This window comes from Corapipo altera, unplaced genomic scaffold, assembly GCF_003945725.1.
Source record: "Corapipo altera isolate COAL_440 unplaced genomic scaffold, ASM394572v1 104, whole genome shotgun sequence".
In the NCBI taxonomy this organism is placed as follows: Eukaryota; Metazoa; Chordata; class Aves; order Passeriformes; family Pipridae; genus Corapipo; species Corapipo altera.
In genome coordinates, this window is record NW_020884920.1 from 764,876 (window position 1) to 909,054 (window position 144,179).

Genomic DNA, 144,179 nt, shown 5'->3' on the forward strand with positions numbered 1-144,179 from the left:
TAGATGAAGGAATCTTTTATTAACAACTATTCCCCTTCAGCCTTTCTCTGAGGTCTCCATGCAGTGTAAACCAGGCAGCTTTTGGTCTCTGTTTGGGGCTCTTAGTCTTGCAAAACCAGGCACACTCTCTGGTCTTCTAAGACATTCTGTGGGTTTGCAGCTTTCCTGGTTTTCAATGTTATCTTTTAAAATGGGGTACCAGGGGTTTATAGAATATTTCATTATCAGTCTCACAAGCGCTGCAAATGGAAGTATATTTACATCCCTTTTTGTTGTTTGTGCATCTATTCTGCAGCTGTGCCCAAGTACACTTTTTGTTCCTAGATACACAGCAACAAATCTAGCTTTAAATGAACCTGGTGAATATGAATGGATTTCCCTGAGACATGAAGGTTTATTAAAAATTAAGAAGATCTCATCTAACTCTGCTCCAACTCCTCTGTGCAGGCTCTCCTTAACTGGCTTAAACTGTTTATTTATAGACCTTTAACATCCTCCTTAGTTACTGAAGGATCAGAAAATATTTAATTTTCCTGCTGCCTTTTAGATATATGGAATAGAAACACGTATTGAACAATTCTACCTCTTCTGCATTGTTATTGAAAACTTTGCCAGCTGTATAGCTGCTGCGCTGCTGAGCTTCTTTTGCTCTGTGTAAACTCTGCCCTTAGCCAGGCCTTGAGATGACTTTTTCTTCTCTCCTTTTAAGAATTACTAATAAATATTTTATCTTTTCTAATTTTGTTTACAGCAATTCCTATTGATTTCTCTTTCTCGGTCATTTTATATTGGCTTTTTGTTCCTAATTTCCTCCTTCACTTCTCACCAAATGAAAATGTGCTTTTAGCCAAAGTGTTTTTTTTTTTTTCAATTGTGGTATTGTCCATCTCGTGATTTTTTTCCCCCTGTCTACTTTTTCAGTCAGTTTTTGGCATTGTTTTGTTCTTGGGTTTTTGGGCAAGAGTTCTTTTGAAGTTTCAGTTATAGAATTACATATGTCACATTTACTCTTCTCCTTTCTGTTCTGTCCTCATTTTTTAATACCTTTTTTGTCATGTTTTGCATGGTATGATATTAAACTACAATTATCCAGGTGAGAAACAGTCTCACCTATATGTTTGAATAACACTTGGAAAACCATGTCCTATATTTCCATGGTCCAGAGCCTTTGGACAGACTGTTTTCTGTTCTATCCTTTCCTCAGTCGATGCAATGAAGTTGGACTCCAGGCAATTTGTTTCCAGTTTGTTCTTCCATTTCAACTCTGAATAAGTACCCATGTTCTTCAGGCTGTAGCTGTGGGGTTTTTCTACACACACTGATTGGCATAACAAAGGATATTCCTCCTTCTACAAACCTTGCTTGCATCCTTACATTCCTACAGCACACTGTTGGGAAATAGGATTTGGTTATAATCCTTTTTATGAGACTGCATGAAACAAGGTTTCCTGACAGTAGGAATATACTTCTGCAATGGTATTTTTATATGGGGAAGAGACTATCACAGGGATAAAACTTCTTGTTTGAGGTGCTGAGTTATGAGACCTGTTGCTGTGGGATGCTGAGAGCTCGCATAAACCCAGCATTTGCTCACAGATCTGCATCCAAAGCCACCGCTGCACCAACTGCTATGAAATAATTTGCTCCTGCTGTGGCAGTGACTTTGGGTAATATTTGGCACCTCAAGCTGCCAGAATGATCTTGGTCTTATTGCAGGGGTGTCCAGTGAGCTATTCAGCAAGCTGCAAAGCTAAAAATTCACTGTTTTGCAGAACATGGCAGTTGGAGCTCTCATTCCCAACCAGAGCCTTACTGAGTCACTTTGCCTTGTCATTGCTGAATCACTGACACTTAACTGATGGAAACTTTTTTTTTACGTAACAGATGTCAGGCCTTGCACAGAGGTCTGGTGAGTGATCCTGGACTCCAGGACTAATTGGGAAGATCAGTCAAACTGATCTACACAGAGACAACCTTGTTTCCTCTATCCTGCACCTAGCCATGCACCCTGAAGGATGCTTTAGTGACTGAGCATGGTCACATTGAACACCATAATCATAATTTCCTCCAGCAACCCCCCCTCCCAGAAGTATCTTTCTTGAGCAACTTCTCTGGGATTTGAGAGGGCATTATGATTTTTCACATGACAGAGGACACTTGGTAGCTCCTAAGATGTGAACAAAGTCATTGTGCTGTGTTGCATGAGCTATAAACCCGCCCAGAGGAGATCCTGAAGCACAAACAGTCTTATCTGAGAGGCTGACAACAGCCAGCTCTGGCTTACAGAACACTCCCAATGTGGATTTCAATGCCTGGGAGAGCTCTTACTTTCCCAGAAAATTTCTTGGAGCCCCAGAGTTGATGACTGTCCTTGATTAAGATCTGCTGCCACTGAGCTTCTCTTCTCCCACTTTCATACTGCGCATGTGTAGCTGGAAAGGCAGAATCTGGCCCTAGCTGTCTGTGCTGATGCTGACCTCTATTTGGCATTTGTGCAATATCTCTCCCTGCTTTTTTCCCTCCCTCCAAATGCTTGTCCCTGGATATCTAAACACGTCCTACCAAGAGCTCAGTGAGCACAGAGCAGATTGACTGCGAGCCCTTCTGATGCTGAATTCAGCTGACAATCAGCTCCTAATGCCAGCAGCTATTCCTGTTTTGTATCCTCTTCCTTCAGTCTGGAGTTGACAAGGTCAAGTTTAGAAACTTCTAACAAATGTTACTTTCTCATTAACAGACAGCCTGTTGGGTGACAACTTCTGTTTTGTATGTGCCAGTTGCCATTTTAATCAGCTCTGTTCCATAAGCTTTGTGTTTGAATAGCTGGTAATGCCAGAGTGGGGAGTGGTGTAAGAGTCAGTGTGTCTCTGTGCACATTCTTTAGCTCTTCATAGTTTTTACAGTAATTAGTATTTGCATCCCATTTTCCACATGATCCTGACTGTTCTCTACTCTTTAAGGAAGAAAGGATGAGGTGGCAGATCAGGGGACATAGGGAAGGGGAGGAAGAGAAGAATGGATGGATGGATGGATGGATGGATGGATGGACAGATGGATGGAGAGCATTACGAACAGGTTGCAACTGGTCTGCAGAGCTGTGTTGTTACAGTGAAACCTTTTCCATGTGGAGGAGTCCTGATTTCAGACACTGTAATTCCAGTTTTCCTATACTGCACCTTCAGCATCCTCCACTAATCCACCATTGTCTAAGGGCCACTGAAGTTTGCTGGGGACTCTAACTCAGCTGAGTACCTTCAGGCTGTGTATCCTGCACAGTAAGGAAAATGAACTCCCTGATGTATTTTGGATAATAGGCTGAAGTAAGAGCCCTGCACTTGAATGATGTCTCTTCTCATCTAATGATCACAGTAATCTCTAACCTAGTGCTGCAGGCATGGCTTCAGATATGCACTCATAGCGATTATATAAGTGAATAAATTAAATGTATGTATAAAAGATATTTAATAGGGTGGTTTAAAATTGTAATGTGAAGATGTATATGGAGACTTAGTTTTAACCAACCCCTTTTAAATATTTGGGAATCTCTCCGCTGCTGTCATAGAATCATTATGGTTGGAGAAGACCTTTGAGGTCTTCAAGCCCAACTGTCAGCAGCCTTTGGTTTGGCTTCTTAGAGATTTGTCTTCATTACTAAAAGTTATACAGAGGATGTCCCTCCATGAACATCTCAGGGCTGTCAAGTTGGTGGGTGCTCTGTCGGAGTGACGGTCCTGAAAGTGAGCGTCTGTCAGTGATGCAGTGAAGTGCGTGAGATTGTTCTTCCAGGCTTGCTGAGGGGCAGTCTGGGCTGTTTAGGGATGAATGAGGGTGGAATGACTTTCCACAGATTGGAGAAGATCTCCAGAACGACGTTCTTGTCCAGTATGCTCTGGGATTGATACCCACCATCAGCCACAATGAAATGGCCCCTCATTAACTCCAATCACACTTGTCTCTTACTTTCCATATTAGATAATGAACATAGTTAAGCACTGGAAAGGCTGCTCTCCCTTTTTCTGCTGTGACAGCATTAGATTGCTGTGATTTATACTCTTCATATAGGTAGTAATACGACTATTCAGTTAATCTATTATTCATTTCACTCATGATCTATTCTTTTCACATTCTCATTCTGTGAGTCAATTTTTCTCTCTGCTATTTTAATAGAGTAGCATTTTAAATTGGGAGAACACCGCATTAAACATGTATAGGATCTAATCTAATTGAAAATGCTTTCTTCTAGCAGGATATGCCTAATAAGCATAAAACTAATAATGTTCAAAATGCTATGGCATATTAACATGACACATTCTGAAGGATGTATTTTTCAAATAAAGCTAAGCACTAATTAATGAATATCTAAACCACTTTCTTATTCCTTATCCTGCAGCTGTATGATTGACATGGAAGAAGATCTTTTGACAGAATATCATTGGATACAAGGTGCCTCGAAGTTTACAAGTATTTTTTCTTGCTGTCTAATGTGATATCTTTAAAGTAACACAGAATCACTGGCATCTCACAGTATTAATGTTATGTGGACACCAAAGTGCTTGTGAACCATTAATCTGCAGTCGATTTAGTGCTGGATGTATGTGTGACCCCCTGGTTGAAATGGATTTTAGGTTTTGTGTCTGCATCTTTCTGCGGAGATCATGAGTCTGTTCCAGCCTGCAGCATCACAGCCTGGCTGTTGTTTTCTGTGCTTGCAGTTTTAGAGACTCTTGCTAGAGTTTAATTATATGGGCAATAATTACTTTTTCTTAAAATTTGTTTGACAGAAAAATGAAGGTTTGGTTTGACAGTAGACTTGTTCGAAGGAAATTCAGCCTTTTACCTGCTCCTGCTACATGAGAACTGAGTAATTTTGTTTTATGTGAAACTTTTTTGTTTTCTGCTTTGAAATCAGGCTTCCTTGTAGAAAGTTAGGCCAATGCACTTTTGCAAAAATATAAAACCTGCCCAGATGCAAAAAACCATATTTTATTATCAAGTGCACAAATACTTATTCTAACTAAAATAGAAATGTCTATTTTTTTGTTTGTTTCTTTGTTTCATTGACTGTTTTCCTGACCCCGTTTAATGCTCAGTTTTTGATGATGCAAGCACTGTGAAGATACAGAAAATAGTAAAATCCTGATCCAACAGAAAAATGATGGCAACACACAGGGTTTATTGTGTCTGCAGCAGCTCCTGTGCTGCACACAGGAGCCTGTTTTTCCTGTCTGTGCAGAGCAAGGCAGAGGGCAGGGAGGCAGCAGAGCCTGGTCTCACACTAGGATGCTGGGCTGTGGCCAGGACGAGCCCCCACCGTGCACATTTGGAAGCCTCCTCAGCTCTGCTATTTTAGACAGAGCCAGTGAAAGCTGCTTTGTAAAACCCAGTGGGAAAACTCATATAATTAAGCACATCTCTATGTCTTCTGCAGTCCCTGAATCTGCTGTTTAAATCTCCTATTAGTTATCATTGTATCAGTTTAATTATAGATCTTCAGCAGAGGCTGACGTGCAACAGGAGGTCTAATTGTGCACTCGGTTTCCGGGATTGCTCATTCCCAGCAGGTAACTCCAGGCACATATGGTGGAATTAGCCATTTGCTTGCACTGCTGACCTTCTCCATGTGTATGATCCTGATGGCTGTGAGTCCCTGCACTCCCACACTTGCAGAAGGGTGAGCCTGAGGTGATGAAAAAGGAGACTGGGACAGTCAGATGACGATCACTGCTTGCTGTAAGATGTGCCTCTAATGATGCAGAGAAATGACTAATGCTGCAAGTTCCAGAATACAAACTCCAGAGATATCAGGAGTGTTTAAAAAAATACTTTCTGACAAGAGGTCAGAAGGGTATTGGTTCCTTAGTGTGGTTTGGATTCAGTAGTGTTTTTCCTTAAGCATGCTTAAGTTCTTGTAAAGTCAGAGCTTTGCTGAATATTTTTATTTGTTATTTGTATCTTGCTAGTTGCTACGTACTGCATTTGTAGTACACGACCTGTTGTGCTGGTAGTGTCAGAACATGAGAGGAAAATGAGAGTGTATTTGAGGAATGTATTAGGAGTATACTTAACCCTACATTATCTCTGCGTTGGAACTCAGGCGAAGTAAACTTTTGTGGCAAAATAACTTTTCTGAACGTCACAAACCCAGTATCTGAGTGCGCATGTATGGCATTTTTTTAAACTGAGGAGGTGGAACTCCCCTTTTTAATTCTTTGTCACAAGAGGCACTTAGAGAAACTGAGCTACAGGGTTTTGAGAAACCCAGATTGAGATGCTAGAACTTAAGTGATGCTTCTTGGTGTGCTGGAGAGGAGATTGGGAAACGTGGTCATTCTTGCAGACATGCAAAGATAAAGCAATCATGACTTTCAAATAGGGAAGGAATTTTTCCTATGTATTCCCCAAGCACTGTCAGGTGCAGCAGATCCTCTGGCTTGCCATCCCATTGTTTCTCTAACCCTGCAATCCCAGTAAATTTAGGAAAAAAACCCCTGTGTTCAGTTTTCTGTGGCTGCAGGTGAAAGGCTTAACTGGAACTCAGTCCTTCTGCCACCAGGACTATGATTCTATTTGCAATTACATCTGCATCTCTACAGTACTAGAAAACAAGGTGAGCAGCCCATCTCTGCCCTGTGCTCTGCTTTGCAACACGACCCAAAACCTACCCCAAAACTTACAGCAGTGAAAAATGCTATTATAGCATTGCTTGGTTTTACAACATACTTCTCCATGAGTGATGCCCTCCAGACAATTAAAAGAGATGGCTTTGGTCTATAAAGTTCTTCCTGTTTAGGATCCTGGATGCCTCAGTGCTGACATATCTCAAGCTGACAGTCAGTGCCAATGACTATTTGAGAAACTTAGGCCTTGGGTACACAAAGACGCAGCACCTTTTTTTTTCATGTCTACCTCTCCCCTCATCTATCCATCTTAACTGTGATGTTATTTCTAGCCTTCATTGTTTTGCTTCTGCTTTCAGCAAATAACGTAAGAGAAAGGTCTGTGACAATTTTAGGAAGCTCTATTGAAAGAGGTTATTGATGGCTGCTACTTCTTCTGTGGGCATTCGGAGAAATCCTTGAAATGATGCTTGGTGGCTTTGTGAAACGAATTATTACTATGGTAACAGCTGCTGCAATGTTACAGAAAAGTTTATCTCTACTTTTCTTTTGTTTGTTTTTATGCTGACATGAAATCTTGTGGCACTATTGCCAATAGGATGACATATTCCTTATGCAGCTTAAAACAAGGGAAAGGAGCAAGCATGTGAAAATCTTCGTATTCAGAATCTGAGCTCAGCAGCAGAAATAAACATCACCCCACTGAAATAAACTAAGAAATGAGGAAGAAAAATCTACACACACCAGCTGGAAGAATCTTATTTAAATGCTACTGAGTTTTTAAATTAAAGTATTATTTCATATAGGATTTATATCACAATTCTACAGGTTTAGCTGCAATTGAGTTACAAAATAAATGGCCTTTACAGCAGAATTTTCATCTTGCTCCCAGCAGGGCCAAATCTGCTCTATGGTTGCTGGGTAAGCTGTAGAGAGGGAAGAACTGAATGCTCTGCCTGTCTGCCCTGGGATTGATTTGACACAAATTTTCACATCCTTCTTGATGGAATAAATTGCCCTAAGTGATCAGAAGTGTAAATGTCTGCATGACTGCACAAGACACAACAAGAAAGTAAGCTCTGGGCCTTTTGAGTGTAGAAGTCGCAGTTGAGTTACCACAGTGGACACCAGAGGACATGAAGTGTGGAAACTCAAAACTAAAGTTAATAAAAGTTTATTGCAGCCTTTTTTAAGGGGGAAGAAAGGGTTTTCTTGTTCAGGTCTAGGGTGTAAATGGTGGACACATTGAAGAGTGACTAGTGATTGACAGTGGAGGTGGACACAAAGAAGTAAATGGGGAGGAAATACAGTCTTTTTTTTCAGTGTCCTCATCGTCCAGCCAGATTTGTCCATCATGGATAGATACCCCAGCCCTGGCAACTCATCCTATTGTAGGGTTGAAATGAACCTTGACAAGCCACTACTCCATTTATCTGCTGTGAGGTAGAGACTGCACTTGTGTTCGTCCTCTGGACTCGGGGAAAATTTAACACCTGCTCAGTTATCAAAGCAGCTTGAGAAATACAGAGCAGTTTTTCTGTATGAGATTGGAGAAGGTTTGTAATGAAAAAATTTCCCTGCTGTGCTGGGTACATTGCAAGCTCTGCCCAGTGGTTTGCACTGCTCATTCTCAAAGAGAAACCAAATCCAAGTCAAGGGCAGGAGCTCTTTTTAGCACAGAGATGGCTGATGCTGGTGCTCATGACCAAGACAAGCTGCCAGTCTCTTAGGTTTTCCCCAGGACACTTGAATAATTATATACTAATTGTGTTGCAGGAAAGCCTCCAAACAAAGTCATGCATCTGAACCAGGTGGAATGTCACAGACTCTGAGTTTTAAAACTCAAAGGTGGGGCCAGTCCAAACACTTCAGGTGATACCAGCCCAGGAGCCTTTTCCAGGTGTTACCAGTCTTGGATTTGTCCAGAGTTTGGGATCAGATGAAACCCTTTCAGTGTCTCCAGGCTGTGTATCGCTTGCACTGCTGCTGTCTGAGTGTAAAGCCTGCCACGTGTAGCAGGATGTGTAATGAAAGACAGTTCAACTTCTTTTCTTTCCTTATATTTGACTGGTGTTTTTGGATTAGGACAATGGCAGGAAGATGTTATTGAAGACATGATAATCTCATGAGAACTGAAGGCAGCTGTAGCTGTAGTCAGTGTGAGCTCAGTCCTACTGCTTAGCCATGGACTTGGGGAAAACCCTGCAAAAGCACATAGTCTAAGGATCTAACCCCAGGTTTGAGATGTGGATTTATCCTGTCAGTGGGGAGAGAGGCAAACTGGAGTCTGCTCCCTGAAGTGTTCTCCTGGAGTGTTCCTTTGAGTGTTTGGGCTAACTGATGCATGACTTCACATCATGTGTCCTATGAAGCTCATGCCTTGGCTTCAGTGGCCTGACCCTGACATGTCAAAAAGTTATTGAGATGTTTTGTCATTTAACTCCTCTATGAAAATCCAGCCAGACTTACTATATATGCAAGTACCAGACAGTTAGTCTTCATCTCAAAGAATTACTTCTGTTCTGTCCTTTTCAAAATCCTGCCTTGAGTTTGCTTTTAGAAGTTAAACCTTTGGTGATAGTTAAGGTGATGGGCTTTGTTCTAAACCACAATCACTCAGAAATATTTGCTTTTAAATGACACTCAGCAAACTTTGGGATATTACTGTCAGCTTTATTCCATTATTTGCTGTCTCAGTCCTTCTGCAGCAGCTCAGTATTTCAGGTAATTTTGCTTTGTGTAGCAATGGTGGTTGTGGTTGTCTGGCTACTGCTAATTTAAGCAATGGATTGAGGAACTGTGTACAGGGAAAATTAAAAGCTACAATTAGATTAGACAGTGCGAGAAAAAGTGGGTTTGTGCTTGTAAACACCCACTCAGCCCCAAAGCACTGGCACCAGAGAAGATTTTTGACAAATCCTGATTCTTATCCTCTATAAATCTGTGGCAATTAGGAGCAACTCCACCAAAGTGAATGAGATTAGTCATGTAAATAGAGATGAGATCGTATTTATGCTTCTGTGCAACCAGTCTTAGCAGGGAGTTGTTTCTGAACGAGACTAAAAGCCTTAGGTTTGAATGCAATTTTATTTAACTATCCTTTCCATCGATCCTGCTCCTTTAAATCCAAAATAAAATATTGCATGGAGTGCTTTCATAAATAATTTACTTTCTGCCTGACACCAGTCAGGGAGGCATAAAGCTTCCTGTGTGTACATGCTGCTTCTAGCACTCAGCAGTAACTAGATCTGAATTTAAAACAAAAAATCTGAAGATTTTTGTTTTTCTATGAGGATGGAAGAGGTTCGGGGACTCTGAAAGAGTCAATTCAGGCCCCACCACATCAAACACTCTCTGTGGTGTTTGAAAAAGCACCGTTCATTCATCCTGACCCCCCAGAGGGCAGAGGGATGACGTGAGGAGAACTGCCCTTGTGGTTGAGGAACTGGGTGGAATTCCTGGGATTTTGCCTCAAGTCTCTGCTCTGTTCTTGGTGATGTTGGCTGGATACAATGCACTCCTGTGCTGAGATTTCCAGGCTATTTCCAAACAACCTGGAAAGCAGAATGATTGCATTGATTCGTTGTGTTCAGACAAAGATACCTGCTGCCTGTTGGGTTTAGCTGACACAACAGGTGTGTCTTGTTTTTCCAAACGACCTTGGAAAAAAATTCCTAAAATTCCACCTTTCCAAGGGAGAGTAACTACTGAGCAAGTTGTGGAGTTGGGAGCTGTTTTTCCAGAAATCCTGCATGACCTTGGGCAAATCGCTTAGGTGGAAATTCATTGAAGTATTAAAGCATTTCAGTCCTGTTGAGTGCTTAGCTCTGGTTCATTTCAGTGGGATTTAGGCTTCCACTTTCTACTTAAGTACCTAAATCTCTTTGTGATCCATACAAATCTTAAAGTTTCACTTTGGAAAAAAGGGACTAATAAAATATCTTGTCTTAAAGGGGTGTTTTGCGGAGAAATTAAAGACTGTGAAAAAACCAAATAGTTTGACTATGAGGCTATGTGGATGTGATAGAGAGAGTGATCATGCATTCCCTAAAATAAATCCTGGAATACATGCTTGGCATGAGTGTTGTACAAGTGTTTCCATGCTGGCAAAAGCACCCAGTCCACAGTGCACAAAGCTCATTCCATAATTCAGAGCAAACCTCTGGAAAAATACTTCTTTCACTTAAAAAAAAAAACAAACAAAAAATCTGCCTGTGGCATGGCATCTGGAACATGCTTAGCAAGCAGCAGGAGCTCTTTATAATTCATCAAAAAGGCCACACAGATAATGAGACAAGGCTCCTTGCTAGAACTGAATATTTCTTCCCAATGCTGCTTCAAAACAAAATGCACCAAGGCGATGGGTGTGGGGCAGCCTGGCCCCAGCACCGGGGCTGGTGTGTCCCAGGGAGGAGCAGTGCTCAGAACTGCACTCGTGTCTGGGGGTGCTGTTTGTTGCCCTGCCCCAGTGGTGCACCAAACACCAGACCTTAAACCTCTCCTGCCCAGCTCTGGCACAGAATTCCTGCTAAACTGTCCAAGCTGAGGCTAAATGAGTTTCAAAAAGCTGTCAGAGCTGCCTTGGGAGCTCTGCTGATGCCCTCTGCCACCACTGTGCTTTCAGCTGGGGCTGGGATGGGAGAGTTTTCTGGCTCCGGACAGAGGCAGAAAATGTTGTTTGGAAGAGAGGTAAAGCTGGGGTTTGGGCTTGTTTTGTTTCTAGATGACGTTATGGACAGGCTGAGCTGAGCCTGCCTGTGGCCCTGGGGAAAGAAAATGTCTGTGGGAAATTATTCTTTCGCTTGGCACTGTTTCCAGTGGGAATCAGTGAGGCTTTCAAAGATGTTCCCCCTGATGTGCTAAAGCTTAGCTTAAAAACACAGAGACATGAAAGGGCAACCTCCTCTGGCACACGATGAGATGTGACAGGGAGAGCGGCTGCTGCTGCAGGAGCTGGAATGAATTCCTGTAAGGGGACTCACAAGCACTGAAAAGTCAAATGAGCAGGAACAGCTCTGTGCAGGGTGATTCCAGTGGTTTCTGGGCTGCCTGTACACATGGTGCGTTCAGTCTTGCTCCTTTTTCATAGATGTGTAATTCCATGGGGGTTCAGGGAGAATTCTGAGGTGCCTGGAAAGGGAGGGAGAGAGGGAGAATTGCTACATCACAGAGGTTTGCTCTGCGTGCTGGCCGCCTCCCTTGCTCACTGTTTGGTTTTTTTTTTTTTCATTTTCTTTAAATGTAAAGTGCAGAGACTTTGATTCTCTAACAAAAGAGGAGAGTTAGGTGTCTGTACTCCACTGAAAAGCTGTTTGTTATTTTCTAGTCTTACAGCAGTCTTTTCCAGTCTGCTGTAGCTGTGGATGAACCTGTAATGCAGAGATATGGGATTTTTCATCATGTCGCATGAATTTGGGGGGGGTGGTGGTGTTGAGGCTCTGTAATTCTGCACACTTTTAGAAGCACGATCTCTTTGTGGAGGTCTGGGTCTGTGTTCTCCTACCTGTGCTGTGACAAACTTGTAGATGTAATGTGAGTGTTTATATCAGTGAATCCATGGTTTCTTTCTTCTTTTCTCCTATTTAGTTTCATGGATCTGCTAGAAATTAGTAAGAAAGACTAGGAAATTATGCCCCATCCCTCTATCTGTGGGATATAATGTCAAATAAAAGAGGGTATTGAAAGAGAAAACACCAAAGTGAAGAGTATGGTGGGATGGAAATGCTTCCACCTGCTCTACCCTCCCTGCCTAAGCTCTGCATCTAATTGCAAACTAAAGAATGGGAGAAGCAAGATTAGAAAGAGGTGTATGAAAGATTTGCTACTGTTTTAAGCAGAGGTTTCCACCTCTCCTCCTTCAGTGGTCTCAATAATACTGACCAAGCAATGTACACTTCTGCCTCTGGGATGATAAGTGGCTCTCAGTGACTAGGAATGGGACTACCTACATCTGCTTCCTAAGCAGGGTAAGTAACCAAGCCAACTCTGCATACAGCAGAGATGTAGAGTTATTGTGGCAATAACCTGTTGAGTCACTGCTTTTTATTGTACAATTATTTGTGTTCGGATCTGATGCCTAACTAATGTGCAATACTGAAATGCTGCAGAAGAGGAAATGAATGCAGAGAGTATTGCTCCACATGGCAGAATGTCCCTGCTGAACACAGTTAATAAGGTCTTAAAAATGATGGGTGGACTCCTTAGGGGCTGACATCCTAGTGCAGTTCAGAAGAGTAGCCCGAAGTTCAGGCACTTCTCTGAAGCTTCTCTCATCCATTTGAATGTCACAGGTCTTCAAACCTGGGCTGAAACCCCTGCAAAGTCACACTTATTAGGTTCTCACTAGAGAACAGAACTCGTGACATTTCAAGCCCAAACCCAAGAGTTGGTGGTGTACTGGAAATAGGCAGAGATTTAGGGCTGAGGAACATCTTTATGACTGGTTTCAAACAATGGAGATTCTCATCTTTGTTTAGTGTGGGAAGCCTCTGGATAACAAATGAGGGAGGGTTTTGAAACTTGTCCTTATTGACTCAATTTCATCTGGCTTATGAAATACCTGTCTAGTGTGAGACCAGCTGCCTTAGCCCAGCCCATCGTCATCGCTTAAGCAAAGGCAAAACACGTTCCCATGTTTGAGCTGCTGGGATTCCTCTTGTAGCTCAAATACCACAGGCAGGTCCTTTTACACACAGAGCCCCAAGGCTCAGTGCTTTTATATAGACTGAAAAACAGGCAGGTCCCTTTTCCAGGGCAGCAGCATCCACATCCCTTGGATGTGGAGCATGTACACCTGCAGGATGTGACCTGGTCACACACAGGACTAGGCTGTGGCTTTCTACAAGGCAGCACCCTTAGGAGGGATGGAAGGTTTCCATTAACAAACACAGTTTCAGTAGGAACCTTCTGTTCTGCAGTCAAATACTTTTTTGTGTGAGAGAGAGAAGGAGAGCAAGCCACAAAAAGCCTAGCAACTCTGGATTTCTGGATTGCATTCCTCAGCACAAGAGCTGGCAGCCTGTTGAGGACAATCTTTAAGAACACACACATATTTTTGCAAATTGGGCATTAAGCATGTTAGTGAGATTCTTGTATTAAAGGGAGATGGTTCCAATCAAAACTCAACATGCTCATCCAGCTTGTCTTAATATCTTCTCCTTGGAGAGGCAGCATGTTGCAGTTCCTGGTGCACATGAAATGACAGATAAAGGAACCAGGGGTTAGGGACCACTTTTTGTTAACACATGTGCCTCTCAGGGTGCTGTGGTTCCTGTGCCAGCCCAGCAGCTTGCTATTCAAAATATCAGCTTTATCCTCTTTACCACCCCTTGTTTACCTTACTGACCACCAGTCTCCTGTCCTTGAAGTCCTTTGACATCAGCGTGAGTTCTGAAAATCTAATTTTGTCTGAAACATTATTTAGACTATTTAGAAATTGTGTGACTACAATGTGACTACAGTTGTGTGACTACATGTTAAATCTGTGAATGTTGTTTGTTTGGGGCCTTGAAGGAAAGTACATATGAAGGAATGAGGAGGAAGTGTATGAAAATCCGTGACTGGAGTTTAAACAATGATGACTAAGGATTGTCTATGCAGGAGTTTCCTGTGCAGTGAGGCAGGTTTTGAAGTGAAGTGTTTTACTGAGCTTCCATTTCCATCTGCAGTGTCTGGATCCATCCCTCCCACAGGTTTCTGAGGCAGAGGCATAACTGAGTCTGCCAGGGACAAGGGAGAGGGACCTGAGGGGACTGCTGTTAGTGGAGACCTTGCAGAGCGTAGAGGAAACTGGAAATTCATATTCTTATGTGGAGATCCATATAATTTACGGTATTGCTGAAAAATCTCTGTGTTCTTTTGAATGTTAGAACACAGACTGGGGGAGTTTATGGCGTAGTTTATGGGGGAGTGCTTGTGGAGTAGTCAGAGACAGGTGGAACACGGACTTTATCATATGTTTGAATGCACATATATGTTTGCTGTGTGTCTGTAGAACATTGTGTTCTAAGAGCATCTGTGCTGTTTTCCCTGAGTTACTGGCAGATTTGCAGTGTTTCCAAGTGCCTGAGAATATACAGCAAGCATGGTACTCTGACAAGCATTTTTAATAACAGAGTTGTTATAAAAGTCCTCAAAAGGACAAACTGCATAGATGCATTCAAAATAAGTGAAATTCTGCAGTCCTGGGTTTCTCACTTCATAAAAGCCATCTTGATAAGAGGGAATGTAGAAGGACAACTTTCAAAAGCAAAGGTAGGGCTGTTCCTGGTAGGACCCCTCCTGTTTTGTTGGCTTTCAGTAGTGCCCATGGCCTTACTTGCTCTCTGGGCTTCTAAAAATGTCCAGGTACTATTGGCACAATTTTGCAAAAAAAGATAGAAATGCTTTATTATGTGCACATTCCTCTGAATCCTCTAAAATAAAGCCACTTTTTTTTTTTTCTGTTTTCTTGTCAGATTGTCTGTGTGACATTTGTCTTTCAGGCTGTGACAGTGAACCTGGCATTAAATGCTGTATTCAGGAATTAGAGAGAGGAGGATAATGCCAGCTGTAGCTATCGGTGCTTTAGCTTTCAGAATGTTTAGTGGGTTTGCAGGCAAACTGAATTTAAAGTGTTGGAATGTGAGGACCCTTGTTTTCCTCCCTCCCCTGTGGTGTCTTTGACTTCTCTAGAGCACCAGAGCTCATCCTCCTCAAATCCATGGAGGGAAGCTGAGGAGTTGTTTCAGTGCACCTGACTGGATCCTTGATGTTCTCCTGAAAGCTCTTTGATTGCAATGTTATTTCCTCTCAGAGCCAATGTGGTTCCCTCTGTGCCACAATAAAACCACTTAACAATCTTTCTTCCCTTTCAAGGGAAAGGAAGCAATTTTAAAAAATATATAGCCACATATATCTCCAGCATTTCTGGGCTACAAAATATATTACATTTAAAATGTTGTGGCTGTGGTTCTGCAGGCTCTCCCACATCTGAACAATGCAATGTCATGCTCCAAAACTTCATGACTTGTAAGATTCAGTGCTGGGCTGGTAGCTTATATGTTGTATTTTTTGAAATGTTGCAGTGCTGTTGGAAAGAAAAAATACTGATTTTTTGTCTGATATTGAGCACTGATTAGTAGCCATGTCAAAACTGAATTAGAAATATTTTAAATTGTGGCACTCACCAGCAAATAAAAGGCATATTAGATTACTCTAGAATGTTTTTATGGCTCCATGTGAGTAATTCGACAGATGGTACTGAGGCACTTGGTTATAATGCTAAAGGAATGTAAAAAATTGTCTTGCTTAAGTAAGAAAGTAAAGTCTCAAAGAATTCTGCAACAGTTTCACGAGTGTGGCATGTGCTGCATAGATAAAGGAGTGAATGTGAATCCTTAATGCCAGGTTTGCCTTAAAAGCCCAAGTAAAATCTCATGCAAGTAGTAATGTTGTCCCACATGTACCCCAAGGAAACATTTGCATTCCGTGGTTCTGTATCTGTCTTGAAGATCGATGTGTGTATGCAGGTACAGGCTGTGTTCAGAGACTATATGAGTTAGGGAAACAGATCCAGCTGCTATGAAATCAGGGTATCTTTGCAGCATAAATTAGGTGGAAATTTTCCAGATTTGTATTTAAAAATGGCATACTCATGTGCTTTGGAACTAAACAAGACCCATCTGTTTTAAAAATTATACAGCACTCCGAACCAGCCACAGTATACATCAAAATTTGGGATGTGGCATAAGAAACAGCAATTTCTAGGGTGGAAAGAATATTTCAAAAAAAATGATTTTGTATGTCTCTTTTTGAAGCAGTTTATTAAATGCACTCACTGCTTAAAACTGCTACGTTTTTAGTGCTAATCATGAACTATTTCCAAGTCTGAATTTCTGATGGAAGTGTCTCATCACGTCTTGTGACTGATCCATATTAGCTGGTAGGTCCTGCTCAGCTTGGAGAGGGCTCTCTCTGGCACCAGCCAACCCACAGCCCATCTGCTGCATAATGGCCATCTTTGTAACAAAAATGCTTTGACTGTAGATACTTCTAAACTTGTTTGTGGTTGGTGTTGAATGGCAATCTCCAATGCTACCTGGATTTTCCACAGCCTGTGTATCAAGTAACTGTTCTTCTTGGGACACATGTGTGGGCTCAAGGAGGAGAAGGTCCTCATGAGCAGCAGCACAGGTTGAGCACACAATGCCTGCCAGACCTGCTTGCCTTCTGTGATGAACCAACAGGACTTGTGAGTGGGTGAGGAACCTCCCTGTCATTTACCTCGAGTTCAGCAAGACTTTCATGAATCTCCTAGACACTCCTCTGGCTAGTGTGGGACATCACATTCTGGAGGGACAGACAACTCAGTGGATAAAAGAAATGCATAGTTTAGGTTGTTGATCCCAGGCACATTCATAAGTATGTAACAAGTGCAGTACTCCAGCATCTGTCCTGGGACCTGTCATGTTTATGACCTTTACCAGTGACCTGGAGGAGGTGATGGAGCACGCTTTTGTCAAGTTTTCAGGTAACACCAATTTCCAGGTGCTATCTGTCTGTAGCTTGAGGGGAGACCAGCCATTCAGAGGGACTTTCATAGGCTGAAAGGCCAACAGGAGTTATATGAAATTCAATAAGCACCAGTAAAGAGTCTTCACCTGGGAATAAAAAGCCCTGTGACAGTAAAGGCTCCAAAAGACAGAGCCAGACTCTTCACTGGTGTGCATGGTGGGAGGCTCAGAGATGGTAGACATAAACTGTACGGGAGAGGTTCATACTGAGTATAAGGAAAACTGTTTTCCCCAGGATGACTCTCAAGCAGTGGAGCAGGCTGTTAGAAGGGCTGAGAAGTCTCCATCCTTGGAGGGTTTTAGGACCTGACTGAACAAACTTCTGAGCCACCTGGTCTGACCTCAGGCTGGCACTGCTTTGAGCAGCAGGTTGCACATGGAGACTTCTGGGCTGCCCTCCAGCCTGAATAATCCTGCGACTCTGTGGTCGTGTGAGTGTTTAACACTTTGAGATTGAACATTTCTTAGGCTCGTGAGTGCTGTAAACCAGAGCTGACCACAGTGGAGTCAGTCCAACATATACAAGCACGGGATTGGGTATTTCAAATCTCCCTAAGAGTCTGGAATGTAACAGGAGATGCAGCTCTGTAAAATGACAAACCTGTTGTACGTTTATTGTCTGTGTCTAACAGGGCTGCTCAGCTCTCTTTTCTTTCAAGTTTCTCTGCTGGCTCAAACATTGGAAAGTGTTACTGTAGTAAACAGCAGAACAGTGGCCACACATCCAGGGTTTGCAGGGGGACATCTGGATGTTCAGTGTACCCAGGAGATACTGTATTGCCAGGTTACTAACAGTAAATTTGCTGTTCTAGGGAGAGAGGGAAGAAAACAGGTAAATTGCCTCAAAGCTCTTGTAAACAATTAGTAGCAAGTAAACCAGGGTGTGAACTTAGAGCACATCAGCTAGCGCCCCAAATTCCTCTGTGTGAAGCAGCTGACTTCACTCAGAAAGTGCAGTGAGGCCTTGGACAGATGCCCCTTTGCAGGTTCAGTTGAGCAGACAGAGGATGCTACTGCTGCAGGTGTTCCTCAGTGCTCCTCTTCCAGAGGCTGCTGCCCCTTCCTCTTTGCTGGCAGGTTTGCCCGAGCATGGGCGCTTTTGGTCAGGCAACCCCAGCAGAGCTGGCACAAACTGGCCCTGTGTTTGGTGTGAGCTGGCCCCAGGGGACCGGCTGATGTGAATGAGGGAATGCTCCCGTGGTTTGCTCAGTGTGGCAGATCCTGCACCAATGAGTGTTCGGGAGGCGCAGCTGGAGCGGGAGGAGGGCAGCGCTCCGAGGCTAATGGCACCTCACATGGAAGAGCATCTACCTGAAAAACGAGTGCAGAGGAACTAAGGAGCTGTGAGTTCACACCCCCTCTCGCTGTGCATTAGCTTTGTTGTTTTCAGAGGGTGATTAGGTTGCTGTGTCACTGCCAGAGAATGACATCCACCTTATCTGAAAACTCCCTGTTATGTTGTACCCAGCCTTGATTACCGTTTTCTTTCTCATTGACTCTCAGGAGTATGTTTTACAGAAGCACAGACATTACCTAGAGAATTCCAAAGTCATAGAATTGCCTCACAGTTTTAATGCTTTTTGCTTCACTTTGATATTTCCCTGAAGGATGCAATGCCTCCTTGTCTCTTTCTGGACAGAAAGTCCTTTTATAATGTCCTGATATTGCAGATTTTTTTTTTATTTAAAAGCTTGCTTTGGAGTTGTTTTGCCTTCCATGACAGTCAGTCCCCAGGAATTATTTTTCTTTTACATAATTTGCACATCTGTGTTCAGTCTGGGGTGTGAAAACCAGCAGAATGCTGGTTGTTAATAACAACCATATATCCATTGCTTTCCAATTGCCCCTATGATGCTCCTGAAGTCATTGGCAATTCATCATCTTGTGGTAACTCAAAATGAACCAGTGCAAGTGGTGAATTCCTGCTGGTTTAGTGTGGCTATTAAGTGTCCTCATTGTACCTTACATCCTGAAGAGCTCTTGACACTGCAGGACAGTTTCAGTTCACCTGTCACTGAACTGTGACCACCTCTGCAGCAGGCATGGCAAGTATTGAACAGGCTCCTTTTGATCCAAACTAAGCTCTGAGGGTAGGAGCTGTTGATTATTTGTGGCAGACGTTTGCCTGTCCTGCAATGACATGGGAGAACAGCTCTTTAAATCACGGGACTGCCAGCGGCTGCAAACATCTGCGGATGTGGGATCTGTAATCTCTCCTCTCAGACCTTGACATCACTGTTTAATCTCTGCTATTTGTGTTTTGGTTTTATTTTCTTTTTTTTTTTTGGAGTCATGTAAAATCCGCTGCAGGAATGAATCGCCACACATTTCTCATTCCAGTGGCAGTAGATATTGCAGAAATCCATGCATAGGCCTGTATGTGTGTGTATATGTACACATGCACATATATATGTAAATAAGACCACAAGGAACTCTATTGCAAACATACCGTGGAAGCCAAACGGAGACAGCAGTTAGTATATGGGATGGAGCTGCCAAGTAGATGTGCCTCAGTGTCCTGGTCAGCCCTGATGGTGACACCCATGAGAGCCCCATACATGCCTCAAGGACAATAAACCCAGAGAGGTGTGATCGTTCCCCATTAAAGCCCTCATTGTTTTGGAACCGACAACTTCCTTTCCTGATCAAAGACCTGCCTTTGATTAATCAGTTTTGAAATGAATGAATTTCTAAGTTCTCACTTTTTGCTTTTCTTCGGGGACATATTTCAAAAGCCTTTTGATCTCTGGTGATAGGTATTTAGCAAAAGGCAGGTATGCTTTTACAAAAAGAACCATGGAAGTCTTGTTGTAAAGGGTAACTAAAGCCCTGATCAGAAAACATTCAGAACACGTGTTCAGCAGGTCCACTGGCTTCAGTGTACACTCACAGGGTTGCTCTTGTGCTCAGTCTTCACCAGGATCAATGGTTTTAAAAGGTAAAATCAGGCTGCTGGTCTGTGAAAAAAAAAAAGGGTAATATCTACTGCAAAGGTCAGAAAATATTAATGTGGCATCTTACACTAACAGAGTACAGGCAGCACAAATCTCTACAAATAGGCTTCCTGCTGGTAACCAATTGAAATGTAGGAGGTAGTTAGTGTCTCTCAATTGTGTCATTTGATCCCCAGGGAGATATTTAATGGATGATATTTCCCTACAGAGTCCTGTCTTTTCTTTCTGTACTTCATTAGTAACAGTTCAGGGTCCTCCTGTTCATAAAAAATGTATGCACTGCTTACCTGATTTTTCACATTTCACACACTGTATTTGGCAAATCGATGTTGTTCCTACAGAATTAAATAAAATACTTTACCTTTAATTATATGGTGTCTTCCTGTCTGCAAGCAGGTTTTCCCCACTACTTATTACCAAGCCAAAGAAAAGGAAAGAACAAATCAGGGAAAATATAGTAGTACCTGAATAAAATAATGGCTATTTGCAAATCCACTTGCCCTGAAAGTTTTTCCCCTCCCCATCCAAACCGTATGTTCTGAATTGGTCTTAGGGATACTTCAGAATGCAGCTCCTATCTGTGGAGAGGTATCCATGGGAAATGGATGCCTCGCTCCTTCTGCAGGGGTGGACCTGTGATATGAAACACTCGTTTTACTGAGTATGAATAATTTTATCTGTAAGTGGAATCTTGCAGTTGTTTGACAGGGTAGAGCATTACTATCTTGCTGCTGTTAGAAGGTGAAAAAAATCACTCAAAGAACTCAAAATACAAGATGTAGAGCTACCTGGAGTAATTTCAGATTCAAAACTCAAGCTGTTACAAAAATCCAAGTGTTTCCCTGGTGGTTCAGGGAAACTATACCGACCCACCTTTCTCTCTCCTTGGATCGGGGGCTGCTGTTCATTTTCTGATACTGTCTTGGTTGACTGCTCTCATGTTTTCTCGAAATATTTTAACTCAAATTTCCTTTCTTGTAACCTTGATCAACTGCCCAATACGCAGATTATTTAGTAACAGAATAGTAACCTTTAATGGTGTAATTAATACAATAAAACACTTTAACGTGCAAATAGAGAAGCTCCCAGGAACTGTTCTGTGCTGTTGGGGTTCAGTTCAGAAATGCAGCTCTCTCTGCCTTTGTGGCTGCAGTCTTCCTGCATGAGGCATTTGCCTGGGGTGGCAGAGAACACTCCATGCTGCCTGTCCTTTTGTTCCCTGTGGCCCATGAAGATGCTCTGGATTCTTTGCAAGTGGAAAAAATCCAATAGTGGGCTAGAAAGTGCTTTTTTGCACTAGACATCAGCTCTGCAGGTGCAGGTGCTCACTGCAGATGTTTGATGTGGTCCTGAGAACTGGGCTCTCCTGAAGTGAGACTGCTCACCTTTCCACTGGACACTTTCCACCACTCCAAGGAGCTGATCCTCCAAGTTTGACCCTGTGTTTGCACTTACACACGTTTGAGTGCTTTGCTGAAGCAAAGCATCCAGTTTCAATATTGACTTGTTTTTGTAAAGTTGAGCATGTTGTGTTTGGTTACATAGCTTGGAGTGGTGAGAGAAATCCATTAAACTTGGAGTTAATTAGTATGGGAAGATTGTAATTTATCTAGATTGCCTGAATGAAAGTAAGGGCATTGCTATTTAATTAGCAAGTGCGTTTGGATTTTTAGATTATTTTTCCTTTTTGATTTTATTCAAAATATTGTAAGTGCTTTGCATATAATGAAAGAAGAATAGATTAAGGACAGGAGACTGATAAGACATTAAAAACCTATGGCAAAATATGAATTTTTTTTGCTATTAAGTACATGCTTTTGATCAGATAAGAGAACTTCTATTGCTGTGGTCTGTTCTCATTTTATATCTAAATTATGGCCAGAAAAGATTCTTTAAATAACAAAGTCCTAATTTATATTATCAGGAAAGACCGATTTTATAGAATTATTAAACCAGAACATGCCTGTTTGTTGCTTCTTCTGCTTCCCTATTTCTGAGACCTTACACTGAAGTGACGGGTACCTCCAGGTGATTTCAAGAAATGTTTACACTCAGCTATGTTTTATACTGTGTGCTGCTTTCTTAATTTTCCTTAGTTTAAGATAAGTCATTGTAGATTGAAACTTCACTAAGATCACTACTTCTACTAAGTAACAAGCAATAGGACAACAGGAAATGACCTCAAGTTGTACCAGGGGAGGTTTAGATTGGATATTAGGAAAAATTTCTTCACCAAAAGGGTTGTTAAACATTGGCACAGGTTGCCCAGGGCAGTGGTGGAGTCACCATTCCTGGAGGGGTTTAAAAGGTGTGTAGAAGTGGCACTTGGGGACATGGTTTAGCGGTGGCCTTGGCAGTGCTGGGTTAACGGTTGGACTTGATGATCTTAAAAGTAATTTCCAACATAAATGATCTTATGATTCTCAGTTACTCTCCCTCGTGGACAGTGATGCTGTTTTGGTTCACAGGAATGGGCCATCTGTCCAGTTCCTGATCCTGCCGTGTGTGTCCCGCTGGTGTGAGGGACTGTGGGACGGGGCGTCGTTGTGTTAAGTGCACTGAATAAAGTACAGAAAGTTCTCTTCCAGGAGCGTTACTGCCTGGACAACGGGTTTAGTCTGTCCGTCCATCCATCCATCCATTGCTTTCCAGTGAGAAACATGGGGCTCGCCCCACACTGGGTGGCGTTTCTGTGCGGCCCTGACTCAGAGTCATGTCTCACGGCTGCTTGGGGCGGCACCAGCCCTGCGGTACTTTTATTGTGCATCACGCGCGCGTTTGCTTTATCGACTCCGGCTGTGCTTTCCCCCCGCCCCACACGAGGCCCGCCCTGCCCAGCCCGGCCGGGGCTGAGCGCGGCCATGGCGGCGGCGCCTGAGGGACATCCCCGCGCGGCGCGCGCCCCCTGCTGCGCGTCCCGCGCCTTCGCCTCATGGCCGGGCCGGGCCCGGGAAAGGAAACCTGGATGTGGGAAAGGAAACCTGGGTGTGGGGCTTTCCTCGCTCCACGGGCCGTGGGAAGGACCGGCATTAGCTAGATGGTCATCACCTTTATAATCTCGAATTCTAATGCAGGTATTTACAGCTGCTGTATCTCCATACGGCTCCCTTTTGCCTCCTGCGAGCGGTGATAATATCACTACTCTGCCTCCCAGGGCTGCTGTGAGTAAACGCCTTAGAAAATTATTTGGCTGGGGTAGTCTTTTCCTAGTGCTCTGGTAAAATTGGCTCCTGTAGTTGTGTTAGTTGTTGTACAACTGTGGTGTTTTGTAAAACACGCAGATCAAGGGAGGGGGTTCTGCCCCTCAGCTCAGGTGAGACCTCACCTGCAGAGCTGCCTCCAGCTCCGGGGGCCCAGCACGGGAAGGACATGGAGCTGTTGGAGCGAGTCCAGAGGAGGCCACCGAGATGATCAGAGGAATGGAGCACCTCTGCTGTGAGGGAAGGCTGAAAGAATTGGGATTGTTCAGCCTGGAGAAGGCTTTGGGGTGACTGAATTACAGCCTTCCAGTACCTGAAGGGAGCCTGCAAGAAGGATGGAGAGAGACTGTTTACAGGGGCCTGGAGTGACAGGACAAGGGAGAATGGCTTCAAACTAAAAGAGAGTAGGTTTAGATTGGATACTAGGAAAAAATTCTTTCCTGTGAGAGTGGTGAGGCGCTGGCACAGGTTGCCCAGAGAAGCTGCTGCCCCATCCCTGGAATTGTTCAAGGCCACTGATGGGGCTCTAAGCAACCTGGGATAGTGAAAAATGTCTCTGCCCACAGGGGGCAGGGGTGTTGGAACAAGATGATCTTTAAGGTCCCTTCCAACCATTTTATATTTTGGGTTCTACGATCTTCTGTGACTGCTCTCTTTGTGCACACTGCTGTAGGAATTACATGCCCTGGCAACAAATATTCCCACGCTGAAAGAAGTTTCTGGAACTTCTGCATTCCCCACTTTAGTGGCTGTAATTTAAAAATCCACGTTTCTAGTGTGCGGTGTGCTGTCAAAGCTGAGATCTGCAGGATTTGAACAACTTTGTGACAGCTGCAGGATGGCATTTCAGTTTCCATGGAAACTGGCACTGGCTCTACAAAATCAAGGTGAAGTGTTGGCTGATTATCTAATAATAAAGCTGAGCATTTAAATATGAAGTTCTTCACCTTCCTTCTGCTGAAAGAATTTCCATTCCTCCTGCACACAGCAAACGCGATAGAGGTCTTGTGACTTCAAACTGTTGTCACAGCTTGGGCTGTGTAATCTCCTTTCCAGAGATGAAAGACAGAATTCAGCCTTGACCTGTTTAGCCACGGAGCCTCATGCTCTGCTGTTAAGATAAAGGTCCAATTTGCCCTCATAACTGCTGCATAAACTGACACCATTGTTTATATGACAAATTACAGAATAAAAGAAGTTCTTTTGCTTTACTATGTATTTTTATACTATGCATTTCCAGAATATTTTTGTACTCAAATACATTTTCTTTTAACTAATTCTCATTGCCTAAACTTTTTATCTGCCCACACTCTTGCTTATCACCTGAATTTAATCTCTCTTTGGCTTTGCACTCACCGGACTCTTGTTTTGAATCACTGAGTTTGATCCTTTTGCTGAGCATTCCTTTTCTCAGGTCATTGATTTCTAAGGTTAACAAAATGAATCCTCCTACTGCTCTTTGTTCCGTCCAACTAATCTCTTTGCTGTATCCTGAACCACTCAATTACCTTTTGTCTTCAATTTCAGATGCATTTATCGAACCCACAGATCAGTCTTTAGTCCAGGAAGCAGTTTCATACTGGATTCAAGAACACGTTCATGTGAATATTTCTCATACTTATACCTCAATTTGCTAAGGCTGTTTAAATTTTCTTGGTTAATTTGCTTCTTGACATGCCCTTTAAAGTGTACTTTCTCCACTGCTTATTTTTTGCCAGAGAAGTCTTTCCTTCTAACCTCTATACTTTTCCTTCTGCTCTTGAGTAGTATCTTCCACTATTTGATAGTGTTGACTTTCCACTTTGCAGCACTTTATCTTTTCTGCCCTTCTGAATCATTTGACTCCTTTGCCATCCTTTGTTCATTTTAGGAAGAGAGTAATAGGCAATATTCTTCTAAAGGACATTTGCTCTGCTTTCCTTAATAGGAAATTGGGGATCTTTTAAGGCCTCTTAGTGATGTTTTATATCACTAACTCCATGTCTCACTCTTTTGGACTGGGACATGATCAGCTGTATCTCAGCTTGGACATACAGAGGAGAGCACAAAGGCAAAAACCCAAAGCAGCAATGTTTGTGGCCTAACACCCCATGATACCCTCTGAATCACCTGGAAAAAAATTAATGGAGAAAGGGGCAGAGCATAGGTCTTAATCCTTTTATATGATCTTTCTCAAACCCAAATGACTTGTTTCATGCATCTGAGTCTGCTGTCACGGATACTGTCTTTGTTAGGAGTGCATTATGGAGAAGAAAAGGCTTTTTACACGTTCATTAGCATGTCAAGGGGTTGTCTTTAAGTGTATTACAACAGCAAGGGCCACATATCTGTCACAAATGTAATAAAAGAAGCTAAAACTAAACTTCTGGCTGCAGAAAGCCCCTGTGCGGTCTGTCTAGGGCTTTGTCACTCTCAGCTGCATTTTGCATATCAGAAATGTTTTCAGTGCCCAAAGACCATGTAGCCATTTACCAACTGCACTGTCATCCCATAATGAGTCTCTGTACCTTTGGCAGTGGCTCAGAGGGATGGGATCTCAGGAACAGACAATAATACTAAAGCTCTCAGGCACAGTAGCTTGTTTGCTAAAGAGAGGCACATTTTTAACAGTAACTGAATATGACTGAAGATAAGAGTCTGATACCAGAGCACTGAGGAGGAAAACAAAGGACACCACTCCTAATCAACAAGTTTGCATAGAAATACAGTTTCTCTTTAGAAGAAAAGCCAAGAAAAGTTCTGCCTTGGAAGGTACTTTTTGACAAAAACTGGGGTTTATAGAATTTGTTATCTTAGATGATCCAATTCTACTTTAAATGTATCACGTTTATTAACAGAGCCTTTCTGAAGTCCTGTAATTTTGTTCACAGGGGAACTGAAGCTCTGGGCTTCTCTGAGGAATCACAGAAGTTGAATGTGTGACATGAGCACCCCAAAAACCTCACAGTAAATCCCCTTCCATTCAGACAATTATCTCCCAATCAGTGCATTTGAGAAATTATGAAAAACCCCAAGCCCACAATACCCATAGGCTTTAAATTAGAGGTGGGGAAGGTGTGTCACATTTAAAAAAAGAAATGGCCACAAAGGCACTTTTGTTTAAAAGCCTCCAGAGTACTCTGAAATGCCTCATAGCAAGGGGCAAAGCCTGGCAGAGCAGGAAGCTGATAGTAGATGATAGTCTGCAACAGGCATGGAGTTCATACAGCCTTGAACATTGAGTATGACTTCAGATTGAATATGTTTTTCTGCTCTGAGTTACTGGCTGTTGCATTTTTTGGAAGAGGAGCTTTAGTGACTAGCTGGGGAGTAATATGAGAAAGAAAAGAAGAATGAACAGCCTGGTGAAAAAAAAAAAAGTTTCTGAAAAAGGTTAGTGTGGTGTATCACTTCACAAAGTGGTAGACATATGGACCCTTGTACAGCACCAAAATACTGCTAGCAGGTAGCTCTCCAAGAGCAGGTCATCAGCCACTACAGTCTGACAGAAGTCCATTAGCTTAAAAAGAGGGTCTTTTAAGACAGGAGGAAAAAAGACAACATAATTAGGTGGTCTGGTTCATTGGAAGCACCTCGGCCGTTCTCAACCTGGACACATCAGTTCCCTTATAGAAGAAATACTCATTCAACAGCATTTTGTGTGACTTCCATTTCCAGTAATATTGTTGTAACATAGGAAACAGAGGTAAGTTCATCTTAAGCATTTTCTTCTTTGAAACAGAGAGCAGAAGGAACAGAAAAATTATAGGAGGTAGTGAGTTTAGCAAACCTGCACATAAAACAATCTTTCATAAGAATAAAATGCTGCATTTACAGCTGTAAATGTACACACCCGTATAAGTTAAAAATACAAAGCTACTTTTCTTTTTTAGCTCAGAGAATGAAAAAAATCAAGTGCTGGATTTAAAATGGTGAACCTCATTGCACTGGCAAAACGAAACCATTTGTGCAACACTGGACTTTTAACTCATCCTAAGTGAGAAAGTTAGACAGTTAGTGCAACCAAAGTGCAGTTGAGTTCTTCACTGTGTGTACATTTTGACTGGCTTGTAAAAAGAATGTCGAAGTTCATGACTCTCCCTGGCAGCTTCCTTTGATGACTGAAGAAAACATGATCTGCAACACAGTGGGCCACAGCCTGACTCTGAATGATTAGACAGGTGTTCATCAGACAGTGGAGAAAAGTCAAAGTCAGCTACCTGGAAAAAGAACATCAAAAAGATCTTTTTTAGTTTTGTTCCTTCTGGTTCAAGTGAGTCCAGCAAAAATATATTGGGCCAGAAATGGCACTTGGTCCTCAACCATTTTCAGTCAGTCACCAACTTCAAATAGACTTCTGATTCATACCTGCTGCTCACAGGCAGTCTCTCTACAGGTAAGTTATTCACATTGTGGCACAACGTGAAGGGTATTAGGTACTTTGCAAAGTACCATGAAAGCTACTTTTGATTTAGGAACTCATGCTTATTACAAACACATTTTGTAGCAAATAAAAGGTGTATCAAAGCTGGAAGGGAGCTGGGGAGATGAAGGTCACATGCTAGGGGTAGGTAACAATTCAGTGCTGTTTTAGGCAATGTACCCCTCCTATTTTATTATCCTGTATCCTCTTGCACTATCTCCCTGCTTTCTTTTGTGTAACTACTCTGAGGTAGATCCTCTGGAAGAGACACTTCAGTGCAAGCATCTGCTTGAGAATATTAACAAATTGCTCATGGAAACTTGATTTCGAGTTCTCTGCAATAAGCCAGACACACGCCTGTTGCTAAAAATGTTTGCTTACACTGTTTAGATTTTTCAGTGGAACAGATCACACATACCAGGGAAATGTTCCCTCCCGCTCCACTTGTCTGGGGATTACAGAACCTGTCATACTAAATACCTTTCATGGCTGAAAGACACTTAATTACTGTCCCAGCTCAAAGTAGGAGTAACTGAATACCTCCACAAGATCTTTTTGTTGTGTGTTACTTCGGAAGGTCGTGTACAGCACCAGCAGCAACATCACTGAAACCAGAGCGATGCAGACCAGGACTAAGAAAGCTGGGTGGATCCCTAGGAAAGAGCACAAGGACACATTCCTGGAGTGATAAAATACTCTGAGAAGAGGCAACAGTGAGAAGGAAAAGATGGAGAAGTTTTAGGAGAAGCTCTTGTATTTATAGAACAAAGGAGATGTGTGTAAGAGGGAATAAATTTTCCATCCTGGATTACTCCATGCCTTTCTGAAATCTCAGAAGAGGGAAAAGGTCTTTCCTGTTGTACCTGTGTTTTCTCTTGAACAGCCTAAAAAACCCCACCCCGTTACTTATGTTAGCCCTGACTCCCCAGGGTGTTTTTACCTCTGTGGTACTCCAAGAGGATAGGAAAGGATCGGATTATTTCGCTTTCACAGCAGCCTCCAGGACAGAGGATTTAGCCCTGAATGCACATCAGTGCCTTCTGGAGCGATCTGCCCTGTCTGTACACAAGTGCTGCCCGTGGTGAGATGGGGTAACTGTTCTGTATCACAAAGTTGCCCTCTGTCCTCCTCACCTGGCCACCTAACCACTTTCCCACATGATTTGGGAACCCAAGAGGGGCACATGTGACCATGTATGGGGGAGCCAGCAGGGATCGCTGGCAGGAGGGACAAATCTGTAATGAAATGGAGGCCTGGAGAAATCTGCTCTCAAAACCCCCATAACTAAACTGAAAGGAGAATTGAGACTGTTTAGTTAAGTGAGTGTGACAGATGTAGATTTTCCTAATTATCCTTTCTAACTACCAAAACTGGACTATTTAAACTGAAAAATACGTAATTTAAGTAATATAGCCTTCCCAGAAAACTTGCTACCTTCAAGACACCCTTGGCACTAAGGGTTCAGCAGACTGCAAGAAGCTCAGAGCAATTATAGCAGGCACATTATAAACTCTCCTTTCTCTTATTCCTATCCTTTTAGGGATCTATACAAAGTTTTCAGAAACCTCATCTGCAGGCTGGTTAATTCTTAATTGTCCTTAAGCTGTCTGAGACTGTCAGTGCCCTGACAGGTGGGAACCTCTCTCCCTGCTCCTCACCTGTTGGCCACACTTTTATCCCGTGGTAGGTTTGCAGCATCGTGACGCCGTTCTCCACTCTGATGCTGAGGCAGTACTGCCCCGCGTCTCTGAAGGTGTGGCTGAGATTGTAGCAGGAGCCACTGATCTCCACCAGATGGCATTTGTCACCTTCAAGTGGAATGCACTCGGATTTTATGAGCCAGCATAGTGCCAGTGGTGGGCTGAAAGGAAAAGAGCAAAAAGACACGGCAGAAAAAAAGTGAAAAATTCACGAAAATTTCAGGTAAGAGCTTGGTTAAACTAATGTAATAATTTTAAAAATAATGAAGGTAATCTAAATACAAATAGAGAAGTAATTAACCTCACAAGTGTTTGGTTTACAGCATTTGCCAAGTGAAAAGGTTCTTTGTGGTGCTCCTATGAAGGTAAGTCTTTCAGCTGAGAGCTGAATACCTGTGTGGGTCACTGGCAGGCCACTGTGTGTAGAAAACTCCACAGGCATTCTCCAAAAAAGATAAAAGGAAGCTTTTTTCCCCTGCACTTCCAAGGGAGTATACTTGTTTGTTCTTTGTCCTTCTCACACAGAAATCATTGTCTGTGCTACTGAAGCACACCCAAGACTTTTCTAATTAAAAAAACCCTGCAGCTGAAACTGGAAAGAAAGTAAGATGAGCTCTGGACAATGGGCTGACAGCTGGAAAAGGTAAATTAATTGCAAGGACCACAGCATTCCCTTACAATAACAAAAGGTTTTTATTTGTTATCAAGCAATCTAGTGCAACCCACTTTATGGCCATATGGCTTCTCACCATGTCTAATTGATGCTTTTCACTTACATTTCCAGGCCTCTGTTCCAACTGATGCTGCCCAAACTCACCTTATGCACTATGGACTTTGAGTCTGACATCAGATAGAATTAAAATCTTTGCCCCATTTTATTAGTTTTTGTTTCTTATCTCTTTATGACATTCTCTGCTAAAGAAAGCAGCATGTTTATGTGCTTAGCTCATTTTCTAGCTTTGTTTTTGATAACCCATCTCTCAAGCCTTTGTCATTGCTTCTCTATCTTAAACTCCTATTGCATCAGCCCCAGTCCTGTGACTAGGAGGTTACCAAGCCTGCTTTTAGTGATCTCAGGTTTGCCTGTAAAGGTTTTTGCTGTTTTCACTTTTTGGGGAATGAAGTCTTGTTTGCTACTTACGTGCCATTGATATGAAGAGACAAATTCAAGTTTTCCATTACGTGAGTTTCTCTGGAGCCCACTACATTAATACTTTTAACAGCATCTGAAAAGAAATAAAAAGGCAGCATGTCACACTCCACGTGGAAACTTGAAACTCACTGGTTTTCCAGTGAAGGTTTGTTTTCAGTCTTAGCGGATTTCAGCTCCATCAGTCACACAAATAATAATATTTGTCTCATACCCAAAAACGAAATCTACCAATAGAGATGTTGTAAGTTTTCTGAATATTTGATGATTTCTTTTTAATATATAATCAACTACTTTATTAATTCTTTACATTTTTACTTCCATGTTTATTTATTCCTGAGGCTGACCAAATCAATGAGACTTTCCTAATGCTTGTTTTAACTTATGTATTGTTTAGGATTAGCTGGTATAAATTGACAAATCCAACATAAGTTATGGTCAACGTTTTATTGTTTTAAGTGTATGTGAGATTTTCAAAAAGACAGTAAATTTTTGTTGTAGGTTAAAAAGAAACAGAAGATTTTATATGTTTCCCCCCCATTTTTCTGCACTAGAACAGCACAAAGTCCATTTTGCAATGGAAACAATTCATTGAATCATGTTGGCCGGTTCTTGCATGTGAAACTGTGCTGAAGTTGTGCTACCACTTTAAAGCTAGATTTTATCTGTACATATATAGCAAGTTGTGGATCGAATATGCAAAATGGTTTTTTGATTACCCAAGAGCTCCAGAGCTGTGGTAAAATCACCAGTTTTCTGCATAATTTCTCTTTCGTGGATGATGCTCCCAATTTGCTCCCATTCAGCTACGACTTTCAGATGCACCGTGCGATTCCCCAGGGAAGAGCAGTTACAGTAGACAAAGGGTTCCTTGGTAATCTGGTAAACTCTGTGTGAAACATGAAAAGCTTTAGAATCCAAATTGCCTTTTACCAAGTGCTTGCAGATTTCTGGTTTAAAATTGGAAAAGCTCTAATATATTTTCTTTACAGACTCCAGTCGCTGTGATTCTAATTCTATTCTATTTATGTCCATATCAATGAGGATTTATGTCTATGGTATTACCTATAGAACTACAATCAGTATAAGATCTGGAGTAAACTTGTGCATTTTTAATCAAAGAGACTAAAGATAATGCTAAAAGAATTCACGAAGTGAAATAGGAATAGTCAGTATATTATGAAAATCACCTTCATAGCAGGCAGATTATAAGTTAACAGGTGGGGGGGAGAAAGAAAGAAAAAAAAATAGTATTCAGAGACTAAGGCTTACATCTCACATCTCTCTTTGCCTATACATGTATTTATCTTCAAATAAGATAAATAACTGAGTGGTTTTTTCCTCCCTACTGCCATGTGGCTTTACCCATGGTTTTATTTCTAATGGTTCTGAGTGCTGTTCTACCTCTGGTAAAGTGCACCTGTATGTTATGTGAGACACTCTCCACTTTCAAAAGCTCCTCACCAAACTGTTGTATATTTATGGATAGCTGGTCATGATAACAGCTCCTTGTTGCCCAACCACTGCTTCCATTCTCCTTAAGTGCACAAATTATTCACATACGCAACAACCACCCGCTAATGGAGATCTGCAGGCACAACGATGTTTTAAAATAATTTACAATGAGCTGCTTATTCCATTTCACTCAGTTTGGCTCATCACACACACAGGGTAATACATGTAAGCATATATCTGAACAAGAAATCTAGGTCTTTAAAACATCACCATTTTGTGAGCACCCAGTGAATTTAGATTTTCAGAATTCCCCAGGGTGACATGCCAAGGATGTACCAACTCACAAAGGTGTATGCTTTGTCTTGGGATTTAACTATGATTTTTCTCTAGATGAGCATCTGAATCAGACCCATCTTGAATACTCCTTAAAGCCAACCTAGTAACCACACCTACCCGTCTCCAAAATCCCAGTTGTAGACAAATGATGCTGACTTGAAGTAATGACTTGGGTCATGAAGAGAGAAGGAAATCCGGGTCACTGTGCCCGTGGAGGAACTAGAACCCCGTGTGACAACTTCACTGTCTTCTATCTGAGCAATGGTGAGATTCCCTGTGATAAATTCTGCAGAATAATAAGGTGGGAAAAGAATGACAGTATATGTCACTTCCATAACATACTCTGTGTGTGTACCAAAACATTACTGCTTAAGTCTTTCTGTATCCTACTCCAAGTGGTTAAGTGTATTTTATATCTATTACTCAGTGTTGTTACATATGTTAATGAGGCAGTGAAATTAAAATACTTATTTAGGGTTATACAGTGGATCATGATAAAACTTCTAATAGAACTAAGAAATCTTGGACTGATTAAGGTCAGTATAAACTTTTACTCTTGATGTGAAAACAAGTGGGATTAACAACGAGTGTCTAGATTTAGAACCAAACCACTACACACACCCTTCATGTTTGGGGTGCTGGGGTTTATTTGTTTGTTTAGGGAGGTTTTCTTTTGCTGGGTTTTTGGGTTTTTTTTGGTTTTTAGCTATTTCTACATAAATTAAAATTTGACTGTGACGAAGAACAGAGCACTATATATTGTGAATACAGAAAGGATTAAGGTTTGATGTCTATGAGAGGTTTTATGTTGGAATTTGTTTACGAGGCTGATCTAAAAGAAACTCTCTAACCTGTGAATAAAGAGGTATTATGATGACACGGCGGAAAGCTGTCAGTTGATGATTTCATGTCAACCCCCTGTACCAGAAATTGGGTTAATCATACCACCCCACCTGGTTAATTTGTAAAAAAAATAGCATATTTATGATTATAAATATTTCCAATAAGCTGAAATTGCACTTAGCAACATTTGGAAGTGCAGCCATGATTTCATATCCAATTTCAGTACACTCATTTAGAGGTTTAAAAGAAAATGTAAAGGCTCTGTTGTGGTGATGGCCTAAGATCTGCTGTGTCATGCAACAGGGAAAATCAGCAGACTGTCACTGCTGCTGGTCATCCTAACTTTAAAAGTAGAAATGCTGAGAAGCATTGTTTTAGGAGTCTGGATATCTCTGAAAAATGCTGATGTGTGGACTGCAGCTGCTGAAGCATCTGGTTTCTAGTTCAGTTTCTCCAAGTGACAGAGGCAGGAAAATATGGGCAGGATCACACTTTATCCTGGATGTAGATAGACTACAGTGTGGCTCTAACTGTACTAAGTGTACGATGTCACCTAAACTCACCTTCAGTCAAAGGGCTACACAAATCAAACTCTGTTGTCAGGAGCCATATTTACAACTGACTTTCATTTTCCTGATGCTAACAAAGGCAGCCAGCACCCTGAATACTGAATTCCTGAAGGTGTAGAGGTTACAAAGGCAAATCTTACCTGTGATCTGAAGCACAGTGACATTTCTAGCAACCGGCCGACACAGCCAACAGTTCCTGTGAGTCACCCAGACAGATACAGGAAAAGTCCCAGGAAATTCTCCAGTCACATTAATTACAGAGTTAAAGCCCTGCTCGGATTTCTCTATCAGAATCAGAGGAGCATAAATCCAGTTAAAGTGATACACCTCTGATGTGACACTTTCATTCTTCACACTTAGAGTGGCCTGAACAGTAGCTTGAGCTCCTGTTGTGATGGGACCATTGTTGATTATTTCTAGACCATATGCCTCTGTGGAAATGAGAAGAAAAAAAGCAAACCAAACGTTGTTGTATTGCATTGTTAATGTTATTTATTTATTTATTTGCATATTTATATATTTATTTATTTTTAACTAGTCAGTTGAACCACCTCTGCTGCTCTGAATGACTCACTTTTATCTTCTCTGCTTACTTCAGCTCTTGCAACTACTGCAGTGGATGGAATGTGAGTGAAGTTGGGTTTTACGGAAAGGATGGATTCAATTTTTCCAGAAAATAGCAGTGCAGCAACATTAAAGGATCTGCATGTGTTAAAAATTAACAAAAAACCAAGCCTAAAACCTCAAAACAAAAGGAAAGGCAACAACCACCAATAGCTGTGAACTTGGACAGAGCAGAGGATCTGGTTGCCTCCAACATGGAGCATGTTCCCTCCCCGGCTCTCCTCTCACCAGCAGGGCTGGGCAGAGCAGCAGAGCTGGGAGGTTCTCACGCTGGTGCCTTTCCTTCTCCCTTTCAGCAGCCACCAGATTGCTAACTGGGACAGGAACCCTCGAGCTTCAGAATTTGCATTTCTCACTCATCCGTGACCTGTAATGTGGAGGGAGCACTGGGATTACCCAGCTCCTGTGCTGACTTTTCTGCACCCATCAGCTTGGGATACGGTGGAAAGAGATTCCAAAGCATCTACTTAGTGCCCACATTTTATTTTACACATCACAGGTGCTGAGCAATTCTGGAGGCAAAAGGACTGTGAGAAATGAACTGTAACATTACTACCTGAGCAAGAACTCCACTGTTCACATTTCACAGCACAAGAAATGCCCTGAGTTCAGTTTTTTGAGTTAACAGAGAAATGCTTGTGATTTGATGAAATCTGGCACAGAGAGGTTTCATGTCTCTAGAATATTCAGGCTATGCTCCACTTCAGCAGAACTTAGGAAAAAAATAGCCAGTTACCTCATGCTTATCTAGCACTTCTCCTTGGAGGTTATCGTTGTGCTGCACAAACCAGGGCCATATCGGCCCAACAGCTGCAGCAGCTGGAGTTTCAGTGGCAAACCCAAGGTCACTCAAAGAGTGATTGGCACAGCAAGACATTCCATCCAGTTCAGGGATTTCTTCTACCTTCCCGACCTCTCTCTGCAGAACGCAGCTCTGCGAGTCCCACAGCGAGGGATAGCGGCTGCCCAGGTGCCTTGTGACCCGCGGTGCGGGATCAGAGGAGGGAGCAGAAGCGCAACTTTTAGGTCAGATGTGCAAAGCAGAACCCCGGCTGCTCGGGATGCCCCACCTCCACTGCAGGCTCCAAGGTCGCAGCGCCCGAGAATAAAGTCTGGGGTAGTGGAAAGGTGCCCGGAGCTGCCTCGATCCCCGATCATAGCTATTAAGCTGGGGCAGCGAACCACCTCCCGCAGCAGTAATGCAGCTCACGGCTAATGTGTGACCTCTCGTTCCCCGCAGCCCCTCGCCCGCTCCCCGGCGGCGATGCCAGCGCGGCCCCGCGGCCCCTTACCTGCCGCCGGGGGGGCACGGAGGCCGAGCAGCAGCATCACGCAGGTCAGCCGCACCATGCTGGGGGCCGCGGGGGCCACAGGCCGGTGCCGGGACCGGGTCTGGTACGAGGTCTAGGGCCAGGTCTGGTACCGGCTCTGGCCGCTCTGGGGCCGGCGCTGCCCCCGAGGCTCTGCGGCACCTCCGTCCGCGCCCCCGGGCCGCTCCCCCGCGGCAGCGCCCAGCCCGCCTCTCCTGGGGGCAGTTCCTGCGGGATCGTGTTGGCAGCGTGACGGGGCTGCGAAGCCGACGGGGAGTTTAAACAAATAATCAATAAAACAGCGCACAAATGCCGCCCATCTGCGGAGAGCGCGGGGACAGCTCTTAGGGTTCGGACGGGGTTTGTGCGGTGCTTTGGGGATGACACGCACGGGTTCGGTGTTTCTGAGGCCCCGGTGGCGCGGGGACGGCTCGGCTGCGGTTACCGGCACCTGGGCTGCGGTTACCGGTCCCGCAGCGCCCCGGAGGGCCCGTGACGGGCGCGCTGCCGCGGAGAACCAGAGACAGAGCCCCGCAGTGGGCTGTGGGATTTTAAAATTAATTTATTTAATATTTTTTCTTTAAACTCCTCATTCGAAGCTCTTTGTCACTCCTGGTTGCGGTTTTGTTTCTCCTGGCGGATCAGCCCCCTCTGCTTGGATTCCGGCCCTGCCGCAGCTCTCCCGGGGCCCCGGCGGGCCGGGTCGAGCCGTGCCGGCCGGAGGGACCGGCAGCGGCCGCGTCTGCCCCGGTAACTCTCCCCGCTGTTACCGGGGCCGAGGGGGCGGGCGGGGCTCGCCTCAGGCAGCGCCGGGCTGGGGCGGCTCAAGGCAGGGGTGGCACCGGGGCCGGTGAAGGGACCGCGCGGCACCGCGGAGCTCCGCGCCGGCCTCCGCCCCGGGAGAAGAGCGGGAGGCGGCACCGGGAGGAGGCGGCCGGAACTGAGCGCGGGCGCTTCCGTCGCGCCCATGCGCTGCCGGCGGCCTCCGGCAGCAACAAAGGAGGGACCCGGGGCGCCGCGGCCGAGCCGGGCCCGGGAGCCGCGGGGTGAGGAGCGCGGGGGCAGCGCCCCGGCGGGGCCCGGTCCGGGGTGGAGCGGAGCGGTGTGGGGCGAGGCCGGCGCGGCGCTACCGGCGGGGCGGGACCGGCGCGCCGCGGGCAGGAGGAAGCGGCCGGAGCGCCGCCGGCACCGCCGCCGGAGGCCTCGGGCCGAGCTCGGCACCGGCAGCGCTGAGGGGCGGGGGAGGCGCCGGCGCGGCCGCTCACGGGTGCCCCTGTTCGCAGGGCGGAGATGGGGCCGGCGTGATGGCGCCCTGGCCGCGGGGAGGAGCCGGTGCGAGCAGCGCTGCGGCGGGGAAGGTGAGGGGCGTCCCGGGGGGCGTTTGGGGGCGCCCCGGCCATGCAGGCTGTGAGGAGCGCGGACAGAAACCGCCCAGGGCAGCGGGGAGGCCGCCGGTCTCCCAAGATGAATATGGTTTTAGGTTTCTTTACTAGCGGGAAAGGCAGCTCGTGGACAACTCCGGGTACTGCTGGGAGCGAGTCCCGCCGGGGTGTGTCCGAGGGGAGCTGTAAGTTTGGGATCCTGGGTGACAGGATAACAGGTGTGCAGTGTTGGGAGCATTCCCGAGCCTGGAGCCTGCTGCTGGGAGAGATGGAACCAGGCAAAACGCGTGGATGTTTGGACCGTGGTGGAAAGAGCCCAATAACCACTTGTATCTGTTAGTGCATTCCTGTTGCAGTGAGTGCTGTACATGCTTGGCATTGTATTTGTAAGCTTCAGTAAACGTGGCAGCTGTGGCTTATCGAAAAGGTGGTCCCCCTCAATAGGTCAGAAGAATGGATGTAGTGATCTGATAATGGCTGTTAACCAGCCATATAAACTAACAAATACTTCTTTATTCTTTTGTAGGTGTGTTGATCTTGATTTTAGGTACTGAAAGCTGACCTTTCCTCCTTCAAGATGGCATTTGTTTCAGCACAAGGGCCTACGGTGGTGGACCAAACCACTTTGATGAAAAAATACCTTCAGTTTGTGGCTGCTCTTACGGATGTCAATACACGTAAGAGAGTTTTTTCTTATTGAAAATTACAGTTCTTCAGTAGTTTGTTTCACAAATGTTGCAGTACTGTTCAGGCAGTAGATCAATGTCAAATTCACTTTGAATTTTGAGTTTTGATTTTTGAAGAAGCAAAGTGATGAACAATACTTGCATGAGCCAAAGTGAGTGAGTTGAGTGTGTGTGTAGTTGTGTGGTGGTTGAGAGAATGGTGTGCCTTATAATTGGGCGATGATAGCTAAACTGATAAGATCTGATTGCTTCTTTGATCAATGAGCCTGGTGTTCTCCTTCATGGTCTGGTTTTACATTTACATTTTTTTGCTTCAATTTCCATTTTCAGCTGATGAAACCAAATTGAAAATGATGCAAGAAGTCAGTGAGAATTTTGAGGTAAATAAAAAGAAAAAAAGCCCAAACAACAAAACCCCAACAAAAAACCCCCAACCTTCTGCAGTGACAGCCTTTCATGTGCTTAGTGTATGTTAGCTTGATTTCTGATTTTATGTGGTTAAAAGATTAATGTTAGTGTCTTGTGGCTTATAATTTAAACAGTTACAGGTCACTGATTTTAGGTTTGTATTTAGGAATTAGGCAGATTGTTGAAGGAATTATGTTTGAACTTACAGAGCTTTCATTCCCTAGTCTTTATTCAGTAAGCATTTAAACAAAAGTGAAATCAGAGATTTTTCTTCCATTTTTTGAATGGAAATCTCTGTATTTAATGCTTTCCTTTATTTGGTTCAAATGTGTATTGTGCCCTTGTGAAAAAGAGGCCCTTCTGATTCCTCTGAGTAGTTCCATAGTATAGAAGTGAGAGAGGAGCTGTCAGATGCAGCAGAGAAAATGTGGGACTCAAGTTAACCTTTTGTTAGCAGAAATTATACTCTAGGTGAATACTTAGTTATTATGTGGCCATTCTGAAATTCATGTTCAAATTCTGTTGAGTGCATTATTGATTTGGATGTAGAACTGAACATGGATTGATGATTCTGGGGGACTTCCTGAGGTGAGGTTCAAAACTGAGGTGCTTCCCCACAGTATTACCTACGTGGCAGTGCCAGTTGGGCTGGCTGTTGGAATGTTGTTCTGGGCTAGCAGAGCATATGGCTCTTCTAAACCAATTTCTGGATGAAAACATTTGATAGATTTGATTGTTGGTTCTTAAAAATTTTTTGTTTGAGCGTGAATTTTTTCCTTCTCGGTTTCTTCATAGAGAGTAAAGGAATTAATTAGTATTCCCCTTTGCTTGCTTCACTGGTAGTGCTCTGTAGTGCATCAGCAGAATGTAGCTAAATCTAATCTGTGTAATGTCTATTATATACCTCCCCATTTTTTGTTCTTAATTAGAATGTGACATCATCCCCTCAATATTCTACGTTCCTGGAACACATCATCCCTCGGTTTCTCACCTTTCTACAGGATGGAGAAGTTCAGTTTCTGCAGGAGAAGCCAGCACAGGTAAACTGTTTGGAGCATCTCTTGTCTTTTTGCAGTGAAGTCCTTGATTAACCTAATGAACTGATTTATGTATAGGCTTGTTAAAAATAGATCTGTCATTTGGAGTGAAATTGAAAAAGGCAAATTTCTAAGTAAGTTACAGATAAACTTTGCAAATCTGGGCTTCTATGAAAAATAAGGAAAAACGAGGTGTGACAGGATTGGCTTACTTGCAGAAATACTCTACATTGTTATGCTACAAATTACTGACTTTACTGAGGATTAGGAATGAAAGGCAAAACCTGAATCTTTGTTATTAAATACTTTAAATTGCATTCCTTAAAAAAAGTTTGAAAACTTTCATTTTTCAACTGTAAATTTGTTAAATTTCCCTTAATTCACATATATGTAGGAAGCATTATGTGTTTGTATATAAGCCTATATCTACATGAAATAAAATGGCTTTTTTTTTCTATTTAAGCATGCAGAAGTCTTAAGCTGAGGGCTTTTAAAAAAGTTCTGTCATATCTTTGGTTTGTTTTTTTTACAGCAACTCCGAAAGCTTGTGCTTGAAATAATTCACAGAATACCAACAAATGAACACCTTCGTCTTCATACCAAAAATATCCTGTCTGTGATGTTTAGATTTCTAGAGGTACTTTTTTTTCCTTTTAAAACTGTTTCAAATTTTCAGAAGTATTTTCCTCTACTTTCTTCATCTCCAAAATTTGCTGGGAGTAGGATTTTCAATAGTTGTGCTACTGGATCAACAGTGGAAGGGCATTCTATTTAGGCTTCACCCATGTCATCTCTTAGCACAAGGAGGTTTTCTGCATGTTCTGTTCTGCCCTTTGAAAATTTGGATTTTACAAATGCAAGGAACTGTTCTCATGCTGGACAAGATTTCTTGGCAGAGACCTTATTCTAGAGAGTTTGTCTTCTTTCTTGGAATTGAAAACACTGTCATTTGAAGCTCTCAGAAAAGAGCCTACTCTAGGCAGAGGTGTTTAAATAGCCCCACATGGGTCTCTCTGTCTGAGAGGCACTAGGAACAGGTCTGATGGTACAGAGTGGTTGAAACTTCTGGGTTTTGTTCCCGTAGGGTTGGATTTAATTTTAACCACTCTAGGACTACAAGGTATGAAAGGAAAGGCATCTTGCTCATGCAAATTCATGTTAATGGAGCACTTTAGATTGTTGAGAAGAATATAATTTATAGGGTTTTGAAGTACTTGCAGAGTAGCTGAAGAATTTAGCAGTGGACTCACTAAAGATTCTTTTTTTCAGACGGAGAATGAAGAAAATGTATTGATTTGCTTGAGAATAATTATTGAATTGCACAAACAGTTCCGACCACCAATCACTCAAGAAGTAGGTCATAAATCTTTTTATGTGCTATAGAACTTACTGCCATGCTCTTCAGAATTGCTGTTTTGTTCTGGTGGGTTGGTTGGTTTGTTTTCCTGCTGTCCTTTTGTGTTGCCTGACCTGTTATGGAAACCATGTATTTAATTTTTTTTTTTTAACCATGAAGTAATTTTTAAAAAGATTGCATAGTGCTACCAACCCTGGGAATAAACCAAACTCTTAAGGTCTAGTTGTCCTTGCTTCAAATGCTTATGGACAATATGATCAGACTAAGGAATAGAATTCCTATACAAAGGAAGAGAATTGATGCCTTTTTGGTTTGTGAAGGGAAAATCCTGGAACAGGAATGTTATGTTTGTCTTCCCCCTATTCCCTTCTTTTCTCCTGTAACTCATCAAGGAGTATTTAAAAGTTGCCTTTTTTGCCATAGTCTTTTCCTGGGAAGACTTAATTGTTTCATAGTAATTATTTCTAATAACACTGTGTTTGGAACTATGTTGATATGGTAGGTGGATCGGATTCTTTCCAAGTGAAATTCAAATTAATATTGACATAACAGAAGGAAATAGGACACTTTCAGATTATTTTCAATTATCATGAAAAATATGCTCTACTGTTGACTAGAGATTTTATGTAGTTGTACTGTAAATACAGAGGTTCTAAAATGGTGGGAGTTTTTTAAAATTTATTTATGGTGAACTGACTTCTTCCTTCCTAGATCCATCATTTCTTGGACTTTGTGAAACAGATTTACAAGGAACTTCCAAAAGTAGTGGTGAGCTTTTTATTTCTTAAATTGCCCTTGCTACAGTCAGAAAACTAGTTTTTATTTCTTTATTTTATCTCTTAAAGGTATCGACATAATTATTTTTGTATCTAGTGATCCAAATTAAATACAGTTTTAGTGGCTATATTTATCAAAAATATGTCTAAAAAATGGAGAGGTTTAGATTTTTGATTTGCAAAACCTTCTGTTTCTAGCACAGGGAAGATAGAGGCGAACTTTAGGAAGACACTAAAGCGCCGGTGCTGTGGCTACAGTTGTTTCTATGTAGCCAAATGTGTCTTTTTCTGGGGGAAGGGAGGGAGGTGGATGTTTGAGCTTCCTCCCTCATACAGAGTAACTGTTTGGGTGTTTTTGTGTAGCAAAAGAACCCCCTTGGGTGGGGTTGCTTTTCCTCTGCTCTCTGGAGTGGGGGAGGTCGCAGGTTGTGTGTCCGGCCCTGACAGACCCTGCGGTTCGAGCATCACACGCGGAGAGGAAAAAACTGCTCTGGGGAATAATTCTATGGGGCAGTTCTAAGGGGATAAAAGGCCTTTTGGCTATTAGTAGCGTTATTATGTTTTTCTTCTGCTGTTTGCTTGTAGAATCGGTATTTTGAGAATCCTCAGGTGATTCCAGAGAACACTGTTCCCACCCCTGAGATGGTTGGCATGATCACAACCATCGTGGTGAAAGTAAACCCTGAGCGAGAGGATAGTGAGACCAGAACAGTGAGTATCCTAACTGCTCCTTACCTGTGAGACTGTCTGTATCACAATACCACAAATCAGAAGGCCAGGTAAACATAATAGACTCTTTTTGCTTGTTTTTCTTATAAAAATTTATCTTCAGAAGCTGGTTGACACTTTTCAGGTATTTTCTATGCAGCTGTAATTACAAGATTTTTATTTAATATAATGCCAAATGGTTTTGTGCTTTTTAAATGTTAGTATTGCCAAGTGTAGTGCTATTAAAATAAGCAGTTTTTGTAAAAGTGTATTTTAAATACTTTTTTGAATTAGTAGTTAAGCTGTTTATAAAGCATCTATTCTTTTTTTCAGCATTCAATAATTCCCAGAGGATCTTTATCGCTGAAGGTCTTGGCTGAGCTACCTATTATTGTTGTTCTCATGTATCAGGTTAGTATACTGCAGTATTTTGTATGTAAATACTTCCTATTTCTGAATGGCTTGTCTAACTTCTGCTGGCTCACATGCTAGTAAAAATGAATGTAATGTATTTTTGAGATAAAAATCTCATGTAAAAATAAGCTGCGAAAATATCTTAATTTCTTCTGACTAGTTCTCGAATAAGTTGACTGCAAGTGTGACTTGTAAATTTCTCTAATAATACTTTATTTTTTTTTTAAGCTCTACAAGCTGAACATTCATAATGTAGTAGCTGAATTTGTGCCCTTGATTATGAACACTATTATAATACAAGTTTCTGCTCAAGCAAGGTAAGAGCATTTTTGAAAGTATTTTGATGATATTTAGGATAAACTACTTAATCCTGCCATTCAGTAGGCCCTGAAATTTTGTTGTTTTATATTTTGTGATTTTTCCTTATAGTTCTTACTGCTTTTAATCTCAAAAGTACCAACAGTTATCTGACTAAAAATAGTCAAAGTCCTTTAGATGAAGTAATTAGCAAATCTGAATATCTCCCTTATATACCTCTGATAAAATCCGCGGTGAATAAGTGATTGAAGCTTGAGAGAGACAGACAAGTCTGTGGCAGGGAGTATTGCTTGGAGAAAAAAATTGCCCAAGTTAGGGGAAAGGAGCCAAATATTTGATGCTTTGTATTGGCTTGGTTTTCTGTAGGAAGTTGAAAATTGTGTGGCTACCTCAGGGCTGTGCATTTCTGCTCGGAGCACGAGGTGCTGCTGGGAATTTGAATGGCAGAGGGCTTGTTGAAAATGGGCTGTCCCATGGTGATTTTATTCCCTTATGAAGCAAGAGCCTCACTAGAAGATGATGTAATTAGAAACTTTGGGGAATTTGTTGAGTGAAGGTATTAAAGAGGAGGAACAAAATCGTAACCGCTGTTCCATTTACTTTCAGACAACACAAACTTTACAACAAGGAATTGTATGCTGATTTCATTGCTGCTCAGATTAAAACCTTGTCTTTTCTGGCTTATATCATCAGAATTTACCAGGTAGGATGCATTTTTATTGCTTTGTTACTTAATGCAACAGATTTCTAGTTGCTTTATGGCAGGCAAGTGACCAGCATGACTGCAGTGCATCAGGGACTGGAGAGAGGAGCATTTGTGTAACAAATTTGAAGGTAGGGCTGTACTTGGTTATCCTTTCAGAAGCATCCTCATGTGAATGCAAAGTAAAAATGTTCCATTCCCCCTCCCTGGGCATTTAGGGAATGACTATTGTATTTTAGTTTTAGAAACAGACTTTTTAAAGAGCAACAAATGAATTTTAGTTGAACATTATTTTACGAATGTAAAGCAAGAACAAAATGTCATAATAATTGTTATACTCGTGTTATTTTTTGTTGTAGGAATTAGTGGCTAAATATTCTCAGCAAATGGTCAAAGGAATGTTGCAGTTGCTCTCCAATTGTCCAGCTGAAACAGCCCATCTCCGGAAGGAGCTTCTGATTGCTGCTAAACACATCCTGACAACAGACCTGAGGAGCCGTATGTAGAACTTCTTATAAATGTACCTATAAACTAGAAAGATTTCAGCTATTTCTATGTATTCAAGAGGCATATTGCTCATTTGTTTTGGGCTGAGACGTACTTCTGATTATTTTGGGTGTAGGTGTGATTTTTGGTCTGTGTTTTTTTCTTTTTCCTTAAAAAATGAAGTCATCTGAATAAGGTTGGCAGACTGACCAACTGGCTTCTCTAGCTTTCCACGTAATCACCATGTGACGATACAAATTTGTGGTGGTTTGTAACTGGACCTATGGGATATTTTAGAGTACTAATTTGTTAACCTGAATGGAAGTAGTTCTGTCAAAAACTCATACCATATGTTTGCTCACAGTATTTGTCTCTAGCATTTTTGGTCTGCCTGAAGTAACTAGGTTTGGTGGACATGTCCTATTCTGGCAGAATTGCACAACTGGAGATGAGTGTACTTACTTGACTGTGTTGTCCCCTTCCTTTTCCTTCTGCTAAGAGCAGTTCTGGGGTAGTGCAATGTCTCAAGCCTTGTTAGAATGCCAAAAGAAAAAGCTAAGCTTGTTTCCTAGTTCTGGAATTTACTGTTGTGGTCACATGGAAAGCTGTTCCTTTGCTATTTTTCTAAAGAAATTAACTTATTTGTTCTACATTTTTCAGCCTCTCCTTAATAATGTGGCCTTTTATAAGCTTCAGGAATTAATTTTGTAATAAAACCACTTTCTGACTTAGGTTTGAATACCTAAGTTGAGTGGTTTAATGCTTAACTATCTTATTTTGATTATTTCCTTTACCAATCATTACGTATAGCATTTTCACTTTTCTCTCTGTTTTTCAAATTATAGAATTTATTCCATGTATGGACAAGCTGTTTGATGAATCTATACTTATTGGCTCTGGATACACTGCCAGAGAGACACTAAGGTAGGACAGAGTTCAGAAAAGCTATTTAAGTGCCTGGCAGGGGTGGTTACTTTTGAAGTTATTAATATTTACAGGAATGTCTGTATAGGGTCCTAAATCTTTGCTTCAAAGAACTAATTTTATTAGATTGTTTTATTGGCAGGGCTTGTGCTGCTGTAAAGAGAGGCTGTTGTTTAATACTTCAGCATGGTAGGGTGAGTGTAGGGCAAAATGAGATAAATGGGTGAATGAAAATGATTTCATTTTTTTAAGTGGCAGAGCAGAGGCAAAACAGTGGTGACAGTGAAATCAACTCAATATCTGCCAATATTTCATGAAACACCCTTAATCTTATGTCCAGTGTAAAATCTGAATGAGATTTAAACTGTTTTATCAATGAGTACCTTAAAACTTACTCATTTGCAATTGAAAAAGTACATGGGGACAATACTTTCTGTGTCTTCAATAGTCTAGATTTTAGGTGAGCTTGCTGACCATAATAAAGTACATGAACTAGGAGAATTATTTCCTCTTGCTTAAGTATCAAGTGTACCTTATTGACAACATGTATTAGATTTTAAAGTATTTACTGTACTAGATGCTTAACCTGGTAGTTAAAAGCAAATGATTTTTAAAATGTAACAGTTTTCATAACTACTTTGGGAATAATGAATCAGCAATGATTAATTGTGAAACAGCTCATCAACACTGCTCAGAACGTGGCTTAAAATGTGCTAATTTGCTGTGAACTGTATGTACATGAAAATATGTGCTGGGATGTTCTGCAGGGGAGGAAAGAAAGATCAGAGAGGTGTTGTGGGACAGATTGTTGCATCTTGGGGTAGATTGTACAGGTCATAATTCTTTCATGTAACCGAAAAAGCCTTGTGAGCTCTGGGTTTGCATGTGAAAATAGAAAATTTACATTTAGAAATTTGGAAATAGCTCCAGGTAGGAACTATTTGTTAACTCAAGTTAACAACAATTTTAACTGGACTCAGAACATGTGTTCTTCCTTTCTTGTTTTTACCAACAGACCCCTGGCTTACAGCACTCTGGCAGACCTGGTTCATCATGTCCGGCAGCATTTGCCACTCAATGACCTCTCTCTTGCTGTCCAGTTGTTTGCCAAGAACATTGATGATGAGTCCTTGCCCAGCAGTATCCAGACCATGTCTTGCAAGCTTCTGCTAAATTTGGTAGACTGTATCAGATCTAAAAGTGAACAGGAAAATGGAAATGGTAGAGATATTCTTATGAGAATGCTGGAGGTATTGATTTGTTTATAGCTTTTCATAATAAGTTGAATATCCTATTTTACAGTATGTTGTCAATCACATTTTAATTTTTCCTTTCTTCGGAAATGAGAATGTGTAGAAACAGCCTGTGGACTGTATTTCACTTTAGTGCTTCAGAGAAGGGTTTTTTAGAATGCTGTGCAGCTCAGATAATATCTGAAGTGTAGTGGAGATATGGAGATACTTTGTGAAATCAGCTTCATCCAGCAACTTGTTTCAAAGCAGGAAACTGAATATCTGAATGTCTATTTTATGGTAGCTTAACTGCTGGTTTTATTTTTTTTTATTATTTTATTTTAAATTGTAGTTATAACCTTTTCCCCCTGCTTAATAGCATGTAAGACTGGTATTTTTTAATGCCTTCTGGTTATGTGTGAGTTGTTTTTGGTGTGGTTTTTTTTTTTTTTAAACCTGAAAGAGGATTTTCTCACAGATCCTTGGTATAGCACAACAAAATCTGTAAAATTTGAAATATATTCACATTGAAGACCTACTGATAATTTTTTTTTTTTTAAATGGGGAATGCACCAATTGTTTAAAGTAAGCAAACTACTTTAATAGGCTTAAAAATGTGAATGACTTCAGAAATAGTTGTTTTATCGATCTCGGTATGCTGACTTGCAGTATTAGTATTTTTAAATTTAGATTGATTTTTGAGGAATAAACATTTTCTTTTCCCTTCCCTCTCCCTTACTCTTTCATTTGCTTTTCCTCTTTGTGCCTTAGGTCTTTGTTCTGAAATTCCACACTATAGCCCGGTACCAGCTGTCTGTGATTTTTAAGAAATGCAAGCCCCAGTCTGAGCTCGGCGCTGCCGAAGCCGCGTTGCCCGGGGTACCAACAGCAGCAAATGCAGCCCCTGTTCCTGTTCCATCTCCTGCCCCAGCCACTCCAGTGGCCCCTGCACCAGTACCTGTATTTGAAAAACAAGGAGAGAAGGAAAAAGAAGATAAACAGACATTCCAGGTCACAGATTGCCGGAGCCTGGTGAAAACTTTGGTCTGTGGTGTCAAGACAATCACGTGGGGCATCACGTCATGCAAAGCTCCTGGGGGTAAAGCTGCCTAATATTTAATTACATTTATCTTTCATAATTCCACAGTTAAAACTCTCTAGCATGAAAGCAAGTAGTATTTTTAATGGCTAACTACCATCTTATTCTTCTTTCAGAAGCACAATTCATTCCCAATAAACAGTTGCAACCTAAGGAGACACAAATCTATATAAAACTGGTAAAATATGCAATGCAAGCTTTGGATATTTATCAGGTATGTAACCTGCCCACATCACACTTTGATTTACACAACTGATTTTGTGTTAGATCTTTTAATAAGTCTTTACCAAGGATATTTAGAAATTCTCCGAATTTCAAAGTACCACTTGCAAGGACTAGATTGTTTTCTTAACAACCATTATTGTCTGTGTTTATGCAGGCATGTCAGACTAAAAATAGTTCTTTCATGTAGTGGATTAAATCTTTTCTTGAAAGAGATGGTTTAGCTGTCAGTCCAAACATTCACATGTCTGTGTTAATCTTCTGCAGTTACACACAGTACTGATGAAATGTAAATGTGTGTGATTGAGTATTAAGTAGCTTTACGAATGCACTGATATCTCCTGCTCTCATCTTTTTCTGCTCCTAACGTCACAGTTTTAAAATCTGTGCTGAGAAACCTCTATTTTAATATTTTTGTCATGGTTGGCTCTTTTGCCCAGCTTCTAATTGTATGGGGCTTGCATGTGAAACCTATTAAATCTGAAGTTTTTTACCAAAAGACTTTTAAGAATAACGGGGGGAAAGTTACTCAAATTCTGTAACTGATATATGTGTTTTCTCAATTGCTGTATTTAGGTTCAAATAGCAGGAAATGGACAGACATATGTTCGAGTAGCAAACTGTCAGACAGTCAGGATGAAAGAGGAAAAGGAAGTTCTGGAGCATTTTGCTGGTGTGTTTACAATGATGAACCCTTTAACTTTTAAAGAAATCTTTCAAACTACTGTTCCTTACATGGTGGAGAGAATCTCAAAAAACTATGCTCTTCAGGTATGTTTTTGTTTACTTTTTAAAACTGATAATAAAAAGCATGTAGGAAATAACTTATGCCTTGAGGGACATATGGCTGAAGTGGAATTATAACTAATAATGTTGAAATTAGCATGTAGGACTGGAAGCAATCTATAGAAAAAGTAGTCTATGAAAATAATGTGAACGTGGATTTTCCAAAACCTTTTCAGACAAAGTGATGCAGTACAAACATGAGCACTTTTAGAAGATATGAATGGAATTTATTCTTGAACAGTATTGAACACTGTGGAGTTGTTGTTTTGTTCAGGTTGTTGTGTTAATGTTCAACTGTTTTACAGAATGCAAATCCTATAATATCCATTTAAAATTAAACTTTAAACTTGAACTTTAAGTTACATATATGATTGTTTTCCACTGAGGACAACCTGAATCACTTGGGTAGCAGTGGTGGTGGGGAAAGAAATCAGTCTTAGGGTTTGGTTGGTTTTTTTTTTAATGGATAGTGCTTTTATCCTTTTGTTCTTTTTATTACAGCAGTAATAACTTCTTTCTGCTTTCCTTTTATAGATTGTTGCCAATTCCTTCTTGGCAAACCCTACTACCTCTGCCCTCTTTGCAACAATTTTGGTGGAGTATCTCCTGGATCGACTGCCAGAAATGGGCTCTAATGTGGAACTCTCCAATCTGTATCTCAAGCTGTTCAAGTTGGTCTTTGGCTCTGTTTCACTGTTTGCAGCTGAAAATGAACAAATGCTGAAGGTAAAGGTCATTTGTGTTAAAAACAACTCTGTTTTAAAAACAAGGCTCTTAAGAGTTTTATGCTGTCTAGCATTTGAGAGTCTTTTAATGTTTGAAGCACTCTTTATGATGCATCTCCATTTTTTCCAAATGCCAAGTAGGTTGTCTTATTTATAAGAGGTGGTTTCTGTGAACGTTTGCTTCATATTTGAAACTATGAAGTGTTGAACTAATTCTGAGTATAAATGGCCAACCTATGATTGTGTTCTGTGATTGCCATAAACCTGTGTAACTTCATGGTCAGAAGATGCACATCTCGCATATTTTTCACCTTTGTTTCCATGTTAACATAGAAGTTTTGCTTGGATTGAAATCACTTTTTTGTGTGTGGTGAATGTTGTTTGCTCCTGTCATATTCAATGACATCTACCTCTTGAGTTGGATATTTCTATGCTCTTGAAATTCTGGGTTTAAGGAATGCTGCTTTTTTCCATCTACAACATATTGTCTGTATTCCAGGGATCTATTTATGTTGATGAGATCGTCTCATTATTCAGTGAATTTAGAAATGCTGAGCTTGAAGTAAGACCGTGCACTTCTCATAAAAGCAACAGCTGCCTATACTTAGAAAAGATATTTAAGATTTTAATGGAACACTGATTGCTCTCTCATCATTTCATTTCTCTTCCTTCTACCTTATGACAAACAAAATTTCTGATACAGGCAACTGTGTAGAACAGAGTGGGGCCCACCAATTTTCCAGGTTCTTTGAAAGATAGCAATAATATGAAGCAATATTCATTAGTAATATGAAGCAGTATTTATGTAATCTTGCTTAAGCTCTTGTAGTTTGTCATCAGAATCAAGGTCATTTGGATTTTATAAGCTGGAGATGAAATTTAAAGAGTGTAATTTACTACCTTCACAGTTTCATGCTTCTGTTACTTTTTTTGTTTCTGCAGGATTGATGATAGGGGCCTTGGGTAGACAATTTAATTGAATGATGGAGGCCATTTGCAACATTTGCATAGCAATGGGGAGAGCTTTTTAGATGTTAATAAAATCCAGAATTGTGTTACTGTTTGTCCCTGATCTGTGAGAATACTTGTATTTATCAACTCTTTAATGATTCCTTCAAACTGTTATTGTCCTCTGCTCTAGAAAGGCCACCACTTCTGTAATTCTTTTTTTATTTAAAAGAATTTGCGTTCAAAATGAAATTAAGAACTAGTGATGAAGTTAAATCAGGAGTAAATTAATATTGTCAAGTGTCATTTCTTGTCATTCTGACACCTGATTTTGGCTCCACATCCCCGGGTTTGCTCTTTGTAGAGCAAAGATTTTTCATTGTGTCAAATTCGCAGAATCTCCTGCTGAACTCTTGTACAGTACGATGATGATAAAATGGGTATTTTATTAATCTTCAAGCTTTATTTTCTTTATAGCCACATTTGCACAAGATTGTGAACAGCTCTATGGAACTTGCACAGACTGCCAAAGAGCCCTATAACTATTTCCTGCTGCTCAGAGCACTGTTCAGATCTATTGGAGGAGGCAGTCATGATCTGTTATACCAAGAATTCTTGCCGCTGTTACCAAACTTACTGCAAGGTAGAACAATACCTTCTTTCCCCACCCCACCTTCTGATTTTTTTTATGTAAATAGTAGTAATAAAGTTATGTTCTGTAATTAAACCCCCCCAAAATTAAAACCCTAACCCTGATAAGTAGCTTCTGATTTTTAGCTTAGCAGTTGATTAAATATCTTGAATGTGGCTTATTTTCATTTACTATCAGCTGCTTCAGGCTCCATAGTTTTGGCTGCTTCACAATTTCTGCTGCTTGTTTTTCTGCTTTTTATTGTGGGGCTTGTGGGATTTTCTTGTTTGTTTCTTTTGGTTTTTTGGCTGTGGGTAACTTTGTTGGCATAAAGCATTGAGGGAGAAGTGAGTAGGAGAAGCAACGTTTCTAGACCATCACTGGTTTTGTGGGAAGAGCATTGCAGCAAAGCTCTGGTGGTTCTGCAGTTGAGAGCATGTGTGTGCACCTGCAAGGGCATTATGAATAGAAATGCAAGTAGTGCCAGTCTGCAGAAAGAAGTGGAAATAACAATCAATTTGATTAATTGAGCGTTTGTGCTTGCAAGGAGTGTGTTCCAGGGATATTGAGGGTGAACAAGGAAATGTGGAGAACTACTTAAACCTAAGGACAAGCTAATTGGAACTATTCCAGGACTGTAACTGGTTCTCATCTACAGCTGTAGGGACAGTTTTTATTCTGGTTAGGAAGTATGTCCATTAACAATAAATCATTATGTAGAACGTGTCAGTGTAGAAGAGGTTGCTTGGTTTATGGAGTATATGGAATCTTCATGGGGAGAAAAATAACTTGGGGAATATGCTTAGGCTGTATGGGACAGTGAATGTACTTGAACTCATTAAATGTTTCTTTTCAGGACTCCCAATATTTTAAAAACAATTTGTTCTGTGTGGGATGTTTTTATAGTTACAAGGCTGAAGTTTGAGTCCAATTATCTTTTTCTTTTTTTCATCTGCTGTATTCAAATGCTGCTTTGTTGAATCTAGTATCAAACTTTGCAATATGCATAGATACTCTTCCCTTCTGTATGCATGTACCTATAAAAGCATTCTCTGCATGAAATCCTTAGATGTAAGTTAGAATTATGGATGGTATAATATTTTGTAAATCCATTATTTACAGACTCTCTGCAGAATTTAAAAATGTCAGGTTGTTCAAAATTTAGGAAGTAGCAATTTGTAACAATAAACTGGATGCTGTCTTTTTCCTTTGACTGTGTAACTTATCGTGATTTTCAGGACTTAATATGTTACAAAGTGGGCTTCATAAACAACACATGAAGGACTTGTTTGTAGAGCTCTGCCTCACTGTACCTGTTCGTTTGAGCTCATTGCTGCCCTATCTGCCAATGCTGATGGACCCCTTGGTGTCAGCTCTCAATGGATCCCAGACCCTGGTTAGCCAAGGCTTAAGAACTCTGGAATTGTGTGTGGATAACTTGCAACCAGACTTCCTGTATGATCATATTCAGCCAGTTCGAGCTGAGCTAATGCAGGTAAATGTGTTGTTTCCTGTTAGACCACAAGAGGTCGTTGATTTGCTAAATATTGTTAGAAATTTGTGTGAAACTTTGGTTATAAAAACTTGAAAAATCTGTCATGAGAACCGTGCCAGCCAGATGTGTGTGTAAAAGGACAGTTGTTGTTGTGCTGTTAAGCTGAAAACTCTGAAAATTAGAAGTGAATGAATTGTTCCTTCTATATACTTTGTTAAAGGGTTAAAGTTAAGATGTGGGACTCAGTAACAATAATTTAATGAGCAGTGATTAATGAGAGAATAATTAGAATTGGATCATTAAAAAAACAAAACAAAAAACCCAAGGAAAGCCAATTACCTTCAACATGTCATTAAGTCTTATGTATGCAATGAAGATGATGTGGCTAAAATTCAGAACAATGTTTTAAATGTGGCTATTTCCCCTAATACAGTGCTTGCACATACTTTACCCTTGAAATATTTTTGTACATTAAACTTGAAAAACGTTGCAGTAATCCTGCTCAGCCCATGTCCTGTTTGGAATGCAGGCTCTGTGGCGCACTCTGCGCAACCCCGCAGACAGCATCTCTCACGTGGCTTATCGTGTGCTGGGCAAGTTTGGTGGAAGTAACAGGAAGATGTTAAAGGAATCGCAGAAACTGCAATATGTAGTCACAGAAATCCAAGGACCCAGTATTACAATTGAATTTTCAGACTGCAAAGCATCCATTCAGCTCCCAATGGAAAAGGTAAGGGCTTCGCTTACTTTCGGTGCTGAGAAACCAACTCGAAAATTTACTAAGTTTGTTTGCTTGTAAAACCTCCATAAAATATGTGGTGTGTCTGCCAGTTCTTTCTTTATTTCCCATATAAACTGTGTCATATGTCATCCCCAAAATAATGGGTGTAGACATGCTGTTTTGCTCTTACAAAGTGATAGAATAGAGAGCTAAACTGGCACAAGTAAATGGTTTCACACAATTACAGACTGGATAAGGTTGGAACTTTCAGTGTGTTGCTTAGGTGAGGAGCAGGAATATATATATATAAAGCATAGACATTTCCTAAAGTGATGTACCCCCACCTTTTTAGTCATCTTCATATCTTAAGAAATTGATTTGAATTATTCTCAAATGTATTAAATCTTCTTGCAAAAGAAGACTGCTATTTCCATTAAGTAAGCCGTGTTTAGAAGTTGCTTACAGGGACATTTCATCATGCATGGAAAATACAAATTGCTCTGTTGTAAGACAGAGTATTTTTGGTACATTTACATGTGGATATAAATGCACTGTATACATATAGTATGTAGGGATTAGGAACAGCAATTACTGCTTGAGGGAAGGTGAAGAAAATGTCTTTTGAGGGAGAAGAGAGAGAGAGTGAAGGTTTGCCTCACTCATAACTTGAAGTGCTTTCTGACTGTGGAAATAGATGTATCTGCCATGAAACTCAACATGTATAAAAGCACAGCAAATACCATAATAGTTTCGAGCCCCCTCTCTCAGGCACTCTGTGCGTTTCTTAATGTAGGCACTCCAAATTGTACATACTTTAAAAGCTACTTTTAATATATATTAATGATACCATTCCCTTGATTAATTGTAAATGCAAGGAGCAGAAGTGGTTGGTTACTCTCTCCTTTCCCATCCCAGGCAATCGAGACTGCCCTGGACTGTTTGAAGAGCGCCAACACGGAGCCCTATTACCGGAGGCAGGCGTGGGAGGTCATCAAGTGTTTCCTAGTGGCTATGATGAGCCTGGATGACAATAAACATGCATTATACCAGCTCCTTGCACATCCCAAGTATGACAATTCTTTAAACCTAAATGTGTATGTAAAATTTATAGTGTCTATAGAATAACCCGGTTTAGAGGCAATGCAATTCCTGGGATTTTTAACTGCTGGCAAAAAGGAATTTTGTTAGCATAGTATTTAATGCTGGTGACTTGTGTTAATGTTTCGTAGTTTATTTTTCTTCCCCTAATCACAGCCTAATGTATAATCTATTACATATGATCAGACTTCTTTTTAAAATGAATTTTAGTTTCATATATTTAAATAGTTGGAATAGTCTGATACTCAGTTGTATTTTAAAGATTAATTTAGACTGAGATGTTTTGTATGTACATCTTTGTATGTACATGTTCACTTTTACTAAAGTGAAACAAATTTCACTTTCGTTTAGTCACTAAGCTATAGCATAGTCACACACATAACCTCCATTTGTCTTGGTGTGGGAGGTTTTTATTGAATTCTGTTTTACCTGTACTACAATTTTAGTCATTGATACTTAATGAGTGTATTATTTTTAGACAGCTTTAACATCTCTGCCCAAAAAGTGTGTGCTGACTTCTACTCTTGAAGTGTAGTAAATATTGCTAAAGAGCATAATAGCTTTCACAGTTTGGACTTCTTAAATTTGACATAAATATAGCTTTGCAATGAATAGGTTTTGTTGGGCGGTGATTTGATAAATACTGTTTCAATCATTCAAGATTAAAATCAAATGTCATTTTAGAAAAGGGGAAAATGTCAAAATATTGAAAATGACATTCTGTAATTGAGTTGCTGTGTGATGCCTGTATACCTATTATTTGTATGTACGTGGCTTCTTCTAAACCACTGCCTTTAAATGTTCCTGATGAAATTGAGCTATCCATCATGTTTGAGACCAGTGGTTGACAAAATTAATATGGACCAACTGAACTGGTCTAGCTCTATCAAAATAAGTGGAAAACAGGAGGTGGAGAAGGAGTTAGATATCAAGAGCAAACTTTAAATCAAGTGCTTTCCAATGGTTGTGAGTGAGGTGCCAGTGCTGCAGTTTAGGATTATAATGAAGTTCTGCTGTCTTTCAGCTTTACTGAGAAGTCCATACCCAGTGTGATCATCTCCCATCGCTACAAAGCTCAGGACACTCCAGCTCGGAAAACCTTTGAACAGGCGCTGACGGGGGCGTTCATGTCCGCGGTGATCAAGGACCTGAGGCCCAGTGCCCTGCCCTTTGTAGCCAGTTTGATCCGCCACTACACCATGGTGGCAGTGGCTCAGCAGTGTGGTGAGTAACGGGGACACAGATCCTGTGGCCTCTCCTGAGGGGAGTGGAGGGGTTTGTGCTTTTACTCGCAGTAATTTGTTTAAGAAACCCATGATATTACAGTCACCTCTGTGCAGCTGTGTTGGGTTTTTTTGCTGATGGATGAATTACGTCTTAATTCTTTTGAGTGGTGAAAATTAAGCAGGTTTTAAAAAACAGTCACCTAATAATACTGTCAAAATGCTGCAGCCAATGAAATAATTGCAGCTTGGAGCTGTATATAGTTTTTAGGACAAGAGGGCACAGTCTTAAGCTGCAACAGGGGAGGTTTAGATTGGACATTAGGAAGAAGTTCCTTACAGAGAGAGTGATTGGGCATTGGAATGGGCTGCCCAGGGAGGTGGTGGAGTCACTGTCCCTGGAGGTGTTTAAGAAGAGACTGGATGTGGCATCAGTGCCATGGTCTCGTAGACAAGGTGATGTTGGGTCAAAGGTTGGACTTGATGATCTCAGAGGTCTTTTCCAACCTCGTTCATTCTGTGATAGTTCCAGAGCATTTGTGTAACTTGATGCTCACAGTAATTTTTGTGGATGACCTTTAATTGGGTTGGTTTCACTTGTGGTTTTGAAGGACCATTGGAGGAACTAACTGAACATTAGAGTGCTGCAGTGTCTTGTATCTATGAAGAAAACTTTTTGTTTGGATTTGGGCTGTATGACAAGTAATGGGGGAAAAGACATATAGTAGACATATCACTCTTCATTGTCACATTAATGTAACTTGAATTTTTATGGTTCTTCATTTTAATTAAATCTTGCAGTGCACAGTCTAGTGCATAGAAGAAAATATTCAAGTAGATGTAATCTTTTTTTTTCTTCTGAAAGTGAAGAATGCTTTACAATTCATTTATATGCAAATAGGCACAGGGCTTACTGGTTCCACCACTAGCTAGTCTGAGGAATAGTAAAATTTAATTAAAAGACTATTCATATTGAAATATCTATTGTTTTATCTTTATTTCCCCCCTCTCTCTTTTCTGCCCCTTTACAAATTGCAGGTCCTTTCTTGCTGCAGTGCTATCAGGTTGGAAGCCAGCCTAGCACAGCCATGTTTCACAGCGAAGAAAATGGGTCAAAAGGCATGGATCCCTTGGTGCTTATTGATGCCATAGCAATCTGCATGGCATATGAGGAGAAGGAGCTCTGCAAAATAGGGGAGGTGGCTCTAGCAGTGATATTTGATGTTGCGAGCATCATCTTGGGCTCAAAAGAAAGGGTGAGTTTTTTTTTTAAAAAGGCATTTAAACGGTGTAGTTTCAGTCAATGCAATTTTGCTTCTAAAATTTTGGAGGCTACCAATGAGCTGAAAAGGGTAAACTGACCCATTTCTTTGTTTCCAGGCTTGTCAGCTTCCCTTGTTCTCGTACATTGTGGAGCGTTTATGTGCTTGCTGTTATGAGCAAGCCTGGTATGCTAAACTGGGAGGTGTTGTGTCAATTAAATTTCTTATGGAACGGCTGCCACTAATTTGGGTTCTCCAGAACCAGCAAACTTTCCTGAAGGCCCTTCTCTTTGTTATGATGGATTTGACTGGAGAGGTATGTAATGAATGAATTATATCAAATCGTGTGGGGAAAACTTCTGTTCCTAAATTCCCACAGATTGAACTCTTGCTAATCTTGATTTTACTGACCTTTAGAATGCATCGTATCTGCAATTGTTGGGAGTGAATTTTAGTCATGTTAACTTAAACCAAGACCCAAAGTTAGGAATGAGGTCAGATTTTTCCGCATAACTGTGCTGAAGTTGTTGGGATTACACTTGTTTCTTTCAGAGTAGAATGTACAGGCCCCATGCAGGTCACCAAAAGAACATGGATTCACTGTCACTTGTCATAGAATCATTAAGTTTAGTTGGAAATAATTATCAAGTCCAGCCATTAATGGAATGCTACCATCTTCACCACTAAACTATATCCCCAAGTGCCACATCTACATTTTTTTGAACACTTACTGCTTCCCTGGACAGTCTGTTCCAATGTTTGACCATCCTCTCATTGAAGAAATTTCTTTTCCAGTATCCAATCTAAACCTCCCGTGGTGAAATTTGAGAACATTTCCTCTTTTCCTGAAAAACATGCACAAAACCCACTGATTTTTTTGTTCATTTTGTGTTTTACCAAAAAACTGTAGTTATATGTACCTAGAGATCCATCTGCCTGATCATTTCTCATTGTGAATCACCTGGTGACAACATTGTGAAGGATTCCAGTGCTTGAGGTCATTTATAAAATTATGTTGCACTGCAGCTTGCAATTTTGGAATGATTGATGGGAAGACTGTTTGAATATGTGTTCTGTTTAAGTTTTATTTTTCCAAGGTTTTAGCCATTTGCACAAGATTCATCAAAATGAAATTCTAAGTTTGTTGGTGAGTACTGTGTAGATTTGAGATCTTTGTTCTGTACTTAGTTAATAAAAATAATCCGTGATGCCCCAGGTTTCCAATGGAGCAGTTGCTATGGCAAAGACCACGTTAGAACAGCTCTTGATCAGATGTGCAACTCCTTTAAAAGATGAAGAAAAAACAGAAGAAATCCTGGCAGCACAGGAAAAGTCTTTCCATCATGTAACACATGACCTTGTTCGAGAAGTAACCTCTCCAAACTCTACTGTGAGAAAACAAGCCATGCATTCATTGCAGGTGCTTGCACAGGTCACTGGGAAAAGTGTCACAGTGATTATGGAGCCACATAAAGAGGTAAGCAGAAATACCTACTGAACCTGAGTTTAAAGTTGTTTTCCAGTTTGGATTTGCAGAAATGATTCCTGGGTACATTTTTCCGCATTAGGAAATGAAGTTCTTCGTGCTTTGATAGCATATGTTTGTCATTTGCTGGGTTTCAGTGTTCTAAAGTACACAGTGGCTGGAGCACTACAGAAATTCATACAGCTGTGCCTGACTCTTGGCCAGTATTTATAGTGTCTTCAGGTTCATTTACTTCATTAAATTATGGGCTGCTCATCCAACCACGAAGCAGATATAAGCTAGGCCATGTATATACTGCGTTTTGAATGTCCACTTTGTGTTCTTCTCTAAATATGAGGCATATTGCTGTGCCTTTCCCTATCCAGAAAGGGACTATAAAGATCCAAGCTGGTGTTGAAATAACTTTTAGCTAGATACTAATGCTAATAGCATTCATTCTCTTGAAAGACAAGTGAATGTACGTGAGCCCTAGGGACCACGACAACATACCAAACTAGAGATGTCATTACTGTAGTTTGGGAACATACAGACAAGCCTCCTAATTGATATCTTGTTTTGCTAAAGATGTTTATGGAGGAGAGTGAGAAGTTGGTGTAATGGAAAGAAGTTACACTAACTTTTTTGTTTTTCTGATATTTCAGGAGCTTAAAATATTCTTTCTTTACTTGAATGTTTGAAATGCTTCAATTTATGAATTTCTTTCTTTATAACACCATGTGAAGTTTTTAAAAATAATAGATATATTTAACAGAGAATATGTATTAATTACAGATACTGCATTGTTTTGTGAACTGGCTGAATTAAATTAGTTCAGAGAAATACTTTTGTTCTTCCTTAATGATTTCTCAAGCCATACATCTGGAGCAAATGGATAGAGATGTGCAGCCATGACTAGTGGTGTCTTCTCAGTGCCTGGGTCTGTGGGGTCATTTGAATAGGATACTAATTCAGTCATCTAAATTGTGTTGTGTAGGTTCTCCAAGACATGGTTCCTCCTAAAAAGCATTTACTTAGGCATCAACCTGCAAATGCCCAGATTGGCCTGATGGAGGGAAATACCTTTTGCACAACCCTGCAACCCCGATTGTTTACAATGGATCTAAATGTTGTGGAACACAAGGTTTTCTACACAGAGGTACTTTCTCTTTATGTTCTTATATTTGAATGTAGATACTTATCAGTGATGGTGTTAGTACTTTCAGTGTTAAAAATACGCATTTTTCTTTGTGCATTTTAAAACTTTCAAAAGGTGAAATGTGAAGGTTGATTAATGTGTTTCCATAAACTTGGTTCTGAGGAAACAAGACTCAAAAGGTTCAGTTTCAAATGTGAGTCACGCTGCTAAAATGATTGTTTATTTTTTTCCTAGTTATTGAATTTATGTGAGGCTGAAGATTCTGCCTTAATGAAACTACCTTGTTACAAAAGTCTTCCATCTCTTGTACCTCTTCGAATTGCAGCCTTAAGTAAGTAAAATTCCTGAACAAAGTTTGATGTAGTTAAGTGTCCTTGTGAGCAATGGGCAGTTTGCTTCCCAGGATCAGCAGAAAACCTGAGCCCTGGAAGACTGATGACTGCTCTCTAGAGGTCACAGTTTAATGGAGAGAATAATGGGAAAGTATGGCTGCTTTCTTAATGACTAGAATTTAGTTTCTGAAATGAACCCTAAACAGTTTGAGATTAATTATGTTATATAGCACTAAGAAAACTTAAGAACACTAATAGAGTTCCCATTCTTTTACTGGTTTATGATGTGTCTTGTTTTTGGCAATGCATGTAATACTTTAACTGTTTGTAATTTAAGATGACATAAAAAGAAACTAGAAGTGGTGTAGAATTAGGGTTTATTTTCCCCTCTCTTTTGAAATTGTGTTAACAAAGAGAACAAATTTCCTTTGATATTTGCAGATGCTCTAGCTGCCTGCAATTACTTGCCTCAGTCAAGAGAGAAGATCATTGCTGCACTCTTCAAGGCACTGAATTCAACAAATAATGAACTGCAGGAGGCAGGAGAAGCATGCATGAGAAAGGTGACTGTGTTAAATAAACAACATTCCTTTTGAGGCCATTGTTCTCTCTGCTTTACTTCCTTGGTACAAAACTTCTTGGGAAAGTTCTCCACAGGGAATACTGGCTGCTCTGTTCAGTTTTTGTTAGTGACACTTGATAGGAGTTTCTGTCAGATGTGGTCTCCTGGGGGCCTGAATTTAGCCATAAAAATTATCCAGCTTGAAATTAAGCATTATAAGCTCTTGGATAAGGACCATGGTAAATCTTTTCAGTCTTTCTGTCCAACTGGAAGGACAGGGAAAAAGATACTTGTTCATCATGATTTGTTGTCCAATAACTGTGCCTAGTTCCAATTCAGCAAGATTTTAATACTATTCTTCTAAATGAAAACAGAGCTAATGAAATTACAAAGATGCTGTAAGTAATGCTGTGTAGATTGGCTGACATGTAACAGGGAATGTAACTGTTTGCATTTGTTTATGCCATTGACTGACCAAAAGTCAGATGTCTTTTCCTGTCACTCTGGTCATGAGAGGGAATGTACTTATTATTTGTGGCTTGTTGACAATACAGTTGGGTTGAGATGTAAGAGGGAGGAAATAAGGATTGTTTGACTTATACATCAGATTTTTCTAGGTTTTTTTTCCTGTGATAAATTCATGCCCACAGGATGTTTGGTTATGACAGGAAATATTGTCTCTGACTGCTTGGAGACAGATTCTTCTGACCTTTTATGTTGCTCAGGATGCATGCAGATTGTAACACAGAAATTTGCTTAATGGCTTTGGCCACATTCACAGGCAGTTCTTAATAAAGCAGTGTCCAAGTAGTTCATCCATAGCTGTATTTATAGTGTATTTAATTTATAGCTGTAGCAGTTTTTCAATCCGTCTGTATTAAGATCTCCTACTTGATTATTTTTTGGAATATCCTGCAGTGTGTCAGAAATACTTCAGTGCTTCCCAAATCCATCCTGTCACTGGATACACTTCCAGCAATAAGTGTTGTTTGAACTATTACATTCTGAAAGTGCAAAATACAAGAAGAAAAATCAAGTCAGCTGAATCTCTTTAAGAAAGATTTTTGCAGAGATGTCACTTCCCTCTCCACCTGTATCTTAGTCATGTACTCTCTTGCAGTTCTTGGAAGGAGCTACCATAGAAGTTGATCAAATCCACACCCACATGAGGCCGTTGCTGATGATGTTGGGAGACTATCGAAGCCTGACCCTGAACGTTGTGAATCGTTTGACATCAGTTACCAGACTTTTCCCCAACTCTTTCAATGATAAATTCTGTGATCAGATGATGGTAAGCCCATTCAAGTTTTTTCTTTAGCTCTTCCCGAAGAATTTTTCTTCTAGCTACTATTTGTGTTGGTGAAAAGTCAAAGAACAATTCAGTAGTGACTCACTGTGTGTATTGGAATTGAAAGATTTTTGTTTCACAATTAATAAAAATGCGATTTCTTTAAACATTTTGAGTGTATTTCTAAGGAACTGCTAAACTAAAAAGTTAAGAGATGTTATTTTTTAGTGAAGACATACCTACTTATGCTAAGGTCTGCTTGGACAAATTCATCTTTAAGCAAGATACCACCAGTACCTTGAAAATATGTTTTACTTCCTAATGGACTAAGTCTGTGTTGGTGCTTTCTTGATTTATTAAATTTTGGAAGGCATTGCAGTGTTTATTTGCAGTTTTTAAACTGTATATGGGAACTCTTTATCCTTTTGGCATGGATATTTAAATGCATCCATATCAAGCAAATGATTAAACAAGTGTAAACCTATCAGACTTAGGTTTTTTGTGGTGTGTAATGTATGTGTTCTTATAATCCCTGCTTAGGTGAATATGGAGAGAGCTTTTAGTAACAGAAAACTTTTCAATCTGAGGGAATGAAAATAGCTAATAATTTTCCCCCTTGTTTTCTTCAAAGAATTATTTCTGCCTCTACTTCTTTTCTTTTAGTTTATGCTAAAATGGAACAGTCTAATTAGAAGAATAATACTAATTATCCTCTCTTTATAGCAACACCTGCGTAAATGGATGGAAGTTGTGGTTATTACACACAAAGGTGGACAAAGGAGTGATGGAAATGTGAGTTAATGAAAGCTTTTATGTGAGAAGAGAAGAAATAAGTGGTATTAACGTTTTAGAATTACAGAACTCATTCAATTGTAAATGTAGCCATGATTGATTACACACTGATGCTTTGTTACAAGCTGATGAACTTGTATCTACATTGAATGTTTGTTAGAAATCTCAGTAAGAGAAGCTTCTTATCTTCTTAAAAGGGTTACTTTAAAGACTTTACTTACAGGTTGGTGTGGGAACAGCTCAAGGATTTTTTTTTTCCCCCTTAGGATTTTCTGCTTAGAAGTCTGCTCTTCATTGGAATGGCTGATGAGCTCAGCAGCATAATCCCTCTTTTCTTCACTACTATGTTTGATGTTCCTAACACAGTCTTTTGAAAATTATACATAATGATAATATAATCCCAGTTAATTGTGAATTACATTTATTAAAACCAAGTTCAGTATTTACTTGTTGAGATCACATTAAAATCTCTCTCCCATTGAAACTAATGGTCTCAATGTTAACTATGGGAAGCTGATTAGTTGTCTTATAAATGGAAAATTGTACAGTAATGTCAATACTGTGTGCTCTTAGCAATACAGCACTGATGGGAATTCCTGCTTCAGCGTAGTTTTATGTAGATTGTCAGAAGTCCCATACTTCTATTAATGTTTTATTTATCACTTATATTAAGTGTTGAGATTTATTATTGGAACTAGGAAAAAATGGGGGGAATTTCATTAATATCTTTGTTTTTCAAATTAGGATGAAATTAGATTGGCTTTTTATTTCCCTTAAAACATGGAAATGGCTTAATGGTTTTTCATTTGTCTTTCCTGTCATTGCAAAGAGAGCTTTTAAATGTGAATTTGATAATTTCTTTCTATTAGTACTGGATGTTCTCTAATGAAGGTGAATAGAATTTTTCTTATGTTTTTAACTAAAACACTGTGCATTTCTCAGTTAAACACATTTTATTCGGGTCAGAGTAGTTCTAAGGCCTTCATATTCTTCTCTTGGGATTTGCTCTTCAAAAGTGATGATTACAGATATCTTGCATATCTTTTTATAGCAACAGTCTTTTAGACCACAATGTGGCACCTCTAGACCAGTTTTTAGTTGTGCCTAAATCATGTTTAGTTGGGAATTCTCCTGCTTTTAATGTTTTTTATTAATGTTTTCTATGTAATTGTATGTTTAGTCTCCTAGATCTGTGATTTTTTTTTTTTTAATGTTGGTTTAAAACACTGGTATGTTGAGGGGGAGGTGCACACCAGACACTTGAGAAAGAATCTACTGTCACATCTTGAGGGAGGAGAGAAGTCTCTGGAATCATTTCAAATAGGATTGTGTGACTGCAGAGCTGATTAAATATTACTTTTCCACTCTTTAGTTGTTGCTCTAAAGTTTCCTTAAAAAATAAAAACTCAAGGAGGACACAGACAGCAATGGTCCATGTGCCAGTTGCTGTGGCAGGCAGGTGTCTGTATGTACATTGTGCTGTTGCTGTCATTGGATCTTCTAAATGTGGAAAAACTGGGATGGTGAGACTGGTGGTCAGTTGTTGTAGCTGGCATTTCACTTACTCTGTTTTTTTCCTGATCATAATGAGATTCCAAAATCTGAGATACTCACTTAGGAGCAATGCTGGGAAGTGTTATCAGGGTTGGATCATTCAGACCATGTGGTTAAATACTGATGGTGGTAAAAACACATTGGAAGAGAGAACTGACTGGGAAAGCCTGGTGTTCCCTACCTGTACATGGGGCTGTTACAATCATTGCATCTCTTTCCAGCAGCACTGGGTCAAGGTGCCATTTGATGGCAATGTTGGTGTCATGCAATTCTCCAGCAGAGTGCAGATAGTGCCTGGTCAGCAAGGCTTCTTCATGAATGGTTCAAAAGTCTGGGGAATGAGTTTTCATATGTAAATGGTAACTGTAGACAAACTAAAAACTTCAGACATTTCAGTTAAAAATTCTGCATAATAATTGATGACTATCATAAAGATCCACATTGATGCCAGAATAACTTTTGTTCACTTAAATAATTTATGACAGTCTTACTGTGATCCTGAACTGTGACCTGGCTGTTTAGAGAAATGAACAAATTAAAACATAACATATTAACTAGTGCTTAAAATGTAATTCATTGGCCCAATGAGTGAAATGCTTGATTTAAACCCTTCTTCCTCTCTTCCCTGCCTCCCTAAGGAAAGGCATGGGATTTTAGGTCATGTCTGCTAATTGAAAGAGTAAGTTTTGACTAGATGGTTGCCTCCAGCTGTCCCTCTTGTGAGAGGGTGGAAATTTCCTTGGTGGAATTTCCGTGGTGGAAATTCTGCATTACAGCCTAAGAGGACTTTGTAGCTTTAGGGAACTGTATAGCTTGACAGTTCGAGTACTGAAAATGATTTCATAATTGGTGGTTTCATAATTGATGCTGTCCAAATTTGTCTTTGAAGATGCTAAAATATGGTTTCCCCTAACTTAATAATCTCCAATATCTCTTTATTCAGTATAAATATTTGAGAAACTGTGTCTAATCAGTGTACAAGTAGGAAAAAGGGTACTTTTCATCCTAGTTCTTTGGAGGGCAATTTGGAGCATGTGAGATGCTCATTGTCTCAATTCTTTCCATTCGAGATGAGAAAGTAACTGTACTGAAGTTAGACTGCAGCCTGAAGAATAGCATGTACTAATTTGTACATTTATTTGATATTTTTGTGGGCTTTTTCTTTTCATGCTGTGACTTCTGTTTTGGTTCAGCCTGCTGCAGAAGGGCTAGAGGTGAGAAAATCAGTGGAGGCACAGGGATTTTTTTTTTGTTGTCATGGGTTTTTTTGTTGTAGTTGTTTGTTTTTATTTTTTCTTTTAAACTGTGGTTTGTTAGTTTTATTGTTGTGTTTTGGGCAGAGTGCACTGTGCCTTTGAGTGCAGTGCTGTGAATTGTCCCCTGTTTGTCTGTGGCAGAGTTGTTTTGATGCCATTGCTGTTAAGGATGTTAAGCATGTTTGTGCTGAGAAGAGCAGGAGTTTGTTTCTCTGAAGGCATAAGTAATTTCAAAAGTTTTTATTCTTGTTCTCAGTCCTACACTTCAGTCCAGGAGAGTAGTTTTTGTCAGGGTCTGTCTGTGCAGATCATGTTAAAGGAGTGGGGCCTAATACTTTGTGTTTAAATTCAGTTGAGGAAATGCAGTGCCCTTGATAATATTTTGCACATTAGAACTTGGTTTTAGAGAGAGGTGAAGGTGGATGTTTGGTTTTTTTTCCTTTCCCTTTTCTTACTGAAGGAAATCCACACTCTACCTACCTGAAATACAGTCTCCATTTTAATCACACAATGAAATAAAGATGCAAAATTATCTTAGACTTCTGTAGAATTTAATATCTAGTGGGAGAACAGAGTTGACTTTTCTTTGAAGTAACAAGCTGTTTGCAAAATAGACTGAGCAGTGCTGTGGGAAAACTGTCTCTCTTTTCCTTCACATGTAATCTGGAGGTGTGGGGTGTGTATGAGAGATTGTTTAGATGGGAAGGTCTGGCTGTCTGATGCATGAGCCACTTGGTGCGGTGCAGTGAGCACCCTGGAACTCCCCCATCAGCAGTATTGTTGCACAGTGTTTAGCTCTTACCTGTAAAACACCATTATACTGACAAAGAAAATAAAATTTAAACCATGATGTTACAAGGGGGGCAGGGCAGGCTTCCACAAGAGCAATTGTTTCATACATTGTGGTAAGTAGATGCTGTATAAATGTTAACCCTTTACATTTGGTTGCTGGCTATGCTAATATGGAGAGGAACAAATAAGTAAGATGTGTGATACTGTTTTTATACATTGTAGCTGGTAATGTTTAATTCAACCCTGTTTCTTTTTACCTGTAGGAAATGAAGATTTGTTCAGCAATTATAAATTTATTCCATCTGATCCCAGCTGCCCCACAGACTCTGGTTAAACCTCTCCTGGAAGTTGTTATGAAAACAGAACGAGCAATGTTAATTGAGGTAAGAGTGGAAGTTAATATTGCTGAAATTTTTGCTTTATGGCATTTTTAAACATTAGTGTATAATAATTATAATATTTTAAATGTGGCATGGGAACATTTGATGTAACAAAATGTGCTCTTCAAGCCTTTAGGAGGTATTAACATTTGTCATACACTCTTAGAAGTTAAGTTTTTAAAGTGTCAATAAATTGTCATCATGAAAGTTCTGAACATTTTGTATCTGCATGAATGCCAAGTCAAATGTATTTTTCTGAGTGGTAGTAAATTAGTTGAAAATACTCTATACTCTGCATTTTTAATTTAAGCTTTGTGAATTTTTCAGGCTGGCAGTCCATTCAGGGAACCACTGATAAAATTTTTGACACGTCATCCATCCCAGACTGTGGAACTGTTCATGATGGAAGCCACTTTAAATGATCCCCAGTGGAGCAGAATGTTTATGGTAAGCTGTGTGGAAAGGGGAACAGGAAAAAGCCCTCAACTTCACAAATCTGGTGAACAAAAAGCTTTTCATCTTTTGCACCTTTTATTGCTGTATGACCTTGTAGTCCTTAATCATGGTCTTACTCTGACTGTAGGGTGCCTATTCTTGGGTTTGTATTTGTTTGTCCTGAAGTGTTGATTTTATACCTTTCCACATCATGTAGGGCTGTTACTGAAGTTGTAGGCGATGTTTTTATATACGTGAAATACGACCTCTGCGGCTTTAGTGAGGGATATAAAAGCTTCAGGATAATATAACCTTTTGGCATTTTGGCTTTTAAAGGTTATTAAAATTATTTCTTCCCCTTTTGCAGAGTTTCTTAAAGCATAAAGATGCCAAACCCCTGCGAGATGTCCTGGCAGCTAATCCCAACCGATTTATCACTCTGCTCTTGCCCGTCGGTACCCAGGCAGCCGTGAGACCTGGGTCTCCAAGCACCACCACAATGCGTCTGGATCTGCAGTTCCAAGCTATCAAAGTATCATTTATTCTTGTTTATCTTTGCTCTAGACAGTTAAAACCTCTTCAGCTGCAAGCCTCTTACATTACAGGCTTTCAGTATGTGTGTGTGTGTGTATTATAGCTCATAGAAAAACATGTGAAGTGTTTGTAGGTGGAGTCACCCTGAGAAGGAAAAAGAGACTCGAATTACCTACACTTTTTTATCAAGTAGGATACAAGAGAAAAACACGGCAACAGAAACAATTGATGCAGAAATTTATTTTTGTTAATCTAAACTAGTTTGTATTTCACTTTTTTTTGCTGTTGAATATTTTAGAACCCTTAATTGCCCTTAAAGAAGTGTTTTTATGTCACTGTTTCTACTGACAGACCTGTTGTATGTTGACTGTGCATTTGTCTTGTTTTCCTTTGGGCAGATCATAAGTATTATTGTTAAGAATGATGAATGTTGGTTAGCAAATCAACATTCCTTGGTGAATCAGCTGAAACGTGTGTGGGTGAGTGAAGCTTTCCAGGAGAGACACCGTAAGGAGAACATGGCTGCAACAAACTGGAAGGAGCCAAAGCTGTTGGCATATTGCTTATTGAATTACTGCAAGTAAGTAAAACTGTTATTTCCTATACCTTGCATGCATTGTTTTAAAAATTTTAGTGCTATAAAGGTATGTAGGGCTACTAAAAATGGCTTGCAGTTATTGAAGAGAAAGTGTAATATATTTCATAATACTGCCACTCCTCTAAAACCACGCCTCTGGTAGTGCCTGCTGTTGCCTCTCTGCTCCTTAAACCCGAAATTAGTTTCATCAGCATAGTAGGTTGTGTGTTTTTTCACAGAAACTTTGTATTTTACATGTTTTTACAGAAGGAATTATGGTGATATAGAGTTACTCTTCCAGTTGCTGCGAGCTTTTACGGGTCGATTTCTCTGCAATATGACTTTCTTAAAGGAATATATGGAAGAAGAGATCCCTAAAAACTACAGTATTCCCCAAAAACGGGCTTTGTTCTTCCGGTTTGTAGACTTGAATGACCCAAACTTTGGAGATGAGCTCAAAGCCAAGGTAACTAAAGCAATTAAATCAAAGAAGCCTGGTATTTAGGTTTAATTTTCGTCTTGGGAACTAGGGCAACAAAACTTGCTTACTTAAATGTCAACGAGTTCGATAATTGGCAGAACCATTTAGGTGAAAATATCATACCTGAAGAAGAGTGATAATAAACAGAGACAGCAATTCATCTTGCTTTTATTGCTGACTAGTTTACACTTTCTAAGAATCTTTGCCCTTGGAAGGGAGGAAGAGGGGGGAAAAAAATCTGTGTGTGTCTTTTTCTTAGGGTTTTATTTATAGCTTCCTTTTGTAACATGGTGAGTGTGTCCAACATGCAGGTTTGCATATGAAAGTGCTTGAATGTTGCCTGCCATGCAATAGTTCAGGCTTACTTTTTTTGTTTATATTCTGTAGGTGCTGCAACATATCCTGAATCCTGCTTTCCTGTACAGTTTTGAAAAGGGAGAAGGCGAACAGCTGTTAGGACCTCCAAACCCAGAAGGAGATAATCCAGAAAGCATCACTAGTGTTTTTATTACAAAGGTAACAATCCTTGTTTACATTGAAGTGTTTGAAAATTAAAACAAAAAGTTGTTCCTCTCATTTGGCTTTTCAATCCTAATTTGAATTAGTTGTGCTATTCTGAATATTATGATCTCTTACATCAAATGGCTTCATAACACTGAACATGAGATCCATCAGTCATCAGTAGGACTGGACTACAATTTTCACTTTGATACCTTCAGAACTTGAATATCTGTCTTTAAAGATGGGCCTTACATGACTGTAATCTGTATCTTTCTTATAAGGAAAGCTTTCCATGAGTGAACAGCAGTACCTTTCTAATTCACTGCTATTTCATGAAACCAATTATAAAAGAAATGTTGAAGATGAGGCTTGGGGTTTTTGATTTATTTATTTTTATAGGCTAACACTTTGGAAATTCCCAGATGTTCTCGTTATTTAAAAGTTCACACTTCAGGAGGTTGTTTTGAGGGTACTAAACCCAGTCAAAAAAGTAATTACAGGTTTCAGTCTTCTTAAAAACCACTCAAAAAGCAAAAGGCTAAGACTTTGCTTTCATAATAATAAAACTTGTCGGGTTTTTTGTTTTCTTTTTCTTTTTTTTTTTTTTTTATCCCTCACTTTCCTTCTCTCCTCATTGATAGGTACTTGATCCAGAAAAACAGGCTGACATGCTGGATTCCCTGAGGATATACCTGCTGCAGTTTGCCACGCTGCTGGTCGAGCACGCCCCGCATCACATCCACGACAACAACAAAAACCGCAACAGCAAACTGAGGCGCCTCATGACCTTTGCCTGGCCTTGCCTCCTGTCCAAGGCCTGTGTGGACCCAGCCTGCAAATACAGTGGCCATTTGCTTCTGGCACACATCATTGCCAAATTTGCCATCCATAAGAAGATAGTTCTGCAGGTATTGGGCTTGTGTTTGTTTGTTTAAGGGATGTTGGTAAGTTCTGCCCTGTGCTTAAGATTCAGGATAGAAGGTGGAGAGTGGGTTTGAGTACTTAGTATAAAGGGAACAGTTAGATTCAAATACCACCAATACAGAAGGAGCAGGCCAAATATTTAATATGATTTACTTGTGGATAGAAGAGTGTAGAAGAAAGTTTGAAGGTATGTGAAAACAGAGAGGATAAGCGGGACAGTGAAAAGTCCTTGGTTGAATTAACAAAAATTGGAAATGTTTCTTCATTTAAGAGATAGATACTTCATTTGAGACAGAATATGAGGACCAAGGGAGAACTTTGAATTGGACAGTGGAGAGGGAGGAAGAAAATGGAATGTAAAGGAAACAGAAGGACATACTGTATACTTCTGATGATGATATATCGTCGTACATTTAACAAATTACGGGCCTTTAGGGAAAGATTGTATTTTTTTAGAAAACGTATGTTGTAGTTTCTCATTCTTTATAAATGCTTTGTTTTCATAAATACGTATAGTATTAATGTTGATCAGAAACTTTGGTGTTTAGGTTTTTCACAGTCTTCTGAAGGCTCATGCCATGGAGGCCCGAGCTATTGTCAGGCAGGCCATGGCTATTCTGACTCCAGCTGTGCCTGCTCGGATGGAGGATGGACATCAGATGCTCACTCACTGGACACGAAAAATCATTGTGGAAGAGGGTCATACTGTTCCCCAACTAGTGCATATTTTGCACTTGATAGTACAACATTTCAAGGTACTTGTACCAGTTATTCTGGTAGTCACTGTATCTCCCATATCAAGGAAGTAAACTGCAGTTTGATTAGAAAAATAACATACTCTGGTTTATATGGTTTAGCTGCAAAATGTATAATCTGTCTCTAAAGATACTTATCTATAACTGAAAACAACTATTTAGTAGCAAATAATTTATTAAGCTCTATCATGATTGAAGTTAAAACTCAGTGTTGGATGAGATGAACTCGTTGCACAGACAAATGGGGGAATGCTGCAGAATGTCAGCATAGGATCACTTTTGAAAAAGCATATTAGAATGCAATCCAAAGGGGCAGCTAATACACATTTAAGGCACTTTTGAGGAAAGATGTCTCAGCCCTTTTTGGAAAATATCTGAGTGTGTTCAAATGTGAGTTGAAGCTCTCTAAAGGGTTGGCAAAAAATTAACGTGATTGGTCCTGGAGAAAAATTGTGACTCTTAAAAAGAACGCATTCATTTGGGTACATGAAATCAGGAGTCCCTACTGAAAATTGTAGCCAAAATTTTATTTCAAAGCACCAGTTACTTTTCCAGATGGCAAAATTTGTATGTGGTACAGATTTAGCAAACTCTGGGATTGATGACTATTTTATCATTTTGCTTTATTTCAACTTTCTGGTTTTTGCGTAGAATTTTTTTGGTTAATGACTAACATTTCTGTGAAACCATTTTTTCAGGTTTATTATCCAGTGAGACATCACTTGGTTCAGCATGTGGTTAGTGCCATGCAGAGACTGGGCTTCACTCCCAGTGTTACAATAGAGCAAAGAAAATTAGCTGTGGATCTTGCTGAAGTGGTTATTAAATGGGAATTGCAAAGAGTTAAAGACCAGCAGGTAGGAAGTCTAAATAAATGGTTAAAGAATGAACTGTTACACAGTTAAGTGTAGTTTTTTTAACATGCACACTGCTGATATTTCAGCCAGATTCAGATATGGACTCAAGTGCAAGTGGAGAAGGAGCAAGTTCTGCCTCATCTGCTGTTAAAAGAGGACTGTCTGTGGATTCTGGCCAAGAAGTTAAACGATTCAGGACAGCTACGGGAGCAATAAGTGCTGTAAGAAAAAATCAGGGTTTGTTCAGAGACTCTGAAATTACAACCTGCACTAACTAAGGAATTCACCATAATTTTTTTTTCCCCATAACTCAGACTCCCTAAATTGAAGGTTTTAGCTTTAGAAAACATTTTAAATCTGTTCTCATTGTTTTCCTTCTTCAGTCTTGCTTATGGGTTTTGTGTTTTGTGTACATGCAGGTGTTTGGACGTAGCCAGTCCCTGCCAGGAGCTGATGCCCTCCTTGCCAAGCCGATTGACAAGCAGCACACAGACACAGTCTTGAATTTCCTGATTAGGATCGCTTGCCAGGTAGTGTGTTTGTTCTGATATGGAAATACCAGTGTGGCATTGGTAGCCAAAAACATTAAACCCCTCTCTTCATACAGGCCCTTTTATACTTGGATTATTCTAGTGTTCCTATACTTTGTTTCCTTGATTCGTTTATGTGTTTGCGTGGTGCTGCAAAGTATGGTTGTGCTATTGCCTGGGTTAAAGAGCAAGAATACTTCACCCTAAAACTAAATATTTGGAGAGTTTAATAGGGAATGACTATCAATTACATATATAAGGATAATGACTGTAGTGGTATTTTCAAGATCCAAAACATGGGATTACTTTTTGTTTTTCGTCCAGCTTGTAGAACTAAAGCTTTTCACCAAATTTTCAGAGAATTAACTTTTCTAGAGTGGGGAAAATTAGCTGGGTGTAGCTGAAAGCTGAGAAGTTTTATGGCTTCTGCTCCTGCAGCAGACTCAGCTGGTAATTAGCATGGGATTTTATACACCACAGTCTATTGCACAGAGTAGATGGGCTCTTAAGTATATAGATGAATTGAGTAAAGAGCTGCATATGTTTATGGGTACCTTGCAAACAGTAAAGATTAACCATCTTGAGCATGTTCAGAGTTGTAGCAATAAAGTATGGGATGAAACTTTTTTTTTAAATACACCTTTGATGGGTGATTTGGGGTAATTAGCTGGCAATTTAGACGCCAGTTCTGGTGTTTACTATTAGTTGTCAGCTTTTTATGCATTTAAAGGCTCTGTGACTGTGCTGATAAAACTACTTAAGCCTATCTGTTGCAGAAGTAAGAAATGATATGCTTGCTTAGAATACATAATAAATTAATGAGCTGGTTACCAAAGGGTGTAATTCTGATGAATTGGTAGGTAAATGACAACTCAAACACAGCTGGATCTCCTGGGGAGTTGCTTTCTCGCCGCTGTGTCAACCTGCTGAAAACAGCTTTACGGCCAGACATGTGGCCCAAGTCAGAGCTGAAGCTGCAGTGGTTTGACAAGCTGCTGATGACTGTGGTAAGTTATGTTCTAGTCCTGGAGGGCTTTGGGTTTCACTGGCACCTGAGATATCTGCATACTGATTTTTACAGTACTAATCTTTTCTTCACTGTAGTGGAATAGATAAATTGTGAAATATGTGAATGGCATCAGTGATTATAATTTGTAGAGCTGCAGTACTTAATGGTTGGTGGGCTTTTTATTTTTGAGATTTTTTTTTTTCTTAGTTGGAAGTTTTACAGATTGATTTTATTGATTCCTGATTTTCTGACCACATTATGGTAATATGAAATTCACTGAAAGGCTAGCTCTGTAATTGATGATACAACATTTTATTTATAGTTTTTATGCTGTTTGTGTGCTTTCTACAGTATAATTTTTTCTACAACTGTTTTGTTTGTATCATACTATTTAATAGACTAGTAACTGTTACTAGATGGTCCTTGAAAGGGCAAATAACTGTTTCCATCCTTTTCTCCTTCTCCTCTTGGAAGAGCTTTTACTGTGGCTCCATTTGTTTTGGGTTTACAAGTGTTGATTGTGCTCTAGGGAGCTCATATTTGTTGCTTTGCTCACCTTTTCCCAAGTAGTGTGCAAAGTGAGTGAAAATTGCCATTAAAACGGATAATTTATGAATTATTTACTATCTTAATGATAATTTAATTTATTTACAAAGATACATCCAGGAATTTTTTTTCATTGGGTCCAAATATTCCCTTTTCTATCCTTTAAACTATAACTTATTGTAAAATATGCTGGTTTAGCTCTTCACTGAAGGCTTGTCTCTGAAAGGTGTTGACAAGGAAATAAACCACCATTCTCTGTTGACAGCATTTCTAACCAGCAAGGTTGCAGGCAGATTTCAAACCTGAGCATCACACAAAACACCAAAAGGAACATACCTGTATGTGCTTAAGTAATATTTTTATGGTTAAAGATTTTATGTAGTGCCTGTTTTTTTACAGTTTTATACTGCATGACTTATCCAAAAGATTGATCTGTTGTAGAAACCTCAACTTTATTATAGACTTTCAACAGATTTGAGCTGAACTTGGTAATTTATGTAATTCTTATGTGTTTTATCCCCCACTCACTGCCTTTTTGCACGTTTCTCTTTAGGAACAACCCAACCAGGCCAACTTTGCCAACATTTGCACTGGTTTAGAGGTCCTAAGTTTCCTGTTGACTGTGCTGCAGCCCCCTGCTATCCTGAGCAGCTTCAAGCCCCTGCAGCGAGGGGTGGCAGCCTGTATGACCTGTGGGAACACCAAGGTGCTGAGAGCAGTGCACAGTTTGCTCTCTCGCCTCATGGGTATTTTCCCTACGGAACCAAGTAAGTGGTATTTTCTTCCTCCTTTTGTCCTTTATTGCTGAATAACTGAAGTGGTTAAGGGTGGGGTGAAGGCACTTTTTGGAATGTGCTAGTATTCTGTTTTATGATTCCTACATTTTATGGTCCATTTTAGTTTGCACTTTCAACCTCTGTTTAAAAAGGAAAAGCTGAAATAAGTAATCATGTGGAATACATCATTATCCATTGACATAAAAACTTAATAACCTGTGGCTGTCATAACTTTAGTTCAAGGAATGCATGCTATAAATTTAATATATTTTTGCAATTAGAATTTTTCAGCTTCAGAAGTGCAATTTTTTTAGTTGTTAAACTTTTCTGGTTTGCTGAAACAGGAAGGGAGATAAAGTGTAAAAAAGACAGGCAATAAGGTAATATGCTGTGTCTTAATAGAAACTAATTTAGGTAATCTCTTGGAAAAAAATAAATCTATAATGTAAAACTGCTCGTCAAATTGAGTTACTCAGAAGAAGTGGTTTACTATTAAATACTGTTAAATACATACTGGTTTTATAATAAAGAGATTTATATAAATGACAGATCTGCTTGTGTTACCTTGGTTTGTTGACAAGATGAAACTCCAGTGATGTTTTATCAACTGAGTGTTCAGAGTGTAATTGCTCCTTGCCTGTTCTGTGGCTAATCTTACCAAAAGCAAACACACCTCTCTCTACTCTGCAGGTACCTCAAGTGTAGCTTCAAAGTATGAAGAGCTGGAGTGCCTTTATGCTGCAGTTGGAAAGGTTATTTATGAAGGATTGACTAATTATGAAAAAGCCACCAATGCCAACCCTTCCCAACTCTTTGGTACGTGTGCCACTTCTCTGGGAGCTGGATGTGGAATGCCCTTAGTGAGTCAGGTCTTTGCCATGAGCTTCCATTTGCCATGAGGAAGTTGCAATCTGATATCATGGAGAGGAAGCTGTGGGAAGCATTTCAAACTACCTTGAGATGAGCTTGGGGTGTCTCATCTGTGGGGAAAGGGACTGGAAGGGGGTTCATTGTGTTCTGTCTTCTCCCAGTAGCTGATATGGGAGCAATTATTCGAGCTGCAACTGTAATAGATGGAAGCCTTCTGTATGCAAAGTGCATAGGAAAAAAGATTCAGCATTCAAATTAACCAAAAAATAAAGTAAAAGTTACTGGAAGCTTGTTACATGGAAAAAACCAAATCCCGCAGGGTACTCTGAGATACAGTAGAATAGTTCAAGGAATCTATGTGCACAGTTACTACCTTATAGTTTCTTTTCCAGTTTTTTTAAAGTCACATTTATCAGATTTAGACAGTGTAGAAAGATTTATGTATTCATAGGTCTTAAGTTCTCAGTAAGCAAAAAAGTACAAAACTGCTATTTTTTCTTGACTGAGAAAATCTGAATTTTTAGTGTATACCATTCTGAAGAGCTGAAATGTTTCTTTTTTTTTCTTGTTTTTTTTTTGTACTTACTTAACTGGTAGAGAACTCAGATACATAATAGAATGACAAAGATGTATTGGAATAATAGAGTGTGGTCCAGGACTGGTTGTGTTGGTAATACAGACTTGAAATTGTACAATGTTGGAAAAGTTGCTGATTTAAATGGCAAATGTCCTTCACTATTCTATTCTGTGAGCTTTGTAGATGGTTGTAATTTCACTTTGGGAATTGCCTATTTGTCAGATGTCAGGACAAGCTTTACAACAAACTAACCAAGAAAGATGTTTGTTACATTTTGTCCAGAGCTCCCTTAAAAGCAGCACCACAATCCAGCTGTCAGGTCGTGCATATTGTAGTAATTCTGTGGCTCAGAGGCTGAACTTTGTGGGCTAAATGTTGTGCCCATCTGAGTAGAAAAAGAAATGTTTTTTTTAATGAGTATGTTTTTTAATAGGCACACACAGGATGTGTCTGCTTCTTGAAATTTATTTAGATTTCTAGTGTTTGTAACTTGGGCAGTCCTGTGCTTCTTTCATGGCATCTGTATTTTACTCAGGTCACATCCAAGAGACGTTTTAATTCCTAAAGTCACGTTTTTATCTCTAGGGACTTTAATGATCCTGAAGTCTGCCTGCAGCAACAATCCCAGCTACATTGACAGGCTGATTTCGGTTTTCATGAGATCCCTGCAGAAGATGGTCAGGGAACACTTGAACCCACAGGCAACAGCGGGAACTGCAGAAGCAAATACAGGTATTTATATTATGTCACCTGTTAATGATTAGAAATGTTGTAAAGTATTAAAATATCTTCACCTCAAAGAGATTTAAATGATTTTTCAGAGTTTGTGTGCATTATTACATGTTAGAAAATACTTAGTGAGAAGCATTACTGAAGTATTGAAGACTAAAAATACACTTATGAATTCCATTTTCCAGCTTAATATATGAATATCAATATAACCCAAACTTTCCAGTGGATGGTTAGTGAAATATTTGTTGAGCTGCAGCATAAATAGAAATAGTGAAATTCTTTGAGACTTTATGGTGTTGAGGAAAGAAGGGCTGAATTTTTTTGATTGTTCTGTGCTTTCACTTTTTTTTACTCCTTCCTGTATTATAATATTGGAACAACTGTGTGTGAATTAATTTGTTGGAGCTGGTGGTTTTTTCTTAAAATAGCATCTTTTTCAGTCTGTACAATTCTATCATCAAATGAATTAGGTAATGAGTCATTGAAAAAATCAGATGTTGTAGAAGAAAATTCAGTGCTAGTAAAGAGCTCTGTAATTTACTAATGAATAAGGTACTGAAGAAAATACTCTGAAAGAATTGCTGCTGTTAGGTTTCCAGCCCATATTTTAATTAGATAAATGAGAACCTTGCAAGTTTTATTAAAGCTGAGAAACAATTGGGAAATTATTAAAATTGACAGATAAGCAGGTCAGGAAATCAGCTGAACAGAATTAGATGTGCTGCATCACAGAGAATTTCTTTCACAGGAGTAATGGCAGTTTTTTCAGTATTGGGGGTCTATAATACCTTTTACTAAGGATTTACTGAAAGAAAACCACACAGGTTTGCCTTTAGGATTTTTGAATGGATTTGGTTTTATAAGGAATCATAGAATCATAAAATGGTTAATTCCTACCCCCCTGCCATGGGCAGGGACACCTCCCACTAGACTAGCTGCTCCAAGCCCCACCCAGTCTGGCCTTGGGGTCTGTCTTAGTTGTTTAGGAGTGAAAAGTAGTGATTCTGAAAACATTATTTCTAGGGATGTATTTCCAAGTAATAGATGTTGTTGTTGCTAGTATTCAAATTACAGTAGCTTATCTTGAAGGTTTTTTTCTGAGATGTTTTGTAGGTGTGTACACAATTCTAATCCTTTCTTTGCATCCATAGCAGGTACAAGTGAACTGGTAATGCTCAGTCTGGATCTTGTGAAAACTCGTCTGGCTGTGATGAGCATGGAAATGAGGAAAAATTTTATACAAGCCATTCTAACATCTCTCATTGAAAAATCTACTGATGCCAAAATTCTTCGTGCAGTGGTAAAAATAGTGGAAGAGTGGGTGAAAAACAATTCCCCAATGGCAGCTAATCAGGTAAATTGAGTAGATAAAATCATTATTGCTCTCAAATACTAAATAACTATAAGCCACTCTTATTCATCAGTTTTGACAATGAGGTTTGTAATGATCTGTTAAATATGTTTAGATGCTCTCAATGAGGTTTGGACTACTTTGCATTCCCTGTGAAAATAGCTGGAGTTATAGATGCTTGGCATTTTATGGGCTTATTTTCGGTGTTTGATCTCAAGTGCTGTTGAGAAAGTTTTAAAGTGGAAGTTCTAGAATATGTTTCACGTTAACCTGGATAGAGAGATTCTTCAGGAGGAAGATGACTAATGCTGGTATCTATCATGCTACTCTGTAACATTTGTGACCTCCTTAATTTCCATGTTTTCTCTTAGAGCTGAGTACTTGATAATCTAGTGCTGTGTTAGATTTTTATAATCATTGAACAACTTAACCCTGGTAAAGTCACAATTTTAAAATTCTCCAGCATATGAATTACTTTTCTTTTTAAGAACTATGACCTAATAAGCTATTTTTCAGTACTTCAAAAGTGCAGGAGTCCTATAAAGGATGGCTGAGTTGTACTTTGAATGTGCTAGTCCTCTGCATGTTTGAAGATGAATTGACAAAATTAATCATGTCTTCTTTTAACACAGACACCTACTCTCCGGGAGAAGTCCATTTTACTGGTGAAAATGATGACTTACATAGAAAAGCGTTTTCCAGAAGACCTTGAATTAAATGCCCAGTTCTTAGACCTTGTTAACTATGTCTATAGGTAATTATAGCAATTAATCATTTACTGCAGCTTATTGGTTCATAATTTGTACCATATATGACCTTTATAACATGTCATCAATCTTTTTAGGTCTGAATTAAGGAATTTTTTAAATGCATGTTTTTTATTCTAAAAAAAATCCATTCACTTCAGTGAGACCACAGTACATATTTATGGAAGGCAATTTGAAAATAGAAGTTCCTTAGAAAGGATTTTTCCTTTTTGGCACTGATAAAATATCTCCACAACCCCAACTACTTCCTTTCACAAGATCCCAGGGCATCCTCATAGCTGATTGTATACTCAGCACTGTGCTGACAGCTGAAATCTGTATTTTCCCATCTGTAGGATATAAAGATTTTTTTTTTTTCCTGGAAACTCTATTATAAATTAGACTTTCAGGAGAATTACTTTGCTAGATAGACTGACAAGTTTTGAATCATGATGAAATAATTTAAATAGTCACCTTATCAACAAATGCCAGGTATTTAATGTTGTGCTGCTCATTTCCATTATTTTACAGTCCTTGTTTGCTGCTGGACTGTTTGCTGGTTCCCTGTGCAAAGCCTTTGTGTGGACACAGTGCTCAGAAGTTTTTATCAATGAATAACATTTGTCATTTCAAACAGAACACACATGTGGCTCAGTGGTTTAAAAGTATGATAAGATTTTGTTCTAAGGGCAGCTTTCTAACAAGCAGGAATATTTTCTTTGCTGTTTCTCTCAAAGCACCGCGCCTGGACGTGTCCCGCACCACAGCGGCTTTTACAGAGTATCACCTCTCTGGATTTTTAGTATTTCAAATACAAAACTTAGGAGGCTTCTCTTTCTAATGTCTCTGTTATTTCCCCTTTATTCACTTTAGGGATGAGAATCTTTCTGGTAGTGAACTTACAGCTAAACTGGAGCCAGCATTCCTGTCGGGTCTGCGCTGTGCCCAGCCGCTCATCCGAGCCAAGTTTTTTGAGGTCTTCGACAATTCCATGAAACGTCGTGTTTATGAGCGTTTACTTTATGTCACCTGTTCCCAAAACTGGGAAGCCATGGGAAATCACTTCTGGATAAAGCAGTGCATCGAGGTAGGGAAGTTATTTGTATCAGAAATACAGTTAGAAATATGTTTCGTTCCCTATGCTTGTAGTGTGTATTATCCATATCAAAGCTGAAAATGCCAGGTCTGCTGCCTCAGATACTTCCTGTGGTGCTTAAAAATAAATACAATGTCTAAACCATTGAGATGCTGATGCTTGGAAAGGGGCTTTAATATAAATGTTTAAAATCTATTTTCTCTGCCAAAATCTTAATGACCAGGTTAATAATTCTTAAGAAAAGCCCTCTCTCACAATTGATAATGATTATAAAAACTACAAGAATTGTTATAGTAGATGGTTTCCAGAAAACTACAATGTTAAAGCTACAATGTGTGCTCTGGTGGTATGACAGGTGTTAGGTGGGATTGCATTGAAATGAAATTGCATCTTTGCTTATTTAAAACAAAGTGGAACCAAACCTTTTTATTTTAACAATGTATGTATTAAAACATGAGTTTAAGGACTGTGAACATCCTTTTTAGGGTAGCAGTGAGAGTCTATATACATTAGTGGATTGAGGGCACTAATTGTATGTGTTAAAAAGTACAAAATGCAGGCTTTAGATGCAGAAGATTCTATTGAATAGAGGTGATAAATATGCCTTAAACACACTATTGCAACTTTTCCATTGTTTTTAAAAATTAAACCGTAGTGATGTTTTCTTTGAAATACTACAGTAAAACGTATATTCAAAAACTCCTCTTGTTTTTCCATGTCTCAGCTCCTGTTGGCAGTGTGTGAGAGGAACACCACGATTGGGACAAGCTGCCAGGGGGCCATGCTGCCCTCCATCACCAATGTCATCAACCTTGCTGACAGCCACGACAGGGCAGCCTTTGCTATGGTGACCCACGTCAAACAAGAGCCTCGTGAAAGGGAAAACAGTGAATCCAAAGAAGAGGTACCTGACAGAAAATAGTGTGGAAAAAATGTCTTTGATGGAATATCTTCTTAGTTTCTCATCACATAAGTTTGGAGAACGTGTCTTGAAGATGATGTGTACAGATTGCTGGTGTATCTCACGTTTTAAGCCTGCATGGATTTCTCAGAACTTGCATTCACTCACTGAGCCTTTTCTTTACTAGAGCACTCCAGCAATTACATATCTGAACCTGAAGAAGTAGCAGAAATAGTGAGACCTGAAATAAGTTGATAAGGAGAATATTTTGTATTGGGGGAAAAAAAAGCAAAAGTACCTGTAGCAAAAGTTATAGAAGATAACTGTGTTTGCTTACTAAGTTATTTACCTCTGTATAGGATGTTGAAATAGACATTGAATTGGCTCCAGGAGATCAGACCAGTACACCAAAAACCAAGGAACTTTCGGAGAAGGACATTGGCAATCAGCTGCACATGTTGACCAACCGACATGACAAATTTCTTGACTCTCTTCGAGAAGTGAAGGTTGGTACAGCTTGTTGGTGACAAATCACTTTAATACTGAAATCTTCTAACTGATCTGAGGTGTATTTTTCTTTTTTCATCTCACACTTTTGATTTTTTAAGCTAAGTTTTCTTGTGTAGACATGTCTCATAATCTGATGTAATTTCTTATCTGCATATGGTAAAAAATTCTTAAGCCTTCACTTCATCAATAGTTGTTACTGTATCCCTTTCCTACAAAACTGAATTTCATCCTCCTTCACCTGTGTGTTTCCACTGTTCGGTTCAGAAAATAATGATAGCAAAACCAGGGTATAGAATCAAAAATGTGTATCAGCATCTTATGATTAAATAATTTCTAAGAAAATAATTGTAGCTGAAAGCTATGTTGAAATAAGTCTCACAGTAGTAACAGCTCTATCCAATTAACCTGATCATTCCTATTACCAAAGTCATCTTCTTTCCTTTTTCCTTCTTTTTTTTTTCAGAATGGTTACAGTAATAAATCAGAGTCTTTATCAACATGAAAATAGGATGAATTTATTCTTACAAGTGTATATTGCTAAAGGAAACTTATTTTTGTTGGAAAAGGCATTTGCATTACTGCTTACTCTGTATTAGTACAGTATAACTGAACTGTCTTTCCACAGTATTAATTGTATTTTCCTATTTATGTGAATCTCTTTGTTCCCAGACTGGAGCGTTGCTGAGTGCCTTTGTTCAGTTATGTCACATTTCTACACCTTTGGCAGAGAAGACTTGGATACAGCTTTTTTCACGACTTTGGAAAATCCTGTCTGACAGACAACAACATGTGAGAATCTCTCTCTCCCACTTACAGATTCCTCTTTGTAAATGACTGCTGTTTCAGGAAAATGTATTTTTGTGATGACTTTGTTCACTTACCTGGAGAAGTTTGCCATTCTTTGACTAGTGAATGCTGTAACCTCTATCAACACATCTTTTGAAAGAAATAGGGCCTTTCAATTTTCAAAGAGAAATATACTTGTCAGAGGGTTGTTCCCTCAACTAAAGAGATTTTAAATCTAGATTCTCTAACTGAAGAATCTGAATGATCAGATGACTATTATGTTTTTTCTTCTAGGCTCTAGCAGGTGAAATAAGCCCTTTCTTGTGCAGTGGCAGCCATCAGGTGCAGCGAGACTGCCAGCCCAGTGCCCTGAACTGCTTTGTGGAAGCAATGTCACAGTGTGTTCCTCCCATTCCCATCAGACCTTGTGTCCTGAAATACTTGGGTAAAACTCACAACCTCTGGTTTCGTTCTACATTGATGCTGGAACACCAAGCCTTTGAAAAAGGACTGAGTCTACAGATTAAACCTAAACAGACAACAGAATTTTATGAGCAGGAAAGCATAACTCCTCCTCAACAGGTAGTGTTATATTAATTGAAATACCTTATGAAACATGAAGAGGAAAATGTTAACACTGACAAGTCCTCCTCCAGAGGAGGTGCTTGACAACCCTTTTGGTAAAGACATTTTTCCTAATATCGAATCTAAACCTCCCCTGGTATAACATGATGCTGTTTCCTCTTATCCTATTGCTTGTTACTTGGAAAGAGAGGCCAACCCCCATGTTGGTACAATCTCCTTTCAGGTGGTTTTAGAGAATGATAAGGACCCTCCTGAGCCTCCTTTTCTCCAGGCTGAACCCCCAGCTCCCTCAGCTGCTCCTCATCAGACTTGTGCTCCAGACCCTTCCCCAGCTCTCTTGCCCTTCTCTGGATATGCTGTAGCACTTCAAAATGTTTCATGTAGTGTGAGACCCAAAACTGAAATCTTTTTATTTAGAAACCTGTTAAAGTGGTGTTGTTTTTTTTCCTTCAGTGAAGGAATTCCTGTCCTTCTGTGTTTATGAATAGATGCAATATTTAATACTTTGTCTTACCTACTTCTCATGCTTTTCCTTCATCTGTCATTGATATTTTCACAATTTTTTCTCTTGATCCCTCTTATCCATCTGCTTTTGACACTAATTCCCTGAAGCACTGTAGAACTAGATATAACCATTTCTGCCCCCAATTTTAAATCTGAAGTAGAAGTCAATACTGACCTTCTGCCTCAAAGGGAATATACTTTCCCTCATCAAATCTGTTGGTATGTGACTTTAAAGAATTATTAGCTAAACAAAACAGAGTTCCTTGCTGAGGTGCTGTTGTGTTTAATAGTCTAGCAGGTATGATCTGCCTATGCAGATCAACTGAGGAAGCTAAATATGACAGATTTATGGTTTTTTACATTAAAGACCAAGTTGCTGGCTCATTGAACAGTTCTGTTTTCTATGATTTCATCTGTTGTGTTAAGAATCAGTGTGCAAGCCTTAGGATTGTTTTGTTATGCAGTGTTCTCAGTGCATGGTTGTTAAGAAGTGCTTGCCTTCTAGAGTTTTAAAGAGTTTTTATTATAGAGACATCTCTATATCATGTCTTTCTCAGCTTGCCTCAGTGTAGAATGTGAAGGTTTGCTATCTGCTGGGCTTTATAAGGACAGCTTGACTTTGGAGAAATACATATTCTTAACATTCTAGGAAATACTGGACTCCCTTGCTGAGCTCTACTCCTTGTTACAAGAAGAGGATATGTGGGCTGGACTGTGGCAGAAACGCTGTAAATTCCCAGAGACAGCAACAGCCATTGCCTATGAACAGCATGGCTTTTTTGAACAGGTACAGTCTTGATATTAGAAATTATCAGAATGAGTATTCTGGTCAGCAAGAAAAAACTCTGAATATTAATTATTAACTTTAGTCTTCTAAGATAAAAGGTACCACAGCTTCTCTACTGTCTACAGTAGTAGTTAAAGGCCGTATAATACCTAGGTAAGGTGAGATTTTTGAGCACATCCACTAATTTTTCATTTGTAAAGGTTTTCTTAGCGCTTGTTTTTAAAAAGAAAAGAGTGAGTTATTGTATATACAGCAGATGAAAAAGTAGAATGGTTGAATTTTCTTTAGGCACAAGAAACTTATGAAAAAGCAATGGAAAAGGCTAAAAAGGAGCACGAACGGAACAACGCTTCCCCTTCCATCTTTCCTGAGTATCAGCTCTGGGAAGACCACTGGATTCGGTAAGACTGAATGTAGAACAAGTATTTTACCCTGCAATAGAAGGGAAATAACCCTGCTGCTGATTTAAAGAATAAACTTATCTCAGGACTTAGCTCAGATACAGGGAAAACTTAAGGGAATTAAATAAGCTGGTTTTTATTCCCTTAACAGAACCTCAGAAGTGATATGCCTGAATTGCTATAAAAATGTAATTTGTTATTGGTGGAAAAAGACTGGAGTTAAAATTTGTTTTTCCTATTTAAAATGGTTGTTCTGGGACACACAAAATGCAGCTTTTCCCTGTTCACAGATTTCTATATTATAACTGGTAATAAATAAATTAAAAAAAAAAATCTTCCCATCTGGATAAAACTTTTGCAGTGCTTGCAAAGCTGTTTGTAGACAAACACATATGCAGATAACATTCTGATATGCAACGTTTGTAGTTAAGTAAAGTAAAATTTCAATTTTTATTGAAATTTTGGGGGTTTTTTTGTAACCAAATTGACACTGCTTTTGATTTTCTTAGTTGCTCAAAAGAACTGAACCAGTGGGAGCCTTTGACAGAATATGGCCAGTCAAAAGGTCATATAAATCCTTACCTCGTGCTGAAGTGTGCATGGAGGGTCTCAAACTGGATTGCTATGAAGGAGGCTCTGGTGCAGGTGAGTGGGGGCTTTTCATGCTCATGTTTAGTTTCTCCTCATCCTCTCTTAGGTATCTTCCCAACTCTTTTAAGAGCCATTCCATGTGAATAAAGTGGTGGTTTTTGAAGCTGCTATAAAAAGCCAGGCCGTACAGCCATCTTGGGCTTCCTGTGGCAAATGACAGATTTCTGTGTTGGAGTCACCACTGGATTGTCTGGGATTCTTTTTAACATTGTATGTGGTGTTGCTGTTCTGTAAAAGATGGATAATGTTGGAAGTTTATTTTGGTTTGTTTTTTCTTAATTTAATTTTAAGGAAACACATCCTCTTTTCATGGTAGGTAGAGTTGTTCACTTGTGCTTCGTTAATACAGCAACATAAACCAGATGTAGAACTGAAATCTGAAAGGTGAGAATACTGCATTAAATCACAAGTGGAAAGGAGCTTGCTGTGACATTACTGGAGTTACTCTGCTAAAGATGCCAGAATTTGCAATAAGGGGGTAAATTGCATATTTAAAATACAATTTTACTGGCAGAGCTCTCAGCAAAACCTTAGACTGTGTTTTGTTATATTGCAGGGAGTGAACCAGAACAATTAGTCCTTCAGTTAATTGGAGTTTATTTCATCAATACTGTTTAAGTTTTGAAGCAATACCTACCAGTTAATATTGTTACACATCAAATTGACAGTTGACTGTATAGTGTCATAAAATTTGCAAAAGATACAACATGATTATGAAAAATGCTGAGCATCCTTTAATTCCAGTATCTTGCAAAGTTAAGTTTCTATATATAAAATATTCCAGCCAGTTGCTTCATTGTGACAGCATAGTCTCAGATGAGAAATATGAGAGTTGTGTGTCTCTCTTACTTCCTTCAAAATCAGTCTGAATTATGCATTTTTTTTAAAAAATGTAGTTATATTTATTCTGCTCTAACACCTTCTTTTGTCAGAGGGGAAAATAAGTGGATGCAATCAGTATGTTTTCCTTTAAAGGCTAAACTGTGAAAACCATAAAAGTTATTACATTGATTAAAGGTAGTGTTGGCTTTTGATGGAACCTAAATTAAGGGGGTTCCAACCATTGCTACATTTGAAATGGTATTTTTCTATGTTTGTAGTACTGATGGTTCAAAGTAAATAGGTGTCTCTAAATATGGATTTTATCATTTATCAGCCCATGTGAAGCCAAATCTGTAAGTACCAAGCTGCATATGCAACAAAAATTTTCTTTAGAGGTGCTATTTACATTTTGATTAACTTCTTTTGTTGTAACATTTGGTATTTTGTGTGTTATTTAAGTGTGCAGCTTCAGAGGCTAATTATAAAAAGAAGTTTATTTGAGAAACTTTTAAAGGCTAAAATAAGAATTGTACTGTACAGTGTGTTATAAACCTTGAGCTCAAACAGAATAAAATAGATCATGTCTGACAGGTTCTGGGTTTGGAGAATTGCAAGTTGAGTGGAAGTGCCAACCTCAAGTAAGTGCTGATATGCTCTAGCTGCAGTTATATTAAATGAGGTATTTTCAGTAATGAGACATTTACTAAATGACTAAGGAGAAGGTGCTGCTGAAGCCATAAATGGAGCTTTTGTGGCTCTACTCAGGTTCTTGTAAAAGTGTTGGGACACGTTTGCATAAATATTAGGATCTGGAAGAATAATTGATTCTATGCTGCTGTACTCACTACTCCAATTCTATTGATATTCCTTAACATGGCTGTTTTTTATCAAGTTCTGTGGTTGATTCACAAGAAAGACCAGAAAGGATGGCAAATATCTATCAGTTTTCATAAGTCTTTGTGAAAGATTTTTAATAATCTATCCATTAATGTTGAGCTATTAAAACAGCAAGTAGCCTTTGATAGGACCCAAGACTCATTTCCATTTGCTCACATTGCCATTGTGTTTAATGATGCAGTAGATAATGTAATAAAGAAAGAGATTGTTTTCACTATGTAAGTGTAAGGTTGCTACCTGGCAGTTTCTCTTTGCTGGCTCAGGTGTAAAAGTCAGCTGAGGATTACAGAAATAACAATTGCAGTGGTTCCCATACAGTATATCAACAACAGGGTAATGCAGAGGGATTTCTGGGTTGCACATCAAACCATAAAGGGCGTGATGTAAAGCAGAAGAAAAAGGAGTGAAAAAGTTGTAGATTAAAGACCTGCAGTGTCAGCTAGTGAGCACTGACTCAGTGCAAGTTTATTGTAAAATGCTCACAGAATTTAGGTGCTGGACAATTCAGGTGCCTTGCTGAGTTTGGCTGCTGTATTTCTACTGTTCCAGGATTTAAGAAAGTGGTTTAAAATTATTTTTTAAACTATTTTAGCACTGTGACTTGACTTTGCACCTGTGCTCAGAAATTAACATAAATGGGAATGTTAGTTGTAGATTACTTGAAAAAATATTAGTTGTTTATTTTCATAAACTAAACAATGCCCTAGAGCAGACAGTAGGGAGTATAATGCTGCATAATGTGCTGACAGGAAGGGACAGGGTCTTTTTAAGTGAGAAGCTGATGTTACTTGTTCTGGAGCCCCTGAAGCATTGCAGAGGTAGTGTGTGTTGTGTGTTATCTGCTGAGAAGCATCTTTTTCACTTTTTACAAGGTGAATTGGTTTGCTGTGAGCTTCCTGCTGCTGTGGCAGGGCTGCTCTCACTGCTCAGCTGCCTTGAGCTGCATTACAGTTGTCAGTGTAAAAACACCTCAACAGCAGGTTGGACCCAGGCACTTCTACTCTTGGGCCAAACTGGCAATTTATTTGCTAGCTGTCCTTGCCAGTAATATTAGGAGAGGTGAAACTCCTCTAGTGACATAAATATTGATGCTTTAACCTGATATTTTTAGAAAACAAGATAATATTGATAAACATTAAAGCTGTTCCTTTAAGAAGGCTTTAAAAAAAATAATTTAACTGTTTGAGTACGAATGATCTTTACCAGATCCCATTTTATTACCAGGTGGAGTTGAGCTGCCCAAAAGAGATGGCCTGGAAAGTGAACATGTACAGAGGGTACCTGGCAATCTGCCACCCCGAGGAGCAGCAGCTGAACTTCATCGAGCGCCTGGTGGAGATGGCGAGCAGTTTGGCCATCCGGGAATGGCGGAGGCTTCCTCACGTGGTCTCACACGTTCACACTCCCCTTCTCCAGGTAAGACTGAAAAGGCCAGTTGTTTTCCAGCAGCAGCAGGTTTGAGAACTTTTATTAACTATGAGTGTAAAATATTTTAGTCGATAGTTTTTTCAGAATGGTATTTTTTTGATTAAAAGGTGCGGAATGCGCGTTTTGATTTTTTTCTTTTTCAATGTGCTTGCTTCTAAGTTCGTGAGAAATTGGGACCGTTTTTTTTTTTTAAGACCTCCAGAAATACTTTTGGGAAGCTGCTGGCACGATTCTGGTTATATGGAATATGCATTTAATTATTATGTGAAATGAAATAACATGTATTGCATGGTGAAAAATGTATGGGATGTGTCCATTGCAACTTTCATACGTATGTTGCCATAACAAAAACGGACTTCTGTTTTTCCTTTTGAAATGTGTAAAATATCAACGTGCTGTTGTTTTGTCTTGGATTTAATTATGTAAATAATTCATTTCGCAACTGTAAGAGAAGAATTTCTGAGAGTAGATGTTATTGCCAAATTGAACTTAATGGAAGTAGGTGCCTAAATCCATCTTTAAAAAAATTGGATTTGGCCTCGAGTTGCTTTCAGCAGCTTCTTGAGAATGAACCTCATGTCATCTGACTTGTGTGGTACAGCTGGAGCCAGTGTGGAAGTGGGGCTGGGGCAGGGTTGTGCTTGGCTGTGTGGGATCTGGGCAAAACATACTCTTCATTTCTCATTTAAGCTGACTTTTTGTCCCTGTTTAAGTGTCCTATAAACATATGCCTGATGAAGATTAGATCTTGTTCCTGTGGAGGAAACCTTTCATCCCCAGGGGAGCAATTGTAGAATATCTCAGTGCAACATGATCTGAAATTTCATAACAGGGATGCATTTCTTGAAGGACCATTGCTCAGAACTATGAATGAACCTGTAGAAGTGCAGAGGAGCTTGATTTCTGAGTTCTCTTTGATAAAGTGGCTTCTATAATTCTGTTTAAAATGAATAGTTTCATCCTGTGTGTCATGCTAGGTGTGATTCATGAGTAACTAATCTACACTATCTAAGAAGGTACCTCTGCTAAAACTACCTCCCACAGCAGCTCATACCTTGGAATTTTTATAAGTGGATGCATCAGATAAAGTGAATGAATATGGAAGTTTTCTCCATATTCAGAGAAAGTTGTCAAGTAAATAGGTTCAGTTTGTGAGCTCAGAAGGAGGCTTCTTGATGAATTTAATTCCTTCCTACTAAGTTTTCACACGTACTTCAAGTATTTTTCCCCCACCAAGAGTGGCAGTATCTGTAGCATGAAAGAATTAGTATTGCTAAATAAAATGCTTTCAGATATCAATTAAAACAAGCTTTTAAAACAATCTAATATGTATATATCCCTCATGAAGAAATGATAAATTAGTCAGTGACTGACAGAGGTACAAATGCAGGCATGAATTTGCACTGCAGTAATTACTTTTTTTTTTAATATCAGATAGTATGTGATTAAATACCCATGAGAAAATTAAATTTATGTGATGAATGGGTGTAGGATGAAGGTTAAGCTATTGTGAGAGCTGATACTGAGATGACTGTAGGAAAATATTACTTTAATTTATTTTGTTTCAAGAGATTTCACTCTGTAAATTCAGACTGCCTTTTTTTTTCCTCAAATAGTTATCTCATTTAGTTGATTAACAATGAATACAACTGTTATCTGCCAAGTGGTAGCTTAGAGAATACTACATTGGCTTTATTGTACTACAGGTAATTAAATTCCATTAAAGTTTGTGGGCCTTTTCTTCAGGTGGTTGAAGTTTTAACAAACTGTCTGTTGCCTTTAGTAGGTTCGAGACTGCTGCCATCTTCTGTTTGTTCCTCTTCTTAATCTGGGGATAGGAGAGGTCAGTGAAAACCTCTTCTAAACTTCAGTAACTTCCCAAAGCTCAGGTCTTTGCAGAATCTAAGTAACACATCAGGGGCACGTAGATACTATTTCTCTGAACATTCAAGCTTCTATCAAGAAGTCAGATCATGACCAGAGAACTTATACTTAATTTATATTTATATTGTTTAATGTTTTCTAGGCAGCACAGCAAATAATTGAACTTCAAGAAGCAGCCCAGATAAATGCAGGATTGCAACCAACTAATCTGGGGAGGAACAACAGCTTACATGATATGAAGACTGTTGTAAAGACTTGGAGAAACAGGTTACCTATTGTATCAGATGATTTATCCCACTGGAGCAGCATTTTCATGTGGAGACAACATCATTACCAGGGTAAATCTGCCTGGTCTAGTGTGCATTCATCATAGAATATTCCAGACATAATAAGTTCTTGGTTGGTTTTTTTTTTATTTCAATGTACAGGATTGTTGATTTTGACAAGTTTTTGATTTTACTCGGTTTTCATTTAAGTGTTTCATTACCTTAAGTCATCCATTTCATACGTGTTGCTGTGTAAGGTGCCACTGTATGTATAATTTTATTTATAATGACAAACATTTCACGATGTATTTCCAGCCATTGTGACTGCCTATGAAAACAGTTCTCAGCATGATCCCAGTTCCAACAATGCCATGTTGGGAGTTCATGCCTCTGCATCAGCAATTATCCAGTATGGAAAGATAGCTCGGAAACAAGGGCTGGTCAACGTGGCACTGGACATCCTGAGCCGCATCCACACCATTCCAACCGTGCCCATCGTGGATTGCTTCCAGAAGATTCGGCAGCAAGTGAAATGTTATCTGCAGCTGGCTGGAGTCATGGGCAAAAATGAATGTATGCAGGTACAGCAGCTTTAGCACTGCAGGTGTCCTTGGAACTCGTAGGATTACAGGGGCCATCAGATATATTGATTTAAACAGGCTCCCTGGATCCAGGACAGGGTCTGAATTTCCTTGGCCACGTTACACCCTGCAGGGAGTGGTGGTTTAAGTACTGCTGTTATAGTCCAAAGCATTTAATGTCCTCTTTGAACTGAAAACTGCGAATATATTAAAAATCAGCTGAACTAAAATTAAAATGGAAGGATATTTTTTGAAATCTTACAAGATTGATAAATGGAAGGGACTTGAAAAATTAAATTATTTATATAGGAAGAAGTCCCACTACTGCAAGACTAACTGAAGCTCCAAATCAATGCTAAGTGCCTGATTCATGAGTGGTGGATGCTGTCAAACCAAAGTGAAATTGTATGTGTTGAAAGGGGAAAAATGTGATTTCAGGCAAAACCTACTGGCACGTGATCAGCAAATGGACCTTGTAATAAATATAACATAAAATAAATAATATTATAACTTAAAGTGAAAAAGATAACCTGATGAATGTTGTCTATGTGTATTTGTTTTGCATAGGCCAGTGGAAACTTAAAATTGTTTTCAGTCTATTTTTTTTAAAAATGAAAATTAAATGCTAGAAACTCAGGCTATTTAAATTTCAAGAGAATATTTTGGCACTTCCATCTTAATAAACTCTTCCATTTTAAAGACTTTTCTCACTAAGACTTATTTAACAGGGTCTTGAAGTTATTGAATCAACCAATCTGAAGTACTTCACCAAGGAGATGACTGCTGAGTTTTATGCACTGAAGGGAATGTTCTTGGCACAGATTAACAAGTGAGTATCTGGCTGGAAGAGGCACCAGCACACAGCTGAGAAAAATGCAGCTGAAGTATTTCAACACAGGGAGCAGAAAAGCTGGTCCATATGTTTCTACCAGCCTAAAATTTGTCAGAACTGTATAAGAAGGTAAAAGTATCCATGAGAGTTCCTTTGCAGTTTGAAGATGTAACAGTTGGTCATATTTCAAAGTATTGGAGGAAATATCTGGTTAAAGCAAACATTGCACCAGTTGGATTTTTTCCAAGTTTTATATTTCATGGGATGAGATGGAAGAGGCAGGGAGAATAGGTTTGCCCAATTGAAATTTTTTTTTTTCTTCCCTTGTTCTGTGAGTACTCAGAAAAACTGATGTCTAACTGATGTCTTTGTGTAGTTGGCAAATGGAGGTTGCTTTGTTTTTCTCTCATTTCTGTTTCATTGACATTGACTGTGTCCCTTTAATAGCTGTAGCTGGTCAAGACATGGGGAAATGTGTGATGATGTAGTTCAGAGTTCTCAGGTAAATCTGGTGTGTGGAATGTGGAAATGGAACATTCATTTCAGATAATTGAATTGAAAAGCCTCATATGGTGTGTGTTGGAGACATCTTGCACTGCAGCAATTAAACACCTAAGTTCAAGCCTTGCTTTCACACAACGACTTTTGTGATGGTTTTGTTTTGTACTGACAGGCATTTTACTGTTTTGAGAAAGATCTCTCTTTAATTCAGTAAACAAATATCTCAGCAGTCAAATTTTGTTTGGCGATGCCAAAAAACCCCCTTCCAATTTCAACAGCTTTTAATGTGCCTGGGATTTAATGGCAGCATTGCTACGTGTTACATATGGAAGGAATAATTCCTTTACCACTACATTGTGGCCACTTAAGGAATGAAATCCATCAGGTTTTAAGCTGTGCATTGCAACCTCACATAGCAATTTAAGTCAGGAAATGATGAATATCTTCTGTGGATACAAGAGAGAATTTTAAATAGGCAGAATGCAATTACTTTGATGGAGAGTGCAGTGGGCTTTTATATGGTCACAGGCTTAATTTTAGTTGAGGTGTAAAGAGAAGGAAGTGTACCTCCCCCATGCTTTTTAATTTTTTTAAATTCTTACAGCTAAATTGTCTCTATTCCTTCCTTCAGGATATAACGGATAAGGGTTTCTGTTTAAAACATGGTTCTGATGTTTTTTAACCTTACCAAAAAATATGCAGGCATGACCATGAGGTGAGGAATTTAAGAAGGTTTCAACTGGGACCGAGGGCAGTGTTGAACCTGAAAATGTGACTGTGATTACTTGTGTGTCAACTAAACTGAAGTTAAAGGTCACCTCTGCTCTTGCATCACCCTGTGCTGCCCAGTGGCTGGGCAAGGTGATAGAAACCATTTTAAGAAAGTCATCTGAGGTGTCAAGGATGATAGATTGTAGAGAAGGAGAAAAGAAAACACAGAAGTTCCCTTTCTATAGAGGGGAAGCAGTGATACAAAGTCATCCATCAGCTGCTGCTGGGGTAGTTCACTTCAAAACCTCCATCCAGGGTGCAGGAAGCCTCTGAAAGCAAGGAACATTAATGTAGCCTAGAAACTAATACATGACAGACAAAGCTGTTTTCCTTTTCATAGTTTTGCCTCAATAGCTGGTCATTTTAATTAAGTACTATCCTCCAAGCTAATATTTTTGTAATAAAAGTACAGGCAATTTTACAAAAATGAGTCGAACAAGCATTGCATTACTTTTGTATGGTTTATTTCAATGCTTATTCTATAAGGGAGAAATGAAGCTTTCTGTTAATAAGGAGGCTTGAAATGTTTTAAAAATGTCTTCATTTCAGTAATGCTTATGGGAGTTTTCTCATCCTTTATTTTTGTGCCTAAAAAGTAACATATATTCAAGGGCTATATATATTGGGATGAATCATGCCACATCTTGGACAAAGAACACTTGAGGAAACATAGAGAAAACTTCAGAAGTATCAAACAAATAACCTTTTGGTTACTCAGAACTGTGTGATTAACCTTCAAATTCCTTCACTTTTCCCACTGAAAAAATAAACTTTTACAGCTGTGGGGATGAGGACCTGACTGTTTCCAGAAAATGATTGTAAAATTTTTTATGACTTTGCTGGGAGAGGAGTTAAATAAGATGCAGTTCTCTAAAAGATAACTACTATAACATCTTCCTAATGTTGCTTTAGTCCCTTTTTTTGTTCAGCAGAGCAGCATTCTTAAATGCATTTGCTTCTGCTCCTCTTGTGTTATCATTTTCTCTTCTTACTCCCAGTGTCACTGCTTGGATTCGCATTGCAGTGCACTGGAAGCTTTTTTTTTTTCTTTTTTTTTTTTAAGGGAGTATCTGGAGATCTTAAACACTTACATAATTGTTTCCATTATAAAGCTTTTACTTCTGTAGGTGCTGAACTTCAAGGGATGCAATGACAAAACAGTCGTAAGAGACCTTACTAGAGAACTTACACTGAATGTTAAGAAAGTAACTGCCTGGCCTGTCAGAAATCTGATTTCTATAATTTAGTAACTATTTCTTAGTATAAAACTCACATTCTTCCTCGTCACTGTGCAGGTCTGAAGAAGCAAACAAAGCTTTTTCTGCAGCTGTGCAAATGCACGATGTGCTGGTGAAAGCCTGGGCCATGTGGGGGGATTACCTGGAGAACATCTTTGTGAAGGAAAGGCAGCTCCACCTGGGAGTATCTGCCATCACTTGCTACCTGCACGCCTGCCGTCACCAGAACGAGAGCAAGTCGAGGAAATACTTAGCAAAGGTGAGATCTAGAGGTTTAAAAAAGAATTGGAGCCTTCAGGAAGGGCTGGGATAATGTTCGGTGCCCAAATTTGTGCAATTAAACAAACAATTACTGAGGGAAAGCTTTAATTTAGGTGGAAAGTCTTCATGGGGCTGCTCTTGGTTGCACTTAACTTATCTGGGGTTTTTTTACTTCATTGAGAAGTCTGGGGTTTCCTGTAGTTGTGGAACCTTTTTATAGGAGGAAGAGGACAAATCACATTCAGCCTTTCTGCTACATAATGCAGTGAAATACCTGCAGAAAGCCATCCTTTGGTCCTTTAAAAAGTAACATAATTTGAGCTCTTTTAATCATTACTATGGATAAATAGTATTAACTTTTACCTCAGTATTGCATTTTGTTCCAGATAAACCTTTTCTGTGCAACAAAATTTTGGCCCAAAAAAGCTATTTGTAGTATATATTGCTCAGTTTGGGGATATTTAATCTCTCTCATGAAGAAAATTAAAAAAATCATAGCAGGCCATGGAAGACAGTCTGTTCTGAACATGAAAAACACAGAAAATATTCTTTGAGATTAAAGGTGACCTCAATAGCACCCTGAAGTTTATTAGTCTCCCTGTTTGGCTACATAACAATTAATGATTTTTAGTCAGTGCTTAATATATTTACATTTAAATTAAACTAGAAAAAGTATCATTAAGGGTGAACCGTTAAAATAATTAACAACACCCAAAGAAATAATCAAGTTCTGTCATCAAGGTTCATTTATCTGAATTACATATTTTAGGTTCTAGAAACATGCCCTTATTTTCTATCTGCACCTCCAAACAAAACCCAAAGAGTTCCTGGAATGCAGTCATTTCATTTGCTTCTTTCTGTCTTGTTTCATAGCAAGGAATGCACTTATTTTTACATCCTTTAAATATTATTTCTAAGGGAAAAAAATAACATTGGCGAGGCATAATGAATGTAAGTTCTTGTGTCTGAGGCAACTTTAACACTTACAAAGACTCTACAATCATATCAATAAAATAGCTCTGTGTTTTTCTGCATCATAATGATTGATATGTCTTAAATTTAAGCACTGAAATTCTCTTCTAGGTTCTTTGGCTACTGAGTTTTGATGATGATAAGAACACCTTGGCAGATGCAGTGGACAAATATTGTATTGGTGTCCCACCCATCCAGTGGCTGGCCTGGATCCCACAGCTGTTGACGTGCCTGGTTGGCTCAGAGGGCAAACTCCTCCTGAACCTCATCAGTCAGGTGCAGAAGATAATCTCTAATTCTCTATTGGCTGTAGTCTTTGTTTTTAAGATGAGATGTCTTGCAACTCCAGTGTGCTCAGCTGTCTTCTGACAGAAAAAATAAATTTCAACAAGTTGTAGTTGCTTTTCTATTTGTTGAGATCTGTATAAAATCTTTAGGTATGACTGCTTGCTTGGAAGTTGTACTGTAGTTGGAGCTTAGCCTCATAAAAGTCACAGATGCTCCTGTTTATCTTGCCTTCAGACTTTAGGTCCATTGAAGGGATGTAAAACTAAAACATACCAAATTTTTTGTGTTACTATTTTAAAACTCTTCAAATAACTTTTTGAACTACAGCATGAAGCATTTGTGTGTCAGGTTAGTGAGCTGCCATAAATATCATATTACTGAATGTTTTGCAAAATTTCTGCCTCTTACCTTATCCATTTGGATGGAGAAGGGACCCATGATTTAATAGAATTGTGGCTGGAGAAGCCTCAAACAATGTCTTAAGAAGTAAGTACTTTATCATGGGTAGTAGACATATGGTTCTTTCCTTTAATAGATACTGAGATTTACAGATTTTAAAGGGGATGCTGGATGTCAACATCTCTTTAGCTTTTTTTTTTTTTAATGGAAACCATAAAATCCTTTTTATTTTTGGGTGCCATTGGTATCCCCTTGCATTAAGTGCCACAATTAGATGGAGTAAGGTTACTCTCTAATGGGCTTTCTTACCAAGTATCGTGGGGCTTGCTGGGAATTGTGGCCTAATTTAAAGACTAACCACTGTCATTATGTCTGTTTTTCTTCCATAATGCACATGAGTAAGATCTTTGAGCTGGCCCAGCTGGTGCTGTGACATTATGCTGTTTTCAGGTTTATTAGGCAATATGATCTGGAAGCCCTAATTAGGTAATGCCCGAACAGTGTGTGTAGGGAGTTATCATTTCATTCTCTTCATGTTTCTTTTACTGAAAAAATCTTTAATTTCCATAAACTGTTATTTAATACAAAGAGCTGATTTTTACCAAATTGTACTTATTTACAAGACAATCTGTACATGTTGATGTGATCTGTAGTCAGTATTCCTTGACTGAGTATATGTGTGTCTCCAAATAGGTGGGAAGAGTCTATCCCCAAGCTGTTTACTTTCCTATCAGGACCCTCTATTTGACCTTGAAGATAGAACAGCGAGAGCGCTACAAAAGTGGTGAGCTTGACCTTGATAAAATTATTTGTACTCTTTCTAACTTAGTTATTAGTTTGACTTTCACCTGATTTTACTGAGAAAACAGATTCTCTAGAAAATGTACCAACTCAGCAAGGCTGAGGAAGAAAATTCTTGGTAAACTTTGCTTGCATTGATTTGTTTCTGTGAAGTTAAATCTACAGATGGCTTGAGCTGTCTTGAATTTTCTTGTAAAAAACATTCACCAAGAGGAGTTTCATCTCCATTTTCCTGTCACCTTAATTGAGAATCAAATGTTCTCTCATGGATATTTATCTTTATAAATTTGTGGAGAAGCAGAAAATTCTTGGTTTATAAATACAGGAGAGCATCACAGCCTTCTAAGGTGTTCTAGTCTAATTTTCATTGGCAGCATGAACCTTGCAACGTTCAATTTGTTTTCAAAGGAGCCACACTTGTAAAATGAATGTCTCCATATTAACTTCTTATGGTGAATTATCAAGTAAAATGAGCATCTAAGTTTACACAAAATAAAATCAATGTTGACTTTGAGAAATGTTTGGGAAGTGGGGAGAACATTCAGCAACTTGCACAACACCTTTTTTCCCCAAGAACAAATCAAGTTTAGAATAGTTATGTCAAATGATTCCACAGAATTTAGTTGTTCTTTTGTCTCCTAATTTCCTGGGAATCCCCAGGAGAGCTATTTGAAGAATTCTGCCTTCAGTTGTGTCTTTATTACAAAGTGCATTGTTTATTTAATTGCCTTTTTCACTTGAGAATTAGTTCACTAAATTTCTGCATGAGGTTTTGCAGGACACTAATTAAATAATGTTTTATTTTTCTTTGACTGCTCCTTTGCAAAAGGAGGAGGTGCCCACATACCCTAATAATTCATTCACACCCAGCAACAGAAGTTTCTGTGCTAAATTCTTGATATTGCCCCATGCACATATACAATAACCAGTAAAATATTTTCCTGTAGGCTCTGCCACAGACTAATGCTTTGTCTGTGGGTTGTGTGAGTTAGTGGGGGTCATCTGATAAAGCAGAGCTCTGTCCTAAATCGCTGTCTGATGAAGTTGTCATGCAAGAATGTTCTGTACTGAAAGATACACACTATGACAATTTGTCTGTTGTTGGCATCAGCATATTTATTCTTCAGTTACGTGTGAAAGATCTCCCCAAAAGGGAGGGGAAGGAAACACCCATAATTCAAATAATTAGATCCTATATGAAACAATGTCTGTTACTTCAAGAGCATAGATTGGTGATTTAAAAGCCAAGGCTACACACCTGCTGTGGGGCTTTGAGGAGTGTTTATTTTCCTTTAATATCGGAAGATCTGTACCACTAAACAGCATTTTTAGAGAAGTTTTCTGAAATTCAGTAGGTAATATGTGATTAATACCTAATGTAAATCTAAAGCCAATTCTTGGAACAATTTATTTTATTTCATACAGGAACGTATCAAGTTCATGAAAGGTAATTCTTATTTTCTTTTTAATTTTCACTTCCCAGATTCTGGGCAACAGCAGCCAAGCTCAGTTGGGAATCAGTCCCACTCTGCCTCAGACCCTGGGCCAATCCGAGCCACTGCACCAATGTGGAGATGCAGCAGAATCATGCACATGCAGCGGGAATTGCATCCAACACTTTTGTCTTCTCTGGAAGGCATTGTGGATCAGATGGTCTGGTTCAGAGAGAACTGGCATGAAGAGGTATTTGGCTTTAATACACCTTCATATCTAGGTATCGTTTCAGAAAAAGTTAACTGCATAATATTTATCCATAATTAATTTTAAGCATTAAAACATAACTGTTTGTTTGGGTTGGTAAACTGATGTATCTGTGGAACTGACTGTTCTGATTGGAGTTGAAGGGTCTTGGTTATTTCTGGAAGCAGTACAGAGATTTTCCAAAGCTATTAATTTAATGAATGCATCTAGGATTGAAGCTGTTGCTCGTACTGACTGAAACTGTATATTCTTACACTGGGTTTCACAGATACCAGTTTCCCTGTGGATCTGGTGCTCTGTGACAGGTTGTGATTATGACCTGAAGTTTGAATTACAACAGAGAGCAGATGGACCTGCCACTCTGACTCTGATTTGCCTCTCAACGTGTTGGGCTGCCTACCTAGCACAATGTTTATTTGAAGAAGGTTTCCACATATCACATAGTCTTTTCAAATATCACAAAAAATGAAATCTGAAAGTTAGCTGCTGTTGAAAGAGCAAGGTGTCCTTTGTGATGCAGCCTGTCCCCTGCTCAGCTTGTTTGCAGTGCTGGTGAGAATCAGTGCTGTCATTCTGATTGACCCTCTGATGCAATTTAAGCGCAGACTTTTAAGCAGATGTTTCTGAGAGGATAATTTTACTGCACAAAACGTAGTGCAGGAATAAATATTTGATGTCAAATCAGAAGGCCTAAATCTTCCTGACTATTTTGCCTCTTTTATTTTTCATCCTTAGGTTCTTAGACAACTGCAGCAGGGCCTGGCCAAGTGCTATTCGGTTGCCTTTGAGAAAAGCGGAGCTGTTTCAGATGCCAAAATCACTCCTCATACACTAAATTTCGTCAAGAAGTTAGTCAGCACTTTTGGAGTAGGTCTTGAGAACGTCTCTAATGTGTCCACCATGTTTTCTAGTGCAGCCTCAGAGTCATTAGCTAGGAGAGCACAGGCAACAGCTCAAGATCCCGTGTTCCAGAAATTAAAAGGGCAATTTACAACAGGTAAATGTTTAAAATGTTTTGTTAAATGTTACTTGTAATCTCCAGAGAAATCTCCCTCAGTTCAGCTGTGAAGGCATTCTGCTCTTTTATTCCAATATCTTTCCTGAGAGAAAATTTAGAAAACAGCACCAAACCTGAAATAGTTTGTTCCAATCTTCTGTGGAGTAATAAAGATAATTCAAGTGAAAAACAGACATCAACATAGAGAATGAGTATATTGTTGTATTTTTATTACCTAAAGCTGTGGTTTGATCACAGATGTGTTTAAAGATAAGTTAGATTACTTCACTATAATATTTTGCTATTTGCATAGAACTGCCTGCTGGATCTGAGGGACAATAATGGTCTCTGCTTTACAATCATGGCAGAATTTAATGCAATTTTCACTGCAGAACTCCAAACTGACAGTATTATGTGAGGTCTTTCAAAACAGTCTACTTCTGATGAGTAAGATTAGTGTTTTGGATAACTAGATTATAAAAATCCTATTACCCAAATTTACATCGTTTGGTAAATTGAATCAATAACTTTAATCAGATCTAATAAAAAAAGATACTTAAGGGAAGTAGCTCCTTTGCTTCATTCGTTTGCTCTTAACCAGTGGTTACATTTTTGAGTATCTGCTGTTGATTTAAAATTCTGAGAAAAGCTTGTGTACAGGAGCACGTGGGTTTGATTTGTTTGGTGAAAGGTGTGAAGGCCACACAGCTCATACATGGCAGAGGGTGACCCTGATTGGTGTCAGCACTTTGGATTGCCAGGATTTTGAGGTTTGCATCAATTCCTCCTCAAACAGAAGCGTTTGAGAGCATTTGACAAGTAGACTTGTGATGTTTTTTCAAGCATTTTACTGATAATATTGTGAAAATAAGTGATCTGATGGGAATCTTGTGAAAGTAACTCAGTTGCAGGCATGACCTACATATCTTGTGCACACTATGGATTGCATGATGTCCTTTCTGAGCACAACAGTTGCATGACAGCAGATAATGAAAGTCCTGAACCATATGATTAAATTTTTACTGGATGAAGTGTACTAGGGAGGGAAATGGAAGTAGAAACATTTTGTGTGTCTTCAGTGGGAGCACAGAGGGAGGAAAAAAAAAATGTTGGGCAAGGATTAATGGGATGAAATTTAACCCATCCAAAATATTGGATTCTGTACCTAGAGCTGGGTAATAATGCCAGGCACAGGTGTAATTTGGGAGAGGAGTGGCTGGAGAGCAGCCCTGCAGACAGGGATCTGGGGGATCTCTTGGTTTCTCTCCTGTGAGCATCAGAGAGATCTGGGATTTCAAAGGTGTAAAGGAAATGTAAATACAACACCAGACTCAAGTCTGCAATATCTGAAGCAATATTTCAGAACATTTCTAGAGAAACATTTAAGAGAGTTTAATTACAATTCAGTTACAAGTTTTAATTAAAATAGAAAATGGGGAGGATTTCCAGTTTTTATGTGCTGGTGTGAATTTTTTGCATGTCTGTGAAATATAAAGGGCAGTTAAGATTTTCAGATTTTTCTCTCTTAGTCACAGCATTTATAAAGAATAATATAGAACAACATAAAACCTGAAGAACAACACCATAGGCCTGGACATAAAAATCATGTAAAGTCATCAAATGCAAAGTGTTTCTCAGTAAACTTATGTTTAATAATGGTAATTAGTTTTTTGTTGAAGGTTTCATGTTTTATTTTCTAAGTGTGATGAAATACAAGTGTCTGCAGGATACAAATAATTATTTTGCTTAGTGTTGGAATTGATTTTATTCTAAGCTAATACATTCAGCGTTTTAATTCACAATTTAAATGTGGGAAAACAGCAGAAATTAGACCAATCAGCATACACACTAATTTTTGTAATGTAATTCATTATGCAGTAAATGAAAATAAGTTTTTTATTGATTTTGTAATAACAGTAAAATATACATAAATAAATGAAGGGGATTGTAATTATAGTATTGAAGTTGGGAAAGGCTGTTTTAACACTATGAGAAACCATTTGTTGACCATTCCTAATGTGTCCTTCTGGCACAGTAGAACCTTCACATTTGCTTTTCTGAATCTCGGTACCAGTTGCATCTGGGTGATGGACAGATAATTACAGTGGTTGCCTTCCATTTCACAAGTATCCACACTGAGGAGCTGTCTTGGAGTAAACTCTTTTCTTCAATTATTTCCAGATTAATGCTGACAGCTGTGTTCTATATGTACATTCAACTGGGTTTGGTTGCCTAATCATTTCCATCAATAGCAGAGTTGCATCTTGATTCCTGTTTGGAGCCACTGGGGACTCTCACACCATTTCTTATATTCTAAATACTTTGCAGCAGTCTGGACTGTTGGAGCTGTGATAGGTCACTTTATCCATCCTAATGTTATATTACAAAAACAAATTTTACTTTGACTTTTTTTTCCTGTAACTTCAAATGCATAGTTCTTTGACCATCTGTTCTTTGTTCCTTCTCTCCTTTTCTGCTAAACCTTTGACATCAAAGAACAGGCAAATGCTGAAAAATGCTCCCTTTGAGAGCTCTCTCAGCAGTGAAAGCAGAAGAAAAGCTGCCTCAATTGTCCTTTTGTGGGCAGATGATAGTTTAGAGTTTGGATCAGCTTCTTTCTGCAGCCATCTCTCCACTCGGGCTGAATATGAATGGAAAATTCCAAAATATACCCTTAAAGAGCAAGATAATTTCCTCGAGAGTTTTGTCACCCAGCACAATGAATTCTTCGCTGTGAGTGGAAAGTGCAGGCAGAATGAAGCTCTTGGTGTGGCTCTGAACTGTGGGGAGAGGGCAGGGGAAAGATCTGTTAATAGTTTTCAGCTTTTTTAAGGATTTTTTCTTTTTTTTTTTTTTTTCCCCTCAAGATTGAGCATAGCATCCCTTTAGTAGCTCTTTCTTTGCTTCCCTTCCAATTTTTAGATAACAGGATGTTATCCAGGAAATTCAGATCAAGAGATTGGAGTTAGCATCATATTTGACCTCGGTGTCTGGTCTATGCAGTCTTGGTTTTCTGGAGCTGAGTGATAAACCCGAAGTTCTGCTTCATAATTCTGCTTTCCTGTCACTGAGATTTTTCATCTTTGTTGGTGCTTTCCAAAAGTTCTTGTGAGATTAGGAAGAAGTTTTGGGAAACTGTAGAATATATGAATGTTTGAATAGTAACTTCTAAAGCAAGACAGTGCTTCTCTCTTGGAGAATGCTTGGATCTTCTTCAGTATCATGGGCATAAAAAGTTTGACCTGTTCTATAAAGCTAAGCTTGTATTTCAGTCCTGAGTAATACCTTACTTGATGAATGTCATGGTTTTTTTGTTGGAGATCCTTGGGTTGGAAACTTTTAAGTGTAAACATGCTTTGCCTATGGTCAGAATAATCTTTAAAATCTTCAAGTCAACTGGTGCTTGCTCTAAAAGCATTAATAGACTGTTGCTTTTCATTGATCAGAACTATTTTCTGACAGTATAGCAGGAGGGGTTTATTTTCTAGTTCTGGAGTCTTAGTTTGGAGGTCTTTTCTTTGTTTTCCTGATGCTGTGTTAATGTTCTGTAGGTCAAGGATTTGGGGGACACAGAGGAATTGGTACTCTAATTTTGCTACCTCAAGTGTATTTTTTGGTGTTGCTTCATGACAAGTGATGGTACAGCTCTCAATCAAAATGTGTTAAGCTTTATCTAGTTGTGTTAAGAACCATCAAGATTTTTTTAGGTCTGTCTTTCTGGGAGGAAGATTGTGCCCTGTTTGTCTTTGCATTGGGAGTGGCAAGAATGTTTGGCAGCCTTGACAAGAGAGAGCAAACTGCTTCTGCTGCAGTCTGTGTCATGGGCTTCTGGGAACATCTCCATTAAAGATGAGTTTGGGGGAAACTTCCTACCCTGTTTAGAAAAAGATGGTGCAAGTAGTAAGGTATTTTAGACCAGTGTGCGTTAGCTTGAGAAAGATGTTCTTCAGTACTGTGTACTGAAAAAATGGATTTTTTTGAAACAAAAATACTGTTTATATAGATTAAGATGTCTGCAAAGCAGAGAGACTTTGTACACAAATGATGTTTGGTCTTGTATTTCCCCTTCTTCCAGCTGAAGTGATTTTTCTTCTCAGATGGGCTCTCTGTGACACGAGCAGAAAGACTAATTGAACTCTGTTTTTCCCATCTGCCACTGGAAAACAAAAGAACAACAAAAATCCCAAAATAGGCATTCAACAAACTAGAGCTGCTCTTGTGGAACTGAAGGACTTTTTTTTTTTTTTCGTAAGGAATATATATTGATGTGTATTTTTACCACTTCAGTGGATTCACATTAGCACAAAAACTAGTTGCAGTTGGAGGAGACTCTCCTGCACTTCAGAGATTCAGGAGATAAATGATGCAATAATTTTGTCACTTTGATGAAATGATTTACTCCCACTGCTCACTAGAGGGTAGGCTTGGGATTATAATAAGAGTGTTTTACAGTGGTATTGCAATAGATGCACTGCCCAGGCAGAGAAAGAAAAGGGAATATCACAGAGTTATGCTAGTTTCCCTCATCCATAAATATGAAACTGTATTTTTCATTATAGACTTTTTTTCTTGCAGGAATGGAAAGGATTTTGTATGTGGTGGGTTTTTGCTCAGTTTCAGACTACTAGACTTGGGACTTTCGCTGAAAGCTTTCAGCATATCAGTATGTTGTGGATACACAATGAAGTATGTTGGGTTATGGTTCTCTGATATTTTGTTTAAGTAACAGAATAGCAAAGTGAAAGAATCCTGGGCTGCATTGTTTTCTTTGCTATTGGCATCTTTACATGTAAAGAAAAGAACTAAGAGTGTATGTATGGAATGATATGAGATCTTCTGCCTAAAAGAATGAATGGTCTGAGCTTGTCAGACTTTTGAGTGGTTTAATTGTGGTCATAAGAAAAAACTTTTATATGCAGTAATTGCTGTGTGCACATACTTAATTCACGCTTGACACACTTGCAGATAGATATTTGTAGCATATTTATGTGGTCAAAATTTCTTCTTTTAGCAGCACTCATGTTTGTTTTGGGTTTTTTGTCAGCTTAGGAAAATATTCAGTGTATGTAACATTGAAATGAAGATTCTGCAATAAGAGTTAAACTCATTTTTGAGACTGTGTTAGTTTTCTGTTGTATTTGCATCATAATGAAGATTCTGCTCTACTTTAGTTGTAAATATCAAAAATACCAAATTAACATTCTCTTTTTCTTGCTGTTGCCTTTTCACTTGAGAGATGTTGAACTTAAAATGGCATCTTTCAGACTCTGGTGTGGAAATGAGTTTTAAAGATTCAAGTCTGTTAGTTCACTTGCACAATTTGGATGCCATAACTGATGAGGTTTGCAGAGAGCAGTTTGTCTTCTTATCCAAGTGTGTTTAATCTCTTTGTAGTGGTACTGAAGTGCCCAACCATCCTTTCATTTATATGTTTATTCATTTCCCCTCTTTTGGGAAATGCAAAGACATTTATTTATTTATTTGTTTGCTTTGTTCTGAAGCTGGAGTGAGAGCAATGTTGGGAGGATGGTATTGGTGTGGCCCAGAAAATGATCAGTACTGCAGTGATTTCTGTTACAGAATTACTTGCATAATGTACTGAAGACCATGTAGTGACCTTGAGAAAGTTCTTTCCTCGTGTGCATGTAGTCTAAAGGAGATAATTCACACTGTAATACTGTTAATATTGCAATGGAAACATCAGACTGTTCACATAATATTGTCATTTTTGCTTAGACTCTTGTATCTGTTTTTCCTGTAGTGACTTTCAGTTGTTATCTAAGCCAGGAAAGAATAAGAATTTTCTTGCAGCTCAGAATAGGAGAATAACAGTAATAAAAGTCTTACTCCTTGTCCTCACAGATTCCATGTTGTGTCCTTGATTGAGGTTCTTTCATCCCTTTTAGAAGCAAAAAGTCCCCATTGATTTAAATAAATAAATAAATTATGTGTAATGAAAAAGGCAGAAAATTATAGTGCTACACTGTAAAATAAGCCTACTTTTCCTCTTTCACAAATGGTCTGATCTAATAATTTGAGTTTTTTACTGCTTTTTTTCTATGCAATCTGGTTGCAGTATGGAGACAATTCAGTACAGTAATGGTATTTAAATTTTTCACAGTATATTTTTCTAATGTTTGACTAAACCAGGAAAATGTTGGGAGGTTCATTATATACCAAATAACAGAATATTTTAGAGGTGTATACAGAAAAGAGGTAGCAGATTCTGACAGGTTTAAGGTATATATAATGTTAGGACTTTGCTGAAATGTTTTCTGTAGACCTGAAACGTTCAAGAGTCTATCTCTTAAAGGCAGTGCAGCTCTGTGGGGATTGTGTGTTTGATTTGCACTGTTGAATTGGGTGACTTGTTTTTGTTTGGTTTTTTTTCAGATTTTGACTTCAGTGTGCCAGGGTCAATGAAACTTCACAACCTTATCTCTAAACTAAAGAAATGGATCAAAATTCTGGAGGCAAAAACTAAACAGCTTCCAAAGTTCTTCCTCATAGAAGAAAAGTGTCGCTTTCTAAGTAACTTCTCAGCTCAGACTGCAGAAGTAGAGATACCTGGAGAATTCCTTATGCCAAAGCCAACACATTACTACATCAAGATAGCAAGGTAACCTAAAAATACCCTTTGGTAGATGTAATTCTGAAAACAGAGGAGAAATTAAAGCCTTCCCATCCATTCACTCTGCAAAAGTAGATGTTGTGTACATTTTATATATATTAATTGCATATAGAGAGTCATACTTTAACACCTTTTTTATTTTATCCTTCAATAATTTTACATTGCATCACTAAACGAGTGCACTTAGAAGAAGAGTATATTTGGTTTTCTTGTATAGTGATGTAAGTTGAGATTAGTGCTTCTGTTGTACTCAATAGAGATACTATTCTTCAAAACAGTGGTAAAGGTCTCATCAAATGATTAACTTTGCTCAAGAACTGTGTTTTCTTAGAAGCAAATAAAATGCAACAGAACAGCTTTTTAAACTACAAAATAGAAACCATAGGCCAGCTGGATAATTGAATTGTACTTTGTAGTACAGTTGTCTGCCTTATTTATTTTGTCTATTTTTGTTCGGTTTGGTGGGGTTTTTTTCCATCACGATTTAATACCAGAGGAGATTATCCCAGGTGCCTTATTGTCCCTTTCTTCCTGCCAGGTTTATGCCAAGGGTGGAGATAGTTCAGAAGCACAACACTGCAGCCCGAAGGTTGTACATCCGAGGCCACAACGGGAAGATCTACCCGTACCTGGTGATGAACGACGCGTGTCTGACCGAGTCGCGCAGGGAGGAGCGGGTGCTGCAGCTCCTCCGCCTCCTCAACCCCTGCCTGGAGAAGAGGAAGGAAACCACGAAAAGACACTTGTTTTTTACAGGTACTGAAAAGAGAGAGGCTTACGTTGTTTTTTAAATGTGTGTTATACTCGAAGGTTATATTCGCTGAAGTTTTTGACCGCTGCTCATCGCTCATTCTGAAGGTTTTGGTTGTTCAGAAGGGAAATTCATAGATGCCCAGGTGATTAGTCTTGGCTGGCACTGCAGCACCTCACTGAAGAGGGGTGTTTTGTGTGTTGGGAGGAATTTCCTGTAATTTGGGGGTGTCTGTCCTCAGGCAGCTTTGGCTTCGTCAGCCTTGACTGTCTAGTGTCAGCTTCACTCCCTTTGAACAGATTTCTTCATGAATGAGAACACTTGCTGGCAAGCTTTACATTAAATAAAGGAAATCTTGCTGACAGTCTCCATCCCCCAATTTCTTTTTACTGAGGTAAACCAACAAACAAACATGCAGGTGTAGCATATTACCTGTAAACAATGCTAAAGTGTAAAAGAATCAGAAACATGGATAATGAAGAACAGAGGATTAGGGTTTTGCATCAGTCTGAGGCAAGAATAACAGAAATGCAATAGATAAAGCCTTGAAAAATATGCTAAATGTGGCCACTGATAGAGAAATAAATCCTGTATATAACAAGCTTCATTAGATAGCATGTTTTCCTTCAAAGAGCTGTTTTTAAACTATAGTGTTTTGTGGTTTGATACTATTTGAAAGGACCTAAAGAATGTTCATTTCTCTGCTGCCAGAGGTTAATGGAAGCAGACCAGGAGGAACAGCTCATTAACACCCTTTCTGCAGCAAGCATTTTCTTCTTTGAGATTGAAGAAGTTACATCAAACAATTTAAATGCATTTAAACAACTTTTCCTTATATTTCTGAGGTTAATGATGAGAGAACAGTTTTGGTGGTAACTGGAGGTTGCTGTCAAACAGAGCCAACAGTGTCACTGGAAAAGCCAGCTATGGAAGAGGCCTTGTCTGTCTTTATGTAGGTGGGGATGCACAGAAGACTTGGTAGAATAATAAATCAGTTAAGCACCATAAAAGCACAAATAGGGTTTTTGCAAGTTTGCTGCCCATCAAAGAAAAGCTCAGTGGCTTAAATTTTCTTATTATTGAATATTTTTCTCCGTCTTCAGTATTTTACTTCCAGATAGTGTCATTTAAACATCTATTCCTCAACTGTGTCCGGATTTTTTTCTCCAGTTTTTCTGAATCACTCTAAGTACCCTATTAAGCTAAGTAGTTTTGTCCTTCAGAATAATTTTTATTGACATAATGTAATCAGATATTATGAACCTGTTTGCATCAAGTATTACCCTTGTCCTAAAGCTAAAGAAAAGTAGGAAGAATGATTAGTGCTCAGTTGATGCTGATGTTTCTGTTAAGATAAAAAAACCTCACCACACTGCTGTAATACCTTTTTAACTGAGCTTGTGAGTTATGAGTGCAGTAATAAAAATTTTCTCTTGACACACTTCAGGAGTGTTGTAAGGGCTGATATCTCAGTCTTCGGGCTCTGGATGAGCTGTTAAGTTGTTCTGCTCTCTCTGTCCCGTTCCCAGTGCCCCGTGTTGTGGCGGTTTCTCCGCAGATGCGTCTGGTCGAGGACAACCCGTCGTCGCTGTCCCTGGTGGAGATCTACAAGCAGCGCTGTGCCAAGAAGGGCATCGAGCACGACAACCCCATTTCCCGCTACTACGACCGGCTGGCCACGGTCCAGGCACGGGGCACGCAAGCCAGTCATCAGGTAGAACGAATTTGATTCGAGGGCTTTCCTTGAGGACTCTGCTGGTCCCTGTCCCCCAACCCGACTCTTCACCTCTCGATAGGTGTGAGACAGAAACAGCACCAAACATTTCAGGGTGCTTTTCCTGAAATGAGAGACAGCAATTAAGAGAAGTTCGGTTGTTGCTTTTGGTCTATTTGTCTGTTGCTAAGAAGTGTATTAAAAATGACCTCTTTCAACTAATGCTTTTCCTGTGTAGGTTCTCAGAGACATCCTTAAGGAAGTGCAGAGTAACATGGTCCCACGGAGCATGTTGAAGGAATGGGCCCTGCACACATTCCCCAATGCCACGGATTACTGGACTTTCAGGAAGATGTTCACTATCCAGTTGGCCCTGATTGGCTTTGCAGAATTCATCTTTCACTTAAATAGGCTCAACCCTGAAATGCTGCAGATTGCCCAGGTATGCTGTGCTTTGTTCTAGGTGTGTGCTGTTGTCCTTCATCAGGTGGAAATTTGGACTATACTTCTGAAATGAGTCAAAATTCAACATACATAATTAAAAGTGCAATTCAGTAAGGTTTTCATTTATATGTGATTGCACGTCTTGTAGGTAGTGATTTAAACTGCTGTCCCTGTGGGCATCAACTCTGCCTTCTGTGAATTTAGAACTTTGTCTGTAAAACCCTTCTTAGATATTGGAATTCTTCATGTAAATGACTGATAAATCTCTCCTTTTAGTCCTCCTTAAAATATATTGCTTTGAAGATACCTCTGTGTCAAACAGATTTAAGAAAAATAAAATTTACGGCTTTATTTTCTTAAAGGGCCATATCCCTTTTCAAATACTGTTCTCTTTTCAGCATTGCTACAACTCCTATTAATAGAGATTTTTTTCTGTTTTAACCCAACATTTAAAATGAGCCTTGCCACCCTAAGGTGGTATTTATGAAAGTCTCAATGTCATTTTAATGCATGGAGGGCTGTAGTCTGTGTAGCAATTAAGATTCTTTAATCCCTTCAGATAAAATCAGCTGCTGATACTGAACACTGACCCAGAGATCTGTTGGTAGTGACTCCTTATAGAGCGTGCTACAGAAGAAACTATTCCTCAAGTTTGGTATAACAATAACCTGTATTTAGTAAGGGGTTTGGACACAATGTTTTGAGAGAAATACATCCTTGATTTTTGCATACTTTTATAACTTTTTTCCTCAAAAACCATTTGGCTAAACGAGTGAAAAGCTATTGAAATACTATTGATACTCTGAGTATTAACAGTAAACAAAAATCCAGCTTCTTTTGGTTTTATGAATGGAAAATTGTTCCTTTAATTACTTTTGGGCATCTTTCTTTTAAATCCAGGACACAGGCAAGCTAAACGTGGCTTACTTTCGCTTCGACATTAACGATGCCACTGGAGATTTGGACGCCAATCGTCCCGTTCCGTTCCGGCTCACACCGAACATTTCGGAATTCCTCACCACCATCGGGGTGTCTGGGCCCCTGACTGCATCAATGATTGCAGTAGCTCGCTGCTTTGCACAGCCAAACTTCAAGGTTTGTGCACCTTTTGCAAGATTATTTGCCAGCTGGTATTTGGCAATTTATAAATTAAACATTTTTGGTTAGGGCAGAAACCGAAAGGCGTGTATTTGTTTTGAAATGTTACCCAGAGGTTGTTACAAAGGTCAGCTGAAATACTGGAAATGTGCCTTTTTGGAAATGTTTTAGTTGTTGTGGGAAAACATTTGAGTCAGACTGGACACCTAAAAGTTTGGTTTAGAATCTTGAGACTTTGGAGTTGACAGACTAATATCAATAACTCAACTCAGTGATGAGAAAAACCAGGAAACTATTTGTTGCAGGCATTTCTTTTTCATCCAAGTCTAGAACTGGCCAATATACACATATGCATATGTAATAGGTACATATGTATGTATGTTGTAGTCAATGTTGCCCTGTTTGGCAGAAAACAGTATTCCCTGAGAGTGTAATGACTGTGCAAAAAAACCTGGCTTTGCAAAATACTCCTGATCTTTGCCCAAGACTTCTGTGAGTATGTGTGGGGAAAGTCATGAATTTAGTGGAGTCACTTAAAAATAGAATGTACACGACTTTATTATGTAAAGAAACACTTTGAGAGGAAATAACAAAAGCCACACTCATCTTGGAAAGACTGAAATTGCAAAAGTGTCAAAATGCTGTTGACTAAAATCTAGTTACAATTCTGTAATCTGAGAGAACCCTGATGGTTCTTTGGATTAAATGTTAACAGTCTGATTTTTCTTCTTCATTTAGGTTGATGGCATCCTAAAAACTGTGCTGAGGGACGAAATAATTGCATGGCACAAAAAAACCCAAGAGGACACATCCTCTCCACTCTCAGCAGCCGGGCAGCCCGAGAACATGGACAGCCAGCAGCTGGTGTCACTGGTCCAAAAGGCTGTCACTGCCATCATGACTCGACTGCACAACCTGGCTCAGTTTGAAGGAGGAGAAAGCAAAGTCAACACTCTGGTAGCAGCTGCAAACAGCCTGGATAATCTGTGTCGGATGGACCCCGCCTGGCACCCCTGGCTGTGACCTGAAAGTTTCAATACTTTAGTTTTGTTTGGGTTTTTTTGTTTTGTTTTGTTTTTGTTTTTTAATGTATTTTTGGGTTTTCGTTTTTGTTTCTTTTGTTTCGTTGTTGTTTGTTTTGGGTTTTGATTTTTTTTTTTTTTGCTGTTGTTTGTAGTGTGAGCCATACGTTGTGTTAAGAAAATGTGAAAAGAAACGCTCCCCAGCCCGTGGCTTACCTGTCACGCTGCCTTCTGTCAGTTTTTATTGTTGTGTTTACAGTAGTATGGGGGTTTTACTGTTTTTTAATTTCATGAGGAGATGTTTCCTTCTGTTTAAGAAATTTGTTTTAATATGCAACAGCAGCTTTCACAAATAGATTAAAGTGAAGAGAGAAAAATAATATACAGAAAAATCCTATTTTATGATGAAGACTATGAAACTAGCATTGTTAGATTTAGGGTCTGCCATTCCTAATAACTGCAGTATATGAATTTTTTATACAGTAGTAAGTAATTTTAAAAAAGAAAGATACAGTATTCCCTGTTAGTGAATTTTACTCTGTGAAATTTTACTTAATCACTCTCTCTTCATTATGCCAAATTGAAGGCACAAATGAATTCTCTTCCTTTAAGTTTGCTTCAAATTTACGTGAGCAATGTTAGTTTGTACAGACAATTTTGTACCAAATGTTATAGAGGTGAGTTTTTGTTAGGCACTGAGAAAATGATGATCAAATTGTGCTGACTTTTCCTGGAGCACAAGCTATGTACAGTAAAAGTGTAAACCATTTAGAGTATTTGGGTTAGCTGTGGACAGTGTTTGGGGGGGAAGTTTATAAAAGGATGGAATAATCCATCCTTTGATACATGTATTTGGCTGTAATAGATAAAAAATGAAATCCTATGAAATTCTCTTTACTGTTTAGAATTACAGTAGCTTCTTTAGAATGAATCTGTTCCTTTGTAATTTAAGAAAAGAGCAGTTTAATGTTTCACTTGTCTTTCTGTTGTGTTAGCATTTTTATAAAACTTCGATGTTGGGAATGTTAAATTTGTACAGAGTGATTTTTTTCAAAATAAATATTTTGTAAAACTCTGTATGGTATTAATTTCATTTAGAACATTATTAATACCAGAATAAGAGTATGATTCTTCTTTGTTGTATAATGAATCAAACACGACCCCTTCACTCCCATGCTTGGTTTCTGTGTTCCTTATGTGAGCAGGATAGGAGTCATGTTGAATGCCAGTATGTACAAGTGGAAGCTCAAATAAATGAATGTTAAGGATTATAACAGGATTTGGAAAACAAACATATCTTTTCGGGGGAGGGGGCAAAGATTTGCTTCCTGATCAAAATCATGTTGGCAAGAATGATCTGAACTTTCTTCTTATGAAACATAGCACTTCCTGCATGTGTCACAACATGCTCTATCTGCAGTCATTCACAACTCAGAGCCTTCATGACTTGAAGGGAATTGTTGACTTCCCTTTATTGAAGATTGTAACGTTTGCAGCTGTGAAGTACAGCACAGGCTGCGTCAGAGGAGTTGCAGTGTCGTTTCTTAATCATTTGCACGTCTTAGATATGTGTGACTGAGAGATTGCAGCATTCCCTGAAAGGAAGTGAGCAGATAATTCAGCCACTTTTCTCTCCATGATAGAAATCACAATGGGAACAAGTTAAAAGAGACAAACTTTGCTGGTTTTAGATTTGTGACATCTCTTGTTTAGTCAAATATATTTCTAAAAGAAAACATGGGGTGGGACGGAGCAGAGGCAATAAGAGAAAGAGAGTTAATGGGGTCCCTGATGGTGTTAATGTGCAAATGTTAACACCTGGTTCTCTTCTTTCATGAGTGTATGCTATGGCTGTACCTCATTTGGGGAGAAGGGTTACACAATCTTAACCCGGAGTTTTACCACCAGCTCCATCTGAAAGCTTTGAATCTGAAAGCTTTTAGTTATCCATGAGCATTCTCCAGAGCCTGGAGGAAATCTCTGACACATCTTGTCTCATCAGCAGCTGCCCATTAGTAGGTAAGTGGTTTGACATAGTACAGGAGATGAAGTTCCTGATTACCTTCACGAACATGTGACATCTATCTTCGCTGCATTTAATTTTTTATGATTGTAGATAAGGGTTCCCTCTGTCATGTTAGTTCAGATCTGCACTCAGAATGCATCTTGCTGAGCACGTACTTGAAAGTGAACTACACTAATTGTCAATTCATTCTAAGTATTCCCTTTAAGGTATCTTCCCTCAGATTAGATATTACACCAAAAAAGCCCATGTTATTACTCCACAAAATCAAATGCTTGAGAATTAAGAGAGGTCAAATATAAAATTGTCTCTGAAGTTGTGTGCACAGGCATTATGTCATTCTGAAAATCCCTCCTGTTGTGCTTATGTTTTTTAACTGCTGTAGAGCCCTGAACAGATTTAGCTGGATCTTCATGAGGGTAACTAGTGACAAGTCCTTGACACCAAAGTTGTGCCAGCCCTGTTTTAAGTCTGTGTAAAATGCAGAGATGTACATGTTGGTAGACCTTGGCACACATACATTTGTTGGTGTGCAGTGGGTTTTATGGGAAGTCACTCAAGGCACAGAAATACTGGTAACTAAGAAGCAAACTTGGCATAAAAAAACTATAGACAAAAGTGTAAGCTGTGGATATTACATGGAGAATAAATAGTTGTCAGGTTTCTCAAATTATGCTGTATTATTTGTCTGTTGATTTCTGTAATCATGTTTGGCTCTGTCTTTATTAGACAATGCTGCTGCAATTTAACTTTTTATTATTACAGTCTGCTCTCAAATTAGATTATCAGAATTTATTTGCTTAAATGAACTATGCTCCAAAACAAAATCATTTAACATTAGTTGAGTGTTTGAGTCCACCCTCTGAAACTGGTGTGCTGCTTTCCTCTCCTGTAATTGGGCTGTCCATGAATTGTCAGATACAGAGAGAGCAAGTGAGAGATTAGTTATTACTGGAAGAAGATGACTCAAAGCATTTCAGCAGCAGACAATGAAAGCTCTGTTTCATAATGGCAGTAGAATAAAGTTGCTTTTAAGACTCCAATCTGTTTCAAATATGATGTATGAAATGTTCTTTTGTGGTGTGGAAACCTATTCAGAGAGAAGAATTCACACTCACAGGAGCTTTTAATCAGCTCAGTGTGGGTGCATTTCACATTTAAGAGGTTCAAGAGAGCACATGTGAAACAATGGGTGTCTTGCATGTGATTTGTTGTTGGCTTGGATGTGTTGGGGTCCCTGTGGCCCCGTGTGCAGCTGCTCCAGACTCACTCTGGGCTGTGGGCCATCTCAGTGCTACCTGGGATCTCTCTTAAAGGATGGCTCAAGGTGTGGCAACGCAGGAAAAAAAATAATCTGTGAAATTGTTAACTTAGAATTTCATCTCTCAACTGTGGACTTTTCATTTTCTCTCACTGAGCATTGCCTTTCCCTGAGAGCTCAGAGAGCAGCGCTGAGGAAGCACCATGTGTGTCAGCCACGTAGCACTCCCTCTCTGCTTTCAGACTTCTCCCTTCCCTGTTATCAACTCATGCTTTACTCTGAGAAATCTTTTATTTCTTTCAATTACCCCTCAGAAAACACACAACATAGGAGTGTAGGGGGTGTAAATTGGGCCTGGGCCACAGGGGCTGTGGGAGGAAACAGGTGGGGACCCTCAGCTCATCAGGGAGCTCTTGGTACCTCATCCCACCTGTGCCCCAGGGAAAGCAGCAGCCAGGAGGGATCCTGATCCTGCTGGGTGATCCCTGTGGAGGAGAAAGGATTAAGAGTTGGCTGACAGGCACCATTACGTGCTGCCCCTGCCCTTCTCCAAGGGGCTGGGAGTGACAAGTGGAATCCAAGGCAAAAACAAGGGAACTTGAGGCAAGGAAGCAGGAGAGATGGTAGAGGCGAAGCTGAGCCTGGTGAAACGGGAAGGTTTGTTTCATTGTTTGTTTTTTTTTGTTTCTCCTCAAAAACTGAGGTTTATGTTAATTGTCGAGATATTGAGTGAAATCCCTGCAGCCCAGACTGTTCTGCTGACCACAGGGAGCAGCTTGGCAAATGTTTTTAGCTGTGGTAACTTACTCTGATGGCTGGGTCTTGCATAGCCAGGACTCTGAGGACATGGAAGCTTGTTAAGGGACGTTTTGATGTTAGAAAATGCTTTGTTTGCTTGTTTGTTGGTTTTCTATTTTTCCTTTGGTAATGTTTTTCCCTCTTACTCTGCTGGAGCACTACATGTGGTTAATGTGCTCTGCCCAAATCTTTCTTGTCCTGACTTTGTCTAGCCCTGGACGATCCTATCATGTTGCTTGTAAGAAATGAAGTGGCAAAGTTTGCTGTGTCTGTGCTTCCAAGGGAGAAGCAATAAGGAGTGTGGGTCCCTCTCCCCTGCCCCCTATTTCGGCAGTGTGGTCTGCTGGACTGACCAGGGCAGGAGCAGTTTATTTCTCATTGTTTTCAGCAATGCAAACCTCGTTAGTGCTTTGTATGAACGCTTATCTTACCATTTAATCTGTGCTGATTGGATTTCTTGGAAGAAAACTGTGACTGTCCCAGAAATCAGCCATCATAACAAAGCTTGTTTCCAATCCACCTGATTCTTGTGCTTCTGAACATGTTATAGACCTGCTGTATTCGGAGGTGATATTAGCTTTGGTTTGTAAAATTCATGTGCACCACACCCTGATACCAGGCTTCACTTGCTGCCCTCAGCCTGATTTTATTTTTTTGGGAAAGGATGCTTATCCAGGCTCTAAGATGCTGTTGGGATTGTACCTTAATCAATCAGTCACTGCTCACCCTCAGTGAGCCCACCTGAACTGTTACAGTACCAGCTGTACTAAAGGAGCTTTCTCGGTCTGATATCTTGGAAAGGGCAGACCTTTGCAGGCTCAGTGTTTCTCTTGATACTAGCACATTAATTACTGTCTCTCTACTCCTTGCTGCTGTTTGTAAGAAACTGGCATTAAAGAATCTATTCTGCTTATTCAGCAAGAGTTCTCATCAGTAGCAATTCATAAACCAGTCTAGAGTGGGTCAGTATTGCTTCACCATCCCTTGAAGCAATACTAAGCGGTACAGAACTTTTAATTGAGGTCTGGTGGTGTCACTGAAATGTTGTTTCTCTGTGTAATAGCTGCCCCTAGTCCTTTCAGTAATAATAAAAAAAAATAGCAATTATCAAGTAGAGAAAGACTCATATTAAAATTTTGTGAATTATCTGCTTGTGTTCTTGTAAAGGCTGTTTTTTAACATCTCATGCAGTAAACGATGCTATCTATTAATATTTTAGCTTGAGCATGTGATGGAACTACCCCCTGTCTCTGTGAGATTGTGTGGAGGGCTGGGGGTCAGGACTTCAGGGTTCCTTGTCTAACTCTGTGAGTGATACAAACTCCTCACTATGAAGGAAGAGGGGGGAAAAGGTTTTGTTATTTTTGATACTTAGGGGTGTGGGGGTGAAAAAAAGTGGCTCTCAGTTAAAATAATCCTCTTGCCTTTCTTGTTTAGATGCTGCAGTCTGGGTGGTCCAAACTCAATTTTTTTGGCATAAAATGAGTCTGGAGAAACTTTTCTGAGGCAGTTTCTGTGATCTCCCATAGCCCCTTTACCTTCTTCTCCCTTTCACTGTATATGGTTGGGAACAACTAGCAGAGAGTAAATGTATGGGCGTGCACAGATACCCAGGAGGTGGCACAGTGACAACAAGAAAAGTGAGATGTGTCAGAAGAATTTGCCTTGCAGGCTGTATCTGGTTTCCAGATGTGGAGCTAGATGCACCCTGTGTGAGATGTGTTACTTTTGCTTTAGCCTTTGGAAATTTCTGAAGAGAAAATAGTTGTTTTTTTTTTTTATTATTATTTTTTTTTTTGGGATGGTGTATAAGCTCTTGGAGGAAGTGTTGGGATTCTGACTTTTTAGAAGGCAGTTTCTGCATTTTGCTCACGTGGTTTGTAACTGCAGTGGTTTTTTTCTGCAGTCAAGAATGCTTGGAGAAGTGTCTGAATGATACCTTGGTAAAGGATTTACCTGCATCTCTACAAAAATAGCTTATTTTTAGTACCCTCTTAACTTGATTTTGAATGTTGCCCAGAATCAAGGTTCTCCTCTAAGGAAGCACACCTTCCTCTTGTGGTGGCACTTGCAGTTCAGGTTGGCTATTTCTGGGGTGTCAGCTGGCACACAGCTTCACTCACAGAATCCCACAGTCCTGTTTCAGGATTATGTGGCATTCACATGAACTTGACCATTCCCAGTGGAGCCAATCTGACAACAAGCAACTTAAACCAGCCCAGTTGCAAAGATGTAGTTCTTAATTGCTGAGTGTAGCTATAGATATTAAATATGCTCATGAGAGGTCCTTAAATGACTGTGGTGGGGCAATAATTTAATCCTAAACCTGTGAACTGAGTACAGCCTGGCGCAAAAATTGTCATACAGACTAATCCAGTCTCCTACAGCTCTGACAGTTCCCTTTCAGCAAAACATCTTAATAGACCTGTCAAAATATGCATTGTGGTCATTTGTATTCTGGAAATGGATCTAAAACTGAAGACATTAAACAGACTGAAAGAATGGAGACCCTTTCTCTGACCTTCTACTGCCTGGTTTTGATCTGGTTATTTGGGAAGGACTCAAACTTCCTGAGCCTTTCACAACCTTTCAAGAAAATAAACATTAGTTGGGGTGAGATGATGACTTGCTTGTCTCTGCCTTGGCTGTTTCACTGAGCTGGTGTGTTGTGTACGAGGTAACAATTGAAAAGGTAGAAATGCCTGTTTCCTTCTTTTTGTGACAGATGTGATGCTGTAGAGCTGTGAGATGGTTCAGCAAGGATACAAATTCTGTGTTCAGCTCTCAGAACAGGCTGTCAGTCAGGCAAGGAGAGTTATCTAGTAAGACAAGTTTAGCTTTCATTCAGGTGTGTTTCTTAGGAGTTATGTGTACTATGGGATTCATCAGTTCTTTTCTGCGACCTGAATGAAGTTCTTAAAATGGTGCTTTGTTGTAGGAAAAGTTACACACAAGGGTGCTCAGCTTTGTTTGTAGAACTCTCCTGAAAATCCCCCCAGAAGGAGATCTCTGCTTTGGTAATTGTTTCTAACCCTGGACGTGCCCTCTTTGTGAAATAAGTTCGTAGTTTGATGCAATAGTTCTTTAGTGGGGCTTATTTAATGTCAGTTTAACTTAATTTACTGTCTAAACCCCCACTTCTTAAAAAGAAGATTTATTTTAGAAAACTTTTTGCAACTTTTTAGGTTGTTGCTGAGTAAGACTGGATACTTGGTTAGCCTGTGCTTGTGTGTTTATTGCAGCATGATAAGCAATGCTTGAGAAGAGGATTTTCACCATTTTTTAGTCCTGTTTTTGTAAAATAGGAGAACCACAGATTTCAAGGGATTTGTTAAGGAGCAACTCACAACTTAGTGGCATATTCCAGGAAGACAAAGGACTGATGCATTTCCTTTGCAACAAGACACATTGCCTTCAACTTCTCAGTGTTTCTCTTAAAGTAAATGTCCTTCCTGCGTAAATAATGTGCTGCTTTTCAGCTGGGGTTGGTTTCACCACCCAGGAACTGGATGCAGACACAGAAAAGAAGAGCTACCTCTTTTACCTTTAGCAGAGTTCTTCCCATTTAGTTTATCTGTGTTAGTTTAGCACTTTTGAGGTATCGCGCTTGTCTTGGAGCAAAAGACAACACAAACACACAAGTTAATTGCCTTGGTTGCAAAATTTTTCTCCCCATGTTTGCAAATTTGGTAAACAATTATATTTTACCTGAATCAATGGTAGGAACTGCACACTCAGTTATGATTCACCTCTCTATATGCTTTTAATGTTATTCAAACCAGCAGGGATGAATGCTGTCAGTTGAGGTGGTAGATTACTGAACATGAATCAGTGATAAAAATGTGCAAATGGACCTGACATCAGTGGTGTAGCTGAAATATTTTTTCATGATTGCTCTTAGGGATTTGCAGTATCTGTTCCCACCATCTTTTATAGGTAGCTGTTCATGAATCAAACAAAATTTCAGTCAAGAAGCAGCGTGCCAGTGGGAGGAAGTGTATGAACATAAATTACATAATTATTATTCCGCTTGCTTTTATGCATTTAATCACAAAAGAGCAGAGACCTGAAGATACAAAATAAACCTTAAAGGCATCATAATCTTAAACAACAGTAGCAACACACCAACATGTGCTCTGTAAAATAGAAAAAACATGAGTAAAAGAGTGATCTGGACACTTTTAAATTTATTTCCTTTTTTGTGATCATTAGGCAGTAACATTAGATTGGTGTACCTTGTTTGCTTACTAAGTCAACAATTCTTGTAGCAAAAGCTGCAGAGAACTGGAAACTTATTGGGAAAGGGAGATATGTGGATGGTACCTCCTCCTATTAGAGGAGAAAAAAAGGAGGAGTATTTATCTATATTTTCTTGCAGCAACTATCACTGTGTGATAGATATCACCTGATGCAGTGATGTCTGCCTGCATTTGCAGAGAGCCTGAAACCATAGACCTGAGGGGAAAAGTGCTTCATATTTAGTGGCTGGTTGCTGACACTAAAGTCAGTCATGTATTTTTTTGGGTGTCAGCGTTGTGAACTCTGTCCCTGTTTACGAAAGGAGAGTAAGAGTCATGCAGTGGATTCTTGTCATAAAGTGATAGAATGTCTTTTGTAGTTAGTTAATAATCAAAATGAAATTCATTCTTCTTGCCTGTGAAAGGAAAGCTCTAATATTTTTACTTTTTAGGTACGTTTCAAATATTAGCCTTCCTTAAAGCCAGGTACAGAGAGGAGAACAGATGTTTAGCACTTTATTGTGTCCATAGGTGCATCTTTTGAAGATTAGAAGCAGTATAAGTCTAGAGACACTGGCCTAGGCAAGGGCACATTTTGGCTTTTGTAATGGCAGAGTTTGTATCCCATTGGCTTTTTGCCCTTTCAGCAGTTATTTTGCCTGTTTATCCATTTTTCCCTGGGCTGAACCACCTCGGTGTCTGTAAACTACAGCACATCTGGTTTGCCCCGACTGTGAGATCCCCGAGCCACCTCCAGACTCACAAACAGCGTAAAGTTCTCAAACAGATGATCTGTCCAATCTGGGGGAGGGTAGAGCTCATCAGGTGAGGCAAAACAAGGGGGCAATTTGGCCACAGTGCTTTCAGGATGAAGGTGGCTTTGCACAGCCAGGGCTTCTCTGTGCTGTGAGGATGCAGCTGCTGGGTGCAGCACATACATGGGATGTGAATAAAGCTGGCTGAGGAGTGAACCTCGCTGGAGAAAATGACCCAGGAATCTTAGTTTGGTTGGTTTAATTCTGTGTACATCCCAAACAAACAGGCCATAATGGGAAAACAATTTTATCAACGTACTGTGTCAATGATATGGAGATTAAGGGCAGCTGAATTCCAGCACAAGCACAAAATGTTGGACAGAGTGCTCCTATACAATTTAATCCTTTAATCCATTCAGTAAATAAATGTTTTTGATCTGAAACACAATCACTTTGATTACAGCAGCAGAGGGGAATATTTTTTAGTCTGCTGCGTTGTGGAGGCTAAATAGGAAAAAGACTGATGGGGGCTTGACAGATTAAGCCTTATAAATATACTGTCTTCCTGTCCTTTAGCCAAAGTAATCTTTGGATAAGGGCACTGTTATTAGTGGAGTATGCCACGGCTCAGTTTCTTGCCATTGATCTCTCAGTATGATCAGTGTTATTTCAGAAGAATTTTGTTATTGCTGTGAGATAATTTGGTGTTTAACTGAAGTTCCACTCTCTAAACTGCTCTGTGAACATCCATGTGGTCACTTTAGGTCGTGGTCCTGCACATTCCAGCCCTGTCTCAGTCAGGCTTCAGATGTGGTATCACACCACCACCATATCTTGTGGGAAGCCAGAGTTCACCCCCTCCACGTATTTCTGGTACACAAGGTAAAAACAGGTCAAAATGTCAGCAGAAAGTGATGAGAAATACAGAGCCACCACCATCAAAGCATTTCACTGGTTCATTCAAATTTTATGAAATTATTTCAATAGAATGGTTGTTCTTTTTTAACCAGTTTTTAAAAAAATTTTGATTATATTTTTATTTCAAACAAGTTTTTTATATTGAAAATTTTATTTTCAAAGTTTAAAAATAGTCAAAATCCATTTATTTATTTACTTTTCTATTAGTTCAAGCAGAAACATAGTGAATTGCAACTTTTTTGGCGGGGTGCATTTGGGATGTTCTCAACTTCACAAACACTCTATTTCATGCCAATTTAATGCCCGACCTTGTATTTATTTTTTAAAATGTTAAACAAGTAGAAAAGTTGTTTTTTCTTCCTGGGCTACTGTTGACTTATATTAGCTGATCTGCAACTGGTATTTTAAGAACCTCTCCTTCTTACTACATGACACTGGCCTATGTTATGCTTTGGGGCTGCATTGCCTTGGGGGTCCCCAATTAATTAATGTAATTGTGACCCTGTTACAGTGCTGGGGGAGCAGATCACTGTGATTAAAGGTAATGAGTTATTTTGAGAGAATGAATTTGCATGAGGTAAAAAATAAAGGGCATTTTTGGACCAAGATGTGTTGAACAAAGAATTTGAAAAGATCTGTCCACAAAATGATGAATCCTTGCACATACTGAGCTTTAAGTAACCAACCAGTATTGACTGAGTTAGTTGTGTTCTTATGCTTTATGGAGGTGTTTGTGGGGTAAAATGCTAGAAATGAGGGAAGTTGGGATGTTTCATTCTAAGCTGCTCCGTGCTGGCTGTTAATTACTGATGGTGACACTGTCCAGGGTTCTGTGCCAGAACTGCCTCCCCCTGGGTGCCATCCAGGGCTGGAGCTGTGTCCGGGGATGGGATTGGTGGTTTAAAGGGAAGGAGAACTTAAGCAGGATGGATTATAATAATCTAGTTAAATTAATTGAGATCTAAATGGGGCAGGCCTTTGAACATCTCCTGAGTAAATATTGGCAGGAGTCAGGGAGGGCTGAGTTTAGTTTGTCCTTCAGAACTTCCTCTTGGCATCTCTCTTTTGTGTTTGCAGTGTGGCTCCTTGAGAACTTTTGCTTATTACCCTTTATTAATTACAGTGGTACAGTTCAGAAGTCTCATGTTTACTCTTGATTTGTTTTAGTCTATTTTATTAGAAGGCATGTTGGACCTCTTAAAACACATTTTATTGTCTAATGTCCGTGCCTGGTTTCTTTCTGTCTTGATTTTGCATCATAAGCCTGTTGTCCTTTTCCAAAGTTGGAAAACATCGTCCCAAATCACACATGGATCCAGCTTTGGTGGCCTTTGGGAGTTTATTTAAATTCTAAGTTGTCTGTAATATCCTTTCTCCTGAAATGTGGTAGAGCACATTATTTCCATTTATTTTTCTTTAAAGAAAAAAAAAAGAAAAAGTTGTGGATCCAATTTAATTTTTAATATAATAAATTATACTTTGATGTTTGCATTATCCACCCATTGTGATGTTTCAAATAGATATTTTTAAATGTAGAGCTTAAAATTTTTGTGAAGGAACTGTCATTTTCTATATTTACATGCTGCCCACCACAGCGGGGTATTTATTCATCTGAGCTGTCCCAATGTAAAGTGATGAGGCATTTTCCTCAGAAGTCCAGAGGGGCTTTTTAGCACAATTTTTTTTTTTTACATGTAATATTCTAAATCTGATTTTCCACCCTACAAGCTATAAATCATACCTGTTTACAGATATGTATAGAATTCTGTGGACTAATGATTTGAAAGTGCTATCACACGAAAACAATGGTGTCTCACAATACTTGACTCCCCCAGGAAATTGCAGAGCTATCTCAGTGCTCAGGAGGTTTAAAACTGTCAGTGCTTGGTAAAGATGAGTAATAGCAATCCTAGGTGTTCTCAGCCTTGAGTTTTAAAATTGTTTTCAACTCTCAATGCAAATGTCCCTTTCAAGGTGAGAAATGTCACACCAGAAAGGCTGAAAAGTTTCCAGGCAATTACACTGGTGAATAGGTGTGTATGGATTCTTGAGAACTTCTAAATAAGCTCTTTTAAAGTAAATAATAACAGTGAAAAAGACAAGAGCCTCTTGTAATTTATATATGGGTTGACTGGACTTGAGAAAATAAGGCATTGAGTAGGTCTGTAAGGCTATTTACTGAGTGTTGAAATCTAAAAACCATTTATCAGTGCTGCACTAAGGCTGCCCCTACAGACCCAGCTCCACAAAGGCTGTCAGGTTTTATGTAATGACATGATCTAGGCTCAGTCAGTGACATTCAAAGCCCCAGATCTCATTTTAAATTGCAAACCAATATTAATAGGCAGTAGACCATCCACGGATTATCTCTTGTTAATTTGACAGAATATATGAGCAGCAAACGTGGCTTCACTTTTTTCTCACCTCCAGCTCTCTCTGCTCTAGACAACATGAAGACTTCCACAATAATATTTCTCCTGTTCATATTATGCCAGGAATTTGACTACCTGTTCAACAGATGGAAAAAGGCTGCTTTTGTCTTTTTCTGGTAATTTTAGGAGGCTGAAAGACAGACATAGAAAGTGTTACTACGGTAATTACTATTGAGAAAATAAAGGTTAATATTTCAGAGGAGAGAGAGAGGACTTTGTTTAATGTATGTTGTGATTTTCATGATTTTCTGTTGATATATGATGATTGTTTGATGGGCACTCAAATGGCAACATGTTCACGTTCAGCACAATTAGGATTTAATTGCCCTGTTGCCCCTGTATCACACCTGAAAGTAAGAAGAATTTTGGTCAGTTATTACATGACAAGTGTTTGTGAAACAGTTGGCTTCTGTGAGTGGGATTAGACCTTCCCACGGTCTGGGGGGCACCTGAGCTTTGTCTTTGGTGCAAACAGAACAATTCTGGCTCTGTCTGGAATCACTCAGTACTGTGGGACTTATCTTCATCTTTGTGGTTCTTCTCCTCAGCCTTTCTACTCCTGTTCTTGGTCTCTTGTTGGATCAAGTGAAAAGGCTTATCTTGGATTTGCCACTGCAGAAGCTCAGCTTCTCTGCAGTTTTCACATTTGATGCACCAACTCAGCTGGCTGGGAATGTACAGATTGCTGGGAATGTGTCAGGGGACTGTGAAATGAGTGTGGCAAAGCCTCCATTCCCTCCCTGATAACTTGGTGCCTCCTTGACCACGAAGCAGAGCACGCACAGGGTGATGTGTTGATGTTGCAGGAATGAGGCTTCAGAGCAGCACAGACACCCGAGGGGAGACTGAACCTGTAATGATGGAAAGGGCTAAACTGTGCCCAGGCTCTTTCCCATTCCAGCCAGGATTCCTGAGTCCACTGCTCTGTTTGGCTGCACAGCTGGCCTGGAGCAGCTTTGAGTTTCTGTAAATTGGTCCCACAATGAGTTGTGAGCACGCAGGTCTTCTGAGATGAAGACAGGTTTTCAAAAAAGCACCTGTGAGAAACCTTGTATGTGAGAAAATAAACATGCTTCCTTGAAACTCTTATCTGTAGGCACTTTGAAAAATGAGTTTTTAATACTTGTTTAGCAAATCCCCTTATGCAAAGGAGAATTTTTATTACTTATATAATTATTATTATTTAATGTGCATTTGAATTTTAAATAACCCATTTCCAAAGAAATACATAAACTTGATTACAATTCTTTTTCCCATCATTATCCTTTAAGGGAATACTACATAGTGTACCTGAAGAAAGCTGAAGGCCCTCTTAGTAAACTGGCAGTCATGTCTCAGAAGGAAAGAGGGTATATTTAGATGCCATACTAAAGGCAGAAATAAATCTGATGTCATTTGGTATCAGGCTAAGTGGAAAGAGTAAACTTTTTTTAACATTGTGACTCTCTGAAGCATAAAAAGTAAAAGAGCTGAAAATATAAATTTAAGGCAACTTCTCTTGGGGCAAAAAGAGGTGAAGAAGGATTAAAGCAGGTAAAGGAAGTATATAAATGGATATCTGGAGGAAAGTAATTCTGTGAATCATGTAGTACAGATAACTTTCAAAGGCATGAGGCTCTACAACTATTTTTATCTTCTGCTTTATTTCTGTGACCTGGAAAATTGCTCACACACATGTATAACATGGAAGCAATTCCATTGTTTTCAGTGAGTTAGGAACAAATGGGGCAGCCATATGGGAATATGTTTTCCAGCTCAGAGCTATCAGAGTCTCACTCTTTGTGCCTGTTCAAAGCACCCTGAAGTCAGTGGGAATTTGGGCCAGTTGGAGAATTCATCTGGAGCTCATTTGGAGCAGTCTCATAGCAGAGCTTGTGTTTCCTTTCAGGATGTAAGTCATAGAAAAAAAGGAAAAAGCAGGCATCACTTCACCCCTTCACATGGCCCATTCAAGACAAAACACATTCTGGTTCCTGCTCATGGACACAAACCTCAGGCACACCACTGCTTACCCTGGAGGGACTTACCCTCCCAACTCTGTAAGTCTTCAGCTAATTAGAGGCCTTGCTAAGACAGAGCTATGGATTATGGCCAGGCAAGCCTCATGCTAATGACAGTGATATCTGCTGAGGGCAGCCTGAATCGCTTCTTGACAGTTTAAATTTGGGCTTCCTGACCCGTGGTGAGTGTCATGAATGGGGTTTAGAAACTTATTGTCCTGTATCCTCCCTGCCTGTGGTGAGACACTTCAGTGTCCTGTGTTTAAAACTAACCACCCTCCGCTCTTTCCCCAATCTGGCCTGGGAAGGACAAGCCCTGGGTAAGCCTGGCATGTCGAGGTAGTTTGAAACAATGGGCCAAGTATGGCCACTTGCTAAATTATTTATAGTACAGTTGAAAGGAGTGAAAACATTGGTGTCTGAGTATCCCTACCCTAGTCCTGAAAATTGCAATTGTGATTTCAGTTACCACTCTTACCTTTCAGGGTCAATGCTGTGCATAAAGCTTCAAACTGTTTCCATTATAACTTATCAACAGAACAAGATTTTTTTCTTGTAAGCTCCTCCTTTTTGGATGTAGGAAGCAAAAGAGTTTGAAAATAGTTCTTCCTGAAGGATTAATTTTTTATTATACACTGATACACACTTGAAAACCAGCAACTATCATGCAAACATGATTCCTTATCTACTGATTAGGTAGAGTCATTGAGCTGAAAGCCCATTATACACTCCTCCCATGAGTAGATCAGCTCCATGCATCTCTGAAGCAGTCCATTGATATGGACCTATTTAGATTTTTATCACTTTCACCTATGTGTAACCATTTCATTCTAATTGACCTGGATTAGTTTCTTCATGTCTCCCTCATTAAAGCATAGAGCACCTGGGCTAATGGGTTTTGTTTCTATCAAGATATAATGAGGACTGGCATATCTGCATATTCTCCAAGCACCAAGAACAGAGACAAATACTCCATTTTATTACCATCTGACAGAGACATAATGATTGCTGAGAAACTCATTACCATCATATTATGCAATGATTTAACTTGAAAACCTTGCTGTGCTGCAGCCTGGCAGCTCTTGGAATTGCATGGTTTTGTGTTTGAATGGTGTGAGCTGAGCTGATTCCTTTCTCCCCATGTGCTGTACACAGACTATTTGCTTTGCAGATTTCTGACTGATTTGGAGCGTATTTCATCACTGTGCAGTGTAATTAAGGAATATCACTGCAAGATGATGACACTACAGGTAGTGCAGGAAGCTACTACAAAAGGCAGAATTTCAGAAATATTTTTCTTTCTCTCTAAGCACTCCCTCATTTGCACACCCCCAGAACACTGTGGTTTATAGGTAAGGCAGCCTGGTGCCTCCTCTTTCGAGGCAGCTGGTGAGAGAGTTCTTGCATCTCTTGGTCAACTTTTCCCCGGCTTTGCAGATATAGACAGGTACTTACAGTTAAAAGCTTTTCAGCTGTAATTTGTGTCTTTGCTCTCTGTGCCACTTGCCTCTTCCAAATGGTACTGCTGAGCTGATTTCTTCAGAGCTGAGTTTAGTGCAGAAGACCATGACAGAAAATGTCACCGAGCACAGTTTATCATTTGAACACAAAACCCCTCAGTAATGCAAAATAACATGGTTCATCTGGCAAGTGCTGGCTGCAGTCTCTCTGCTTCCGTGCCAGACAGGGGAGGGGGGATCTGCTGATAATTTGTCTCTATCGCCTCCGATAGGAGGTCCTTAAATATACTAAACATCTATATGGCAGGCAAGAATGCCAGTTCTAACCCCTTCCAGCCTGTTTGACAAATTGACCTCAAGGTTTAACACTTCACTGTATCTGAAGGGGAGGGTGCAACATTTCCATTTCTCCTTCCAATGAGTAGAATTGACAGGGTTTTGCCTGATGCCCCCCAGGACAAGGTTGGCCCTCCTGGCTGCCAGGGCACTGCTGACTCATATTCAACTAGATGGAAAGTTCTCTCCATATTCAGTGTTTGATCATGTGAGTAATTCAGCTGTGTTGTGTCACAGATTTGTGAACACAGTATTTCACCTGGGAGAGCTGCTATCGGTTTATAGAGCAGGTTTCCCAGTTGGAAAATGAACCATATGGTGCATATGTCAAACCCACAGAAGAGGAGGTAAGCCTCTCAATACATAGATTTAACAGATTGACTCTTAATTAAAATCAGATGGTGCCTACCATTAATCAGGACACCCAAGCAGTCTATTTATAGTTGCCTTGATCTTGGGTGTAAAGGTGTCATATGAACAAATTTCTCCAATAACCTGAAATCAGTGGAGTTTCACTGACGTGAATGGATGTTGAACATGACCCTTTGACTCTCCTGGGGGAATGCTTTTGAGTGGAGATGAGAACTTCTCTGGACAAGCCATCTGTCTGCTGCTCGTGTGGTCTAAGGTTGTCATTCTTAGAGGACGACAACACAGAGAGCAGCAGGGAGTGAGGAAGAGTTGTGTGTGATAGAACTTTATTTTCTAGAGTGCAAAAAGGGTGAGGTCTCTTAGTTTCCCCACCTCCTTGCTGCTTCCATGTAGCTCCTTGCTCTCCACCGTGCATTCAGCTTCCAGAAGCCAACAAGGCATTTCAGTCTTGTAAAAAGCTCATTTGCTCTTGGAAATATTAAAGATTATATTACAAAAATACCGTTCTGCATACATCAAAGAGATCTAAAAGTCCTTGGTGATCTACAGATGCCATCAGCCCTCAACTGAGAGGCTTTGTTTTATTTTCCACATACATTTAAGTTTGCCCCAACTGGCTCTTCTTCAAAGTGGTTCAAAAGCATTTGGCAATATTGTGTCACCCCCACAAAAGCTGACCCGCTCTTCTCACCCAGTGTGTAGCGTCAAGTTGAGATTTCCTTATCACTGACATAAGCAATGGAAAATTTCTAATGCAACTTAAGAGGAAAAGGGAAAAATACACTCCTCAGGAAGAGTCTGGGGATAACACTTACTAGCCAGGTTTGGCACTGGGGCTGTGAAAAGACTTTCTGCAGATCACAGTATTTTTTTTCTTTCCTGTAGCTTTATCTGTGCCTTGGCAAAGGCAATCCCTCTTCCCATGTTGTATATCCATGTGTATAGAGCGCATAAGAAAGTGGTAGTTTGTGAATAATGAGAAGGAAAACAGAGTTGTACAGAGAACTTTGGAGCTCAGATGCTTGCCCATCTTGTGTTATTCTTGTGCACAGAATTTTGTTGACTGTATTGACTAGAAGGAAAGCACAGTGAGGTATTGAGCTGATTACTGATGTTGTAGAGGATTGTTTTCCTTAAGTAAGTACAAGGATATTGATAGCTAAACTGTACCATGTGTTTACTTGGGTAAACATTTCGCTGTAATTCAATTTATGAGAGGGATCTTTCTCTTAAAAGCATTGGACACGTCTGCATACTAATGGGAGATTATGTTCTTCAGTTCTACATATTGGAGAGGCTGAAAACCAGTCATTTAAGTCCAGGAGAAGCTTGTTTACTGTGTAATTATGAAATACAAAAGGTAGCACCCAAAATGACAAGAGTTGTGTTCATTCTTGGGTTTGTTGGGTTGGGAGATTAGTATGTTATATAGTTGCAAAAAAGAATCAATAAATTCTTATGATAGAGAAAACCAGTAAAAATAAATAGAGCTGTGCAAACCTCAGAAGGATGAGAATTGCTGTTTCCCAAGCACAGGTTTATGTCTACAATGTACCAAAAGGAGTCTGTTGATTTTATTGGGGTATTTTTGTTTCTTTGGTTTTTTTTTTTCCTCCTTGAACCATAAGCAAAGCAGGAGGTTTGTAATGAGCAATATTTGTAGTGGCAATGGGATATGGAAGAAAGCAATTTGTGATTATCCTGTAAGAATAAATTCTGGGGGAAATCCTTTTACACCTGAAAGCATTCAATCCATATTCCAGAGTTTGGTGATTCTTTCCACTCTTATACACAGTTTAGCTGTTTAATATGAATTCTTACCTCAGTGGCTGTGTCCACACAGCTCAGGGAAGCCCTAACACTGGGCCTTTACGCTCCAGATCAGTATTAGGAAAAGTTTCTTTAGTAAAAGGGTGCTCAGGCACTGGACTAGGCTGCCCAGGGAAGTGGTGGATTCAACATCCCTGCAAGTGTCCAAAAGGCAAGTGGATGTGACACTTGGGGATGTGGTTTGTAGTGACCATGGTGGTGCTCGGGTAATGGTCAGACTCGATGGTCTTGGAGGTGTTTTCCAACCTAAATGATTCCATGAGGCTGCAGGCACAGTTTTCAGAGAGGCAGCTGCAGCCTTTTGGATGTGCTGAGCTGGGAGGGACCTCGTGGTTGTGTCCCACCTGTCCCTGTGTCCCTGTGGCTCCTGGACAGCCCTTGGGCATCAGTTGGTGAGTGCCCTGGGCGGTGACTCCCTGTGGGTACCAGCACAGAGCCAGACACAGATCCTGCTGTGCTGATTTCCCTTTTAAGTGGCACACTGGAGTAGAACAGCTTCCTTTTATTGCCTGAGTTTTCATTGTCTTTTAATTTAGGAGAGTTTCAGTTTGCTCTAGAGGTATGTTTTATAAGTCAGTCAGAAACTGTGTTCATGAATCTGATAAAGCAAAGGCCTGTGCTTGCTGTGAAATATGAGCCTGATTCACAGCCCTCTTGTGCTCTTGGAAGTATTTCCATTGATTGCAGCAGGCTTGGATCTATTATTATTTCTGTGAAAATTCTGTAATAAATGAAGCTACTTTAGGTCATTGGGAATGAAGGATAGCAGCTGGAGGTGGAGTGTTATTACTGTGGTGCCAATAAGCTCCAACTGTATTAAGGCTGTAACAAGGTGTCCGTGAGAAATAGTTCTTTTTGTGAGGGAAAGATGATTTTACAGTTCCATATGAATTTTTTTTGGCTTTTCACTCCTGATCTGTCCTGGTTTCTCTTAAGTTCCTGACTTTTTGTTCTTTTTTCCCTCCATTGGTGTTCTGTTCACCCAAGGAACCAGCAGCTCAGTAGATATCTTGCTGGATTCCAAAGTTTAGCCTCTGGTGGGTTGACCCTGGCTGGATTCCAGGTGCCCAGCAAAGCTGCCCTATCACTCCCCTCCTTAGCTGGACAGTGGACAGAAAACAAAATGAACAGTTAGTGGGTCAGGATAAGGACAGGGAGAAGTCACTCAACAAATTACTGTTACAGGCAAAACAGACTTGACTTGGGGAAATAAGTTTAACTACCAAGATTTTGGGAGTCACATGATTTAAAACAGCTTGTTCTCACTTGCTTTTCCTCTCCCTTCTCTTCTCTGTGTGAGGAGGGCCAAGCTGAAAAATTATATTCTGCTCTGTTTAATCACAGCATGTGGTACAGCAGGTAATGCTGCTGGTGATGCTGTCAGTGTGCCTTGGTTCTGAAATAGTAAAATCAGCTCAAAAGGGCAGTGAGAACTGTTCAGTCTTGGACCTCTTCAATCTTCATCTTCTCTGTTGAGACAGGTGCCAATTAATACCAGGAACAGTGAATGGATTTGATGATGTGGAGACTTCTAAATGAGGAATATGAATAAAACTGCTGGCTCAGAGACATTCCAGGGTGTCCATTTGTCATTGTTACTGCCTGGGATTTGGGTCAGAGAAAATCTCTGTGTCTTTGCTAGCCTTCATGTTGTCTTGATCATCAAAATAGGTACTTTCATCTCTAAATCTAAGAAATAGTGGCAAAATAAAATGTTAGGCATCCAAGTATAAGCTGTAGCCAGTTTCCTCAAAAAAGGGCTGATTTTTCTAGGGTTTTTGAGGGTGTTATTTTTTTTTTCTTTTTATATAAATGGCATTGTGCTTTGCACAAATGGGTTTTATTTTTTCTTCAGAAAAATACCTTTAAATTTCCAGTTGTTTATGTTTTTAAATGCAGGGTGCATTCAGGTCATATTTTTGCTTTCCTTTCCTTAGGCATATTTTTAGGTCTTTGATAATATACAAAATGGTCAGGCAAATTAGAAACAATATGAATGTTATCACTATTTTAACTCTGTCAAAAACAAAACATAAAGTTTTCTAGGCGCTAAATTATCTTTCATTATAGTCTTTATAATTAATTTGAATATTATAAGAATATACAACATACTAGCTAAATGTCCAGTATATTTACATATGTTTCAGAGATTTTTTTATATACTTCATATAATTTGTATACTTTACAATAAAAATCTAAATCACTGAAATGAAAACCAGCAATCGATTACTTTTAACTTTAAAAGATAAATGAAGCTTAGCTATCTAAGCTGTTCACTCTGCCCATTTTGCTGACAAATATATTATGTTCTGAGTTTTCTAAAGTAACTGGGTAACCAACTGGAGTGTTTTACTTGGGTTATATCATGTCAATTCTGGAGACACTGTAGACAGGTTGGAATTAGCATTAAAGAAACCCTTATATTATTATATTATTTATAGGTGTCATTCCATTGATGCTCCTGGAATTTAAACATGCTGCTTAAGTAATTTTCCTTGCCCCATCTATATTCTTTCAATTGCTGCCTTGTGTTTACTGCAGCTGCATAAAGCCCCAAAAAGCTCTGGCTGGTGGTTTCATTTCTTTTAAAATCATCAAAGATGCACGAGTTCAGATAAAGCTATTTTCTAAATTGTTTCAATTTGACGGGTTCATGTCCAAATGGGATCCTCTGAAATCTGCACCATGACCTCTGGAAATATTTGAATTTGAAATTTGAAGGGAATGGATAGCAACTATAGAGCACTTAATATTGGTTTTGCTAAATAACAGAAAATTGTGAGAAATCAGCAAAAAACTTGCCCTGTCTCCTTGGTCCAGTTCTGCGCAGGTTGTTTCCTGCAGTGTGCATTCCCTTCTCTACTGGGATTGGAAAACTTGGTATTTTGCTTCCTGTCTGGTTTGCACAGTTGGAGAAATTAACCTTAAAATATCAGTTAAGATGAGAAACGCTCTTTCCCTCACACACACCCATGGAGATTCCTGATGGCCATTTGGACAAAGCCCAAGCTCTTGTAGTGGTTGCCCGTGGTGAAAGTCCAACTGGTTTTGTGTAGAACAGACCTGCGGGCGTGGATGGAACATGTTTGCATGGATCCAATCACAGTATCAAAGCCTCGTTAGCTCTGCTCAGGCCTTGGTTGGAAGCTGGTCTTTCATTTGCACAGACCCCTAGAAGTGACACCACAGCTCATGGGCTTGCAGAGAGGCTGTGACCACCACAATAATTCCTGCTCTTGTGACACAGGAGGAGCTTTGCTGCCCACCCAGCTGCACCCCGCCCTCCACACACACAGAAACAAAGCTCATCTGTCTCCTCCAGCTTCAAGTTTTTTACTGAGCCTAATTAAAAATTATCCTTATGATATAGTGCCTTCCTTCTTGTCATTGTTTTCCAACCCTGAATTCATCCTATGTTTTGCACCATTCAGGAACCTGCATATTTGAGAGTAACTTTCAGGGAGTAACTGTTCTGCTCTGAGTCACTGGGAGAACAACCAGGGTAAGGGGTTTTGCCTCAGAGCAGGCATTTCTGGAATGATGCCTTAATTGTCTGAATGATAGCAGTGCAGTTTCAATGCACTTTGAGCCAGCACAAGCAGATGTTACTAAGACCAGCAGCTCAACCCTCCCTACGCCCCTGGCTACTTCTTCCCATTCCAGAATTGCCCTCTTTGGTGAACTACATTGTTTTCATTCAGATAAGTTCCCTGATCCACTTCCCCACATGGCCACACAGATACTTGTCAGCGTGGATGAAGGAGTGGAGCTGGGAACAAACAAGCTGGAACCTGAGGGGAGGGCAGGACTGCCTCTTCTGGTGCTTGTCCCAGCTTAAGCCGCGTGTGAAACTACTGCCTCACATAAAGTAATATTATTTTATATCCTGTTCCTTTAGTTCTTTACAGGGTTCCCACTTCAAAGTGCCTTTGGTGTAATACCTGGTCAGAAGAGCTGCAGTGAGAGAAGATTTGTTATGTGTTGAAGGCGGGCTCAGTTAATTAGAGTTTCAAAAAAAAAGGATTAGATCTTTTTCGCTCAAGTCAAGAAATCTAGAGTTTATTGCATGAACAGAGTGAGGGAATGATTCTGGAGGCATTTTAAAAACCCATCACCTGAAGGCATGAATTCTCCTGGACTACTGGCTTTCTTTCCCCAGCAGGTTTATTGGCTGGTCAACCCCCTGACTCTGTAGCAGCAGTGAAAATTTAAGTAGACTCTGAGTTGTTTTATGATATACATTGCTGTTTGTCTCTGGCTTTGGATTTGAGCAGCAGAGGAAGGTGGTGTCAGGCCACCTCAGCTACCTGTCTTAGCTGAACATGCTGTGGAGTGCTGAAACACCATCTGCTCCCAGTGCTGGGATCCTGCCAGCTGGAGAGGTGTGGGGGTACTGGGACAGAGGGAGTGCCCTGCCCCACGAGCTCATATTTCAAGGGGTGACTTTTTGGTTTGTCTCATGCCTGTTGCATGGTTGGCTCTGTGAAGGGACTTGCTCATTCTTATGCAGGGCCATCTTTACTCAGTCTCACTGGTAACGTCACCGCAACTCAGTTTTAAGTGGCCAATTTTTTAAAAGCTGCTACAGTCTTTAGGCTCCTAATGACTCCTAAAACATGAAGTGAATTCCTAGTCACTGTGACCGAAACAAAAATAAAAGAGGGCTCGGTGCTTTCTCTACTGTGTGTTTTCCTTGCCTTTTCATGGGTGAATTATTATAAAGGAAGCTATGTATCCCTGGAGACATTCATTATTGTAATGATAACTGGAAAGGGCTTCCTGTTGAGGAAATAATAAGTGTGTCCTGGTTTGAATGAACTCCAAGAGAGAAAACTCTCTCCTTCTGCCTGTCCCAGCACGGTGCCTCTCTGCAGGGGCCCCGATGATTTCCACATGGAGCACAAGGGAGAAGCTGCTTCTCACAGCACCCACCCCCAGCTGTGTTCAGGTCTCCAAATGGGAATCCACATGGGAGGTAATAGAGCTGGGAAATGCATTTGCCTCCCTCCAGGCCCCATCTGCTGCCACCTCTCAGGAGGTAACCCTGCCAATGGGTACAATAGCACAGCAATGGGGAAAGCACAATGAGATGTTATCCATTTGCTGCGGGAAGGCTCGTGGCTGCTCTGGGAGGAGAATGGCTCTCAAGGGAGAATCTGTGAATTTGAGAGGCAGAGCTTCTAGAAAAGCAACCACTCCACTGCTGCTCTGTATTCAGGACCATTTAGGTGGTTCCTCTTACTTTTTAGGTAACTTCCACAGCATCAATCAGCCTGGCCCTCAGTCCTGAGTCACCTGTGTAAGGCTGTAAATGGGCAATGCTGGTAGACAGGGCTGGAAGGATAACCATGGCAAAACTGTTTGGTAATGTCTTCCTCCTTTCTGTGCACATCTGCTTCTGGGCACCTTTTGGACAACTAGGGTCACTTACTGAGGAGTATTTCCCCAGGGCTGGCATGGGGTATTTAGATTTTGTCTTAAGTAAGCTGGGGAAATCTATCAATTCCAGCAGGGAGAGCAGAGAACCATGTATGGCTAAATGGGAAAAAAAAATAAAAATTACAATAATTAAAGGAAATCACTGACCTTGGATTAAATATTGTTGTCAGCTGCTCAGAGCATGAAGCTTTGCATAGCTGTGGGGTGATTATGCAGATCAAATGCACAACCAACCAGAAAATAGGAATTCTGTTTTGTAAAAAGCTAGAATTGTGCAACAGTACCATGACAGCGTCTCTGTACCCGGGGTGGCTGGGAAGGGCTCCTTCAGTGTGTATCAGTAAGCTACACACACAGAGGCCAATCAAAATTCTCCTTAGTTCAAAATCCTTTTATTCTAGATAAAAAATTTCATGGTTAATCATTATCATCTTGTTCCCTTGCTAGGTAATTAGTATTGCATTGTTGCTTTGTGCCTTTCCCTATGTTCCCTTCATGTTAGAGAAGTTTAATTGACATTAAAAGAAGAGGAAATTAAAGGGATTTTAATCAGTTGGTCTGTCCTATCTGTTTTAAAAAGAAAAGCTGGAGTAATAGAAAAATAGGCTGGTGTCTATGCTCTCTTATCATCCATTTTGCTGTTCATTACTGAATTGATGAGAATGTCTGCTTTGCATATTTAATCACATAACTGCTAAAATACCGCTGGGGTTTCTTCATGTTAGTGGTTCTCTAGGCAGCATTATAGGTGGTCAATAGGCTTTTGCCTAAATATTATCTCATTTTTTTTTCAGTTTTTGCTCAGAAAAAAACACTGTGAGATGAAAAATGGGCACTTACTGCAGTTTTCTCAGAACACCCGTTGATATATGCAGCAAGACTTCACCTCATAAAGACCTAAGTAAGAAAGTAATTTTCTTATCTGTGAGAACCCTTTAAACGTGCACTTTAACATAAGGGTTTGCTTGTAGCTTTTTCCTTAAAGATTTTCCAAATCAGGGCTTTGGTGCACTAAGCTTGCAGAATCTACAAATGCCCAATTGTCTTAGTTTTAAAATGATTAGTAAACTTACACTGAAGGCAGTAGCAAGAAGAAACTAGTGGGTCACAAAGACCAATGTTTAGACTATGTTAATATTCAAATTCTGACAATTTTTTTTGAAGACTCTAAATAATAATCCCTCTCAGGAATTTGGCTTAACAAGTAAAATCAGTTTAATGTACTTTTATGACCAGGATGAAAAGAAAAAAAAAATTGGTCTCATTTTTGTTAAGCAAAGGTGTTGAAGAACTGTTGTTGTTAGTCAGTGTTTCTTATACTGAAGATCAAATATGAATTTTAAATACAGGGTTTATTAGGGTCTCTTCTTTTCTGGAATTTGCAACAATAAAGAAAATCAGAGAACATTCTTTAAGTAGCCCTGGAGAAATTTGTTAGAAGAATAGAACTTCTGCAATTTATTGTGTGCTGTTCAGAAGTGAGCTCAAACATGCCTCTACTAGGCATTTAATACAGAGCAAATTGTCAGGGCCTTCAGGTTGCACACACTGGAATAAGCAGGAGGGCTCCCACTGATTTCGGTGTGCTTGGAGTCAGGCAGTGAAAATGAGATCCTGGCAGTTCTCCAGTCCAAGCTGATGGCGAAACTCCCATTGCCTCACTAAGGACAGGATCTTATACGAGGTTTTGCTAAGACTTCATTCCCACAAAGTTTTTATCCTCAAAATAAAGAAAAGCGGGAGATGTATCTCACTGGGCCCCTGCTATTGCTATTTAGGTGGAAAGAACTTAAATGCCACAGTCAGGTCTGGCTTTAGCTCCCTGGCTGGTGATGGGAGGTGGCCTTCAGGGGCTTTATTGGTCATTATTAGGAGATGGAGCCTTTCATGAGGAGGTGTTTACAAGTTCTGACTGTATAGAATCTGCAAAGTGACACATTGGTGAGAACATGCTGTGTAAATGATGGATATGGAGAGGAAGCATCCTTGCTTATATCCTCTTACTGGCTGTGCTCATTCTCCTGCATCTCAAAATCATGGAGGGAGGCAGATGTGTTCTGAATCCTAAGAAGCAGTGTTACTATTTCATATTTTGTTCCTTTCTGTTCTTGGCAAGGGATAGCAAGTTGGACAAATTGCTTATAAACTCTAGACCCTCCCTAGGATTTATCAGATCAGAGCTAAGCTTTGCTGGGTCTCAGAGCTGACGACATGTTTCCATGCACCCCTGAACACAGTGACTCTTCTGTCTGTGGTGAAGGCATTAGAAAGAAGATTCTGGCCTCTTCTGTAAAAGCTCTTAAAATGGAACCTTTGCATAGTGTCCATTTTGATTTGTTGCCCACAGACCAACGTTGGAGATGATTTGAGAAGCGACAAAAAAATAAGTAGCAGGTTTTCTTCTCCCAAAATTTTGAGACTTGCTTTCCGAATATGATACCTGAGCTTTTTCAATTCCATTGAAAGAAACACTGACTGCTTTGCTTTGATTTTAATGAAGCATGGATTGGTTCCTCTGTCTACATGTTAGTAATTATGAGAATAATCATATGTGGCTGTAATAACTCCTGTGCTTAATTTTCACCCTGGTTAAAGGCAGAAGGAAGTTATCAAATAAAAAATGGAAATGGTTTGTTCCTAGATATGGAATCCTGTTCTTACATGTAAAAAGTTGGCTGTTAGAGTAGATGAAATGCAGTTCTCTTCTGGGAGGCCTTTAGCTATTGTGTAGCTAAAAAAAAAAAAAGAGTATTTACAATATAATATAAGTTCATCTCAGATTATATTTTGGGTGTCTTTTGGAGAAGGTTTCTCTGGTTTTTTCAAGAAACATCAGCTGCTCGAAAATCACAAACCTCTGGGAACATCTGTGCCTTCTTGTTACAAGAATATCTGTGTCTTTAAATGAAAGAAAGCAAGGACAGGTGCAGTGTGGTTCTTCTGGGGGTGGGATGAGGCTTTAGCTATAACATTGAAAAGAGAGAATGTATTTCTGCAACTTTCTTTTGTGAAGCCTTAAATTTGGGAGATTCTTAAACTAATTTAATTTCTGGATCTCTTGATAAATAGCTGCCTTGGTATGGGAAAGCATGGAGGTAATTTAAAAATTTTGTCCTTGTCATATGATAAAATTGCTGCAGTAAAGAAGATGTTGTCTAAGCTGACAAAACATGCTTCCACATGATCCATTTGCCTTTGTGGGACTGCTTTTAAAAGGCTCTTTGGGATTTGGAGGGGGAAAACCCCTTCAATTTTCATTCAATAAGGTCATCACTAGAATACAGATATGTAGAAGCATTCCTGAAGCTTTTTCCTGTTCCTTTTCTTTCTGAGTGACTGCAGTCTCTTAGAGGAACATGGACACTGCCATCAGCAAGGGACAAAGAGAGAGCTGTGCTGCTTTTCAGGAAGTGGACAAATAGAATAACTTGGAAAGGAATAACTTGAGCCAAAAAGAGACTCAAACCCATGGACCTTTGGTTAATGAACCATCTCCATCCTGTACTAGTCCCCCTAACAATTCCTGAACAGAGTTATTTCCTGGCCATGGCATTGAAGGACATTACACATCTCCAGTCTTCTCTTTCTCTCTCTTGGCTCTGCACTTGATAACCGGAAAGCTGCAAACTGACAAAAGTCCCAGTGGATTCATAGCAGTTGAGCAGCTCCCTGCAGGCCTTGCAGGGTGTCCTGGTGTGGAGGCTGGAATGATGAGCAGTTCAGGTTGATGGCTGGGTCTGTGGTCACTGCTGGAGTGCATGAGAAAATCTGTAGGGTCTCTTGCTGGACCTCAGGTGTGATTTCCCTGTGGAGAGGCTTACTCTCTGAACCTCTGCTTCTTTAATCTTAAGTTCTCTTTATTTATTCTGGCATAGGAGCCTTATAATAAACACCTCATGTGCCAATTTATTTTAATGAATTAGACCTAGAACACAGGTCTATGCTGTGCTAAAGCCATCACACTGCATGGCACAGCTTCATCTGCCCCTTCACAGCACTTCACCAGGTCAGTGCAGCATAGACAGTGAGACAAAGGCAGTTGTACTCGTGCCAGCACAGGGTTTTGGAGCCTGTGCAGTTTCTGGCAATGCTGGTATGATTACGTGGCCTTTGGTAAGGAATGAGACTCAAAAGGACCAGGTTGTCCAGTAATCCCTGGTGCCGGGATGCTCTGTGCAGTGGGCCACGAGGGGGAGGTAGATGCTGCTTTATCATCCCGGAGGATCACGCACAGCGAGGAGATGCAGCCGGAGCGATACGTGAGGGCAGGGGGCTCTCTGGCCAGAGCCATCACACTCAGACCTGTGATGAGCTGCTAAGACCTCGCTCATCAATAGTCAGACCCATGGTGTGTTCAAACAGGGGCAGTGTCACTGTGTCACCCATTCCACAGGTGAACAACCTGAGTTCCAAAACTATGATGTGAGCTGGCAGGGCTTACTGAGAGGAGCGGGGTGACAAGGCAGTGGATGCCTGTCACTAGCCCAGGGTGGTCTGTAAAGGGCAAAGGTTCCTTCCTCGTCCTGTTCTCACACTCACTTGCTAGAAAATCGCTGTTTTGTTACAGCATTGTTGTATTGTGTGCTATTCTGCTCTTCCTCAATGCTCAAAGGAAGACTTTTGCAGTCCTTTTGTTTCAGGTGTTATTGATAATTTTTCAGCTCCCCACACACGGGAATATGCCCTGGGAATTTGCCTAAGCTGAAGTTTTGCTGTGCTTGCTTAGAGAGCTGTGACCCTTCTTCAGAAATGCCAGTGTTGCCCTTGGTTTTCAGCAAAGAAAAGACGAGCCCATATTTACAACTTCACATAATTATATTTTATGATAACCTGATGCTAATGTGAACACCAAATTGAACATAAGAATCTAATTGTGTACTTCCTGTTGAATAATGCAAGGCAGTAGCAGTCATTAGCCTTGTACTGTCTGAGAATGCAAGGCTCTTCCCTTTGTGGAAAGCACATAAACAGAGGACAAAGAAACAAAATCTACTCACAAGGTTGTCATTGTTCCTTTCCCTCAAATCAGAAGCAATGTCTTAGTGAATCAGATTCCCAACACTGAACGCTCCCTGGTGTGCCAGATACTTAAGGAAAGGGTGTAAAACATGTTGTATCAACTAGCAAGTCACACTGGCTTCTTTGAAACCAGTGGTTGCACTGAATGCCCATCTGGTTTTGAAATGCCGACCCTGGTCTGATACTCTGTACGTACTGGTGGCCTCAGCCAGTCCTCCAGGGCTCTGCTAATGTGGGGAGGTGGAAGGAGAGGAAAGAAATGAAAAATTTCATGTTGAGGCTGAAGGATAGAAAGAATGAAAAGTAGCAAATGGACGAGCACTCTTGGTAACACCACCTATGTCTGGGTGACCGCTTTTATAGCATTCTGCACAGTGTCTGCGGCCAAATATTTCTGGGTTCACCTGCAGATTCAAGTTCAGGACTTTTGTGTCAGGTCTTGATGTTCAAAGCTCCTTTCAGTAAGGAATCTTCCTCAGAGAGAGGGTAGGAGGAAGAAGAGGAATTTTGTTTGAAGAAGAATGCAAGGCACAACAACCTGCAGCCCTAGTTCATTAATGGAATTTGGTAATGGGCTGCAATGTTTTGACAAAGCTGTCAAAACTATTATTTCCAAATGTCTGAACCAAGTTATGGTTGCTCAGTGCTTCTGCAAATCCAGGCTTTAGTATGGGGCTACTCATCAGTTTAGAGAACTGAAACACAGCTCTACAGCAAGAGGAACTTACTAAATGGAATGAAATAATGGATTGAAGGTTTCTTTATCTATGCCTCAGTCTTCTTCCCTGTCCCACTGGTGTTCAGGGGGCAAAGGAAGAGACTGGAGGGAATCTTCTTCCTGGTATAATCTCCCAGCAGGAGAGAATTGTCCTCTTCAGCAGGCAGAAGCCTGGGAGAGAGATTAAAAGAGTCCTGAAGGTTAGCCTTATCCCCAGTGGATCACACATTTAGTGTTGGCACTGGGAACAGTGGCAGGATTTGATTCCTAATGTGTTTCCTTTGTCTGTCCTGTGGCAGCCACATCCCACTTATAAACAGTTCTTATCCTATTATATTCACTCTGGTGGGATTCAGACTTGCACTGTGGGAGATCTGGGTGGTGTCACGTACCTGGATATCCTTCCTGTCTCTCAGCGGAGCTGGGCAGCAACTCCACAGCCCTGAGCAGGTGAAAGCCATAAAGGAGGTAAGAGTGGATGCCACACACAGCTAAAGACTGAGAGTGTATCATTATGTCTGCTGGTTTGCACTGGGAGCACCAGCTGTCAATGCCCAGCAGCAGCAGCAGCTCTGACTCAGTATTGTTTCTGTTTCTGGCAATCTCAGTACTTGCAATCACCACTGGGCTAATTGTTATGAGAGGAGCCATTCTGCTTCACACACCTGATGTGTGTTGATTGTAGCTGTATAACAGAACAGTTTATAACCTTCTCCTTCATGTCTGTATGAAAGGGATGTTTCTTTTCACCCTTGTGACAACTGAGAAATTAAAAGCTGTCTCAGCTGGGGATGTGCATGATCTAAGTCTCAGACCTGCCTTCTCCTGTCATGCAGCTCCCTTTACTCCTTTGGCCAAGCTGTGCAAGCAAGGGTTTGCTCATGTGAACAGGTGTGATCTATTGTGCCTTCAGATTGCAAGAGTTAATTTCTAAGAATTCAGAATATATGGATAATTTTCCAGGGTCTGAAGGTGCAAATCACTGCTCCTGAAGTCACCCTAATGTGATCTGGGAGGAGTATGGGCACAGCAGAAGTGTCAGTCCCTTGACTGGATCACTTGGTCAGACTGGCCTCTGCTGGAGGCACTGCACTCATGGTGCTGCTCTGAGGCCAAACTGTTCTCCCACGGCCCAGCCTTAAGAGGGCAAGAAGGATACTCTTGACTACTGGGTAATTTAAAAACTTGTCTGTGTGATGTGAACATAGAAAAGATGAAAGTAGCATAAGTTTGGTTGATTTTTTCCCTTGAGTTGAAGGTTTATGATTTGCTGTTCAGTCTCCTGCAGGGTGTGAGTGGTTTGGGGGAGCTCCTTGCACTTTCCTTTTCCTCATGTTCCTTCTAGACCTGTGTAAACCCTAAATCCCAGGCCTGTTTGGCACTGCCCAAGTGCGTTGCTCAGATGCAGGTCAGGTGGACTGTGCTGGAGACTCTGGCTTTGCTGACAAACTACTGCTGTCTTTCTTTCCTGTGAGTCACTGCCTGGCTCTGCTGTTTGTTTTTCTTCTTGACTTTGGTCAAATATTTATATATAATAAAGTTTGTGAGTAATATGAAGATAACCAGCATTATGAGCTCTCCTTATATCTGTAGATGTTCTAAAAAAATGGTCAATAAGATTTTTCTTAATGGCAAAAGCAAGTATCTCAATGTGTCCAGGGTTGCATTTCTGTCTGTACTATGTGCAGGTTGCAAAGTGAGGGAGGGTTTTCCTCTGGGTTTTCCTCTGGGGCTGTTTCATGCTGTGCTTACCTTCCCCACTACACATCTACTCTAGTATAAATGGGCTTTTGGATAGATTTGTATTTCATCTGAGAAGCTAACTCCCTCTTTTGGTAATTTATCTCTTTTTTTTTTTTTTTTTAACTTTCTTTTATTTTTCTTTCTCCTATCCCGAGGAAGAACAGTTTTGCCTTGCTCCATGTCAGATCTTTGAAGAGGAACATTTTAACTATGGTTATTTGAAGATTTTAAAGCACCTATTCTGAGACATATTTAAAAGAATATTCTTTTCTTACTGATAGGAGGAAGCAACGTCTGTGTTTTTCTACCAGACTGCTGAACTCTCTGCCTTCCCAGGTTGAGACTGCTTGTGGTTTTGTCTCATTTTTGTTATTGCCAATGCTTCTTTTACAGACTTATTTAGTACTGGTCAGTGTTTCACAACTCAATATTTGTTGTCCAGCCCTTGATCATCCCTAGAAATGAAGCTGTACCATTTAATTGCTGGGGATGGTCCCCAGAGTCAGTGTAGAGTTGAAACCAGATTGCATCCACAAGCAATTGTTCCTCGAGGTGACTAGGGGCAGTTCTTCCAGATTTGCCTGGCTAGACACTTCACCTGAACTTGAAATAGCAAACAAAGTGCTTTTAATAGTTCTAGCACACATTTAAATACTGGATGATAAAAGAAATGTGTGCTAAAAAAACCCCCACCAACCACCCAAAGAGTACTGTCAAAAAGCACACTAGGAGGTTTAGCAGCTGTATGAAAGGAAAAAAAAAATTGTGGAAGAGAATGGATCTGATGGACAACATCACAACCTGTTTTCTTGGAAATGGCTTGAAATGGCATGTAGCAACATTTTCTAATCCTTCAGGAGCAGAGAAAAGGCTCTCAGCTCACTGCTTGTAGCACTTACGTGTTGGGGCTTGACTTCACACTGAAATACCAATAATTTAATATTTAGTTGAGAGAAAATGTCTTCGGAAGCAGGAGGGTGAGAATGGCAGCCTGCAGACTGGAAAGCTTGGTGTTTTAGGCCTGATTTTTGTTTGATTTTTGAATGTAATGAAAATGGTCTTGATACATCAATAACCAATAGCTTCTCTGAGCTTCTTAAATAAAAAGGATGAGTGGGTGTTCCGCAAAGTGACATCTTGTGCATACACAACTTTTCTTTGGATGCTTTTGCCCTTTGTCATTCCCATCTCACATGGTTGGTCAGAGCACTGCTGTTGCTTTGGAAGATGCAGAATTTTTTTCTTTCCAAATTATTCCTGCTTATGCTACTTAATTTTTTCAAACAGATCAGTGTATTGACTTACTAACTTTGCAGTTTCTAGAAAGAGGGACCAATCCTATGAACACCAGAGGATAAATCTGTCAGGCAGAGAAGCAGGGATTTGCGTTACAGAGAAGTCAATACCAGGCTGTTGTCCTGAAGTCCATAATCCATTTAAGCTCTTGTCTCAACACACATTAGTGTGACGTTTTGCTGTGGAGCATTTACCCTGAGTGAGACGTGTCCTTGCCTTGTCAGGGACAGCTGGGCAGTGCTGCCAAACTCTGCCCAGGGGGCTGCTGTAGGTAGCTGGTCCAAGGCTCACCAGCTCCCAGTGGAAATCTGCATTATTTGATTCCCAGATATTCTTGTGCTGTCTTGGCAAAGCTAGAGAAAAACGTCACTGGGTAATAGTATTTCCAATGTGATGAACTCAGCGGCTTTCTATTAACTATTCCACAAAATGTATAAATGACCCTCTTGTTTTCTTAATCTCAAAGTAATGAAGAAATTCTGTCTTCTTTCCAAACCCATATGCACAAAGAGACTATTCCTTTATGGAAATATGGAATGCAGTGGGCAAGTTTTCTTGAAAGGATTTTTATTTTGTAAGTCCTAAAATGGAATTTCAAACCTGCCACGCTCTTGATACATTGTCTAGGGCGAGGGGTTGTTTCTTACTCTTAGCTTTTGTTTTGTTATTGTATCACTGCTTTGCACCAGTAGCTTTTGGTATGTTGCCTTCCTGAACTAGTGTTATAATCCCACTTCTCCCTTTCCGCTCACCACGAACGGAGGCTCTAGTTAAAAATCCGCTCACTTCTCCGTAAACGTTTCCAGCTGAGAGACAAATCAGGCCTGTATCATTTTCATTTGGTAGCTGTCAATGTCATTTCCCTCTGAGGTACTTTTTGTAAACTGTG

General features: G+C 39.8%; 2 protein-coding genes across 5 annotated transcripts; one reads left to right on the forward strand and one right to left on the reverse strand.

Annotated features, from left to right (window-relative positions):
* Positions 1-26,958: 26,958 nt before the first annotated feature.
* On the reverse strand, positions 26,959-36,143 carry TMEM130 (transmembrane protein 130). Its single transcript, XM_027656444.1, has 8 exons — positions 35,696-36,143; positions 33,920-34,210; positions 32,485-32,653; positions 31,296-31,465; positions 30,568-30,652; positions 29,385-29,587; positions 28,267-28,379; positions 26,959-27,523 (listed from the first exon to the last, which is right to left on the reverse strand). Exons 1-8 carry the CDS (start codon positions 35,751-35,753, stop codon positions 27,347-27,349), a joined length of 1,266 nt encoding a protein of 421 aa, XP_027512245.1. The 5' UTR covers positions 35,754-36,143; the 3' UTR covers positions 26,959-27,346.
* Positions 36,144-36,195: 52 nt separating this feature from the next.
* Positions 36,196-111,729, forward strand: TRRAP (transformation/transcription domain associated protein). Of its 4 annotated transcripts, none has more exons than XM_027656440.1 (72): positions 36,196-36,463; positions 36,997-37,071; positions 37,622-37,772; positions 38,112-38,161; positions 39,119-39,229; positions 39,759-39,863; positions 40,496-40,579; positions 41,295-41,351; positions 41,945-42,070; positions 42,401-42,478; positions 42,710-42,798; positions 43,406-43,502; positions 43,862-44,000; positions 44,834-44,912; positions 45,928-46,162; positions 46,916-47,243; positions 47,360-47,457; positions 48,042-48,236; positions 48,786-48,977; positions 50,402-50,567; positions 51,794-52,050; positions 52,580-52,780; positions 53,687-53,838; positions 54,894-55,093; positions 56,131-56,348; positions 56,473-56,670; positions 57,571-57,831; positions 58,814-58,975; positions 59,210-59,306; positions 59,749-59,870; positions 60,990-61,160; positions 61,881-61,949; positions 65,815-65,934; positions 66,259-66,378; positions 66,734-66,898; positions 67,299-67,480; positions 67,745-67,943; positions 68,346-68,474; positions 69,101-69,367; positions 69,932-70,138; positions 70,837-70,995; positions 71,082-71,216; positions 71,415-71,525; positions 72,386-72,532; positions 73,634-73,847; positions 74,547-74,672; positions 75,889-76,035; positions 77,187-77,389; positions 78,019-78,140; positions 79,006-79,219; positions 79,953-80,132; positions 80,489-80,635; positions 81,309-81,428; positions 81,720-82,007; positions 83,164-83,301; positions 83,590-83,702; positions 84,212-84,347; positions 87,297-87,488; positions 89,527-89,722; positions 89,966-90,231; positions 90,960-91,060; positions 93,631-93,832; positions 94,918-95,082; positions 96,187-96,277; positions 97,778-97,977; positions 98,731-98,992; positions 105,386-105,611; positions 106,162-106,379; positions 107,904-108,088; positions 108,327-108,530; positions 109,433-109,627; positions 110,369-111,729. In XM_027656440.1, the coding sequence occupies exons 3-72, from the start codon at positions 37,673-37,675 to the stop codon at positions 110,651-110,653; spliced, it is 11,514 nt and encodes a 3,837-aa protein (XP_027512241.1). In that variant the 5' UTR covers positions 36,196-36,463; positions 36,997-37,071; positions 37,622-37,672; the 3' UTR covers positions 110,654-111,729. The 4 variants fall into 4 exon arrangements, with proteins under 4 accessions (XP_027512241.1, XP_027512244.1, XP_027512242.1 ...); XM_027656439.1 differs by lacking the exon at positions 36,196-36,463 and adding an exon at positions 36,742-36,759; XM_027656443.1 differs by lacking the exon at positions 36,997-37,071.
* Positions 111,730-144,179: the final 32,450 nt, after the last annotated feature.

Coding starts and splice junctions, on each gene's coding strand:
- TMEM130 (XM_027656444.1), bottom strand. CDS start 35,753: ATGGTGCGGCTGACCTGCGTGATGCTGCTGCTCGGCCTCCGTGCCCCC. Junction 34,211..35,695: donor CCGTGCCCCCCCGGCGGCAG/GTAAGGGGCCGC, acceptor TCATTTCCACAG/AGGCATATGGTCTAGAAATA. Junction 29,588..30,567: donor TCTCTTCATATCAATGGCAC/GTAAGTAGCAAA, acceptor TTTTCCTTTCAG/CCCACCACTGGCACTATGCT.
- TRRAP (XM_027656440.1), top strand. CDS start 37,673: ATGGCATTTGTTTCAGCACAAGGGCCTACGGTGGTGGACCAAACCACT. Junction 74,673..75,888: donor CAACCCTTCCCAACTCTTTG/GTACGTGTGCCA, acceptor TTTTATCTCTAG/GGACTTTAATGATCCTGAAG. Junction 80,636..81,308: donor ACTCTCTTCGAGAAGTGAAG/GTTGGTACAGCT, acceptor CTTTGTTCCCAG/ACTGGAGCGTTGCTGAGTGC.